This window comes from Acartia tonsa, chromosome 2, assembly GCF_053477335.1.
Source record: "Acartia tonsa isolate MP-2025a chromosome 2, ASM5347733v1, whole genome shotgun sequence".
NCBI classification, from domain to species: Eukaryota; Metazoa; Arthropoda; class Copepoda; order Calanoida; family Acartiidae; genus Acartia; species Acartia tonsa.
Genome location: NC_137261.1, coordinates 6803160 through 6947338, shown reverse-complemented (window position 1 = coordinate 6947338; position 144179 = coordinate 6803160). Strand labels below are relative to the sequence as shown.

General features: G+C 31.7%; 7 protein-coding genes across 7 annotated transcripts in view; 6 read left to right on the top strand and 1 right to left on the bottom strand.

The window, feature by feature from the left end:
* The window catches only part of LOC145335135 (uncharacterized), a 19918-nt gene extending 18848 nt beyond the window's left edge, over nt 1-1070 (top strand). The window contains exon 18 of the mRNA XM_080180870.1: nt 455-1070. Within this exon, the coding sequence (XP_080036996.1) occupies nt 455-666 (212 nt within the window). The 3' untranslated portion in view covers nt 667-1070. The remainder of the gene's footprint in view (nt 1-454) is intronic.
* Nucleotides 1071-9817: 8747 nt separating this feature from the next.
* On the top strand, nt 9818-18066 carry LOC145335126 (uncharacterized). The gene is made up of 13 exons (XM_080180859.1): nt 9818-10102; nt 10668-10802; nt 11207-11293; nt 11982-12143; nt 12399-12496; nt 12705-12861; nt 13237-13343; nt 13723-13782; nt 14400-14512; nt 14719-14808; nt 14991-15208; nt 15561-17348; nt 17823-18066. Exons 1-12 carry the CDS (start codon nt 10083-10085, stop codon nt 15943-15945), a joined length of 1632 nt encoding a protein of 543 aa, XP_080036985.1. The 5' UTR covers nt 9818-10082; the 3' UTR covers nt 15946-17348; nt 17823-18066.
* On the top strand, nt 18048-24431 carry LOC145335122 (uncharacterized). Its single transcript, XM_080180849.1, has 9 exons — nt 18048-18174; nt 18906-18982; nt 19277-19391; nt 19597-20232; nt 21056-21144; nt 21635-21785; nt 22218-22328; nt 22711-22930; nt 23351-24431. The coding sequence occupies exons 1-9, from the start codon at nt 18076-18078 to the stop codon at nt 23515-23517; spliced, it is 1665 nt and encodes a 554-aa protein (XP_080036975.1). The 5' UTR covers nt 18048-18075; the 3' UTR covers nt 23518-24431.
* A 9088-nt stretch (nt 24432-33519) lies between these two features.
* On the bottom strand, nt 33520-118554 carry LOC145335111 (uncharacterized). The gene is made up of 8 exons (XM_080180841.1): nt 118387-118554; nt 116441-116508; nt 62429-62524; nt 61843-61980; nt 49867-49910; nt 44468-44574; nt 34190-34306; nt 33520-33750 (listed from the first exon to the last, which is right to left on the bottom strand). The coding sequence occupies exons 1-8, from the start codon at nt 118403-118405 to the stop codon at nt 33665-33667; spliced, it is 675 nt and encodes a 224-aa protein (XP_080036967.1). The 5' UTR covers nt 118406-118554; the 3' UTR covers nt 33520-33664.
* Nucleotides 118555-120107: 1553 nt separating this feature from the next.
* LOC145335098 (RNA exonuclease 4) lies at nt 120108-126551 on the top strand. The gene is made up of 9 exons (XM_080180816.1): nt 120108-120998; nt 121883-121991; nt 122155-122576; nt 122850-122900; nt 122985-123157; nt 123465-123547; nt 123974-124068; nt 124708-124832; nt 126259-126551. The coding sequence occupies exons 1-9, from the start codon at nt 120887-120889 to the stop codon at nt 126292-126294; spliced, it is 1206 nt and encodes a 401-aa protein (XP_080036942.1). The 5' UTR covers nt 120108-120886; the 3' UTR covers nt 126295-126551.
* Nucleotides 126551-130401, top strand: mip40 (Myb-interacting protein 40). The gene is made up of 6 exons (XM_080180829.1): nt 126551-126718; nt 127206-127452; nt 127768-127868; nt 128364-128444; nt 129545-129674; nt 130108-130401. The coding sequence occupies exons 1-6, from the start codon at nt 126559-126561 to the stop codon at nt 130208-130210; spliced, it is 822 nt and encodes a 273-aa protein (XP_080036955.1). The 5' UTR covers nt 126551-126558; the 3' UTR covers nt 130211-130401.
* A 9582-nt stretch (nt 130402-139983) lies between these two features.
* Nucleotides 139984-144179, top strand: part of LOC145335049 (nicotinamide phosphoribosyltransferase-like) — a 10607-nt gene continuing 6411 nt past the window's right edge. Inside the window, exons 1-4 of the mRNA XM_080180741.1 lie at nt 139984-140141; nt 140391-140470; nt 140666-140794; nt 141099-141220. Of these exons, the coding sequence (XP_080036867.1) occupies nt 140089-140141; nt 140391-140470; nt 140666-140794; nt 141099-141220 (384 nt within the window). The 5' untranslated portion in view covers nt 139984-140088. The remainder of the gene's footprint in view (nt 140142-140390; nt 140471-140665; nt 140795-141098; nt 141221-144179) is intronic.

The window sequence follows — 144179 nt, the reverse complement described above, 5'->3', positions numbered from 1 at the left end:
TTTTTGGTAGTATGTTTGCATGCTAGGACGTCTAGGGGGATTAAAGGGAGTTTACACCCCCCCCCCCTCCCAAAAAAAAAAAAAATAGTTTACAGAAGATATTTCCAACCCCATTTAAATGTAATAGTTAAGGGATTAAAAATATAAATTAAATAAAAACTTGGTAAAAGGGGTAATATCCTCACAAAACAAAATTACCTCCAAATAGGGATTGTTATAAGCTCATAAAAGAATATTTATATTTTATTTTGCTTTTATTTTACCTGTCCCTTTTTAGCTGTTAACCGCCTAGCTTTCCTAAATGCGCGCGGTCTGTTGCGGCTGCATCTACATGAGGGGCAAATTTAGCCGGACGCTGAATTAATTGACTTCTGATTACTGAAAGCCACGCGGTTGATGGTGGCTACAGCTACCGAGCTCTGATTTTTATGGTAATTTTTTTTCATGTTTTTAGACGAGGAGATAAAACAAAATGAAGCTACTCCCAAATCAACAGTTGTTCGACTACTAGGTAAAAATAAAAAATCCTCTAAGAAAATAGTAATCTCGGAGGGAAAATCTACAAATGAGAAAGAGGAAGATATTCTAAAGTGTAGCAAGCTGTGTGACCATCTGATATTTGAGGTGTATGAACTCTTGGGTGGCAGGATTTGCCAGTGTCAATAGATTACATACAATTTGTGTAATATCAGGAAGATAGGGATAGAACAAAGGGAAAATAAATTAATTTCCTATAGCTGAAGAGGATTTCAAAATTAAGATATATCCAGAAAATTTCAATATTTTGATTAGAAGAACTTTTATTCATTTACAACTTTGAAAAAAAATTATTTTTTTTTATTTAAAATTTTGCTAATAATAAAAGATAGAAAACAACACCATTTTAAAGCTATTTAACTTCCCCCGAAATAAATTTTGTTTAGGAAAACCTCCCCCAATAGCAAACCAATTGAAACCAATTGTTCTATTCCTAGATCCCTGTGTAAAATTGAATGCAATAATGGATTATACAAATAAATTATTTGTTGTTAAAAGATATGCAATAAATCTTATAGTATATACTTTATTATGTTTATTAGTTGTTATTATAATTGTTGTCCTTTTCAAAATAATGTAAACAGATATAGAGAAAATTTCAATTTTGGTGGTCAATCTGAAATTAAACCCTTTGATATATTAATTCAATAGATATGTATTATACTATACTATCGGCTGTGCTTCTAGCATCTAAGAGATCTGTATTCCAAGGAGAAAGAACGAAAATACGTAGAAAAAAAAGAAACTTAAATTCAATAACCTAAATTCAATCAAAATGGAGAACGAAGGATAAACAAGAACCGTTATGTTTACATATAGAGAAGCAACATGACACAGTCCCTCGAACCACCTTAATTCATATTTTATTTCTCTAGCCCCTGCGGGAAGCATCTAGGGCTTTTCTATTCTTTACTTAACCTAATTAATCATAAAAAATACAATTTTGTCTAGTTTTAAACGTTGTGAAAACACTGAAAACAGTTTTAGCAGATAAGCTAATGCTGTTAACCGCTAAAAACAGCGGCTCAAAGTTTCAAAATCTGAAATTAATAAAGTTTAATTAAATATATTCAAATGTAATTCTTTCCATAAGGAAAAACATGGGAAAATTTAAAATATTATCTAATTTATTCATTTTAATCAAAATTGCTTAAGCCACATTACTTCTTAAAATACTTTTCTTTATTTTCATTCGTTAATTGAATTCTTGCCTTTACAAAATTCCAGCTCTGTATTTTTCCCATAATATTACTCTACTAAGATGTTATTAAGTTTTATGACAATTATATTTACAAGATTACACGACAAGGGTTTTGTATACAAACAACACGGATAATAATATGAGAAATAGCGCATCTGCAGAGATTAATTAAAATAATGTTTAAATAACAACTATTAATGTTTATATATGAAAAACATGTTATGTATGCATAAAAACAACTTACATTTCATATTTTGACACTAAAAACACTTACATACCAAGCGAACGAGAGGGTAGCTGCGCCACTAAAAATGAATTGAGACTAATTAGTTGCTAGAATAAATCCTTTCATTATAATAGTAGTGATAACTTTATCCCTAGACTGAGGGGGAAGGGGGGTGGGCTAGAGAGATTTAGGAAGCCCCCTGCGGGGAATCCAATCCAATGGTAGTTAAACCCAGAGAGGGGGACAAGGAGTAAATGCTTTGTGTTGGAAAATAGGACTCAACGAGCGAGAAACATTTTTATTCTAATGGTTTCCTCATTTATGAATTGGAAAAAGACAGATAGACGTAATATTATCTATAATACAAAGTGTACAGGGTAGCTTCTCATAGGTCCCGGGAAGGTTTATAACTATTTTCTTTGGTGGTGGGACACCCCCACCCCCCCCCCCAAAAAAAAAAAATAAAAATAAAAAAAATTTCTTATTAAAACTAAAATTAAAACCGTTGGGTGTACTACCCCTTCCCCCCCAAAAAAAAAATCCCCCCCCCAAATTTTTAAAAAATTTTTTCTTTTCTTTTAAATAAATACGAGGCTAGGGGCGAATCCGCTAGTATTATAAAAAGTAGTAAAATTTTTGTCTGAAGCTTAAGATTTCGATAATATCAGATGCAAAATTAAAAGTGTGGTTTGCTAGTCTTTATATTATGATTTACTTGCTAATTTCCCAACCGTTTTGTGGTCGCCAGGGAGTTTTCCCTGTTTCTGTATGCTTAAATCTGTATTCCCACGTTATATTAACCCACTGTGAACACATTTTACTACAAATAATCTTTACCTCAATTATTTAATTAATTTTGATAATACGGCTACTTTTATAGATTATTTTGGCGCTATTTCTAAGTAGCATAGCCTCAATGCAAGTTGATTTGACGGCACGTTAAATGCCCGATCACGAAAGGACAAGGTGGAGTAATTGGATGATATACAGATTTTTTTATATTGTAGGAAAGAGTAGTTATTTATCGCATTGTATAGTAGACAACTTTCCGCGGACATTAAAATGAAAAATGACAAGATTAAAACCAGTTTTTATAGCCCGGGCCTTCGGCTCTTCGGTGCTAACAAAACTGGTATGTATTATATGATTTTTATTCGAATTTTCGTAAAAAGCCGCTGAAAAGTGGATATCGATCGGAGCCATACTGGAATAATTAATCCAAGTTTTAATTCAAATCTAATTGGCTCCACCCCAATTCAACAAAATCATCCTTGTTTCTTTCCAAAATCAGAGTTAAAGAGGAAATTAATAATTTTAATCTTACTGGACATTTCTTTATTGTTTTTATAAAATTCCTGTCTTACCCACAGAAAGTTTTATCATTGTTTACTTTGTTAAAATGTCAATTGTGAACAAAATACCATAGAAATTTGAACCATCATGAGAATTTGCAATAGTTTTATTTGCAAAATTGACAACATTTTGACAAGGGTAATTGTTCCCAAGAAAGCAAAGCCTATTTTCTCTAAACTTTTTTTATATACTGCTAATTATTTACATATTTTTCCAGTATGGCTTTAAAAACTAATAATTACCGCTGGATTAGAACTGGGTTCTTATGTAGAGCATCGAATTACAGACAATTTTCCGCGAATATTAAAAGAAATTTTATAAAATTGATATCAGTTTTGTTAACCCGAGCCTTTAACCAAGAATCTGAACAAGCCTTTTGTTAAGGAAGGGCACACAACAATTCATGGAAGCTTTCCATTCTACAGTGTGTTTTTTTTATGAGCACTTTTTTGAAAGCAATTTTACCCCACTTATAGTTATCAGAATTTAATGATTAATGGCTTATTTTCTTCGTTTTTTAAGGGAAATTATGAAACAACCAAAAAAATTACAGTTTTTGTTGAAAAAGTACAGTAAAGTTGAAAATTAAAAACTTAGGTGTCAACATCTAAAAATGGTTTTAGCGCATTTTTCTTATGTTCAAATATTCTACCTTTTGCAAGAATGGCTGCAAAACGCTTCAAAGTTGAGATAAAGAGCTATATATTTATACAGATACTATTGGGGACATGTACTAGAATAGGTCAAAGTTTGAAGGCCATATCTCAATCAAGGAGAAAGTACTGGCCCCCCAAAGTCGACTACTGAAAATCCAATTTTGAGCATAAGAAAAATGCGCTAAAACCATTTTTAGATGTTGTCACCTAAGTTTTTAATTTTCAACTTTACTGTACTTTTTCAACAAAAACTGTAATTTTTTTTGGTTGTTTCATAATTTCCCTTAAATAACGAAGAAAATAAGCCATTAATCATTAAATTCTGATAACTATAAGTGGGGTAAAATTGCTTTCAAAAAAGTGCTCATAAAAAAAACACACTGTATAAAGAATATCTTTATTATCAATAATAAATTCCCATACAGAAATATATTCCCATACATTACAAGAAAAAGATGTTGTAAGAATAAGATTATTTTTGTTATTTTGATAACAGTTGAAGCATGTTATTCTTGATAATTCACAATAAATAGATACATAAACATTATACAATCATCACAAATGATATTGGAAAAATAAAGATTCATTTCTTTTTTATTTTTATTTTAAAGCATACAATTCCTTATAAACGGAAAGCCCTTCGGTCCAACAAAACAGGAACATTTTCAATAATATGATTTTTAAATAAGGCTCACAACCGGTTCTAGTCCAATGGAAATTAATTGGATTTGAAGCCGCTCTGGATCAGATTTTAAAAGTAAAAGAAAATTGAAAAGTTTAACTTTAAGAAAATTTGAAGGAGAGATGATAATAATAATCTTTAAAATAAACATAAGCTACCCCGTTTCTATAAATGTTTGTCCCTATCTATGTAAAGAATAGTGTTTACACAACCAATACCACCACAATGAAATTATCCATGTATTATTTATTTATTCTCATTTCACTGCACTTTTATAAATAAGTTAGTTTTTTAAAGCTTTTCTATTATTAGGTCCCTCATGAATAGCTCTTATCGTATAATTTAGAAACGTCAGAAATGTCCAATCAATTCTAACCTTTGCATGATGAATCCTGTAACAGTTAGGTAGAATGTGGATAGCGTAGCACCCTGGGTCTCAGCCATCAAACTTTTATTCAGCCACACTCACCCGCAGCCACAACTTTGCATTCAACTGATGCCGGAAAGTTGTATCAAGCCAGAGCAACCCTCAGCTGCAACCGCAATTTTGCATTTAGCCGCAGCCGCGAGGCTACCGACCCCTTGGTAACTATACTGAGCTGGATCTCTAAATGTGTAGCCATAGCCGTGGCCGTGGCCAGAGGTACAGCCACTAACCTAATAGCGATCTTTAAATCAAATTGGCTACGCGTGGCCACGGCTATATGCGATCTTTAAATCACAACCACTTTTTGAATTTTCATTAAAGATATGAAGGAAAAAAATAGTAATAATACGTAAAAACTTCAAACATTTAAAAATTAATGTTTTATTGGCAGCACTGGCAGTGGCGACGGCTACGACTACGACTACGGCCACGACTACGGCTACACATTTAAAGATCCAGCTCTTGTAAAAAATGATGACAAAATTCAAAGGTAGCGAAACACAAAAATCATGGAATTGACAAGATGCTGTGAGTATTGGTGCAAAAAATGGGGACATGATTCCAGTGACTATTTTACTTTCCCGAAAAAGGGAAGGGGGGAAGAAAATCTCTTCAAAAGAGATGGGGAAAACCCCCTTTTCTCCCATCTCTTTTTTTCTTCCCCCTTCCCTTTTTCGGGAAAGAAAAATATGACGTCACTGGAATCATGTCCCCATTTTTTGCACCAATACTCACAGCATCAATTGACAAACGTTCAAAGTAAGCTATAGAGCAGATGTTCAGTTGTCAAAACAAAGAAAGAAAAAAGAGAGATAATAAGCAGAAAATATTTTATTGATAGTGGGGGTGGGGGGGGGGGTTGATGGTGAAAAGAAGGTTTTCAAAGTTTTTTGGCGGGGATAAACACCCCTTCAACCCTCCTCCTTTAATGAATACCTTTAAAAATATGTTTTTATCAAATAAATTCTATATACATAAATCTATTCTTGTTTAAAAACTATTAATGATAATTAGATAGGTATAATGATAATTAGATATATATAGAAATAATCCTAATACTAATAGTTAAAAAGGTTTAATTAGAAAAAGTTAATCTGGTGCTGGGATAGTTTTAAGTAGGATCATGTGCAGTTAGTAAATATTTCTTTTTCAAGATTTTCTACATCAAACCAGATTTAAAACTAAACATGCTGAAACTTTTCAACCAATAATTTTAATTCTTGAAAGGGTATTGGTGTTTATAGCTTTAAGTAAGATCATGTATAGTTACCAAATATAGCTTTTTCAAGATTGTGTATCTTTCTACATCAAACCAGATGTGAGCAAAGAAAGTCCTCATCAGCATGTGACTTCATAAAAATGAGGGATTATCCATCTCTATTTTAGGCGGTTTCTTTCCCACTCCTCCTCTCATCCCTCTTATTCATGACGTCAGAATATTTTTTGAGCAACTTTCTTCACTCACAACCAGATTTTAAACACAAAAGGTCAGGCATTTATTTTCGGTTGCATATTATTATAGACAGCTTTACCTTGGGGCTAACAAATCTGTTTTAATTTTGTAATTTTTATTTTAATATCCGTGAAAAAATTGACTGTAATACGATGCTAGAAATAATTTTTCAGTGTGACTGAGAACCAGTTCTAATATTAATAGGTTTCGAAGCCATACTGGAAAGTAAATTACTCTTGTAATTAAAATATGCCATCTCTATCATCTTAAACCTTCAGACAGACACAAAAACTTATAGAGTACCTTTACTACTAAAAGAAATAGTTTGTAAGTATATTTTGTAGGACAGATTTGATCCTGCTATCCGAAGTTAGCTCTAAAAAGTGTTTAACTCGAGATTAAATCTAATTACATCATTTGCTCCTTTTCAATAACTTCAAATAGTAGGCGTACAGTGAAAATATATAAAAGTGCTTATTGGTCAATATGTTTGTTTTCTATTGAAATCATGTGAAGAATTTCAAGGACGTAAATACATTAGATTATCCTCTACCACCCCACCCAACCACTCCCCCCCCCAAAAAAAAAAAACAAAAAACATTATCTTATCCTGCCTACCCCCACCCCCCTTCCCTCCAATAAAAATTTAATAAAATATTGGACGTTCTTGATATGAATAGATCATAATATAGTAAAGCTTCATAATAGTACTTGACAAGTTCAACTTTTTCTGTGTATGGTAAACTTTAAATTGTGGCATTTCATTATGTTCAATTTTAAAGTTTATAGTTCTCTTATCTATAATACAAAGTAGCTTGATGTCTATCTGTCTGTCCGTCCCTTAAGATCTCGGTAACCACAGAACCGATTGGATTCTACTCTTCAGGGAATATACCTACTGGTCCTTTGGTAGTTATAGGCTATTTTCTTGGGGGGTGGGACACCACTAACCCCCAAAAAACAAAAAAAAAACAAAAAAAAACCGCATTTTTAAAAAATGTTATAGTTGTTGCACCAGTGGTACTAAATTTTTAAAAATTACCTCTTGGAGCAAAGCCGCTAGTTATAAATAAAAGCTTCCATTTAAATACAATGATTTAATTTTCTCCATTATGCGTCCTTGATATTGTTTTTTTCTAATTACTAACAATACATTTATACAGACAATAATAATCAAACAGAGGCTATGCTGCTATAAAATCATCCTTTTGTACACCATCCCTGACTACGCTAAATCTTGTAACCTAATCAGCGCCCAATTAGTAGCTATTCAACAAACTTTTATAGATTACAGAGCTAATTTTTATAATTTTTAATCCCAAAAATAATTTTCACAATAATATAACAGTACAGTTGCCGAATTTTACACGTTTATCTTACAGTGACTTTAGGGTCCAAGGCAATTCTAAGAACCACTTAATGCCTCTTCTTTTCAGTGGCGGATTGGGTTGAAATTATTCCCAGTGTGTGACCGGGGAAAAAAGGATATTTAGTGGAGAATGAGTTCTTGAAAAGGATTAATTACTTTATGTCCGAAACTTGTTACTTTATGATGGAACTATATAGGAATAATTAATATTAAAGTAAAAGTATGCAGAGCGGAGACCCTGTCCCGATTTTGTATTGGGTGTTTGAAAACAGCTAATAGCGTCGGAAATATTCCAAAGCCAATTCCTTACAGAAGAACAGAAAGCAGTTTGCTAGCAGACAAAAAGAGTCTCCGCCACTTGGGCTTGTAGTTGTCTGGATCATAAATATATACTTGCGCATTTATTGAAATAACATCATCTTTGGATTCTACACAAGGTAAGACAAAAGCCCTATACTAGCCACTGTGGGTGTCTAACTTTTGAAAATCCTATTTCTAACCGCTAATTGAAGCTTTCACCTTTAACTTCCACCCGTAGCGAATCACAAAAAAAATGGATGGAAATACGAACAGTGACCAATAAGTGATTTAAAGAGCAGATGTTAAGTGTTCATAAGTCAGTAATAAAATTATTGGGAAAAAATCACAAAGCCATTCACATTTATTTTATATGTTTTCATATTTTTATGTTTGTTGCATGACTATCGAGAAAGACGGACGAAGTTAAATATTATGAAAAAAAATACCAGCTACCTTATGTAAAAACGTTTTATTCTCAGCTGCTATTTATGATTGAAGACTTAATTTTTTTTAGTGAATTCAGCATTCAGTTTTTTTTTAGCTGTTTATATCCTAGTCTAAGGAGAATTTGTTTTTGCTTCTAATTTTCCGACTTTGCAAATTCTGTATTGCCATTTTTGCGAAAATATTTTTAATCTAAGTTATCAAATTAAATTACAATTATCAGAACAAACAAAAAAAGATTGTTTCTTTCAGGAAAGAAGGGGGAAATTAGACTCCATTTTAATTTTATTGAAATAAATCAAAATACAAGAATATAATTACATAAAATGATAATACTTAATTGCAATTAGCGTAAAGGAAAAGTCACTGGTATAGTCAAAAAGTAAGAAATTGAAGGTCTCTTTTTTAAAATTATATATTTTTTTGACTAAACGAGAGCTTCTTTTTATCCCTTCGATCTTACAAATTTTAGGTTATAATGCTTGCAGGAAAATAATAAACATATAAATATTCACACGATTTATTTGAAATTAAAATTAAAATAATAGTATAAAATGAAATACAATTATACGAATGCTGTATTAAAATTTGCTTCCATCATTAATTTTAATTTCCTTATTCGAGTTAACAAAATCTATGAAAAAGACGACATTTGCGTATAAAATTCGTACGGCATTCTGCAGTGACGTTGAAATGCCCGCCAAAACCTGTCTTTACCCCCCGCCTCCATGTTTGGGAAGAGTCAGAATATTCTCCTGACAATATTTCATTGTTTGTTTCGTTGCTTTACATCAACAAACATTATATAAATGTTGTTGTAATTCTCTATTATAATATGCACGCTATAGATGATAAATATTAATTTATTCTGTCTGAAAAATCCTAATTTGTGTAACAATATTTCAATCTCAATTGCTGTAAATGAATTATAAATATATTTCTTTCTTTGCGCATTTACTTTTTTCGTCTAAAATAAATCTAGAGATTAGATTAAATTTTCATCTATGTTCGTTTTCATATTTTTCTAGAGCGGGGAAAATTTGTATATAAGTATTTGTCCCCAAACCATTTTAGGGATCCGAGGGGTTAGGTACCCAAATATAGGGGAAGGGGGGTACTAATTAGGGGCGAGGGGGATGCTTGCGCTTGCCTTGCATCAATTTGTATTGTTTTGTTTACATTTATTGCAGTGAATATCAAAAATGTGATTTTTTAATGACTTATTGAAAATTTTAAAAAGTGTATATGTAAAAAACACATTTAATCGTTAAAATTATGATTTTATTACAGTTAAAATTATGTTAATTCAATAGATATTAATGTTAATTTAATTTCAGAACATCTATAAAGACAACACATAATAAAGTTAGAAGTGAAAAATATTGCAATTATGTAAAAATTACAGACTACAAATAATACAAGAATTGTCTTGCTATGCCACGCAGCTTACCTAGGTAATATATAACAAAATGTAGAGTTTTATATTTGTTATTTCAGGCCGTTATTAAACGGTTATCATTACGTACATACATTTTTATTATTTATATAGCTTTTTTATTTCTTTTTATGTTCATTTATTGTTGCTCTTAACTGAACTTAAATTGCAATCGTTCATACAATAAGAATGTCATATTTTGTTCAAACAAGCACACAACTTTTAATATTAATTTAATATATCTCTGTATTAAGGTTTCCCTTCAAATTGTTTGATAAACAAATGCCACCTTTTCAAACATTCGTTTTTTTGTACCTGTCTATCATAAAAGTATTATTTATATTCTAATGAATATGATAACGTACATAAGCTGTATATACAATACATGTATACTATATCTCTCATTTTCCTGTTAATTAACTACGTATGTATATAGTGGTTTTTCATCTATAAAATTATTCAGATATGTTTCAATTGTCTTTCTTTTTATTGGAGGTTCACTTTTACCCTTCAATGATATATTATTCCACATTACTTAGATAGTACATTAATACTTACGTTTCAATGCCCTCGAACATGTTTAGGTCGCCGACTGTCTGGCCCTCCGCACTGCAGCAGATGCTAGATGTTCCTCTGGCTCCCAAACCTGACCCAGATGCCACTGTTGCCCTACAAGACATTAAACTTAATTCACCTCATTTGACTCCTGTTTACCCCAGGTATCGTAGCATCCCTCCCATCAACCCCTAATTAACAAATCTCTTTAGTTGAGAATTGTTTTAAAATGCTGTAAAATAGATTATATAGCTAGGTATCTAAGTAACCAAATCATTTTACAAGTTGTTTTATCATTCTGCATATATAAAAATAAAACCTATATGTAACCTAATTTAGAAATATATTTTGACTATAAACATCCAATGCCTACTTAAAATAGTCTTACCATCATAGAATGTCTAAATGATACGCATTAAATATATTCCATTTTATACACCTACATACGTTAATATACCCTAGCTTTATGTCGTAGGAATTCTGTCAAAACTAAACTCCCAGATGAGTTATTAGTTTATCCAACATGTTCAAATGAAATACCTAAATAAATTCTTTTTTGTTATTGCAGGAAAGTGTATCATATAAAGACTGAAAGCAAAGATGTTGGAAGTCCACAGCAACAGTTTTACCTCACAACAACACCTCAACAACAGAGGTGAGGCTTTGTATGTCTGTCCATATGCTATTGCTCATGAAAGAATATGTTTTCTAGTTCCTTGTCACATTTTAAGCTTTATTATTGTACAGGGGTGTATATTCTGCACAAGATTAATTTTTTCCCCCTGCTGCTTTTTTTTTTTTTCCCCTAGTTTTTTCCAGCATGGTAGGGGATAAAATGGAAAAATATTTTTAAAACTCTTTACTTTATTCATATTATCCCCCTCCCACATATTCTTTTAGTTTTTTTTTCACCAAAGAGAGAAGCAAAATGGAAAAAATGCTTTCAGTTCTCTTAATTTTTACACCTCCCCCCCCCCCCTAACCACACATTTTTTATTTCCCCCCCCCCACCCCCCTCAGCCGGGTCAAATTTGCAGAATATACGGATGGGTATATGTTATTGTAAGTAAGACAAGAAATTATAATTTCTTGAACGGATAATTACTGAATAAATTAAATATTTCAAGCAACGACAAGGTAATGCAAAGTAGAACGATTTCTCTTTGTCCGTCTGAAGACACTAAACCCGATAAGGATGTACTTCAGGGAATATAAATACTGATCTTGTGGTGGTTATACGTTTTTTTCTAAATAGCCGTGTGGGACACTTATATTATGAGGATAGATATAATGTTCAAGTCTCTCGATCCTAAATATATTTTAGTTATGGAATATTATTTTAGGGTTCCATTTGAGCTAGTATCTGTGTACAACAGTGGTGGAATAACAAGCGAGGGGAGTTCTGACCACGACTACGGGATGTCCCACCTTTCAACAATAAATTCAGACCCTTACTCCCATTCAAGCACACCTATTACTCCCTCGCCTTCATCTAACTATTCTAGGTAAGCACCTATATGATTTTTTTTTTTAAATTGAAAAATCATGAAAAAAAAATAATAATTCGCTACACCGACAAATGTATTAGTTTTTATATTTGGAAGATTTTTCTTTATTTCAAAATTACTAGTGGGCAAAAAAAAAATAGTTTTTATTTCCTCAACTGCCGTTTTTTTTTTGTTTTTTTTATTGCTTTATATACCTATTTACTTAGTGTTTATTATACATATTACCTTTTAAAAACGTTTTAAATTTTTTAGATTAGTACCACGTCCTGCATATGTAACTCCTGGTTCTGAAGGAAGCAATAGGTCAATCAGGGCAACCAGTCTTACAACTATTGGCTCTAAGTCCGGAGGTATGTTACAAAAAAAAAATTTACTTTAATAGTCCATATTATGTGTAGGAATCATAAATAAAACAAACTCTTTGATTTTGTCTGAAAATCATATTTGTGCATGTTAAATAGATGTGCTCCGTTAATTATCTTACAACTTTTTTTTATCACACGTAAAAACGATTTGTTTTGGTCTTTCCTTATCCCAAAACAAAGAAATAATGTTTAGGTGCTGGTGTAAAATCTAAAGCAAGACGATGGCTGGACCTAGATAATAGTATTGAAGGCCATGAACCCGAGGGGTTTAAAACCCCGATAAAACCTGCCTCGGCGATTAAAAGAAAACTTGAAATTTCATCCTCACCGTCGCCTCACAAAATTGCCAAGTAAGTATTTGGATTGATAACATATTAGTTTCATATCAAAACATTTTCATGGAAACAATACATATCAGGATTAGGAGGCAACTTATAAAAATGTCACCTGAATGTACATTTTCAATGAAAGAATAGACCAAATAGTTAAAAACCTTCCCATGACCCATGACATATGATTGAAAAACGAAAAGCTACACTGAAAATCAGAACCATATCGGTCCAGTGGTTAGCGAGATCCTTCGATACACACACACAGAGTTTAGGTTACTTTAATTTAAGGTTATTGAAAAAAAAATTTTGTTTGAATCTTTCTCTCACTTTCTGTAGGTAGGTATTAAAGAAATAAAAGAAATATATGTTTACTGTAAATAATTCTTGTTTCAGGTCTCCAGCAGAAAAGACACGAAACGAGGCTTCTCTGGGACTATTAACCAAAAAATTTGTCGGTCTGTTTCATACCGACCCTAATAACACTGTTGATCTCAATAAGGAACACATGTTTTTCATATAAAGTAGATAAATTTAATGAAGCAAGGAAAAGTAGGTACCTACCTATGTATTGTCTATGCATAATAAAAGATAATAATAAGTTAAAACATTATTAGGTACAACATCCATAAGTAATAGGTATAGAAATTTAAAGGCCTATAGAAATATTAAAAGGAAGCTTGTTGACTCGTAAAGCATTCCATTGCGTAAAGTAGTCCGCGTCGGCCTAAATTTTAAAATGTTGATTTTAACCTGAACGGTTAGTCATAGGAAAGAATTCTCTCCCCCCCCCCCCAAAAAAAAAAAAAAAAAGACTCTGCTAATCTGTACAAACTATTTCTGTTATTTGCAAAGTTTTGAAAATATGTGTGTGTGTAAAGGCAAGTGAAGATTTGCAAGTTCAAAAGAGAAGAATATATGATATTACAAATGTTCTAGAAGGTTAGTCAAATTATGATGGTCTTAAAAATATCTATTATTTAACTTTCAAATGTTAAAAAAAAAACAAGTTCCATAAAGATGTCGGATAAGTAGGTATAAATCTAAGATTTGATGAAGTTCTGAAAGTACGAAAAAAATTCTTAGAATCCACTAAAAAAAATCGTCCAATTTAAGAATCAAAACAATTGTTGATATACAAGCAAAGCAGAGTTGTGGATCCGGATCCGCAAGGATCCGCGTGTTTTTGAGTCCAAGGATCCGGATCCTGTGGTACAAATTTATGGAAAAATCTACCTAAATTTATATAAAATAGTCACTTACAAAGACATTCTCGTGATGAGAGCCAATCTTTAAGGTTTAGGTTCAGACTTAATAATTAAAAGTATTTTTGACTTCGAGATTAAGGAATAAATGTTTTTAGAAAAATTTGGTGATTTTCTTTTGTCAAGGATCCGGAGTCGGATCCTGTAGGATCCGGATCCGCATACAATCAATGCGGATCCACAACTCTGAAGCAAAGTTTTAGTATTTTTAGGGTCCTGGATTAGTAAAAACATCTTTGTAAGCAATCTCACACACATCCTTTCCATTTTATTTATGATCATTTTATATTTTAGGAGTGGGCTTAGTGGAGAAAAAATCAAAGAATACAGTTCATTGGTGCGGGGGGCGGGCAGACGTAGGGGCAACTTGTAGTACACAGGGTGATATAGATCAACTTATAGCACAGGTAACTTAGCAAACTTAAAATATCCCCATAAATTATATAATTCTGAAGCATGTAATAAGTAATGATTAAAGAGGGGGGGGGGGGGGATTTGACACTTAGTTTATCGAATTCTTATACAGAAAAAAAACAGAGGAAATGTTAGCTATATTTTTTATTTAGATTCTATAACTTTATAAGACTTAAATTAACTTTTCATATTTGTGTAGGAACAAGAATTAGATGATTTAATACGCAACACTGAGCTGCAACTAAAATTGCTCAATGAAGACAAACAATACGCTTATGTATCATACCAGGTATAATACATGATTTATATGTTTATTTAAAACAAGGATAATGCGAAGAAAATGAATATGAAACGTTAATGACAATGAAATTCTAAAGAGACTTATTTTTGCTTTGTAATCACAGATTTTTACCATAACATCTTACGCTCATTTTCAAGAATTTTTAGTTACTGAAACTATTTTTTCACTAGGACCTCAGAAACGTGCCTCGCTTTAAGAATCAAACTGTAATGGCCATCAAGGCGCCACCGGAAGCCAAACTACACGTGCCTCATCCTTCCGACGGTCTCAAGATATACATGTCCTCGGAAACAGGAGAGATTGAGGTTTTCCTCTGTCCGGAGGAGGAGACCCGAAGTGGCGGAGAATCGGCGGAGAGTGACCTCGAGCTGTCGCCGATAAAGACGAGGAATGGATACTTAAAAAAATAGTACAAATAGATTATGGGAATTAGAAATAAGTGGCATCTCCTTTAGTAAGAAATGGGACTTTTTTGACGTTTATGAATAAGTAAGTTATTTTGCCTCAAAATATTTTATTTTCCGATGGGGCTAAAATACATTCTTTGGTTTCTAGATTGTTTTGAAAAAATGAACTCCCTTTATCATGTTGAGGGTTGGGAAAATTCATTGTTTCTTTAAATTTTCGTAGTTAAGTTAAAGCCGTATTGATGGCCGGGGATTAGTTTCATCATATTATTTAGGATTATTAGAAATTTACTATTCATATTCACTATTAATGATTAGCATCCATTTGTGTAGAATTATGTTGAGTGAAGCTACAACCACATCAGAGAACGATCCGCAGGACGAAGAGCTAAAGCGAATCATAGAAAGCTCCTTGTCAGCTGCAGCCGCCGCCGTACCTGGCGTTGAAGGCATGGTGCACTTAGGTGGCGGCTCAGCTGTTGGCGGAAATAATTCCCATTTACACCATTCTGACCATTCAGCGGCTGCCCCGGCCGCGGCCGGCGATCTTTTCTCGTGTCGCGGACCTGTGGTTGATGGGTTCGCTGATGCTGGTACCGTTGGCGCTCTTGAGGCTATCCCGCTTGATCCGCCGCTAGGAGACGATTATGTTCTTAATCTAGGAGACCATGAGGGATTGGACGATCTCTTTTTACATGACATCATGGGAAATGGTTGATCAATACCAATTTTCACATTTATTTTACCCTTACCCTGTCCATTAACTTTAACCCCATTTTTAAATTATTATATCTTAGAAAAAATATTATCTTAGATAATATGTGATCTAGCCAATTTTACTTCTTTTAATTAGTGAATTTTTATTCTATACTAGGTGGGTAAAGAATCTAGCACATTTCTGACTTTGTTTTTAGCTTTAAGTATGTTGGCTTTTATTTGATTTCTAGTTTTATTTTGTCGTCATCTGTTTTTACTCTTTACTGTCTTTTTATGGTGTTCATATGTATGTAGCACTGTTTCTCTAAAGTGGGGATAATGTACACGGAGATTTGAAAAGATTGTGTATAATATATTCTTCACAAGATTAATTTTTCCCTCGGCTACATAATAAATTAATTTTTTCCTAAGGATGGGAAAAAATGCAAAAATGTGTAGTTACTCTTTATTTTATTCGCGCTTGTTACCCCTCCGACGTATTTTTCTGTTTTTCTTTCCCAAGAAGGGGGAAAAATTTAAATGTTTTCATTACTCTTTATTTTTTTTCATTAACTTCCTACAAATATCCTTCCTTACAACCTAAGAACATCTCAGTGAAGGTTGCGTGATTACAATTCGACAAATTGCGACACCATTTGTCAACATAAACAAAGTGCATGGGGGTAGGGGGACTTGAATTGGTTTTTCCCAACCATAGCGTATTGCGCTAAATACTGCTTTATGGCCTTTGATAACCTTATTTTAGGGGTGTATATTTTTTTTATTTTTTTCCCTCCTGTTTTTATTTCCAGTAAGAAAGTGGAAAAATGGAAAAATATTTATAGAACTCTTAATTTTATTCATATTATCTTCTCTTCTCTTGCATATTCTTTTAGTTTTTTACACCAAGGAGGGGAGAAAATGGAAATAAATGTTTTCAGATCTCTTAATTTTTACATTTTTTCCTCCAACCACATATTTTTTATTTTTTTTACCCATACCCCCACCCCCCTACCCCTTCCTTTAGCAGGGTCAATTTTGCATAATATACACCCCTGCCTAATTTTATATTGAACATGGTTTATTTTGTAGATTTTAAAAAAAATTAGATTACTGATCAGTTCTTCTCTAATTATGATAAAATAGCCTCAACTTTTAACTTTTTAAAAAAGGGATCGTCCACTTCACTAAAGTTTTTAATGCGGATATTAAAAGATCCTAGTTTTTTATTTGATTTAATGTGATTTTTTTATTGTTAAATTTTCAAAATGTTATATCTAGAATTTTTATTTGAGATTAATGATCAAATAACCAAACGCTTCAAAAAAAAATTTTATAAACATTATGTAATGAAAGTACCTATTATTGTTGTATAATAATGTATATTTTAATATATTTATCAATGTAGAGCACGGCAAAAATACAGTTATTAATGAGACCTAAACTACAAAGTTTTAGCTAAATTTTTTTCTGTAGATATTGCTCTTTATTAAATTTTTTGCATTGATAAACTCCTAATGATTGATCACACAAATTTATTTCCCCTTTTTTAAATTTCATGTCAATTACATAGAAATTTTTTATTCAATTCAAAATAAAATATTTGGCATTATCCTCTTAGAAATTTTTTTTTCAATTTTGAAAATTTGAGTACCCCCCTCGCTCCCTAGCCTGCCTAGCCGCAGCGCTCGGCTCCCTAGCCTAAAACCTAACTTAAAATAGTTGTTCGTCGTTGTCGGGGGGGGAAGGGGGGGGGGGAACTCAAATTTTCAAAATTAAAAAAAAATTTAAGAGGATAACGCCAAATATTTTATTTTAAATTGAATACCTAGTTATTTTTTGTTTTTTCTACCATTTTGATTATGTAAAACTTGAAAATTATTTTTGATAATATTATAGGTATACTACAAAAGTGCTAAAAAAAACCTACATTGCATAAATTCACGTTGCCTTATTACTGTAGACATGCTGTATAGCCAAAATAATTAATATTTATCAAATATTTTTATACTAATTATTATATATTATGAAAATTGATTTAGTCCAAATGAAGTTTTACCCATGAATAGTCCCTTGTGCAAATGTGCATAGTTTTGATAAAAAAAATTTAATGCAAACCTATGAATTATAAAACTATTGCAGACGCGCAACAATGAGCGGGAGAAGGACAAGTAGGAGGGTGAGCACTGTGCCCATTAAGAAGCCTAAGGAGGAGGATTTTGTGGCCGCTGATGCATTTGACTTCGATAAGGTACGCTTTAATGAATTAATAAATTGTGGAAGAAAAGGCCTTTCTCCATCATTTGAATATATATATATCCCTGTCCACATTTCTCTAGCTCTCCAACTGAGTTAGACCCACACTGATGATCCCGCCACCTTGCCCTGTCCTGCTGATTCCTGAGCCAGTTGATTATTACAGGCCCTTGTGTGAATACCTCACCTTCTGTCTGTATTCGGTTGGTTGCAAGCCTATATGTCTAGGCCGTCGGCAATCATAACTCCCTAGTAATTGAGTACGTCGTTTCTTGCCTGTCAAGAAACGAGACGCCTTAGCTTTTATTGGCTAACCATTGATCCTTATCCTATTAATAATACATATATTCAATTACCAGTTCTGCCTTATTTTTTTATGTAAATAAACGCTTTTTTTATGAATATACTTGTGTTAGATTATTGATATTATATTGCGTCGAAGCTACTCTATACTCATATTCCGGTCTGTCCGTACATCCCCTCATACGTCAATATCAATATTTTTTTATATGTTAGGAACGTATCTTATAAACTTTATCGATATTGTACCACATTCAAGTATTTTAGGATAGTTTTAGACGGTCGTATTATTCCGTTAAGATTTTAACTATCACGGTTTTAAATTGTTGCATACAAAATATTAAAAAGCAACATGAGATGCTTTTTATCCATAATACATGAAAAAAATAAGTTTTCACTAATAAATATTCGTTTTTTGTCTTTTAGGAGTTTAGATCCCCCAAGGGAGTAATGACTCGTGCCAGAAGGTCCTCTGTTGTGCTGACCAAGCCACCTCTTGCTAAGTAAGTCACCATCCTAATTCATATATAGATCAGCCAATCTAGAAACATTTGAAGCCTGTACTACATCCTCAGTGCCTATAAAATTAGTGATATTAAAATTTGAATAAATTATGACAAATTGAACGCCCTTCTAACAATTTCATGAGGTTTGTTTAGTTAAGGGTAATGTCAGAAATATACAGTTTTTTTATTTAAAATTTGAGATTTTCCTTGCTAATAAAGGCTAAGAAAATCACAAATTTTAGACGATCCCAAAATATAAAACGTTTTCAAATCATCCCTGCAATTTGTTAGGACAAAACGTCGCCAATCTATGATGCCAACTGTAGCTGAGAAACCAGCCAAAACTGTTGTTAACAGAAGAAAGAGCTTGGCCCCTCTTAAACCAGCTAGCAAAACTCAATATAAGGTAGGTAAACTTAATTTTGAACCTACTATTTAGATATTTTGAATGTGCACTATCTGTTTTGAAAAGAAAAGATACCTAAAGATAATAATACCTATGAAACAAAACCTAGAACTAATGATTCAAAAGTAAACTCTGCAATTTAATTGCTTATGAAACAGTGAATTTTTTTCAAGGATTTTGTTACTCAAGCGTCGAATGTTTTTAGGGTATTGAGCTAAGAAACTTCTATGAAAGTCCAGTCGCTTCTCCCCATACCTCTGGTGGTAAGAAGATCAGCAGAATTGATTCTGCCAAGAAGCCAATTGCCAAAAAGACACTGGAGCTGGCTGAATCTCCAACCAAGAAAGTTGCCCCTCATGAGAAGAACAAGCTATCTGAAGCAGAAATTATGAAATCTCTGGATGCTTTGTTGGATGCCAGCCCTGAAATTGCAGAGAAAAAATCCTCCAAACAACAACCATCAGCTGCTAAAAAGAAGCTTGCAACAAAGACCCCACTGAAAGCAGCAGCTAAAACTCCAATGAAAACCCCCAAATCTGCTAAAACCGCAATAAAAACCCCCAAATCTGCTAAAACCCCACCAGCATCCACAAGACGTGCAACCAGAAATACCCCAGCCGTCAAAATGACACCGCTTAGCGCCAAAAAGGTACCTAAAAGCACTAAAAAGGCACCCAAGAGTACAAAGAAAGTTTCAGCTAAGCCTAAATTACAAAATTTTGCTGATGTTAAAGAGATCAGCATCAGACTGAAGGCATTGGACAACAATATCATGGAGGATCATAAAGTGTTGTTGTCAAAGGTTGAATCTCTGCCAGCTACTCCAGAGAGAGTTGATCAGGTCATTATATTTATGTCATTATAAACATGGCTACTCTATAACTAATGTATGTCTACTACAAGTACTAGGTAAATAAAATGGGATTTACTCAGCAACTTAAAGTAAGTTTCTGAGGCTAAACAAGTTTTACATTTGGATTTGTCATACTATTATTATAAATCAAATGCACATTCCATTGTTTGTTAGTGTGTGTGCATGCGAGCGTTTATCTTAAAACAAAAGCGAAACAAGTTTTTATATTTTAAAAAATTAAGTTTTTATATATGTAGTCATATTTTAATACCTAACTATTTCTAGTAGAAAAACAATGCAGATTGTAATTATAAAGTAGTTATAAAGGTTGTACCCGTACAGTACATATCCATTATCCCTCAGGCAGGGGTGTATATTCTGCACAAGATTTATTTTTTTTCCCCTGCTACAAATTTTTTTATTTTTTTCCCCCCTAGATTTTTCTTAAAAAGTAGGGGGGGAAATAGAAAAATATTTAAGGAACTCTATATTTTATTTATTTTATCCCTCCTACCACACATTTTTTTAGTTTTTTTCACCAAGGAGGGGGAGGAAATGGAAAAAATGTTGTCAGTTTTCTTAATTTTTACATTTTTTTCCCCTCCAACCACTTATTTTTTATTTCCCCCCCCCCCCCTGAGCCGGGGATCCCTTGTAGAATATACACCCCTGAATTCTAGTAGAAAAACAATGCAGATTGTATTTATAAAGTAGTTATAAAGGTTGTATCCGTGCAGTACATATCCATTATCCCTCAGGAGAATATAAAAAAAAATAATGGTGAGATATAAATTGTAAATATTAAATTTAGGTAATAGAAAAAATTCTAAGTGCCAGAGTATCCCGCAAGAGGAAATCAGATGATAAGGATGATGAAATTACACCAAACAAAAAGCCTAGGTAGGTATTAACTTCAGTGATTCATTGTTGATATTTTAATTCTTATAGTTTAGAGTAAATGCTTAGATATAAGGACAAATAGTTGATAAATTAATCATATACTTATAGAGTAATAGAGTCTTATTGCTAAATTTAAATTAATTAAGATAAAATTACCAAGCTACAATAATAATATATACTACATATATAATGTCTCATTTTGTTTGATACTAGTGCAGCGATTCTAGCATCTATAGACTCCGTTTTCGAAGGGGGGAAATAGGTAGTAAAATAGAAAAATAGCCGAAAACTATACCAAGCCTTAAATACTAAATAGAAAAATAAAATAACCAAAACGATCCCATGACCTATGTGAACTTTCCCTAAAATGGAGAACTAAATCAGTTCTGTAGTTATCGATATCTTAATTTACAGATAATGTTATTGTCTTTCATATAACTACTAACAAATACACATTTTAAAATTCATTCATAACCCCTAAACTTTTTAGAATGCAACAGACCTCAGCTAAGAAAACTCCTAAATCTGCCAAGAAGTCGCCAGCTGTTTTGAAATCAAGGCCTATACTGGTGGCAAAGAAGACCCCAGGACTCCGTCGTGCTATTGCTCGTACCAGCACACTTGTATCTACACCTGTTCAGGTATTAAAAGGATAATTCAGTCTCAACCAGGAGCAGTGTGTAATGTATGTATATTCTGCACAAGATTAATTTTCCCTTTCTATTTTTTTCCAGCAAGGAAAGAAAAAAATGGGAAAATATTTTCAAAACTCTTTATTTTATTTAGGTATATAATATTATCCCCCATTCCACATACTCTTTTTTTTCACCAAGGAGTTGAGAAGAAGGGGAAAATTTTTTCAGTTCTCTTAATTTTTATATTTTTTCCCTCCCACATATTATATTTATGAGATATCTCACTCTTAGTCAACGGATAGACTAACATAAAAGTTTTAGAATTCAATTATATTTTAAGATCTGTATTTTTAATTACCTACCTACATCTGTAGAAAAAAAAATTTGAACCAAAAATGGCCCAAAATTAAATATTGTGTAAGTCAATTTGACGTTTAGGTGAATCCAGCCAACTTGTTGAAGAGAAACCTGCGCACTAAGGTTGAGACAGCCATTGAAAAGAAAATTGCCCAGAAACCTAATAGCAGCCCCTATATCTTAAATCAACAGGTACATACAAACCTTTCTTGTGAAAAGTCTAAATTTCCAATGAAAGTTAAGATTAAGATTAAGGCTTTAAAAACACATAACCTTGTTTAAACTTGAAGCACAATTATTTTATTTTTTTAAAGAAATAAACAAAAAAAAATATAGAATTGCCCAAAGAGATTTAATAGGTCAGGTTATTTAAAAAAGGTTTCGTATGGATAAATCCCCTTGCATGGTTTTCTTGAATGTTATTATAATAAATTTTAGAAAATAAATAGTAAGAATGCTTGCAAGTAAAATTATTAAAGCAGTCATAGATATCTCAATTTAAATAATATTGAAACATTTATACCTTTTGTGTTAAGATTGTTACCTAGGTATTATTTATTAATATTAACTACAGGATGATGAAAACACTCCTAAATTTGAGAAGTTGCCCAAGTCCACCGAGGTTGGAAAGGAGGTTATCAAGGCTCATATCACGGGTACACCTGTTCGTGCTGCGCGCACACGCAAATTCGGCTCCATTATCCAGCCCTCTCTGCTGGCGGCGGAGTCACCTGTACCTATGACAACCCGCCGTATGTCCTCAACACCCCTTCGTAGCCGTGCTGGCAAGTCAGGTATGCAAACCATTTTTTTCCGCCTTTCGTTCGATTGTTAAAAAATTGGAGCGTCTGCAAAAATACTTTAAAAATATAGGTACATCAGTCAGTCGGTTAAACAATAATACAACTTTAAAATATGTATGATTACATTGGGCCTGTATTTGTTGTAAAATTATTATAGCAGAAAATTTTATTTATTACTTTATTACATTTTAAAATGCAAAAGAGAATTAACAGCATTCTGTTTTTCTTTAAAACGAAAAAAATTTAAATAAAAACAAGTTCTTCTTCTAATATAAATTGGATGGTATATAATATGTAAAAAAAATTTAGTTTATTGTATTGTATTGTTTTTACATACTCTGAACTCATCCTAAATGGTTTTTCCTAGGTTTGTGCTTAACATAAAACATACTAATTCTTATACTTTTGTAGTTGCGACGCCCATGCCAGCTGATATAGTGGACAGTACACCTATCAGAGCACCCGCTGCCGAGGCCAAGACACCCGCCAGGGAGGAACCTGCCTCCCCAGAGGTACCCATGTCCCCTCCCGGAGAAATGATAACTGGAAAATTAGGAAAAGTTTGCGTTATTATGTAAACTAATTCATTTTTAAGGAAATGGAAAAATAGTTATGAGTTTAGAAAATCTATTTGCAGACATCTATAAGAGTGAATAGTTCATTAAAGGTAGAAAAAAATAATAGGAAGATTGATTTTATCTCTGTTTAGCCTACCGTTTACTATTTGTTTTTATCAAGCATTAACTTAACTAACTTTCTTTTTCTTCTTAAAAAGAATATACTTAAATATTAAGTCAATTGAAATAAAATTTTTGTATAAACGTACCGTATCTTTGTATAGTGTTCATGTATTTAAAATTATTGTATTTGTTTGGATCTATGATCTTAAAATTATTGTAACTTACATATCAATTTCTGAAATAATCACCAAAAACTAAAATAATTAACTTTTTATGAAAATTTTTAACTGGAACTTAAATATTAGGTAGAAAAAAACTTCTTTTTTGAAGTATACGCTTGTTCAAAATAGTTTTAGAGTGTCTTGCAAATTATTGTATTTTATATGTAATTATATTTATTTAGAATATTTTGTAACTTAATTACCTGAGAAAAAAAATTAAAACGCTTTGAAAAATTAAATTCTACCAAGTTACCTTATTTTTTTGTGTTAGCCAATTCAGCTGTTTTTTATTTTTTTAAGTAAAAGTAATATTACATGAAATTTTTAAAGAAAAAGTTTAATTTTTATTTCTTGTTTCTTTCAATCTACTCTTTCTTATTTTAAAATCTTGTAAATGCCTACAAAAATATTGTTATGACTGTTTTTTTTTTTTCACTCTTATGTACCTTTGAAATAATGTAATTTTCACAGTTTTTGTTATTTTTAAGTATTATAATATTGTATTGTATAGGCTTGTACTATCATGGCCTTACCGAGTACCTGATGCTTAAGTGTTCACAAATTATTATAAAATATATTAAACCACCAGAATTATTGTTGTTGTTTTTTTTTAAATCAAAGCTTTTCTATAATTAGGATCGGTCCGTTGGTCCGTAACGAATAGCTCTTTTCGTTCATATAGTCATGTTATAATTGTCCTTTCGAATTCAACTTTGCATGATGATTCCCGTTACAGTTAGGTACGATTTAAATGTCCACTTTCAGAATACTGTGAATTATTTAAACCCCCTTTGATGATCCTTCTGTGGTATAAAACTATTGTCAATACATTGCTAAAATGTCCATTTTTTAGCTACTGTGTTATGTTGTATGATTAGATATAGTATACGCGGATATATTGACAGGAGGAAAAAATGTTTACAATTTAGGTTGCCATGCTACAATGGTCCCAATTTATGATTTATTTGTCCATCCAGTAATAGAGGATGGGGGTATTATTTTTTAGCCAGCTGCGAGAATCACTTCATTAGAGTACATGAAAATCTGGTGCAACATCCAAGTATTAATATATCGATTGTTGTAAGTAGATGAAATGAATTGATATGAAAAGAAATTAATTCATGTGTTTAATCTTAAATCTCTGCCCCAGAGTGTGCATACGAAGTTGCAAATTAAAAATCTTGTATACACCATTTTAAGGATTCTAGTTATTAATGAGGAATATTTTTAGCTGTCTTACTTTTTTGATTTCTTATTGGTTGCATATATTACTAATTGTAGACCTAGGTTTCTGACCAATATTCCTATTTTTTTTTAAGAATACGGAAAATCTGTTTTACGTTTTTGAAGGAATACCAATCTTTTAATTTTATATATCAATTAAAACTTTGATATAAACTTGATCAGCATTTTATTTTATTGTACTTGCAATCTTAATTTAGATAACCGTTTTTTTGTCAAAGAAAATATATTTCTTAGTTTACCAAGTTACGTCCATGCCCGTATAATATTTAGATTTTTTGTGGGGGGGGGGGGGGTGTTGTCAATGTTTATGACTTATTACTCGAGAAGGAAGGTAACAATGGGCTAACCACTAAAGTTTTATAATAGAAAATAATTCTCAACACATTCCTAGCAAGTGACTATTCCTTAAAATACAATATGCCATTAAGTTCGATGCTAGAATAGTATTCTTTTTCCTTATGGATGCTAGTTTATAAATAAATCACATTGATCCTAAATTCTGGATATTGATGCCATCCTTGTTTAACCAAACTTTGGTGAAAGGTGATAAAATGAATTTAACACTTTTATTTGGTATATCAAAGGAAAAGTTCTATGGTTTGTGGTGCTTTGTAAAAAATATCTTAGGTGAGATGTATAGATCTTACTAAATTAGAATATTACAAGATTGACAACATCCATAAGTAGCGAAGCTCAGATATTTATATATGTAATCATTCAGTGAAATATCACAAAGTATTTAGACTAATTTTCCGCCAAGTTCTTATATTTTAACCTTCCTCACATAATCTAACTCATCTCCAATTTACTTTACTGCATCCACAGTGGACCATATAAATTAATAATATATGATCTGATATATATGGCCTGTTTGTTCAATATATGGATCTATTGCAGTACACTGTAAAATATGTTTCTGGCATCGATTATCTCCAAAAATCTAATCTTTTAAGGGTCTTATCGGTGCATCATTGGATCTTGGCCATTCCAGATTATTTATGGCCCCTCTAATGCCGCTTAACATGATGAGTGGGCATTGCATGTTCGTTCGGCCGTTTAGCAGGGCTTTTATTTTGGAGTTGATTGATACCAGGAACATTTTACTGTGAACTGCACTATAACCAAAACATATCCTGGTCCTGTTTGCCCCACTGTGTACTGTAAAAAAAAAATTGTAAAATTTTATAAAGTTTTAATCTCCAGGGTGCTGGAGTCGGATTGAAGAATTGTGGCGGGTGAGGATTAATTTCTTATTGGAATCTAAATAAAAATCTAAAGAGATGAGATACGAATCGTTGGAAAGATAACCGCTTCGGTGGATGGAACTCTTAGTATTTGGCTGCAATTTTGGCGGCTGCAGATGCAGGCTAATCAGAAATAGATGCATACTGAGTTTGTTTTATTTGTTTTAGCCGCTAATTTTTCTACGAATCTATATATACGTATTTGCAGATGGTAATGTTTAATGACTGCGAATAGTTGCCGATTCATATGGCCTAACGTATAGAAGTCATTTAATTTCCAAGTTAATGGCTTTAAAACAGGATAATGTCCACTTGATTAGAACCAGTTCTGAGGCATACTGAAAAATAATGTTTTATGTGATAGACAATTTTTTACAAATGATAAAATAAAAATAACAAAATCAGTTTTATTGGACCATTCCTTCAAACATCCCCTCATAACCAGCAAAACTGGAATTTATCTGTAACTATTCCGTTTATTATGCGCAGAATAGCTGTCTATAATACGATCCAATAAATATATATCCAAATTTCTCTTTTTTAGTGTTATTATTGAAATGTTGTAAGTGAGATATATGTAATGAGAGACTTTAAATTAATAATATAATTATACACAATCGAAAAATGTAAAAAAATATTTTAGAGTGTATTTCGTCTCAGTGCATCCGTCCATGTAACCCCAAGTGATAAGTTAAGCGCGCAAAAGTGGATAATTTCTAAGGTCCTTTTCTGGCTTACACACAGGGATAATACTTCTGAAAAAAAACCAATAGTCAATAATAAAAATAAGATATTTTCTGGGCAAAAAGCTATCCGTCTAATTTATTCATTTTAGAAAATAGATTTATTATTGCTTGGATCTTGCACCAGATTATCATGTACTTTATTAAGGTGAAACTTGTAGCAGGCTAAAATAACGATCTCCTTTATTCCTCCCCTTTACCCCACCCCTCCTACTGGATGAAAGAACTGACCATGCTAGTAACCTAAATTGACGACAAATTTTCCTCCGTCAGAACATCCAAGTATATTCTATATTCTTTCTATCAGCAGACAACAATCTCTGTTGATCTTTTATTCTGTTATTGACATTAGCCTGCCTCCAAGTCTTTGTTTATGTATACAAATAGTATATAGTCAGACGCCATTCTGACCAATTTTTTTCAATGTGCTTCATTTTTTAAAAGTACAAAATCATTGAAATTGTATGTCAACAAATTACCTCAATGTTTTAAATGAAACTATGTAAACTTTTTTCTCGTATTCATTCGAATCCGGTGGATAGGAACCGGTTCTCATCAATACGAAAAAACTATGTCTAGCATCGTATTATATCCAGTTTTCTACGAATATAGAAATGTACAATCATAAGATTAAAACTAGTTTTTTTTAGCCGGTGCCTTCGGCACCACGGGGCTAAAAAAACTAGTTTTAATCTTATAATTGTACATTCTATATCCGCGGAAAGCCGTTTATAATACGATACGAGAAATAACTATTAATGTCTCTCATATGACGCGTTGTAGTCCCAAAGATAATCTCGCTATTTTGTGTGTAGTCCAAATTCAAATCTGAGCAAATTCTAATTAAGTAATAAGGATTGTTTTTACGATTATTTGTCCCTTTTCTTGATCTTGCTTTTGAAGAGCACCTCACCATTTCATTGTGTAACCTTTATGTTAAAGTTATTATTACCAGTGTAGCCACTCTCTAACTAACTCTGTCCATTCGCTGTCTAAAAATTGAATGCAATCTAAGACGTCCGAGCTTTTATTTATGGGTGGATAAAATGGGGATTTTATAAAAAGTATTTTTTAGGGGTCTCATTGAATTTATATATATCAACCCAATAAAAAATCAATTACAAATACTAGGCCGTAGAAACATTTTTATTAAAGGTTTTATTTCACTGAAATGTGTCCTAAATAGTTTTAGAAAATTATTTAAATGAAAAAAGTAATCAATTTATAAAGGAATTTTTATGTCAAGTTTATTTTTTTTTAATTTTCCTTTATACTTAATGTCTTGACTTGCTCTTCTTTGAATTGATTTCATCCTTGTTAAGTTATTATTATTATACAGGGAGTAAGGGAGGGGACAATGGATCGAATATTCAATCTTTAGGAGTCTCAGACTTTGGGGACTGGCTTAAAGGGAATGTGCAAGAATTTAGCAGTTTCTGACTGAGTTTGGGGACTTGCGCAAGAAATGCCGTTACTCGCTATGTTAGTTTTGAATATATATAGTTTTGCAGACAGAGAGTAGTTCAAATATAAATACATGGCCCCCCTCCCATACTATATTTCACTCCCTTCATCCCCACCTCCTTTTTAAAAGTAGACGAGAAAGGGAAATGGAGAAGGGAGATGGGGGAAATAAACAGGATAAAAAGGGGCAGGAAGACGTGTGGGTCATATACTTGCCCATCCAGCTACACGCCTGCCTGCCCCTTTTTTCCGTGTTCACATCACTTGCCCCCAAATCTCTTTTCTCTTTCCCTGTCATCTGAAGAGATCCAGGGAGATATTTCTAGTAATTAATTACAGAATGGTTATGTCAGTCTGTAATACTGGTAATCTTATTTTCAAATGATTGCTTTTTTTCTTGGAACTTTTTTCTTAGTTTATGGTTTTCTAGATTTAATCAACAATCACTTTACAATTTCCGCCATATTTTCGGGATTATTCTGGTTTTCATGGCATTTCTTCAAAAACTTTTAAATTGAATTAATTGCCCATTGTCCCCTCCCTTACTCCCTGATTATTATATGTTATTACACGGTTGTCTTTTTAAACTTATAAAGTAAGGTCATGGGTTGTACAACAATTATTAACTGGAAAAAGATAAACAATGATGACAACAACCATAAGTAGCTTAGTACCAAACGATCATGAGTTCAAGAGAATATTTTATTCTCTGCAGTGCAGTGGTCATAAAAATATAAAGTCACGAAACCTTCGTATATAGATATATTAATGTACTTTGTATCATGACCGAACGACCGACGGACCAAGTACAGTATAGTTTTAGATATCAAATATAACAGTAAATCAGTTTAATTGTTCTGTTGTCAAAATCAGTGATGATGTTAAATAGATCAATATATATTACTATTCAAGATGCTTAGAAATAGGTTAGTTAACATAGAATTGGATTTTTAATCAGACGATTGCGTCCAATTTTAGCGAAAGATGAAATAAAATAGAATGATAAAAGGTTGAGAGAAAGAGTGGTCGCTTACAGGATGGGAGGGGACATTGGAAACTAGTCCTTAAAAGTATATAATTTAGTTTTCTCGTATTTATTCGAATCCGGTGGATAGGAACCGGTTCTCATCCATACGAAAAAACTATGTCTAGCATCGTATTATATCCAGTTTTCTTCGAATATAGAAATGTACAATCATAAGATTAAAATAGAATTATAGAATTTTGACGTACGCCCTGCTTTTAAAAATTTTCTTTAAAACGTCTACATAAACAATATTTATTAACAGTAATAAAAATAAAACAAAACATAAATATGACAACATCTATGTCAATATTAACCAAACAAATATGAAAAATTACAACAAAAAAACTTTTAAATTGATATATATATTCTAAAACTGAATATTTTAAAGGGTTAATCTATAATGAGGAAAAAAGTTTAAGTAAATATGAAACTCTTAAAAAAACTAATAATATATATTTATTATTTATGTCCTTTAAAAAATACAAAATAAAAAAATCTTTTAAATGCATAGATGAAATAGAAATATTAATTGAATATTACAATGAAAAGTAAAATATTCAACTTAATATAAATGAATTAACCACGTCACTACTACTTAGTACTGGTAGGCAAAATACCTTATTTTGTAACTAACACATTTATCCGACCCCCATCATTGAATCCCCTTTAAAATTATGAATTCTGAAGAACCCAGCATTGGAAACATTAGGACAAATCACATTAAATTTCCTAGGATAGCTTAGGATTTTGGGTTTCTTCTTATCAGCCCTACAACAACCACCCAAATTTTGACCATTTTGACCGCCTGTATTTTAATTAAACTAATTTTCCCCCAAAAAAACTCATTCATTTCTTGACAATGCATGAACCATGTAAGTTATTTTATTTTTAAAAAAATTTATTACATATTTTAAATTTACATAGTCCTGTTGTCACTACGTTTTTTGTTGACATATTTGTCCTTGTTGCTTTATATTTTGACCATTTTGCTTAAATGATTTGTTATGTTATTATGTATATAAACATTTCTCGTATTCATTCGTTTATAATACGATGCGATAAATAACTATTCTTATACTTATACTTATAATTTAATATTTTTTTTAGACCCTGAAAATGTTTATGCCAATAAACGAAAATATTCGGAGCCTCATGTGTTGATTTTTGTCCTTGTTGGGGAATAGAATATTTGGTGCGCGTCATTTATCTGAATACCTTACATTGGTATAAAGGAATATTTATATGTTACTGAGAAGACAACAAATCTTTTACAGGCTAGCCAGGATATTTATAAATTTATTTTTTAGCAAACCCATTGTGCCGCGCGCAGAGACTAAACTGATTCTTTAAATTTTGTGAAGGGTTAGGAGCGGATGATATCTACTTGAAAAAAGGGACCCTACCCACTGCTCTAAATTAAAGGCAACCACAATCAATTTGTCATTGATATTATTTATTATCATTTGTAAAAGAAATTTCACTTTCTATAATTGAAATCATAACTCACATCACTACTCAGTATGGAAATTCAAATGGTCGTGATTGCGCTGGAGCGTAAAATATCAGATAAAGAGGGGAAATGGGCTCTTTATTACACTAGTCCCCAAAGATTTTTAATAACGTTTTCTTATTCGTTGGCTTAACAACTTTGGTGGCTTTAGTGAATTTTGATTGGTTGAAATGAATTTTGATTGGTTGAAATGAATGTAAAATATACGTGGATATTATGACAGGGAAAAAGCTCTCGTCAATTTAGGTTGCTAACAAGGAACTAAATTGCGTGGAAAAGAATGCGGACCTTTTTAAAATTCTAATTGCGCGGCTTGTGTTAATAGTAGAAAAAAAACTACGCATACCGTTAGAACTACTATGATCTCTAGTGTTTGGAAATATAAGAACGGTTCCTTTGCTACGTATAGTTAAGGAGCTACGTGGTAAAATGCCCCAACTGAGTTAAAACTTGACTTGCGAGTCAATTTTAGGACATTTTACAACCTAGCTCCTAAATTATTTGTAGCACTGGAACTGTTCTTATATATACCAAAAAAACTAGAGTTCATAGCGGTCCTAATGATATTCGTAACACTTTTATACTACAAACAATAGCCGCGAAATTTAGATTTTAAAATGTACGCACTTTTTTTGCACACCATGTTCTCAGTTTTATAAGTCAAGTTTTAATTCAGTTGGGATATTTTACCACGTAGATCCCTAACTATACGTAGCACAGGAACCATTCTTATATGTCCAAAAAAAGATTATAGTGGTTCTAACGGTATGCGTTGTATTTTTCTACTACTAACACAAGCCGAGCAATTAGAATTTTAAAAAGGTCTGCATTTTTTTGCTGTACCTTTAGTTTATTAGCCAGTTCGTTCATCGAGTAGAAGGGGAGAATTATAGATTTATAATTCAATTTTTTGAAATCTATGAAATCTTAATTTACTGGTATAGTTTTTAGAATTAAAAATAAAAATAAGATCTATTAAAATGTAAATATTTCAATTGCTCAACTGGACTCATTTATGTTTTTAAATGTCTTGAATCCCCTTGATGAATGTTGTCATCCTTGTTTAAATGATGACCAAACCCTTGAAAACTAACTGACCCTTAACTGTACAAATTTATAATTAACTGTGTACTAGTCTGAAAATACGTTGTGACGTAACTTTTTACACTTCATTTCATCCCCTATTGATCTAAGGTCCTTTCATGTCATTTTCTTCTTAATTATTTTTAGAAGAACAGCTAATATATAGATTAATTATACGTTGGTTTATCGGGATTTGAAAGATCGGTACAAACATTCTGCCATTTTATATAAGATCTAGCAGTTACGCCCAGCCCTAGTGGCAATAGAAGAAATTTTCTGTAAAAAAATTGGGGGGGAGTGGCTTGTAATTTTTTTCTAGTGGCGATTTCTCTTTAAAGTGGGTGGTACCCTAAATCTCCCATGTACCTATGATAAGCTACATTGTAATGGAGAATCATTTCGGTTCAGTGGTTAGCGAGATCCTTCGGTACAGACAGACAGATCCTGTTACTTTTATATAAGGGTAAATTACGATAGATTTTAATCTTTGTTCATATTTAATTTTTATTAGATTATTAATATCAATAACAATATTCGTATATTTACTTAATTTTTGTAAAAAAACGATATAAAAAATATTTTATAAAAGTTCAAGGACATGTTAAATTCAAAAGAAATATTTTTATTTAGTATGTATAATTATATTTGAAGATTTTCTGGGAACAAAATTTGCACAAAAAAATGCAAAATTTTGTTTGCTAAATATAAACATTTTCAGATCAAGTCTAAAATACGAAGAATGGTCTTTTTTATAAATAACTTTGAATGCAGCTAATGGCCAGAATTGTGACTGCTTAGCCTACGGTAGAAAATCATTAAAAGCAAATTTAAAAATAATCTTTAACTAAATAATGCAAAAGGAACGAGTGGCAAGATAAAAATTTACGAAAAAGATCGTTCTTAACAAGTTTTTCTAAAGTCCATTTCCGCATTTCTTCGACTTAATCCAAATTTTCTTTTATTTACAGTATTTGTTTGCTTACTATAAAAATTGCACAATTTCTACTTTCAATACACACAGGGACAAAGATTTAAAAACAAACTTGGTTTAGTATCATAAAAGGAGAGATAAAAAACAATAAGAGTGTTAAACTTTTTGTTGATGAATAGGGGAGGGGTTGACTTTTGTAGATATCTCATAATCTGATATTCAAGAAGGCTTTTTATCAGTGATTTTTCTGATTGCTCCCTTGAATCATGATTACAAGAATTAAACATTGAGCCCTACCCTCTTCAAATTAATTTATAATTTTTTATTTTTTTCAATTCTTTGTCTTAATCTACGTATCACTAGAATAAATAAATAAATAACTTTAATACTAACACTTTAAACTAAAATTATAATAATAATTTTCTGTAATAGAAAATATAACAAGTTTCTACCCACTAAAGAATCATGTAATGTTTGTATTAAACTATTTATCACTTGAGTAAAGTCTTTTTCTAAGGTATATTTGTGTAATTGTATGTATATATGTAACTGATATAAATAGTTGTGGCAATGTTTATTATTCTTCTGTTGCCAATTTATTGGCAATATCTTCCCAATTCTCTGGCAATGGCACTTGACTGCGAATATGAGGCTTCTTATCCTTCATTAAAACAACAAAATGATAGTTATTTCAAATATATTCGAGAAAAAAAACACCACAAAAAGATAATGTAATATTTTTTCTTCGAATTATTTCACTTGTTAGTTCTTGCTTGAATTTATATAGTAAAAATTCGAAGCACTATTGTGTTATTGAAATGCTTGTATACTTCGGAGGCTACAATATAATGAATCAAGGACCCTTAAAATTTCATTAGTACAGCCAGGTTAGATATTGTAACAATCAATTCTACAAAAAAAAAAATCACGAAACCTTTGGAAGGAAGGTGGGGGGTATGTCTTGTTTTTACACTTATAACTGAAGAGGGGTGGGTAAGAAGGGGAGGAAAAGGGAAGAAGGTTGTGAGGAAATTTTCCATTAGAATTGTTTGTCCGGTTGTACGGCAAGTGACTCAAATATTTATAATTTTGTTGCATTCCTGAAATCCGTCCATAACGCGTCCACGACGTCTAAAAGGCTTCTTGAGACAGATCATACCGTAAACGCGGATTCCAGGTACACGAGCATACGGCGCCCCTGTCTGGGCCAACGGTCCCTCTGAAATAAAAAGACAAATATTATTTCTTAGTTGTAAACATTATTTCAACAATTACTTTAGAAAACAAGGATAACACAATTCTATGAAAGGCTTTGGGTAGACAAAATATTATAAAGCACATGTCCTCTAAAGTTCGTCAAAATTATAATACTAATTACAAAAATATTAAATAGTCAATTAGGATAATTTTTCATTAGGGGGTGGGGGGGGGGGGGAAGTGTAATCTTTGAAGAGGAGTAAAAAACGGGGAAGCTAATTCCCCAAAATACTTATAAACCTTCCCAGGACCTATGAAAAGCTTCAATATAAAGGAGAATCATATCGGTTGACAAAGCCCAAATTGTGTCAAAAATGATCCATGTGACGTCATAAAAATGAGGGAGATGAGAGGAGAAGTAGGAAAGAAAACCCCCCAAAAAGAAATGGATAATCCCTCATTTTCATGACTTCACACGGATGATTTGACACAATTTGGGCTTCATATCGGTTAATAGGTTATCGAGATCCTTCTGTACACACAGACAGACAGATGTACTACTGTTACTTTTAATAATGGTAAACCAACACCCCTACATCAAAATAGAAATAAAACAGTAACAAATTATGACATTTAACAGTTAGGGAGTTGAATCCATTTTTATAGAAGCAGAAATATAATCTATGATTATGGTTTTGACCCTCTAAAACTGTAATCTACCTTTCCACTTTCCCCTCTCTTGGTGAAGATATCTTCAACGCCGATACGATTTTTGAAATGTAAGATTCTACTTTCCCTTCTCTTGGTGAAGATATCTTCAACGCCGATACGATTTTTGAAATGTAAGATTCCACTTTCCCCTCTCTTGGTGAAGATATCTTCAACGCCGATACGATTTTTGAAATGTAAGATTCTACTTTCCCTTCTCTTGGTGAAGATATCTTCAACGCCGATACGATTTTTGAAATGTAAGATTCCACTTTCCCCTCTCTTGGTGAAGATATCTTCAATGCCGATACGATATTTGAAATTTAAGATTCCACTTTTGCCTCTCTTGGTGAAGATATCTTCAACAAGAGAGACAAAAGTGGAATCTTATATTTCAAAAATCGTATCGGCGTTGAAGATATCTTCACCAAGAGAGGGGAAAGTGGAAGGGTAGATTACAGTTTTAGAGGGTCCAAACCATAATCATAGATTATATTTCTGCTTCTATAAAAATGGATTCAACTCCCTAACTGTTTAAAGACACTAGAGGGTTGTTAATTGTCAAGATCTATAATAAAAATAATAATATGAGAATAATAACTATAATCAACCAGGGATAAGGTATTAGGAGAAAAAATGACCCTGAAAAAAATTATATCCCTAACTAAATTAGATCTTATAACTATGAACAATCAGCAAGAAGGAAAACCTAAACATTGTAGATATGCCATATAGTCAATTAATTCATGGAAATTGCAAGCCGCAACAATACTTTTGTTGTTATCGTATCAACATGTCAAAATATAATTATTAGAATATCGTTATCTGTCAGATACAATGATATAGTTTTTTTATAATTAGGGTCGGTCCGTACGTCCGTAACGGATAGCTTTTTTCGTTAATTTAGGCATGTTAGAATTGCCCTATCAATTTCAAACTTTGCATGGTGATTCCTTTAGTAGTTTGGTATGATTTAGAAAGCGTAGCAAATCTATAATCATTACCAGAATGTCCGTACGTCCATTTTAAACATGTTGATTTTTAAAAAATTTTAACAACAAATTTTAATGGGATCTAATTATCCGATTTATCTGATTTTTTGCATATTGACTCCTGGAACAAAAAAAGTAAACTGTTATAAGCGAAGCAACTCTATAATCAAGTGCAAAAAATGTAAGTATGTCCATAAACATTATCCTGTATCAAGCAGTTTTTCAACAAATTTACTTACAATTTTGCTTCAAATCTATATTCTGCTTATTAAGTGCTGACACTATACAAGTGTTAATGTCAGTTTGTCCTACCGTTTCAGTGCTTCGCTTTTATGGATGTTGTCATCCTTGTTAATGAAATAGAAAAGCTTCGCTTTTAAAAAGGACTAATACATCCAAGAAAACGAAAGATTTCTGTAAAAATTTTAAATTCAAGTAAAATTAAGGAACTTTATTAAGCCAGTGGCGAGCACAGGGTTTTGCCATGAGAAATAAACCTTGAGGGGAGGGGGGGGGGAGGTAGAAAAGTGGGCTAGCAGGCCTTCCTAATTTAGACTTAAAGGGTAATGTTGACACCCCCTTCAAAACAAACTTAACAAGGATGACAACATCCATAAAAGCGAAGCACTGAAACTGTAGGACAAACGGACTTGTATAGTGTCAAAACTGAATAATCATAATATAAATGCATAAGAGTCGATGCAAAATCGTAAGTAAATTTGTTGAAAAACTGCTTAATACAAAATAATGTTTATGGACATACTTACATTTTTAGGACTTAATTGTAGAGTTTCTTCGCTTATAATATTGTACTTTGATGTCCCAGGAATCAGTATACAAAAAATCAGATCGATCGGATAATTAGATCATATAAAAATTTGTTGTTAAAAAAGTAAAAAAATCAACATGTTTAAAATGGACGTACGGACATTTTGGTAATGATTATAGAGTTGCTACGCTTTCTAAATCGTACCTAACTACCACAGGAATCACCATGCAAAGTTTGAAATCGATAGGACAATTCTAACATGCCTAAATTAACGAAAAAAGCTATCCGTTACGGACGGACGTACGGACGGACCGACCCTAATTATAGAAAAGCTTCGCTTTTAAAAAGCTTCGCTTTAAGGTATATAATTATTTTAGTAGTTTATTGAAAAAGTACTTAAAAAATCATGGGAAAAATAATTAAATTATAAAATTATAAAAGTTTAATTTTTTTAATTCAGGGGTTTAAAAGGCTGAATATTTTTATCTACGTAGATTGTCCTATTTTATCTAATATGTTTTTCTCCTTTATGCATGTGCGTGTTTTAGGCTGTTTTCTATAAAAAAATTAAATTTAAAAACCAAAACAGTTTTACAAATCTTTTTTCAATTGTTTCTAAAATTCTAAACCTATTTTTAATAGAAAAAATGTCCTAAATAAGTGTAAAATAGTTTTTTTTTCACATCGTATTAAAGACTGTTTTCTGTTGTTATATTAAAAACTAGCGGCTACGCCCCTAGAGGCCTCAAGTGGCATTTAAATGTTTTTTTTTATGTTAAATAACTAATTTGAGAAATAATTTGTCTATGGTCTATCAGCTGTTAAATTCATGTTTCTACGCAGCGCCACTACGCTACGTAGAGACATTTATACGCTAGCGCCAATATGCGGCAGGAATATTTCAATTTTTTTCGATTTTATTGTGATTTCTCTTGAGAGGGTGGTGGTACCCTCCCCCAAAATAGTTATAAATATTCCCGGGACCTATGAGAATCTACCCTGTTAGGGAGAACCCAATCGGTTCAGCGGTTAGCGAGATCCTTCGGTACATTGGAAATAAATTTTTCTTACAAATTGACCTGTCCTAGTTTTTTAAAATAATGCAATATTGAAGTACATTATATGACATTTGATGAAATCATACTACAGTTAAAATATATTGTTTTATTGAAAAGTATATAATTTTCATGTCTTAATTTGTTTTAACTGTTTTTCACTTGATTGTTCACTTTAAATTACATAACAACATAACTAGTGGCTTCGCCACCAGCTTTGAACCTTTCATGAACCAGGGACATTTGAAAATCAAAATCAGTTTAAAATAGACACGCATTTTTTTCAATGCATGCCCGCTGAACATTTCTTTTTAACCACTCCTCTCCGCCCCCCCCCCCTATCCCCCCTCAAACTAGACTGGCATATAAATCGGGGAAAGACAAATTTAACGTCCATTGTTCGATCTCTTGCGATTTTTTGTTTGCTTTATCAACAAAAAATGAAGTGGCTGAAGGGTTAAGTTGTTGTTTTGAAGATCTTGGGAAAAAAAGAGCAAGTTCAAGTATAAATAGAAGAATTATGCATATTAAACAAGGATATTTTAAGACCACAAGTAGCTGATACACTATTCTGATAATAAAATCAATTAAGATAAATAGATATGTATTTAAACATAGGCATAACAAGGATGACAACATCCATAAAAGCGAAGCACTGAAACGGTAGGACAAACGGACATTAACACTTGTATAGTATCTGAACTGAAAAATCGGAACATAAATGTATAAATGTCGAATCAAAATTGTAGGTAAATTTGTTGAAAAACTGCTTAAAAACAGGATAATGTTTATGGACATACTTACATTTTTGGACTTGATTATAGAGTTGCTTCGCTTATAATATTGTTCTTTGTTGTTCCAGGAATCAATATACCAAAAATCAGATCAAACGGATAATTTAAACACTTGAAAATTTGTTGTTAAAAAAGTAGAAAAATCAACATGTTTAAAATAGACGTACGGACATTCTGGTAATGATTATAGAGTTGCTACGCTTTCTAAATCGTACCCAACTACTACAGGAATCATCATGCAAAGTTTGTAATCGATAGGACAATTCTAACATGCCTAAATTAACGAATAAAAGCTATCTATCTCGGACGGACGTACGGACGGACGGACGGACGGACGTACGGACGGACCGACCCTAATTATAGAAAAGCTTCGCTTTTAAAAAAATATTATTATACATACATTATCACATAATTATATGTATGATTTGGTACTTTCCTAACCTGGGTAGGCCATTGCAAACGCTAAAAATACCATAATATTAGTTTTGTATGTTGAGAAAAGTATTTTATAGAGATGTTATGAACACATTGCTAAAAATTGCAAACAATCATAATGAGGCTATTGAATCAAATTTTGAACTTCCTTAATATTTAAAGTCTTATTATATATTAACATTTTCAGTAAATTCTTTGTGTATAGACTACAGGAGCTAATACCAGTATTGCCACCCCCCCCCCTTATTGAAATTTTCTTTACCTTTTCTTAAATATGGATTAACTGACAACCAGTAATTTAATTATAGAGATTATTTATTTGACACATGCAAAAAATCACAATTTAAAAAAAAAATACGATTTATGTATCCCAAAGCATAACGACTGGCAGATGGACATTACAATGTATAGATTAGATGCGAATATGTCATAAGAATCTTCACTGAAAATTTTAGCTGTCTATATTCAATTTCAGCTAATAAAATAACATTATAGGGTAGCTTCGCTTCTAAAAAAGTAAGCTCTGGGTATAAGTCAGAAAACAATTCAATGACGACAATTATTCTTATCTGTCTTGGGTCTAATTAATTTCCAACAACAATATTGTTTCCAGGGACTTAGGGACAGGTAAATTGACCTCCCTCAAAAGGAAAAAGGAAAATATCCACGAGTTTTGCATTATATTATCCTATACATCATTAATCTAAAAATTACGGAGATACGGAAAGTGTCATGTGTATTAGACGTATTCTTATGACGTCACACATGACACTTTACATTACAACGAAAAAATCCGTTTCTCAAAGTCTCGCTGACAGCTGAACTCATTATACTGTGCTTTGTAGGGAATATACATACTAGCTCTTTCATGTTTTAAAGCTATTTTCATTGGGATGGGTTATGTGTCTATTGATTACTTGATATAAAAAATGTTGTTTAAAGAATAAATAGGACTTTAAATCTTTTAAAGTGACTTCAAGGCCAATAACAATTTATTTGCACACATCCGAATTGGGTTCTTCAGATGAGACCAATACACAGCATCAATAACTCCAACATTTTATTAATCTCAAAATTTTTAATAAAGAAGGTCCTCTTAGAATCATTTACAAGTATCGCAACTTATATTTTTAATCGATAACTTTATAAAATGTAATGAAATAAAACTTTTGATTTTAACATATTAAAAAGTTTTAGGACTAAAGGATTGACAATAACAAAGGAAAGTCATGCATACCCAAACAAAGAAGAGGATTGCAAAACGTGAACCTACAGACAAAAACACACATTTTAGAAGCATAACAGACTAACATACAAACACAATAAAAAGTTGTCATGAATACGAAACCTTCAACTAAAAAAAAAACAATTCTCTAGTGCTCAGTTTATATCATCTCCTAAGTGCATTAGTTATACATCAATCTAATTTTATCAATAAATCTCCAGAGTAACAGCTAATTAATTGCATGGTATAGTAATATATTCTAAAACAGTCCACAGTTAATAGAACAATACACAGCGCTAGTGTTAAAAAGAGACTATCCACAAAAACACACTGCTCAAAAAGTAGCAATATATTTGGATCAGTTACATCTAATCCTTGTCAACCTTCTATGGTCGTTTCTGTACAAAAGTTTATTTTAAAAATGAAAACAGTTATTAAAGTAACAGAAGAATTTCAAAAATCCATGTTCCATTAAACTATTTTTATATATTTTACATTTCACACATTAAGATGAGTTTTTTTTGCAACATATAAACATATCAGGGGGGTTAAATAATTCCCCTTTTTTGATAGTTTTCCCCCGCTCTACTAAAAAAACTATTACGCCCTTGAGCCTCAGTTATGGAGTTCCTACGCTACTTAAATAACATTTAATATAGACTAAATTAAGCGTTATAAATAAACCACATTTCAAAACATAAACATTAGAACATGAACTTTTAAAAATTAGTTTTGCATGAAGGATGCAAAAAAATATTGAAAAAGTAATTTTAGACAAAAAGCTTGTTCATTATATTCGAAGATGTTTAGTAAACCATGACAGTTTAGGAAAGATAAATCATCCAATATTTCAAATTTTGGTACCAAATTATATGAATGAAATAGACATGTGTTCAATTATATGAATGAAATAGACATGTGTTCATATGTTAAAAAGAATAATTTATAATCTAAGAAAACATACTCAATGAATAAATAAGATCTAAATTTTTGTCAGTCATCGTCACTAAATCACCAAAATTTACAATGAAATTTTATGCATCGTTGAATTTTAGTTTATTTGTATAAATGCATTTTTTTATTTTGAAATCACAGAAAAGGTAAAAACTACTGGAAGTTATAATGAAACATACTGCTGCTGTATCAGATGCATGTAAAAGTGGCTGACTCAGATTATGACGTCAAAAAAAATTAACCAATGAGAGGCCACTATAAATTTTATCATTGGTCAATTACAGTGTATATTGGCCTCTCATTGGTTAGTTTTTTTGACGTCATAATCTGAGTCAGCCACTTTTACCAGCTTCTTAAAAGTACAAAAAGGGAAGATATTTTAATCATTTTTATAGACGCAACTTATTACTAAGCTTAAACATTTAACACTAAGGTCGTGAAATCAAAGATTAGGCATGAATAAATAAGCCCTTTAGGTCTACTACGAAGACCTTGCGTGAAGTTTATGTTATTAACCGTTCACATTTACATATATGGTACAAAAATCTTAAGATATCAAAAATTATGAAGCTCACATCTATTTAAACTTGTAATGACCTTAGAGAGGTTAACTAGTGGCAATACTGAAATATTCAGCGGTTTTAAATTTTTTTTACAAATTATTAATTACTATGAATGCAAATTTTTTGCTGATATCAAATTATTACATATATATCTAAAATAGTAGATTATTCTAATTAGAATTTTAACAAGAAAAGACAATTTTATAAAGTTTAGTTTTTTAGGTTTCATATTCTATGGTTAGGTTTTATATGATTCATCATCATCATCATCAGACGCATCTCTCTTTTTGACTGTGAAGGCCAGAGAATACGGACACCTTGTTCCTCCATGAATTCCTGCTGTCTTTGGCAAGTTTCTCAGCTTCTCCCCATGTTAATTCCAAATCAAAGAGGTCCTTTTCAGTGCTCCGCCTCCAGGTCATTTTTGGTTGTCCCCGATTACGTTTACCAGTGGTGGGGTTCCATTTTAAGCACTTTTTTGGAAACCTATTTTGTTCCATTCTGAGCACATGTCCTAGCCACCTTAGTCTTTTATATTTCACTTCTGCTTCAATACTATTGCACTTGGTCTTAGCATACAGCTCAAGGTTTGATATTTTGTTTGGCCAGAATATTTTGCAAATTCTTCTTAGGCAGCTATTGTGAAATGCATTAAGTTGATTTGTTTCAGTTTTCACAGTTCTCCAGCATTCCGCTCCATAGAGAAGAACTGATTTCACATTACTGTTGTAAAGTCTGATTTTTGTTTTCAGAGCAAGTTTCTTTGAATTCCAAACGTTGTGTAGACTGTTGAAAGCAACCCTAGCCTTATCAATCCTGGTTTTAATATCAGCTTTTGAGCCATTTTCACTGCTGATAACACTCCCCAGATAGGTGAATTTGTTGCTTTGTTTCAATTTTTCACCATTTATTGTTATAGTTTGATCATGGTTTGTAGGTATATTCATAATTTCAGTCTTCTTGACATTAACAAAGAGCCCGACTTGTCCTGCATATTTGACTAGTCTATCTGTCTTAGCTTGTAGATGTTTAATTGTTTCTGAAATCAGTGCCAGGTCATCAGCAAAGTCCAGATCTTCTAGGTGTCCTAGTATGCCCAGCTGGAGACCACGTTTTTTGTCCTCTGTGGTTTTCTTCATCACCCAGTCAATGACCAATATAAATAGAATAGGTGATAAAATGCATCCCTGTCTAACTCCAGTGCTTATTTTAAAGAAATCAGATGTCTTATTGTTTCCAACTGAAACACAGGCTTGGAAGTTGTCATAAAATTTAGTTATCATAATTATCATCTTTTCTGGTATACCATAACTTCTTAGTATTTTCCAGAGTGTTTGTCTGTGTATGGAGTCAAAGGCCTTAGAAAAATCAACAAAATTTACGTGAAGTGGCTTGTTAAATTCAACACATTGTTCAATAACTGTCCTAAGGGTGAAAATTTGGTCAACACAGCCCCTTCCAGCACGGAATCCAGCTTGTTCTTCTCTCAGTTTATTGTCAATTTTCTCATCAATTCTGTTTAAAATAACTTTACATAGGACCTTGCTTGGGATAGAAAGCAGCATAATTCCTCTCCAATTATCACAATTGTTCAAATCTCCCTTCTTAGGTAGTTTTATGATTATACCTTTAGACCAGTCCGTTGGTATCTTTTCTTGCCTCCAAATTTTATCAAAAAGATCAGTTAGAGTCCTAGCAGAAAGATCTATGTCTGCCTCAAGCATTTCGGCAGTTATCAAGTCTATCAAGTTAATTATTCTGTCTGATATAGGTTTCCAGTCTATTAGTGAATTGACATGTCGTTTTTGAATAATTATAGCAACACCATACATATGTTGGCTTTCATGACCAGAATAAAGTATTAGGTGGCCATCTTTGGTTGTAGTTTGTCCTTGTCCTGTCCATCTACATTCTGCAATCCCAAGTATTCCAATATTGTAACTTGTCATTTCTTTAACTACTTGGGCTGTTTTAGTTGACTCATACATTGTTCTAACATTCCAGGTTCCTATCTTACAGCTTTGCTTAGAACTTATTGGTCCTGTCATCAAGTTGATAGCTTCCTTTCGGATTTCACCATCATCTTTCATATTCTCAGTAAACTGAGCATCAGTTCCAACGGTTCTTGTTTCATGCACACCTCTGGCTGTGTGAAAGCCATTAGTGTTTGAGGTTCTGTGGGTGTTTTCGCTAACTGTGGGGATTTTTACAGGTAGGATAGTTAGTCCTACGCAAACCTTCCATATCCCTGGAAGGAAGGGTGACTGGTAAGGGGAGGGACGTCAATATCCCCCAGTACTTCAAGAAGTACCTCCTGCCCTCTTTTATATGATTATACATGGTTTTTATAATTTCTAAAAATGTTGAATTTAAAAAAAAAATTAAAATCTGCTAAATTGGAATTTGTTAAGTCAAAAATTCCTTGATATAAACAACGCATTTTATACATTTCAAATGTCTTGGTAGCACTTGCAGCGAGCATTTCATAGCTCCAATGTTGTGTGTGTCTGTCTGTCCGTGCTGAAGGATCTGTTCCTTCTTTATAGTGTATTTTCTTAATGGTCCTTGGAGGGTAAAAAAAGACTAAAATCAAAAATGTGGGGTAGTCGACTTCCCCAGCCCTCCCCCACCTAGGGTGCCCCAAGAGGCCTCTAGGGGCGTAGACGCTAGTTAGTAATTTATTATTACCTAGAAATGAAGAGTCTGGACACTGACAGATGACAAGATAGTGAGCCTTCCCAGTTCTGATGTTCTGTAGCGCCAGGATAGACCAGTCCTTTGTGTTAGAACAGTACCTAAAATATATATAGACATTTTTAGAATTTTTAATAAAATCTATTCATAGGATTGTTCACAGAGCTCAAAAACCCCGTAGCAAACAGAAGCCTAACATTTAGCCGCGCGGCTCTCTACGCAACCGTTTCGTTTTCATCAACCAAATTTCACTTTAAACAATATCCTAACTTTAAGCCGCGCAGCTTACTAAGCCACCCAATGCATCACTGTCAGTATTGTGGCTCACTAAGCCACAGCCGTAGCCACTTACGGTCATCCTCAGCTGCGAGGTTTTAAGAAGTCGCAGCTGGATTCACCCATGCATCTTAAAAAATCTTAATTAAGTCTATTACGTTTCATTAAATTTTCAACCTTTCTTAGTAACTTTTTTTAAAAAAAGTTCAGCAATTTACCAGCAACCTTGTTTAAGGATTTAAAGTACAACCTATTATAATTTCTGCTCTGTATAAAATTGCAATTTTTTTCGCTAATTCTATTTTATTGCATAAAGATATAGATATATATTTAATTTATAGAACATTTCAAATTGCAGTCTTACGCAAAATTAAGTGGAAAAATATCCTCTTTCATTTGTATTGACCATTTTTACCACCCCCTCAAAACTGAATATGAATATTAATTTGCATCTGAACCTTACGTCTAAATAATTTTTATCTTAGAAAGTAAAAAACATGGGGGCAGATTAATTTATAGCCCATTTTCAAAAGACATAAAGACAAAGTGGATGATGAGAGGTAAAACCAATTATCTGTCTAAATTTTGTCTTTAAAAGTAACAAACTGGTCTTAAATTTTTTAAAAACTTTTCAACTCTAAAAAGCGAACAATAAAGGGGAACTATTGTCTAAAATTTCACGTGGCATTCTTTATTATTATATCTAATGGGAAAAAAACTATTCCAGTATGGCTTCGAAACCAATTAATATCCACAGGATACGAACCAGTTCTCAGCCATACCAATAAATCAAATAATATTAAAATTAAAATCATAACTGGTTTTATTCTTATAAACTTTTCATTCTTATATTTGCGGAAATAACTATAACACAACTAAAAAGAAGGTCCAATATTTGAAATTTTAGGAAATTGTAAAAATTAAGCTGTAAATTATCGGGAGCTAATCTTCTACCCCAAGCAAATTTCATTTTACTTTACGCAATCTTAAATTTTATCTGCAATAGGCAAACTTCTCTTCAAAAAGAATCCTTTTGATTATAAAAATGATTCAGTTTCAAGTTTGACACAATTATCAAATATGCGTAGGTAATGATATCTTACAGACAAAACTTAAGAACGTATTTGTTCATGTTTCACCTCCCTCAATTATGAAAATTTTCTTTTAAACTTTATATTCATTAATATGATTCTAGACCACCAAAATCATGCCCCTCCCCCTTGTTTCGAAAAACTGAGTATCTAGCTCCTTTGGGGGCTCAAACCTTCTGGGGTCCTATCCCTACAGGGGACCATCCCTGCGGGGCTCTTCTAACATCTACTCAACCTAACCTAACCTAACCTAACATAACATAAACATATAAAATAAGTTTTTTTAGGTTCGTTTGTGGTCCAAATGCAATATGAGAGATACCGCCTAAAAATAAACAAACAACAATACTCGACGTTTTATTAGTAAATAATCATATAGTATTATAGACGGCTTTCCGCGGATATTAAAATGAAAAAATTATAGAATTAAAACCAGTATTGTTAGCCCCGAGGGCTAATAAAAATTTTATGATTTCTTATTTTATTATTCGTGGAAAATTGTGTGTAATACTATACTATTCATGATTATTTTGGTGTGGCTAAGAACCAGTTCTAATCCAGCAGATATTAATGGATTTTGAAGCCATACTGCAAATTGATTTACATGAACAGGACAATTGCATATAAATTAATATTTCGCTTTGTATGAATCAATTCGGTTTTCCCCCAAGGGCAAAAGAAAACACAGTTAATAACACTCAACTGTTTGGTTTTGCAGAAATCCTTTTCTGCAAGCTAAAGTAAACCGGAAGTATTGTGGATTTTTTGTTGCCATTCTTTTAATGGAATCATATATAAAGCATTTTTGAAGTAATGATGAAAGTACCATAACGGATAAGCACATAAACAATGGTCTATAAGTACAGTACATAGTGATTTTTATAGAATTTGTATACACAACTAAAACTTGTAATAATATCAGTTCTAGACTCTTACTTTGCTGTGATATAAGGTAGAAATTATTAGTATGGACAAAATTACATTAATTGCAATAAATCAGAAGTAATTCACTAAACAAGGTTGACTCAATTAACTTGTGACGTAGCGCAGAAAGAAGAAATAGAAAAGTCTGCCTAGACAAAAATATAGGGATCGCAAATAAAAGTTAAGATCTTTGGACAAATGCCGGAGTATTTTTCTAGCCAACATGTGGGGTGCTAGCCAGGGTGCTAGCAGTTAAACGGCCGAATATAAAATTACAGGCTATGAAATAAAAAATCTAAGAATAATTTGGAATATAAAGACCCAATGATAAAATATGCCTACAAAATAGGACATTAAAACTCTGCTTTAATGTGGCAATATAATTTTAATCAAATTCTAGCAAATGTAGACACTTAAAATAAGTTTTTTTAAAACTTTGCTAGCCTTAATGACAAAGTAAATTGTAAAGTGGCGAATCTACAGCAAACAAAAAATAGGGAAGTTGATAATAAAGGCAGAGTAATTAATAATGACTGTAGTATATACTATAGTAGTAATTATTATATTATTGCAATTGTTGTTATTGAGATCTTATCAGCAAAAAATCCATCATTCTAAATGAAACAATTTTTAATTATAGTTGTTATAAATGGGAGAAGAGGTGTATTTTAATTTCCGCCATTGTCATAGCGACAAAGAATATATTTATTTGATTATTAATAAATGGCCAATAATCCTTCCAACTTTAAAAGGAGTCTCTATCAAGCAAAAACAATTTTCTAATAATCCAATAATTTGAGCCCAAAACATTTTTGGACGAAATTTTTTCCAAAGCTAATCTTTATCTTTAATTTAACTGTTTATATGTTTTATATGGACAAAATATTTTAACATTTTGAGACCAATATTTCTTAGGTAGGATTATTCATAAATTGTGTTATTATGAGTCAAAGGGAGGAATAAAGTATCTAAACTTTCTATATATATTAGGAAAATTTATTCATATCAGTCATAAATCAGAACATATACACATCATTTTGAAAATACTTGCGGAAACTTTCCTAAATTAAGGGTTTGTAAATCGACCTTTCACTTCTCATTTTAGTTTTTAATAAAAAAAAATTAGAGTTACTTTTATCCAGTGTTGATGTTTTTGGGGAGGGGCAGATACCCTTCCTTAAAATAATCATGAATCTTCCTGATCTATAAGAAGCTTAATTGTAAAAGAAGAACCATATCAGTTAACCGGTTATCCAGGTTCTAAGCTACAGACACACAGACACCTTGTTGTTTTTATATAAGCAGGAAAAAACCAAGAATTTATTGGATTGTGAATGTGATGTTTGACCAAAAAAGGAGTACTTCATATTTTACTAGGTGTTTAGGGAAATATCAAAGAAATATAAATCAATCATCCCCTTATTATAAAATACAATATTCTGGGTTTACTCGGAATCAGTATTTTACACCCCAAATCCATGATTATCTAATAATCTTTTTTTTTAAAAATAAGGGCCTGACGTGAAAAGGAATCACAGCGAAATGTTTTATTCTAGGAAGGTGTTGTCTACCCCCCATGCACGCACCTTGGACGTTGGCAATTCAATCTTTTCCTGACTTTTTTGTCCTTGACTTTGAAAGGACCAATTAATGCAAAAATCGTGCATCATATCCGTCTAATTAGAATATGGCTTTAAATGGCAACTTTGGCATTAACATAATTAGTATCGTCTCGTCTAGGAGGTGTTGGGTTCGGTTCTGTACCACACCACGTCATACTAAAGATATTAAAATGGCAGCCATTGCTGCTATGTCAGGCCCGTGACATAAATTATCCTGGTTTGTAGACAAAAAGGAGACAATGACCACGTTGCTTGTCCTAGATAGTGAATCCTGACAGAAGAGGTGACAGAAGAGGCAATTTCATTAATAGAAAAAAAAATAAAATGGCGTATCAAATATAACTAATATATAATAAAATTTTCACACTATTTAAAATGCAGCCTTTTTTTCTTAAAAGATTTACTAAATTGAATTGAAAATTGCCTTAACCAAACCACAAAACGTTACAGGATCTAATTTGTTGTAATTGATTATGTACAATCTTGGAAGTGCATGTACAGAGATGCAGTGATAGGTCCATTAAGAATAGATTATACTAATATACATCCCCCATTCGTGGAATTCCATTTTTACTAGCACATTTTTGGGGTAATTTTTTATCTATTTTCTGTACGTCTGTAATGGCATTATATCGTTATTAGAATGTAAAAAATATGTCGGCCTTCCAAATTCTTCAAGGTTTTGAGAGAGAAATATATTATTTTCATTGGTCCTATCCTTGCAAATCCTGATTTAACTTAACACTAATGCATTTGGTCAAATAAAATAAACAGTTAGTCTTTTTATAGTTCTATTATAACAAGTAAACGATCATGTTTGTAGATAGATATAATAAAGAAATTAAGAAAAAGAGAGAGCGAGAGAAAAAGAGCTAAATAAGGAGAAATAGAAAGACAGAAATACAGACAGATAAACATACATATATAGAGAGACAGACAGACAGACGGAGAAAAACAGACACAGACAAAGTCATGTTAAGAAAAAAGAATGAAAATATTTTAAATTATAACATAAGATTTTTAAATTATAAAAAATTACATTAACTATATGGAAAATACAAAGATTTAAACGAAGAAAAGGAAGACATCTTTTTTTGTCTGTTGTTTAATATTTTACAAACTACTTAATTGATTGAGTTCTTCATTTAAGTTCATAAAGTTATAAATAAAATGGATATGAAACTCTTTTAAAGTTTAATCTTCCAACTTTTTTATTTCCAGTATGGCTTCGAAACCGACTAAAATCCACTGATTAGAACCGGTTCTCATTTATATAAAAAAAAGCATGCATATCATCGTATCACAGACAATTTTTCACGAATGTTCATAAAAAGTCCTAAAATTAATAACCGTTTGGTTAGCCCGAGCCTTCGGCTCCTAGGGGCTAACAAAACTGGTTATAATCTTATAATTTTTAATTTTTGTATCCGCGAAAAGCTATCTATAATGTGCGATAAATAACTTTCAAAAGTTTACTTACTTTATATCTCTTGTTTCCTCGCATGTTTTTGCCAAAGTTAACACCTGAAACAAAATATTAAAAATTTGAATAATGGATTCATTATTACTTGGGGATCTTACACCAGATTATCATGTACTCTAGTAAAGTGAAACTTGTAGCTTGCTAAATAACGATTTCCCCCTTCCACCCCCTTTAACCCATACTACTATTGGATGAATAAAATGACCAATAAGTGATGTCAATGATAGGAACCTAAACTGACGATAATTTTTCCCTTGTCACAATATCCATGTATATTCTACATCCATTAAATTAGAATATGATTTACACTTAAATAATATATCTAGGATTTTTTTATAGAAAATTTAAAATAATCTACAACTATCTCTTCTCTCCTGACATAAGATTTGAAAGGGAATCTTTATTTACAGTTATCCTATCCTTTGATCCCATTGACAAAATAAATTGTCCGTCTTAATTTTTTCCGTAAAAAATGTCTTAATGTCCAACCAGTTTAAGATTTCTTATTTCCTAAACCCTTCCCCCCTCAGTCGAAAGACAATAATTCAAAACAATAGAGTAGCTTTGCTACTAGAGAAGTAGTAATAAAGAACCATCATTTTTGTAATAAATAACTAGATTATGAAAATACCTAATTATCCATAAAGTTATATGATTTAAAAAACATATAGGGACATTTTTTATGACAAACAAATAAGAATAGGTAAAAAAAACTATTGTTTTATTTTAATACTAGCGGCTACGCCATTAGATGCCTCTAAGGGGCACGTAGAATGTTTTTTTAATCTATGATAACAACTGCTTTTTTTTGCAAAAAACTGTATTTTTTTTAGCCGCTAGATTGGGTCAATTTTATTTATATTCGATTTCTCTTGGGGGGTGTTGGTACCCTCCACCAAAATTTATAAACCCTCCCAGGACCTATGAGAAGCTACACTGTAAAGTAGAACTATATCTGTTCAGTGGTTTGTGAGATCCTCCAGTAACGATATTTTTTTAAAGAAAGAATTAATGTTCTTAATGAGTTTTGTTGTAAGGTTGATTTTGCTAATATTCAAAAATATTATTCAAAATATATTTAAAATCTATACTAATATTTACAAAACAAAAGTCTTTGTTGTAAAATTTTTTTTTGGTTTTTGTAAAACTTGTCTGTGTTCCCACCGCGGAAGTAAAATGTATTTGTACATCCACAGTACAGGCTGACATCATTAAAGGATAAAATTAAAATACTTTCATGATTATCAGTTTTTAATTAGTGGATATTTTTATCATTAAAATTTTAATTTCATAATCATTATTACACTATATCTAGCTGGAAGCTTAAACATATCCGTTTTTATGTGTAGCTCGCAAACACCTTTAATTTGGCTTGCTTCAGGTTTTGGGCTATTTTCTCCAATCCATTGATTATGTATAGACAATTATAGATTGTTAAAATGTTTGGTTGATAAACAAGTATCACTAGTGGTAATATTATATTGGATTTTAAAAAAAAAATAGATCTTAAATATTTTTAAGATTTAGACAAAACTTAATATTTATTCTAAATTTAAGAAAAGTTTTTAAGATTTGTTTGATTTTTACAATATTGCCCTAAAACCAACACAAGAATTACAATATTTAAAACAGCATAATCCCAGTAAATGAGTAGAACAGAACATTAACATATATGAAAAACACAGGATTAACTGTTATTGAAATATTAAATTAAACAAACACAAAAATAATAATGCATTGAAGAATTATTTGTAAAGTCCATTTAATTAATTAAACTAATTTAAGGACAATGTATTAAAAGATACCTTTCATTCTTTTTAATTGTCCAAATTTTATAAATGAAGCCCTGTTATTATTGTCATTAGTTTAACGATAAAGCAAAATTATAATAGGGTATTTTAATGTTCTTTTTTTAATCATTAAAATCTTAATCATTTAGATTTTGTTTGTTATATTTATATTTAGATTTACCGTTTTAGACAAGGATAGTTGAGTTCAATATCATGAAAATCTTTAATTGCAATTTTAAGCTCTTTTCTTCCCGTTTTGGTGTGTTTTCATCCATGTAGGTTATATCCGTCCGTAAGAGATAGCTCTGATCGTTAAATTCGACATGTTAGAATTGTCCTACGATTTTCAACTTTGTATGATGGTTTTTGAAACAGCTCTCCATATAATCTTTGCAAAAAATCCGAATGTTCATTGATATATTTTGACATTAAGTAAATTTGCTGCTAAATTCTAAAGACAATAAAGAATAAAATTGCGCAAATAAAATTTATTATTCTAGTTATAGAGTATCTGCTCTACTAGAAATAATGAAATTACCTAAAGAGATTGTAAACGACAACGTAAAATCCATTAAGGCTTTACGTTCAGAAGAATTCTATACTTTCATGTCAAATACAAGATTTATCACGTAAAACACATTTCAACGTTAACACAAACAATCAATTATACTTTTTCATTTTTGCACAGAGAATTCAAAGTGAGATAGCGATAGGAAAATGGATTAATTTTTACTTGGATCTTACACCAGATTATCATGTACTCTAATAGAGTAAAACCTGTAGGTGGCTAATATTACAATCCACCCCATACACCCCTTTAACCCATTCCTTCCTTTATACAGGATGAACAAACTGTCCAATAGGTGATGTTCATGTTAGCAGCCTAAATTGACGATATCTATTGATAGGAAGAAAGTAAAGAAAAAAAGATGTTAAAAAGGGGTAGGTGAGAAAGAACTTTTTTGAAAAAAAAGTTTAGGGAAGAAAAAAGGAAGCTAGAAAAGCCAAAAAGGCAAATAAATAATATAGAGAGAAAAATAATGTAAAAAAAAATTTAACATCAAAGAAGGATAACAGTGGAGAAAAAAAGCAAGAGAAAAGATAAAAGAAGAAAGATTTTGATTGAAATTAAGAAGAGCCAAACAAACAGATTGACATATTTAGTAATTCAGTGCCTCCACAAAAGTCTAAGTCTTAATCATAAAAAAATGTATAATCATATTTAAAAAAAAAACTCGAATAAACAAAAAATGAAGTAAAAAAGGATACATATATAAAAATTCGTTAAAAATACAATTTTTATTAGCATTTAACATGTAGGTAATATTTTCAGTATTGAAGCTTCTCTAAAACTTAGGAATGTCTGTATAATCAAGTATATTACAATAAAAGTAAAAATTAATATCACTTCCTTGATTAATAATCATAAAAACTTGTAGCATTAATTGCTTAAAATCAAAACTCATATTTAGTAATTAATAATTTACATTTTATTTTACATTAAATTGATTTTGCTCGAAAATGTTGTTGCGCTAGTTTTAGACAAAATTATCCTTGTTTTTTTACTGAGTTTGAGAGGGAAAGTTATGACACTTTTTCCGCTCCACAGAGCAACACAACCGTCTTTCATAATAAACAAAAATAATAATGCACACGCAACGGAGGCACAGTGGAACTTTTTACAATTGAAATGGAGTTTTAAAGAACTAAAAATTAATAAAGCATTGAGAATTTTATTAGGAAATAAAAGAAAAAATCCACATTCTTGATGTCTATGTTAAAGCTATTAAATGTGTGTTAAAATGTTCCAATAAGTGTTTTGTCAATTGATTATCCCTTTTTGAAAAGATTTGAGATAGGCTAACAAAAATAAATGTTTTCAAATTCGACTTTTATGATCTATAAGAAACTGTGTAACTGTAGTCGAATTGACGCATTTTGCGTACAAAACTCTAGCAATATTCAATAGTGGAAATGGAACGGATGTAGTAGGCATTAAAATAAAGGAGGCTTTTAATAATATTATGAAATGGGAGTAGCTACTGGTGAAAGTCGCAAATTGAGATAAGCATATTTCGGATTGTGTGGCTCTTTTAGGAAAGACAATACTTAATAATTATTAATTTCTTAAATCTTTATCATTTATCTGTTCGTGAAGGAAGGTTCGTTGATTTCACATTTTTATATATTTCCTTAGTTAACATTTCCTTGTCAAATACTAGAAGCTTTTGATATTGATATCTGACTATAGTATTAAGTTGTTACAATAACAGCATTGAATCTAAAATATTTTACTCGTAGTTCTTTTAGATTTACGCAATTTCGAACATAAACTTTTTGAAAATAATAATTTAATGCAATATTTTAAAATGCGTCATCATAAAGAAGAGTCACATTTTGTGTAGCAAAAAAATACAGTCCTAAAGGGAAAGATTCAATTTAGTAAAAAGAGGTTTTTTAAAACCACATCGGTATTTTATAGCCATATGATTTAATATTTTTTGTTATAGGCTTTTAATTCTGTTGCTATTTTTAATGACTAGCGGCTACAAGTCCCTACCTCAAAATAGTTATAAACCTTCCCATGACCTATGAGAAGCTATCCTGTAAAGGAAAACCTTATAGGTTCAGCGGTTAGCGAGATCCTTCGGTACAGATAGACAGTTAGAGATCCTGTTACTTTTATTTGAGGATTTAAATCTTTTTTTTTGTCTAATTGGCAGTCCCTTAAACTTGAGGTGAGTTTTCACTTACAGTGGAACTACACATAAAAAGACATGTCCTTGATTTTTCATAAAAGAAAAAGAAGGAACTATTACTTTGCACAAAAGGTAAATAAAAATATAAATGTTGTCACTAAATTGTCATATTAATGTTTATATTTATCCAAACAAAAGGGAGATGATGAGTAAGGACTTTAAATCAAAGGTCTAGTTGACAGACATACATATATTAAATAAGGGATTAGTTTCTTTTAAAAATATGGTTTCATTTTTAAAACTTTTTTTAACACTTAAAATTTTTAATCAGCGGTTTCCCTCAAAATGCCTTGTCGAGCATATAAACTAAAGAATAAATAAATGCCCAACCAGTTATTACCTTTCAGCAATAACTGTTCACTTTTATTAAACAAGAGAATAGTATACATGCACATTACACATGAATAAAGGATTAATTTATATTTTTGCAATGTTTGTATTTTGTGGTTTCTTCAAGTAATTTTTGCATTTTTATCAAAATTTTTTAAAAATCCACATCATTTACACAATTTTACAGTCAAATTATTCCTTTATAAAATTAACAGGATGTCTGTCAGTCTGTAGAGTCTGTAGAATAAGATATCGCTAACCGCTGGACCGAAATGGTTCTCTTACCCCTAGAGAAATCGACTCTGAAAATTAAATTTCCATCTCCCTACCCTGAACAAATTTACTTTAAAACTAAATTAAAATTGATTTACAGTAATATAAGACCTTTTTCTTTCGAAATCTCTTTGTAATTCCAAATTTATATTTATTTTTTATTATAGGAACTTTTTAAAAAAAATTTTAAGTGTAAATTTTTTGCTTTATTCTGAAATAATGGTAAATATTATTTCTTCCGGCAGATTGCTTGGTCAAGCTGAAAATTATTAAAAAGATGCAGTTTGATTTTTTAATTTTTGATAATTTGTCATAAACTCAAAACATACAAATTGTATAACCAAGTCTTACAAAGCCTTAATCTTTTACTAACTAGTTCTATATACAGGATCAAGGATATCAGATCGTTTATCCACTAAGGGGGAGGGGATGGGGTAAAGTAATTAGGATGTTTATAGGGAGTATCGTTATTTTAGCTAGCTGCAAGTAAACTTTTATTACAGAACATGCAAATCTGTTGCAACATCCAAGTAATAATATTGATTAAAATATGGATCTTGACTGGGCCTGGAAATTGTTGAAATGAAAAACCTAGACGGGTTCTGATGTCAATGTTGGTAAAAGAGAAAACATAAAAAAGTTTAAGGCTAATTTTTGCTATTTTTCCAATACTTGTATTAATTATTCTACTAGGATCTAATCACTACAAAAATTTTCCGCTTTATAACTTTAGAAAAGAAAATGTTTTGCAAGTCTCAAATTTGCAAACTTTAACAAAATATTCGCAAAGATATGTTTTGTTACATTAATTGCAGACAGATAATATTCATTATATTAATTAATTTAATAATTCTTTTTGTTAATTGAGTGAATTAGAATGCTAATTTCATTATGCAAGTCTAGATTATCAGACAAGGAAATAGTTTGATTTACCTCTGCTAATTAAAGAACATTTTGATTTAAAAATTTAATCAATAAAATGGCATTGTAGCTATTTTACTGAAGTTATAATTTGTAAACTTAGTAAATTCAGATTCCCTTTACAGTCGGGCCCCTTGCCGCACCTTAATCGGTCGGGGGGGGGGGGGGGGGGGCTAGAGGGCTAATTTTTTTTGTGCAAGTCCCCTGTTTGATAATGAATTTCCGACCTTTTATAAGTCTAAGTCAATTTTCGCTTCCTTCACCCTTTTATTTAACAACCTTTGTTTTTAGGTCTTTTTTTATTTAAAAATTTCAAACGGCTGTAATTTTCTTATTTTTGAAGCTAGAAGAAAATTTTTTTCCCAGAAAATGTTTATTTTTATGTAAATTTTACATTAGAAATATCAAAATATAAATTTCAGCGGCCGCAGCTGTACTTGGCAGCTGCCAGCCGCCGCAGTCGGCGGTCGGCGGGAAAACGTTATTTTAATACGTTATGTAGACATGTAAGAAAAGCTTAAGTTTAAAATTTGAAGTCTCTAAGTCAAAAATTGCGGCCACAGGAGCCTTTTAAAGATTTCTGGAGACCTGGAGGATCAGGACCTGCAGGATCATACCTGGAACCTGAAAGTGACTTGAACACCTGTATTTCATATAAGGATGTACTACTAGAGGATTTTTTAGTATTTTGGTATGATAAAATGCTTTGTTTTAGTCAAAAAAATATTTTTGCTCTTTACCTGGATGACCCTGCCAGGTTTGCTGGCATCCTGTGCCCGCCAGGATGGAGATATTCAAAAAATTCCAACTCTCAGTTATGTGTCATACCCATACTTAAAAAGTCAAGCAGTGTGGGCTCTTTATCTTTCACACACAGAAAATGAGATAGAAAAAACCGGATGGGGGGGCGTTCAACGCCCCCCCCCCCCCGACCGTTAAGGGTTAAGAAATTCTTACATAGAAGATTAAGCCATTGATCAAATCAACCATTGTTATACTTTAAACAAAGTTCAATAAAACAAAAGAACTTCTATGTTGTACAATTCAGTAAAGTTTTGGTGTGATTATTACATACTGATAAATTCGCAGATCTCTATCTGCTTGGTTGTTGCTTATAATCACAAAAATTGGAATGGGAAAAAAGTAGCAACTATTTTCTAGCTATTTTTAATTTGCATATTCTATTTAATTTGTTAATGATACTAACAGTCTGAGCAGCCATCAAAAGATGCAGCTGTTTAAAGATTAAAACAACAGCCGTAAAGCTGCTAATATTTTTTTTTAATTTCTTGGTCTTTATTCTGCAACCTTAAAGCACCGATCCGAATAATTCTCATTCACAAATGAGTCACATATTGATTTTTTTTCAGTAATTTACAACAAACTTTTTAAAATATCAGACACTTCAGTACATTTGAAAGTACTGATAGATTAGGCTGGTAAAGGAACTATATGAGTATCTTTTGTCGAAAAAGGTCTAATTTGTAAGCATTGTTGACCTAGTTATGACCAAATAATAATAATGAAACATATAATAAGGTAACATATTTTATGTATACTATGCAACAACTGAGTTGCTGTTTTATTCCCAAACTAGAAAATTATCCAAACCAGCCTACATACAAACAAATGAAGAAAAAAATCTTTAGCTTGATTCATCTTGATTTTTTTCTTCTCGAGAACCTTTGGCTTTATACCATCAATGATTTCTTATTCAAGGAGCTTAGCTGCTATATAACAAACTAAAATAGAATAAAAAAAGCTTTTTAATACATTCATGGTGATTTTGTTTATGTTCAATTATTTTAATTGTTTTGTACAAATAAAGAAATGTTTTAGGTACTCGAATGAAAAGAAAAACTTGGATTATCAAGGTACTAAAAAACTGGAAACCACTAAATTTTTTACTTTGAATTAGTCCGAGGCCAGCTTTTAAACTGACGAAACCGCTCTTTTAGTATGTTTGTTAACAAATAAGATGTTTTATCATGGCATATCTTTTAGTCGCTTGAAAATTCTATTTTTCCATTTTCTTCAAGTGCTTAAAAGTACCAATATATTTTAAATCAATTTGAGAAAAATGTAATCAAGTTCATAGAATTGACACAGAATAATAATATAAATCTATTCCTTAACCATGGTTAAATTTATTCCTGTTTTATTTATGATTGATAGAAATGCTAAGAAACAATAACATGAAATTTGTTAACACATTTGCCTTGATAAAATCCATTATTGTTCCAACAAACGTAACAATAACTCCATTCTTAACAAAGATAAAAGTATTTTAAACAGTTTAGAAATTGGGGTGATAATAAATGTATAAGTATGGATGTATAAATGCCTACAACAACTGACAGAGACCCTTTTCGTCTGCTAACAAATTTCTACATATTTGTTCATTTGTTGATGTAAAACATTAATAGGAAAGAAATATCCATAAAAGTAAGGCTTCAAAATGTTTTAAAAAGATGCAAATCAAAATATATTATCCTAGTCTGTGCATAAAATACAGTGTGTTTTTTATGAGAACTTTTTCGAAAGCAATTTTACCCCACTTATAGTTATCAGAATTTAATGATTAACGGCTTATTTTCTTCGTTTTTCATAACCATTTATAGAACCTAAAAAAATATTTCAGTTTTAGTTTAAAAAGTACAGTAAAATCAAAAATTCAAAACTTAGGTGTCAACATCTAAAAAAGGTTTTAGCGCATTTTTCTTAAGCTCAAATCTTCTACCCTTTGCAAGAAAAAAATTGGATTTTCAGAAGTCCACTTTAGGGGGCCAGTACTCCCTCCCTGGTTGAGATATGGCCTTCACACTTTAATATAATCTAGTACATGTCCCCAAAAGTATCTGTATCAATTTTTAACTCTGTATCTCAACTTTGAAGCGTTTTGCAGCCATTCTTGCAAAGAGTAGAAGAATTGAGCATTAGAAAAATGTGCTGAAACCATTTTTAGTTGTTGACACCTAGATTTTGAATTTTTGATTTTACTGTACTTTTTTTAATGAAAACTGAAATATTTTTTTGATGTTCTATAAATGGTTATAAAAATCGAAGAAAATAAGCCATTAATCATTAAATTCTGATAACTATAAGTAGGGTAAAATTGCTTTCAAAAAAGTTCTCATAAAAAAAACACACTGTAGTAAGTTATATGAATGTGTGTGTTAGTGAGTGTCCCGGAAGATCTCGTGAAAGGCTGGACTGAGCGTTACACATTTTTCAGAGTTGAATATGAAACAAGCTAGTAAATTTGAGATAAATGAAACATAAAATACCCCCTCAATTAAAAAAATACGAAAATTATTATTATTTGTATACACAAAATTAAATATAAGTCAAGAGGGATATCTAAAAAACATGATTATAAAAAATAATTGCCTAAACAAAATACATCTCATTTTTAATTCTATCATATATAAAACGTATTTTTGATATTTTACTATAGTACTTAACAGTTATTTTTCCTTTAAATTGGTAAATAAATAAATTACTGAAATGTGTGATAATAATAGGAAATAAACTGTCAACAAGTTTTAGTATTTTATTGCTCACTAATTACAAGGCATTCTGGGAAAGGTAAATAGAAGGTAATTAAATTGCCGAATTTTTCAATTTATCTTTGCCAAACTTGACAGTGTTGCATTGACTAGCTATTAAATTTTTTGGGTATAGTCTCTTTCGTAACATCGCACATTATGGGGCGATTCTTCGTATTTTTACAGTAGCTTTTCTCCTATTTCTAGCCCCTGCGGGGGGGGGGGGGATCTAACCCTGCGGGCCAATCACCTAACCTAACCTAAAGTAACCAATAAAAAGCCATTTTAAAAATAGGACGAATCGCTATATGGCTATAAAATGGTCATGGCCGACATACTTTACTAGAATCTGGTTATCAATATACAATGATCTAATAATAATGACATTAATGTCAATAGTTTCGTGTTAATACAATAACAGCATAAAAGTTTCCTTAAAAGCACCCAATAAAATTTGTAGATTTTCAATTCTGGTAAGAAAGTTTATCTGGTATTTGCCTACTCCTGTATCTCTACTAATTTAGGAATTTTTCAGACTACACTTACATTTATTAGAAAAAGGGACCCTAGGTAAGCTGGATTTAAGTTTCAAAAATAAACAAAATAAACGGTAATAATTTAACAAATAGCCAACGTTTTAATAGTTATTTCTCGTATCGTATTATAAACGGCTTTCCGCGGATATAGAATGTACAATTATAAGATTAAAACTAGTTTTTTTTAGCCCCGTGGTGCCGAAGGCACCGGCTAAAAAAACTGGTTTTAATCTTATGATTGTACATTTTTATATTCGTAGAAAACTGGATATAATACGATGCTAGACATAGTTTTTTCGTATGGATGAGAACCGGTTCCTATCCACCGGATTCGAATGAATACGAGAAAAATATATACAGCTGTAAAATAAATCTAAAAATGTTTTAAAATTAGGCTAGATTTTATCCGATATGAATGTATATAATAAAATAATATATAATAAATGTTGTTGTCAATATAGGTTGCTACTTTAGTCTTCATTTATTGGTCAGTTCTATCCTCTAGTAGGAGGGGAAGGAATGAGATAAAAGGGATTCAGAGGGGGTATCGTTATAATAGCCACGTGGAAAGTCCATTTTATTAGAGTAGGCGAAAATATACAACATCCAAGTAATTATATATCGATTCCGATATGTGACTTAAAGTTAAAAATATCTTTTTATAAGAAAAAGTTCATAACTTGTTTAGAACCGAATAAAAATACAATATAGTAATGTCTCTTTAATTGTCAATTGTGCTTTTTACAACTGTACGAAGTAATTATAATTCTTTCTTGTACTTTATGAGCTAACATTAAGAGTATAAAAATGTGTCCTTAGAGTCACAGATTTTAAGAAGATAACAAATTTACTTTGTCATTAAGGATTAAACTCATTATAATCATTATGAGACTGTAGTCATTATTTTTGTTATCATAACTGCATGTAGATATAATATCAATAATAGTCACTTTTATTGAATAGTCGATATAAACCATTTAAAGTATTTTTCTCGTATTCATTCGAATCCGGTGGATAGGAACCGGTTCTCATCCATACGAAAAAACTATGTCTAGCATCGTATTATATCCAGCTTTCTACGAATATAAAAATGTACAATCATAAGATTAAAACCATTATTTTAGCCGGTGCCTTCGGCACCTAGGGGCTAAAAAACTAGTATTAATCCCATAATTGTACGTTCTATATCCGCGAAAAGCCGTTTATAATACGATGCGAGAAATAACTATTGCAAAATAATGTATGAATTACTTTAATTAACACCGTAGGTCAAACTAAATGACACATAGACAATTGGCATTATTTTATTACTTTCATTAACACTTTAAATTCTTTATACTATATAGTACAGGCGGCTAAAAAGCCTCTTGGCGCCTGCGGGGAGTCAGCCCTTCATTTACAATTTAATGTTGAAAAGAAAAAAAAAGGGGAGGAGATTTCTTTCGGAGGGTAGAAGAGTTGGTATCCTCCCCCAAAATAAATACACACTTTTTCTGAACCTATTAGAAACTTCAGTGTAAAGGAGAATCATATAATTTTAGCGGTTTGTGTCACTTTTATTGAAACATAATATGAAAGTATTTTTAAGATAACATATTTAATTCTGATTAGTTCAACCATTCTAAACCTGCTAAAATTTAAAAAAGAAAATTTCAATATATATTTTTAACCTCCCACCTATCTAAACTACACCTTTCTATTAAACCTTTAGTTTGATCTTTCCTTTTTAGATGTTGCATAACCGATCAAATAACTGATTGGCCAATCTAAAGACTCGCAGCGAAGCTTCTATAAATAAAAATGTTGTAAACCTTACCTCTCCTGTGTTATCCGCCTTCAGCCTGAAGGAGTGGCCATCGTCTGGGAGCGTAGAAGCTGAGCAGGGGTCACCCTCTGCAGGGCAGGCGCACAACGGCGTGGAAAAGTTTAACCTCAGGTAGACTGTATTACACACCTGTAATCGTTATATTTGTATCAAATTACAACACAAGATGGCATGCTTGCACATCAATAAAACCGACAAAACCAAGCCTAAAATTAATCTGGATATTTAAGGACAAAAAAAGCATAATTGTAGATTACTACTATAGCATATGCGCGAAATTGGAAGATTTTGTTTCAGTGCGACTTTATATAAGCAACCTTTAAAGTTACCCAAAGAAAATCTTTTATTGCATGTCCGACTGGATTCGAATTTAGCACTATTTCAAAAAAAACATCAGAAATTGACAGCCGCCTTATGCAAGCCCAGTCCAATTATAAAAAGTTTGATTCCACAGTCCAGTTACCCTATCCCCTTAAAAATATGTGGCCGTGATCAAGCAACCCTGTATTATCGTGGATAAGTCATCTTTTAGATAAAATGGAAATACTATTTTAAAATAAAAAGAAGAATTGTTTACCTGTTGACTTGCACATGATGGTAATGAGAAAAGATGTTGGTTGTGTGGGTAGTAATGATATAGTGTTGCATTTTCTTCTGATGATAATGGTATGTCCTGAAAATAAACAAGATTAGTGTGTGCAAAATATTCGAATTTGCAGATAATAGTAATTAAAAGAAGTTTGCAAATGGAATAATTGTAAAAGTATCGATGTATAACCCAGACAACTATCTTGTCAAGTCTTGGGGAACTTTTTCGTCTGCTAGCAAATTGCTTTCTGTTCTTTGTAGCGACTTGGCTGTATTAATATTTCCGACGATATTGGCGAATAGTCAAAGATCCAATTAAATGTTGGCACAGGTTCTAATAATATAAAATTTAGCATAGAGATACTAAAAGTTAGATAAAATAAAAAGTTTTTTTGTTATATTTTAATTTAAATGTGACATTTAGATCATGAAAAAGTTGTATTTTTTTATCTATTCACCTGAGCTGGATCTTTAAATCATTTTAGTAGTGAGCCAGATCGTGGTGAGCCAACTTTCAACCAATGAGAGCACAGAATTTTATGAAAAGCCGCGCTGTGATAGGCTGAAATTCGGCTCACCCCGATCTGGCTCACCACTAAAATAATTTAAAGATCCAGCTCTGTTTAGAAAAATTTTTATGTTATCATTATGTTATGAAAAAAATGCTTTTCTTTGTGACCAATAACCATAACATTGCAACATCATAGGGTGCAATCAAGGATCTAAAGGGATAAGGCAATGCCCAATAAGTTGCTGTACATCCCCAAAGATGATACACAAATTACCCCTTCTTTAGATTAAACTTATTGATGGTAACGTTTGATCACTAAACATAATAAATCAACTAATCAAAATTCACTAAAGTCCCCAAAGATGTTAAGCCAACGAATAAAAAACCATTATCATAAAACTTTGGGGACTAGTTTAATAAACATCCCAATGTCCCCTCCCTCCCAAGGGTGCTAAGTATGTAGAAACAAAACTTAAATTGATTTTTAAAGTGTAATGTACTTTATGTAAGCAACTGGGATCTTAAGGTGTAAAGCAATGGACAAAAATTTATGTACCACTCCATTGATGATGAATAAATTAACCTCGTTGGTAGATTAGAATTATTGCTAGTTTGAACCAACCAATCAAGATTTAGCAAATAATATAATACTGTCAGACAAAGTGAAATTGAATATTTTCAAGGTTTAAAAATTTTTAACCGGAGAATTTTGAAAACTATGAAATTAATCTCAGAACTTAGTATTAATATTTTGCTTATTATATTTTTTTAACCAAATTTATAACATGGGATTGTTACAATTTAATGACTAGAAAATTTTTGTTAGGTTTATAAACTTTTCCTTGTAAAATAGGAAAAAAATGCAGAAAAGAAAATGTTTATAATGCATAAGAAAGTTTATTTTTACTATGCTATAAAAGTAAAAATTATTTAATTTTGCCATGTTTTAATTTGATTTATGTTAGCCACATTGAGCGTGACTGATTTTAAGCTGTTTTAATAAAAAATGCAGTACAGTTCATTTATCAGCTTGTGATCCTTTATTTCTACTGTTACTTAAAGTTCTGTGATTTTTTTTGGAAAAGTATTTGTTTGTTATTTCAATTGCATGTTTGTTATGTGATATTAAAACTTTCCAAATGCCTCAATTTAACTTTTCAACCATTTAAAAATTAAAACATTTAGTTTATGTTGAACTTTTTTGGTAAATTTTATGCGTGCAAGAAGAATCAGTTTTGTTTTTATTTAAGTAAATTTAGTTTGGGCTAAGGGATATCTATTACATTTACTTAAGAATATGTAAATTAAATTTATGTCCATTTGAAGAAAAGGATGAAAATAAACGGGAGAATGAATAGTTCTAACCCTTATGTTATTAAAAACATACAAAAAATACTTTTTTACCATGATTAATATCAGTGACTTTGTCAGTCGATAGAAAGGTATCGTAATTTATTATGTTGTTTGTTTATATAATTTGAAAATGTCAAAATCTATTAATCTTAAAATTGTATTTATAGTAAAAGTATGACTTTGTAATATTTGATGCTTGTAACTTACAAGAATAAGAATATACGTAGAACTACAAAATGCCAAAAAAACAATAAAATGTGAAGCTATTATTTAAATATGTAGTCAGTCATAATGTCATTATACTATCGACGCGTCGATATTTTGTCAGCCATGACATATTTTAGTCATATAGTTCACTCAAACCATTGAGACTGTCAATTAATAGTATCTACTAATTTAAACTTAGATACATACATGTATTATAATATATTGTACTTAGTTTTTTTTTCAGTTTTTTTCAAATATACCCAATATAAAACTCAAAATTTGAAATTTAATTGAATTGAAATTAATCAAGACTTTGAAGGTTTCTTTTTTTTAATGATTTATAATAAATCATTTATTAGGAATAGTAATGTAAGCAGCATTAATTGATTTATTGAGAAGTTTTGCTACGAGAATGTTTAACTGGCCACAAATATTTGAAACTGCCACTTGTTAGTTCAAATTAATGCTGTATTTACTTAACTCAAGCACTGAGATAAATAATCTATTTTTATATATAAAGTAGTAAGGTTTTTTTTTCATTTTGTATAGTATTTCGCTATCCATACAACTGTTTGTGTTCTCCATTTAAGGGTTCCAGGATTGGTTTATGCTCTAGTATTTTTTGGTTTTTTACTTGACTATGGTTTACCCCCTCCTACCCCCTTTGAATACAGGATTACTATAAGATGCTAGTGAATGTATAATATACAAATGTTCCCACAGCTACTAAATATATATAGTAAAAGTAGGGGGAATATCATGGCCCACTATAAGTCGCAACTTATTACTATATGCAATTGCACACATAGGCCTTTAAGTAAATAGGAGTAGAAAAAAATAGTTTTCGATTGTTGAACAGAATTTAATAATACCAAAGAATATACGTCAAAAATCTGACCCTAATTATATTCTATAAAACATATAAAACGATTATTAATAAAAATATATTTTATGATTTAAAAACCTTCAATTCTTTTATCTAGAATCTTAGTCCGTTTCATTGATGTAGGCTTTCAAACTTTGTACTTCCTGCTGTAAAATTGATTACTAAAGAAGATAGGATTTAGGTTCATTTCATCTTAATAAAATCATATTCTATGGACATTTGAATTGTTCCATCATCGCGTATGTTATCAAGATGCTGACACTTGAATTAGCTTTCTTTTGACCTTTACAAACTTAATGGATAAGACAATGAACGATAAATAGATGGTGATAGTTATTTCTTTCATAGTATTAAAAACTACTTTCCGCGGATATAGAATGTACAATTATTAAATTAAACCCAGTTTTTTTAGCCCCGAGGTGCCGAAGGCACGGGCTAAAAAAATGGTTTTAATCTTATGATTGTACATTTCTATATTCGTAGAAAGCGGTTTATAATACGATGCTAGACATAGTTTTTTCGTATTGATGAGAACAGGTTCCTGTCCACCGGATTCGAATGAATACGAGAAACAAAATTATCCCTTATATAGATTAAATTATTGGTGAAAAATGAACACTAGTAGTTTATACTAACTAATCAAGTCCCCAAAAGTTTTTGGGAGCAAATAAATGAAAGATCGTGTTAATGAAACTTACTGTAAACTAGGGTTGGGCCGGATATCCGGTGTGGCCGGATATCCGGCCGGATAGTTACAATATCCGGTATCCGGATATCCGGTGTGGCCGGATATCCGGCCGGATAGTTTCAATATCCGGATATCCGGCCACATCGGATATCCGGCCCAACCCTACTGTAAACCAGTATGGTCTACAGTCCGATGTCATCCCTCCATAGCATAAAGTACACTTACTACATAATTCAGGCTGCTCGATGGTCCGACTATCAACGTTAATATGTTCCTTGTATATTAATTAAAATCCAATGAGCTTGCTAACAAAATGTGACTTACAATTATTTAATTAAAAAACCTGCCAATATTGACCTTTATTTGGTTAATGGGGTATAGTCCTTTCCACGACATCTCTCCATATGGGGCGATTCTTCGTATTTTTCACAGTAACTTTTCTTCTATTTCTAGCCCCTGCGGGGGGCTCTAACCCTGCGGGGCCAATTACCTAACCCTGTGGGGCAATCACCTAACACAATATAACCTAACCTAACCTCAAATAACCTATAAAAAGCCATTTTAAAAATACGACGAATCGCCCCTTATGGAGGTATGTCGTGGAAAGGACTATACCCGGTTAATGTAATAACTATGCTTCTTATGACAACTATTTTCTTGACAACATTCTTTGATGAAAACCAGACAACTTTAAAATCGATATATTAAACGCATAAACATGAATTCTATTATTATCCAAACTAATCAAATGTTATAAAAATAAGAAAATAATTGGCTCTGTGTGGTCAAATTAGATGATTTTCTGTAAGTAATTGGCCCTCGAACATAATTTTCAGGATTTATACAATTTTTAGGATGTGATTTTGCACATTTCATGCATACATAATTTTATCTTAAAAATCATATATTCCGTCATGTGCACTATTAATTTATGACATATCTATAATACAAAGTAGAACGATGTCTGTCCGCCTGTCTGTCTATAAAACAAAGTAGAACGATGTCTGTCCGTCTGTCTGTCCGTCTGAAGCTTAAGATCTCAGTAACCGCTTAACCGATTGGGCTCTACTTTTCAGGGATTATACCTAATGGTCCTGTGATGGTTTTTAGCTATTTTCTTGGGGGGTGGGACACCCCCAACCCCCCAAAAGAGGCTAGCGGCGAAGCCACTAGTAGTTGATATAGTTGGGATTTTATGATGATTCCTTTAAATTTATGTAACCTATTTTTTTAAAAAACACTAAACATGCTGTACCAACCTTGAAAATGATATCTATCGTCCATGTAATTATAATAGAACAGGAAATACTCTATTATACATGTTAATATAGTGAATAGAAATAGAAGAGTAGAAGAATATTCTGAACCCTTTTTTCGTCAAATCTAAGAGAGAACATTCCTAGCAGACAAAAGTATTGTTTACTTTCGACTCAAGCTGATGTGGATTCTTAAAAAATGATAGACTCACTATTCGATAGTGAGGCAAAATTATTTTTGTGAAAAATCATCCAAAAGCACATTAAAAATCTACAAAAATTAAACAAAATCATATGTTAATAACCCTCTTAAGATTTTATTTCATTTTTGTAAATTTTTTTATTCGATTTTGGAGGATTTTTCACAAAAATAATTTTGCCTCACCAGCGAGTTGCCAGCCTAACTTTTTTTTTAAGAATCCAACTTTGTTTCAAGCTTTCAAATTGTAAACGAAATTTTTGGGCAATTAATTCTGATTCCGCAAAGCTTTCTACTAAGAAAATATACTGTTAACAGCTGACTTTTATGTATGTATGAAATGAAAAAAAACATGCCTTCGTAGGAAAATGTGTACATAATTTCAACCAATGAGATCCAATGTAAATTCCGATGCGATTCTCCTATTGGCTCAATCAGACATTCCCTCTCTTTCTTAGTACCTTTATTATATAGTGTAAGGAAACAAGGAAATTGTGAGTCATAAATGGGGTGATTTTGACGATTTAATTACAAAGTATATGGCAAGGATAGATTATTGAGAAATGCTCTATTAAAAAGGTGTCGCCTATAGCCTAAAAGGACATCCACTAAAGGGTATAATCTGAAGAACCAAGCCATTTTAGAGGTTTTTCAGCATTGTTTAAAATAAATAACTTTTTTTCTTCCAAACTTCAAAGTTTTTAAGATTTGACATGTTTTTAAAGTAGTAAAAAGCATTCAGCATCTAATCTCAATGTTCAAAACATATATTATGGTCAATAAAAACAATATGAGGAAAATGAAAGAACAAAAAATTTAATAAAAAGTGTTAAAATATTCTTTAATGACTTTTAAGAGCCTTTATTTACAGAACAACAAAAGGGTCATTAATATTAATTATATAATATGTTTAGTTCCGTAATAAATACTTTCTTATTTTCATTTAAATCATTTATTCGTTAGAAGCGCAATCAATTATCATTTACGGCGTGTCCGACCGTCGTACCGTAAACCATCATAATCGAAATTAAAAGTTTCTTGTTTTCTATCGTTTAAACGGAAAGACAATCCCGATCCTTACTGTAATATCCCTATTTTTCAGCTCAAAAAAATGTTTCTATATATTAATGGTAGCTTTAGCCCTATGGGAACCTAGCATTAAGGGCAGTTCTAATCCTATATTCACCCTTACCCTTACATCAAAATTACATTTTTCCAAATAATGTTTATTATCCACCCAATAAAGTAAAATTGCTAAAAGCTTCTAAACTATATCTGTATTACAGTTTAATGTTCTATTTGCTAGTTATAATGGACATGATTAATCTTGAAAGTTTGGAAGAATAATTTTAATCATTACTAGATTAGAAAGGAAGAGAGAGAGAGAGTGTTAAATATTAAATGGATGAATAAACATAATTTTATTTTATATGAAGTTGAAGTTCGTTTCATAGAAACAGGGAAATATAATCTTATTACTAATTGACGAAGATAGTTATTATTATAAGTTGCATAAAAATACATATGCTTATACATTTCAACATATTACAAAAATAATTTATTGAGTCATTACTCATTTGTCAAAACTAACTTCCACGCACAGACAGATTTACGTACATACCTCTATATTATATAGCACTAAACTGAAACACGTATTCGTTTTTTTACATAACAAAATCAATTTTATTTTCATTTTTCACTTTTAAAGACATTGTATTAAAGTATTAAGGTTATTTGTCTGAAGCTTAAGATCTTAATATCTACTGAATCGATTGGGATCTCTACATTAGGTAAGCCTTACATAGATCCAGTGATTGTTTTAGGATAATTTAGTTTACATTTAGGTCTTTGGATGGTTTTAAGATATTTTCCTAATCCCTTTCTGCCCCTTGGAATACAGAGCCCCTAGATGCTAGGGGCGTATCTGCTATCGGTATACAGGATGGAATATTTTATAGTTATTTTTTTTTGAAAATTTCATTGTTATTTAAATCTAGTAAAATCTGGGAAAATTTGTCTTTGTCCCTGGAAGTGACAAGACAGGAATATGTATGTGCGTTTGTGCGTAAATGCATGAAAATATTTCAAGATTGACGCATTCAATGCAAACTATGGAATATATTATTTTATCATAATTTTGAAAAGGAAAACTAAAATAAAATCATTAGGTTATGTAAACCTCTAAAATCCCAATTTATGAGACACTTTTTATTCACTTTTTTCTATCCTTATAATAAAGTAACAGGATGTTTGTCTGTGTGTTTGTGTGTGTGTTTGTATGTTTGTACCGAAGGATCTCGCTAACCGCTGAACCGATCGGGTTCTCCTTAACAGGGTAGATTCTCATATGTCCCTGGAAGGTTTATAACTATTTTGGGGGAGGGTACCACCACCCTCCCTAGAGAAATTATTTTTTTTAAATTTATCGATTTTAGAAAGAGAGTTCAACGAAAAATAAACGTCAAACGTAAAATAGCCATATTTTAGATATAAAAAAAACATTTAAAGTGCCACTAGAGGTCTCTAGGGGCGTAGCCGCTAGTCCTTATAATAAAGTAACAGGATGTATGTCTGTTTATGTGTTTGTATGTTTGTACCGAACGATCTCGCTAACCGCTGAACCGATCGGGTTCTTCTAAATAGGGTAGCTTCTTATAGGTCCCAGGGAGGTTTTTAACTATTTTTAGGGAGAGTACCACCACCCTCCCAAGAGAAATCACAAAAAAAATTGAGAAAAAAAATTTACGTAGAGACGTGAACGCAACATAGAAATAATTGCATATTTGAAATAAAAAACCGAACATTGAAAATGCCACTAGAGGCTTCTAGGGGGCGTAGCCGCTAGTTCCTTCATATACAAATAAGTATGGCTTAAGTAAAATTACGTATCGATGGCCGAACACATTCTTGTTTGATAACAAGTTAACATTAGTTAATTGACGCATCGCATTATAGACAGCTATCCGCGGATATTCAAAGGAAAAATTATAAGATTAAAACTAGTTTTATTTTAGTATTCGTGGAAAAATTGTCAGTAATATATTGAAATACATGAATTTTCAGTATGATTGAGAGTCAGTTTCTAAGCCAAACTATAAAAAATAATTAAATATTTTTTATTTTATTATCTCACAACGAAAAAATCACAATATTTGTTTATGATGTTACGAGCAAAATTGTCAGATTTTATGCAATATTCTAGAATGACATAAAATATTTGTACCCTTCCTCAGCAGGTTTTTTTTGCACGGAAGATTAGCGGAAGCAAAATCAATATTAATATTTTGTTTTTGCAAATTCTATTTTGTTGTTATGCAAAAATCGGTGTGCGTTTAAATACACAAACTTGTATTCAATAAAATAATAAAGAATGAGCAAAATTTTTTGGCAGATATTGTTCATAAATATCATAGTGTGATATTTAGTTAGAAATGCAATTTATTTATACTTATATTTAGTCATCTTTTATTTAAACTGTTAGGTGCTCTAGTAAAAATGATACTTTGATATAAGAATGTTTAGTGACTTTTAATCTTATAATTTTTCATATTAATATCCGCGTAAAGCTGTCTGTAATACGATGCGATAAAAAACTATTATTGACTTTGTAAGCTAGACAGAAAAAAATAGAACATATGGCCTATGTAAGGCAACACTACATTAGGATGTTACAATAGAGGCATTGCAATAGAGTAATATTCTAGAGCTATCAATAAAAGAAAAGGGCATAAACATGCTTTTGCGTAGAAACAAGTTTATCTTATTTCTATATATAGTTCAGACATCACGGCAAATGTCATTCAATGAAAAGTTGGTTATCTAATCAGAAATCAAAACAACGTCAGTTAAACGAATAAAAAGTTTTTTTTATAATTTTAGTTTAGTTTTTTATAATCTATTGCAATTACTCTTTTATTGATATTATTAAACAAATAATCTATCTCTTTTTTATTATTTTTGGCAGGTAATACCTAACCTAGTTGATTAATTAGTGTTTCAATTACTTTAAGCATCACAGCAACTTATCAATTCATCCGTGTCTGTCAGTCTAACATGTGATATTCATATATTTCTTACTGTTTATCTAACTATTATCTATTTTTATCTTACCCCTCCCCTTAAACCAATAATAGTTATTTATCGCATCGTACTATAGACAGCTTTCCGTGAATATAAAAATGAAAACGTTTGTTAGCCCCAAAGGACCGAAGGTCCAGGCTAAAAAACTTGGTATTACTTGTATGACTTTTATTTTAATATTTTTGGTAAATTATCAGTATTCGATGCTATACATGATATTTCAGTATGGCCTAGAACCGTTTCTAATACACCGGATATCATTCGGGTTTGAAGCCGTACTGGGAAATATTACATCAGACTGATATATATTTTCTTGTCTGTTTTTAGAATCTTATTTTTGTCTACTTTTGAACTGAAATATTCTTGTTTTTATAACTTTTTATGTCATTACGTCATAATTTTGGAATCATATGTTGATTTTACAGTTATTTTTTTGTACTGTATTGGGCCAAATTATTTTAGTTTTGTGGAGTAAAGAATTTAACAAATCAAATTTTTAAACCAAACTATTTTTTATGGATTTAGTAAATGATTCAAAAATTTATTTAAATTGGTAAAAGATAAGTCTACAAATAAAAATAAAATACATCAAATGATAAAAAAGTTTTTTTTAAAACAGCTCCTAATAAATCACCAAGATCTTTTGGAGATTAAAGCGGAATATACACAAGTATCGTATATCTCCTATTTATATGACATGTTTATAATTATCCATATATATAAGTAACAGGAAGTCTAAGAGTATTTGTTCCGAATTATCTTGCTAACTGCTTAACAGATATAGTTCTCCTTTACAATGCAACTTCTTATAGGACCTAGGGAGGTTTATAACTATTTTGGTTAAGAGTACCACCACCCTCATACCTCTTGAGATCTTAGATGCCTCTAATAATAATAAAGTATGATAAAGTTTTCCATTTTATGGAAGCTTTATATAGATCCCTTAAAGAGTTTTAGGCTATTTTAGTTTTAGATTAAGTTATCAGGCTGGTTTTAGGCTCTCTTTCTTACCCCTTCAACTACCCTGAATAAAGAGCCTCCTGATAATTCTTTAATTTCTTTACAAAATAAGTAGAGTAGAACTAACTTAAAAGTTATAAAGTTATTATTATCTATTCATAGTAATTATGTTGTTAGCTATAATAATAATATATGCATACAACTATGTAAGAAAGGGTGTGAACTTTATCTAATTTGAAGGGTGTTAACTTTCCTTGTGAAAATGTACCTTACAAAACTACAAATAAAATGTCGTTAAGTAGTGTAATAATCATCATTAAATGGTTATTTTGATCATAATCTTTTATGGTTATAGTCTATTTCGCACTTGAATAGACGGTCTTAGGTTTTTTAAATGCATAACCCCTGCGGGAGGCTTATTTGTATATTCATGTCTTAACCTAACCTAACCTGAATATAAATACTTTATCAAATTAATATTTTAACACTCCTGCGTTTGTCCACTCCGACGTTTAGGACTCCTGCGTTTGTCCAGGAACCAAATAGACTCATTTATAACACAAACAAACAAACAATTGAAAACTTTTGGCGATTTTCTAATTTTTTTTTAAGATTAATGAAATAGTTTGTTCAAACGAAGGAAAACCATTGTAAAGTTGTCAATCATACAAATTATAACAACAAGGGTGGCTTTCTTCACAATATTATCACACACACACACACAAATTCACACACCCACACACAAAATTATAGATTACACTAATTTGCAAGTTAACATTGTTATTATGTAAATTTTAGATTGTTAGTTAAAACTTTTTTACTTTTGTATATAGATTGGTCTTTTTCATTATTGTATGAAATACATCTAATACACAATATAAAATTCAATATGCGACAAGGATTATAGTTTATATATATTACTAGCGGCTTCGCCCTTATCCTCTAGGGGCTTTACCCCAAGAGGCAATTAAAAATAAATAAATAAAAAATTAAGTACTACTGGTGGTACTTCCCCATAAACAAAAAAATGGGGGGAGGGGGGATTTTTTTTGTTTTTGGGGGGGTTGGGGTTGTCCCACATCCAAGAAAATAGCTTAAAACAACCACTGGACCAATAGGTATATACCCTGAAAAGTAGAATCCGATCGGTTCAGTAGTTACCGAGATCTTAAGGGACGGACGGACAGACAGACGGACAGACAGACGGACAAACAGACATCAAGTTACTTTGTATTATAGATTCCCTATTCTATAAGTTCTCAAGGATATTTCAAGTCAAATAAGGAATTGTTTTCCACCAAACATATAATCTGATAATCCTGATTTAATTCTTACCAGGAATTTAGAGATAGCTATGCCAATGAATTACAAATTTCTATCCCACCCTCACCACCCTCCCCCATCCTCATTCATTTTCTAAACTTCTTTAAAATGCCTTTGGAAGTTACACCACGTTTTTATATTCTCTAATAAAAAGAGAAACAGGAAGCGGGCTAAAATAACGATTCTCCCTTCCATCCCCTTTACCCAAGAAACGAACTGACCAATGACGGCAATTTTTTCCCCTGTCTTAATATCCACGTATATTCTACATCCCATTCAGTAGATTATATATTCCCCATTGTCCTTGAATTCTTTCATACTACAGATTAGTATTATCTTATTTGTATCTTATTCAGATAGGCTTAAATTTAATCATTCAATAAGGATAAATCAAGTAAATCATTACATATATATTATAACCAAAATTTGTATCACAACTATTTCAACAACAAAAATAAACTGGGAAATTTTTAAAAGATATAAGATTTGATATATAAAAATCTTCTTTCGTTTATATCTAATAAAAGTCAAGAGTATAAGTCAAATAGGACAATTAAAAGCCTATTATTAGCAAACGATGTAAGTTCAAAAGTATACATTAATTTCCGAGAGGTCAATTAACTAAAATATGGACAAAACCTGCAAATAAGACTTGACTAGATACTACATCCTTATAATAAAGTAACAGAATGTGCTTGTCTATTTGTCTAGTGTGTGTGTCTGTCTAGGTACCGAAGGATCTCGCTAACCGCTAAACCGATTGCGTTCTCCTTTACAGGGTAGCTTCTTATATGTCCTGGGAAGGTTTATAACTATTTTGGGGGAGAGTACCACCATCCTCTCAAGAGAAATCACAAAAAATAGATTTAAAAAAAATATTAGTAGAGCCTTGAACACAACATAGAAATCGCACTATTTTTAAAAAACTTTTTTCTTTTGAAATTGGCCGTTGGAATTCAACTTCCCTCCTCTCAAGTTTTCCTAGAGGCCTCTAGGGGCGTAGCCGCTAGTAATACAAAAAGCAATTAAGTAAGATAAAAGTGACATTATTATTTCAACATTGTATAAAAAATCTTCTATATTTGAATGTAACCGTGTTTAAATCAGTGACAGTTTTCTCATAATAAATTATAAATATTTTAAGCATAAAAACAGTGATGAATCTAATGGCTGAGAATTTTATGTAAGTGTTCATGTCAACTAGCTAAAAAAAGTTAATGCCATTTCATAAGTTTAATGTTAATGCTGCTTGGTCCGACGCTTGACATTTATATTAATAGCAGATGAAAGTAATTATAAACGTAAATTAATAACATCTATGCATATTTCAAATAGTGTAGTAAAGTAGATAAATGTGAATGTTTGTCGTTTGTCAGTGAATAGAGTTTAATCGGCGCTTTCCATCAATGTGCCAAAAAACACAGACCCCCCCCCCCCCCCATCTCCCTCCTTATTTTTAAAGAAAATTGAAACTAGTTGTATGTTAAAGAATGAAATTTCAGAGTTTTTGTTGTTGCATTGAAACTCCTAAAAATTTTGACTGATACAATTATAATTTTACTATTTCAATTATCAAAATTATTCAATCAGTATATACGAGAGAAAGATTTTTTACTTTAAAATTGTACAAAAATTTAGTGCTTGGATTTCTATACATGTATAACATTACACTTTTTGATAAGATTTTAACATAGGATCTTTAAAACCATGGAGAGAGGGGACATTGGACTGTAAATCATGCTGGAACCTAGATGTTCAATTGATTCATTTAAACTAACAGAATCCAAAATAATTATTTTGATTAACATCATTGGGCATTTACAACACCTTTGTCTTTACCCTCATGCATTCTGATAATAGTTATTTATCGCATAATATTATAGACAACTTTCCGCATATATTAAAATGAATACTACAAGGTAAAAATCAGTTTTGTTAGCCATAGGGGCCTACGGACCGGCTAAAAAAGTTGGTTTTTATACCATATATAATTTTAGAAACTTTTAGAAAATGGAGTCAAGAAAATAAGGATGAAAAATTGCGATGCTGTGAGTATTGGTGCAAAAAATATGACGTAACAAAAAAAATTAGCCAATGAGAGGCCACTATAAATTTTACCATTGGTCAATAACGGCCTCTCATTGGCTATTTTTTTTGTTACGTCATATTTTTTGCACCAATACTCACAGCATCAAAAATTGCTACTAATTAAAAGTTTTCAAACCTTATAAATAGAATGTTAAATTTGTTTGTTTAACATTGAATTAATTTGTTATGCCTGAGTAAAATGAATCATGCTTTTAAGGCTAAATGTTAATCTTAAGCTCTTTCATTGGTTGTCGTATAATGTAGCAGTATTTTAAGATAGCCAGTACAACTCTCTGTTGTTTTTTTTTCATGTCTAAATGGTACACGATCTTTATTTCTACAAGTAATTGGTTGACTTTGTGTTATGTGATACGAAAATATAAACAATATATCATTGTGTTTTCAATTATTTTGAAATTTAATAGTTGCAAAAGTTATAAGTTTTTTGGTGGGTTAAAAGAGACACCTGTCATAGTGACAATAAAATATCAAGGTAAATGTTGTGTTGAGTTGAAAATAAAGAAACGTGCGAAATCCGCAGAAAAAGTCATATAATGAAGTCATCCCCATGTCAAGTCACCGTGATGAATCTTTTTTATCAGAGAGAAAGGGTAGTGAAACTTTTAATATAAACTAAGTTATTTTTTTTATTTTGTGTCTTTAGATGTTTTTTCTAAGACTACGCAATTTTTTTTACTTGATGTATAAGCTTAGTTTCAATGCAAGTTTTAAAAGTGTTAGGGTTCAACGTGTATAGTTTTAGCTATCAAATTTGTTTTAAATTCAGAATTAATCATGTTTTTATTTTTACATCAACATAAAACAGAATATTTTACATTTAATTTTACCATGTCTTATTCGTGTGTGATCATTTGTATTTATAGTCAGGGAGGAGGGGGACAATAGTGCTTAAATAAGCTTACATCCCTTTCTTCATTAAGATTTACCCAAGGCAGAATTTTTTAAAGAAGAGTGAAAGATTAAATCATCATCCATTGTCTTATACCTTTATCCCTGTAAAAGTGTTAGCACTTCCTTCATTCTGTCATCACTTTATTTCAATCAGAGATTAAATAGGGGTATAAGGATAGGTCAATAAAAGTTAAATATTCGGCATTTTTGTTTTTAATACCGAATAAACCTATTAAGTTTGTGACTCTACACTTTTTATCTAATTAATTACCTAATATATGTTCAGTTGTTTATAATATCAATCAAATCAAATCAATCAAAGGCTCTAAACTATATCAAGCATAAAATTTTTCTAAAAATTTTTAACTAAACAAGGATGACAACATCCATAAAAGCGAAGCACTGAAACGGTAGGACAAACGGACATTAACACTTGTATAATAACTGAACTGAAAAATCGGAACATAAATGTATAAATGTCGAATCAAAATTGTAGGTAAATTTGTTGAAAAACTGCTTAAAAACAGGATAATGTTTATGGACATACTTACATTTTTGGACTTGATTATAGAGTTGCTTCGCTTATAATATTGTTCTTTGTTGTCCCAGGAATCAATATACCAAAAATCAGATCAAACGGATAATTAAAACACTTGAAAATTTGTTGTTAAAAAAGTAGAAAAATAAACATGTTTAAAATGGACGTACGGACATTCTGGTAATGATTATAGAGTTGCTACGCTTTCTAAATCGCACCCAACTACTACAGGAATCATCATGCAAAGTTTGAAATCGATAGGACAATTCTAACATGCCTAAATTAAGGAATAAAAGCTATCTATCTCGGACGGACGGACGGACGGACGTACGGACGTACGGACGGACGGACCGACCCTAATTATAGAAAAGCTTCGCTTTTAAAAAACTGGAGAAAAATTATCTTTTGCATATTTCTCTATCCTGAGAAAGAGATGACTACTTACTTTAACTTCTGACACTTCAAAGATCAAAGGTTTAATCAGGGATAAAGGGATACCCTGTAAAGGGAAGGAGACGCGCGAAAATTTCGCGCGTTTTTATGTGCGGTGTACTTTATAGTAATTAGTTATTAGCGATTCCTTTAAGACCTTTTAATTCAGGTTATAATCTAATGATATGCATACACGGACTGCGCTGCCAGCAGTTTGGGAGCTAGCTGTATTAAAAGTTATTTGGTCAAAACAATAATTTCCAAAATTAAAAACTATGGAAAAACCAGAATAAAAATATAATTTGTTGAAAACTTTTAAATGTCTTTTCCTGATATAAATTGCTAAATCCAATGAAGAAATTTCGAGTTAAAAAAAAACGGATCTACTGCAGTTCACGGTAAAATATTGCTGGTAAGCAATATTTCCAAAAATCTAAGAATTTTAAAGGCTGCTAGCTGCCAAACGGCTGAACGTGCAGATCATACTTGCACACCATGTAAAGCGGCATAAGAAGGCCTACAAATAATCTGGAATAGCCAAGATCCAATTATGCACAGGGAAAGCTTCACTGAAGAAAAATCGCGTAAAATAGGTCTTTTTCGCGCATTTCTCTGCACTGCGAGATAATTATGCATTATTGATTTATGGCTATTCCAGATTATTTGTAGGCCTTCTTATGCCGCTTAAAACAGTTGCGAGCATGATCTGTACGTTCAGCTAGCAGCCTTTATAATTAATAGATTTTTGGAAATATTGCTTACCAGCAATATTTTACCGTGAACTGCAGTAGATCAAAAAAAAACATTTAAAGACCAAAACATAAAATATATTTTACTTTAAATTTGCTGGATGGAATTTATTTTTGCTACTAGAATATGAGATGAACTTGAATTATTTTGCCCTTGAAAAAAAAATAATTTCATCTTGTCATTCATTTTATTCTTCATTTAAACCGCATAATCAGACAAGCCTTTCTGACAAGGATGCCTTATTAGCAAAGTAAGCAAAGAGTTTTGCAGAGAAAAATATTCTAACGATTGTCTGACTTCCCTATAGCTCAAAGTGAACAGTTATTATCGCATCGTATTATAGTGAGCTCTCCCGCGCGGATATCGAAATGAAAAATAACAAGGATGACAACATCCATAAAAGCGAAGCACTGAAACGGTAGGACAAACGAACATAAACAATTGTATAGTGTCTGAACTGAATAATCAGAATATAAAAGTATAAGAGTCGACGCAAAATTGTAAGTAAATTTGTTGAAAAACTGCTTGATACAGGATAATGTTTTGGACATACTTACATTTCTAGGACTTGATTATAGAGTTGCTTTGCTTATAATATTGTTCTTTGTTGCCCCAGGAATCAATATACCAAAAATCAGATCAAACGGATAATTAGATCACATAAAAATTTGTTGTTAAAAAAGTAGAAAAATCAACATGTTTAAAATGGACGTACGGACATTCTGGTAATGATTATAGAGTTGCTACGCTTTCTAATTCGTACTTAACTACTACAGGAATCATCATGCAAAGTTTGAAATCGATAGGACAATTCTAACATGCCTAAATTAACGAATAAAAGCTATCTATCTCGGACGGACGTACGGACGGACGTACGGACGGACGGACGTACGGACGGACGGACGGACCGACCCTAATTATAGAAAAGCTTCGCTTTTAATAAGACTTAAACCAGTTTTGTTAGCCCAGAGGAGCTGAGGGACAGGGCAAACAAAACCGGAATCAAATATACTAATTCATTTTAATATTCGTGGAAAATGTCTAAGATGCTATACATGATTTTCATGATGACTAAGAAAAGGTTCTAATCCAGCGGATATTTATCGGTTTTGAAGTCATACTTGAAAATACTATTGATATAGTAAAACGAAAACAAATATTCTCTGATTTTTTGATTTGTTGTCCTATTTTTAGTAAATGTACTTTCAACGGATAAAGAAATGAATAATTTATTTGAAACTTTCCCTTTACAAAATGTAGGAAAGGTCAAAATCAGTGATATTTAAAGTAAACTAAGTCACGAAGGGATTACTTAAAATAGGGTTCAGGCTTACTGATGCATGATATGTGTAAGTATTCATTCATTGATTTGAATACATGATTTCAAATAAGATATCTATAATACAAAGTAGAACGATGTCTGTACGTCTGTCTGTCCGTCTGAAGCTTAAGATCTCGGTAACCGCTGAACCGAATGGGCTCTTCTCTTCAGGGAATATACCTACTGGTCCTGTGGTGATTTTAAGATATTTTCTTGGTGGGTGGGACACCCCCAACTCCCCCAAAAACAACCCCCCCCCCTTATTTTTTATTTTGCTCTGCTACAGGCTGCCGCAGGGTGCATTTTTTTTTTTTTTTTTTGTAACGTTTGTGGAAGGTTTCCACACTTTTTTTACCATCTCTTGGCGAAGCCGCTAGTTTCAATATAATGCAGGAAAAGATAATGTTCTGAAAATTGTAATTTCCATTATGGCTTCGAATCCGATATATATTCGGTGGATTAAAACCAGTTCTCCATTACAATGAAAAACCCTGTATAGCATTGTATTATAGAAAATTTTTCACGAATAATGAAAGAAAAATCATAAAATTAATACCAGGGGCCGAAGGATGTAGTCTTCTGTTTTTTTTTATTTTAATATCTGCGGAAAGCTGTCTATAATACGATGCAATAATTAACTATTAGACGTTGGAAAGTTAAATTTCCTAAGATTAAAAAAACTAGACGCTTGAATGAACTAATTCTATTTGCCCTTGCAATAAATTATAATTGTTATAATTACACCTAAATTTATTAAGGTCTCTTGCGAAGTTGAAGTTGAAAGATAATTGGATCTATCATATAGTTGATCAGGGTTATAGTTTAGACACGTGTAATTAAATTTACAACCCCTTCTCAATACTTTAATGGCTTTATAATATTTTTTAGTTTCATAATTTTTTGTTGTTGAATATCTTCTAATTAGAAAATGAAAAAGCCAAAAAAAATTCAAGAAACTAATATTTTTTTTGCTAGTATCAGATCTATAATTTACAGTCCCTTATTTTAGTTTTTCCTAAGCGTTCATAGCTACAATAGTATTAACTTCAACCGGAAAAATATAAGCAACAGGGTATTCGAAATGCTTACTCCTTTGAAGGATTTATTGATGACGCTATGCGAAAAAAAAATTAATTACTCCTGCTCGATTTTGCCTTCTATGTCAAAATGACTAAATTCTGTAAGTATTAAATACTTAGCTAGCTATTTATATATTGTATATTTTTTTCTATTTATGTATATTTTTATAAGGAATCTTTTAAGTTACATTTTACATAAAATATAAAAATCAAAGCAAATTTCACTAATTTTAAGGGTTGAATTTTTAATAAAAAATTTAATAAACATACAATTAAGGTTTTTTTGAGCTGCACAGGGTAAAAATAATCTTATAACAAATGAGAAGTGTTCAAGATCCCATGGAAATAACATAAATTACAAATCAAACTATTATATATTATGCTTATAGTAAATGACTGATGAATCTTACTTTAAATATCCGTAAGAACCCTAACCCACGGAAATAGTAATTAGTTAAATCCTGGTAATGAGAAAATAGGTGACATGAAAAGTAGATCGTGCTTGAAACACTTTCAAAAGCCTGGCGTTAAAGTCATTATACACGGAGGAGTCCTTCGTGTATACTAATAATGCTTTACTAATATCTTTTAAGTAATATTTTGAAACAAACACTCAAGTGTCCAATACTTCACTATCAAAGCACTGACGACGGCTTTCCTCTACCATTATTTTGTTATAAATTGAAAATTAGGGGGCGTGGTGGGAGTTTACATTGTTTTATTAAAATGGTTAAATGGAAGAAATAATACATTGAGTGTGATTTAATTTCATTACCTTACAATTAAAATTTTATTTTCTGCTAAACTCATAAACTGCCACAGGCTAAAGCTGCGCTGATGTGTGATATATAACTGTCCTTGTTGACGTACATATTAGTAATTTACTTCTAGGATTATCTCGGCCTAGTAATTAAGATTTAGCAAACATCATCTTATTATCCCTAAGTTTCTCAATCTATTACAAATTCATTGATTACAAGGAAAGGCAATTACATGCGTAATACAGTGAGTGGTTTGGTTACGTTTCATAGGTTTAATTCAGGGCCCAGCAGCTGCAGCCGTTAACAGGCAGACTTTTTTAAAAGCTAAACCTGCAGACAAAGTCTAAGATGCAAAACAAAGCGGTCGAAGGCAGCTTAATGATTAAAATTTAACTGCAGAACGTTGATTTCAATTTAGTTATAGGATTTCATAGCTTTTATCGTAATAAACCCTATTTAACTTTTACCCCTTTCCCCCTCCAAAAATAAAAAATAAAAACATTGAACGTCCTTGCCCAGTACTAAATCAAAATACTGAAAGTGCAAAAAAAAAGGGAAAAAAACAACAAAAAAAAGAATATATCTTTTATAGAAAGTAAAATAAAAATCCGTATCTGGTTTTTATCTTTGAAATTGTGACATAAAAACAAATAAAACTAAAAGTAAATGAGATTGTTGGTACTTTCCTACAAAGTGACTGTCGAACACTACACCACCCCCTCTCCATTGTTATTAAAATGAAATGAATGAATATGTATAAGGAGTGTTGGGGGAGAGTTTTTTAGAGTGCCTAAACCCTGCGAAGGGGCCCCAACATCATCTGACATAAATTTTGTTTCAAATTAAGGGTAGGAGGGGGGGTTTTCGGTGCTAAGCAATGGACTTTGATGGAAAACGCCACAATGTCCGAGGCAATCAAAGGACAGGAGATAAATTTTCATAAAATAGATATTTAAGCATATTTAGTTGCTTTTTCAAAAATGTTTTCTTTGTATTTAGATTTTCTGTCTTATTTTGTATAAAATTTGTCTTATCTTGTTATTGCTGCGCTACTGAATTGGATATGAAAATGTAAATAATCTTAGTCTCTATCAATGATGTCAAAGGGTGAAAGTGATCCAGTATTTTAAGAATACTTTTCAACCGTGACTATCTACTATGTATATTCAAATATTTAAGCTAAAAAAATTCGCGCATTTTTTTTTTTGTAAATCAATGCAAAGAGCATTTTTAGGTGTTAAATTGCATTCTAAAATATCAAATTGGTTAATGCTTTTAAGGAAAGCTTCCTACGGCTACTAGAGCAGTTTTAGGCTATGACAAAAATAAACCTAATTTGCAGAAGAACAATATATACCTATTATCTTTAAATAATAAGCAGTTTTGGCTGAAATTTTTTTTTAAATTTTCTTCAGATAGGTTCCTCCATAAATAGATATATTCATAATTTTGACTATAAGCTTTTTCTTTTTAGGGTAAAATTAGACACATAACAAAAACGTCAAATTCCTGAATTGAGCTAGATTTTTTTATACAATCTATACCAAGTTAGTTACTTTTACTCATTGAGAACCAAAACCTTAAACTTTTCAAATCAAACAAGTATTCTATCTATTGTGCAAAGTAGAATGATGTCTGTCCGTCTGTCCCTTAAGATTTCGGTAACCACTGAACTGGATTCTACTCTTTAGGGAATATACCTACTGGTCCTGTGGTGGTTTTAGGTTATTTTCTTTGGGGTTGGGACACCCCCAACTCCCCTATAAACAAAAAATCCCCCTCCATTTTTTTACGAATTATGAATTTTGCAAAATGTGCGAATTTTGCGATTTCGACATTTACTTGCAAAAATTTGCGATCCATTCGCATTTTTTCAGCTGGGTAGGTAATAGAAGATGTAATTACACCTATTGGGGCAAAGCCCCTAGAAGCTAGGGGCGAAGTCGCTAGTAACATATAACTCTTTAATTTGTTTGTATAGTAATTATTTAATGAAATAAACGAGAGAAAATATGTAATTTACAAATACAAATAATGATTCGGTTTCTGACCATGTTATTTTTTTATATAATGTAAAAATTTTGTAATTTTTAATGATTTAGATAAAAATTTTAACATCTTTAACTTCATTTAAAATATGAGCTATAGTATATTTGGATCAACGTGGTTGGGCCGCTGCTATTGTCTTTAAGCTATTTTCTCATAAAAACCTGAGAGTCGACACAGTCGATATTAATTAATAAAGGAAATTTCTTTAAAGATATATTATACTTATTTTTTATCATAGAATATATTTTGTTTGCTTTTAAAACAAATACTAGGATGTGAAACAATATAATGAAAATAATCAAGAACGAAAACATTAATAAACATTGAATTTAAATAAAGCGAAGCTAAACTATAAAAATACGTTACTAGCGGTTGCGCCTTATCCTCTAGTGCTTTGTATTAAAAACCTTACCTAGACTTTTTTAGGGAAAAAAAGTTGCCCAATACCACCTCGAAACCTATGTGACAGTTCTATAAAATAGTGGACCCTAAAACGTTCGCTACAGACAAAAAAATACTACTTTATATAATACTAGCGGCTTCGCCCCTAGCCTCTAGGGGCTTTGCCCCAAGAGGTTTGATCAAACCAATTTTTCGTATTTTATTTAAAATAAAAAAGAAAAAAATTTTTTTTTTTTTGGGGGGGGGGGGGTAGTTAAACCCACTATTTTAATTTTAGTTTTAAAAAGAAAAAGAAAAAATTTTTTGGGGGGATATTTTTCATTTTTGGGGGGTTGGGGGTGTCCCACCCCCCGAGAAAATAGTTATAAACCTTCCCGGGACCTATGACAAGCTACCCTGTAAAGGAGAACCCAATCGGTTTAGCGGTTAGCGAGATCCTTCGCTTCGCTACAAACAAACACACAATTAAACAGACAGACATCGTTCTACTTTGTATTAAAGAAAAATACAAAACGGATATACTATTGTTCTAGAGTAGCTGCGCAATTAAAAATGAAATAACTGTGCGCGTGCATAATTATTGCAGATCATTATTAAGTCCAAATAAATTTTGCAGTGCGAACGAAATTTTTGAATTTAACCAATAAATTTTGATTAGGATACAATGAAGCAAATAAAATTCTGAATTTTTATAATGCAATATTATATTTTTTAACTTGCGGATGCGCCCCTAGCATCTAGGGGCTTTATATTCGAAGGGATATGGAAGGGCAAAACAAGGATGACAACATCCATAAAAGCGAAGCACTGAAAAGGTAGGACAAACGGACATTAACACTTGTATAGTATCTGAACTGAAAAATCGGAACATAAATGTATAAATGTCGAATCAAAATTGTAGGTAAATTTGTTGAAAAACTGCTTAAAAACAGGATAATGTTTATGGGCATACTTTTATTTTGGGACTTGATTATAGAGTTGCTTCGCTTATAATATTGTTCTTTGTTGTCCCAGGAATCAATATACCAAAAATCAGATCAAACGGATAATTAAAACACTTAAAAATTTGTTGTTAAAAAAGTAGAAAAATCATAATGTTTAAAATGGACGTACGGACATTCTGGTAATGATTATAGAGTTGCTACGCTTTCTAAATCGTACCCAACTACTACAGGAATCATCATGCAAAGTTTTAAATCGATAGGACAATTCTAACATGCCTAAATTAACGAATAAAAGCTATCTATCTCGGACGGACGGACGTACGGACGGACGGACGGACGTACGGACGGACCGACCCTAATTATAGAAAAACTTCGCTTTTAAAAATACTCAAAATCATATTACTTCATGTATATCCGATCAAACTTCTGTGTGCCACTGTTCCTTGAAGAACTAAATCTTTTTGATTATGAAATAATATGAATTAAAAATAGCGTTCAACTTTCTTATATGGATCTAAATGGATACGACAATGGTAGATAAATTGATGTACATCACCAATAATGAAATTACCCCTTCTGTAGATTAAAATAAGTGGTTGAAACGTTTGAATAATTTTACAATACTCTAGTGTTTTTGTATAAACACTGTTAGTTAAAGTTTGCGTGTTTACTTCTGCAAAATTGTTTTGGTAAATTGTTATGCACCTTTGCACTGCGCGATATTTAATTACTCTTTTATATCATGACATTACCTTTAGCGTTAGGTGTGACGCGTCCGGTAGAAATCAAACAGGTAACAGGTTCGATTCCGACATAAACTTTATGGTTATGTGTTATTGAAAACATTACCTTATGTTGCTATGTTTGACAAGTAACCTTAACGCGACAGAGAGAGAGAGAGAGAGATTCTTTAAGATATTTGGTTGAATGACATATTACATATTAATAGTTTATTTTCCTATCCCCAAAAATTTTGCCAAAAAACATTTTAGTGAAAATTTCAAACATTAAATGAAAAACATATATTTATACTATCCCCCTAAAGTTAAAAAGCATGCATAAATATAAATAAAATTGTATAGTTTTTAGTGCTTTTTACAACTTAAATATACATGCATATTTTATTTTTACGGATTAATTCTTTCATGGGAATTTTTTTACAGAATTGAATTTACAAGAAATGAGTAGGTAAATTAGCCTGTGACTAAAAAGTGCATCTAAAAATTCTGCTTTGCTTAATGGTGGATCTTTATATTTTTATACAATAATAGCTAAATATTTTCAGCATAATATATCAGAATTGAGAACATATATATATGTCTGTAGATAACCCGCGACCGTGGCTCAACACGTAGCGCATCCGCTCGTCGTCGGGAAGGTGATAGGATCGAATCTCGCTCCGACACCGTGTCATAACTAAAGACGTTAAAAATGGTTCCTACTGCTGTAATGTCAGGTGCGCGACATAAATAGTTAGAGTAGGGGGAATGCCTTGGCCCAAAACAGGCGCAACTCACTACCATGCACAGTTAAGACTTCTCAGACAAAGGTCGTGCAATCAAAGGGTTGGTTGTCTGATGGGCAAATGGACGCTTTACACCGCAATCATAGGGCTTAGGGCTGACAACCCCACCCCACATCCATGAAAAAAGCCACATTGTTACAGAAACACTGACAAATTGTCAGCGGCCTATGCTCCCCCTGTGGAGTGAAAAGGGCTTGTTACTGCTTTAGATATATTTTTAATATATTTGCAATTAAAGCAATTTAAAAAACCTAAATACATTAAAAAATTAAAATTTACAATTTATTGACCATACCTACCAAAACTTCCATTAGTCATTAAAATTTTCTGGCTGTGGCTTAAATTTTCTAAAATTCTAATTTAAAAAATCAAAATATACATATTTGTTTAAATTTTACTTATGACTTTGTGCCTGTAATTATTTCAATCTAACTACCAAGTTCCTGAGAAAATAATTTAGCATGGACTTTAAAGTCAGGTTGTAAATATTGCTTTTTATTATTTCTGCGCCCATACCATCTAGGGACTCTGTATTCAAAGGAGTAGAAAGAAGCTAGAAAAGGAATAAATCTGAAAATGAAATAGCCTACAACCGTCACAGGACCTATATGAAGCAAACTTAAAATAAAGAACTCAATTAATTAAGTAGTTATTGAGATATTAGGCTTGAGACAAAAAAACTTACTACTTTATAGAATAGTATAAATAAAAAGGATGATAGGAACAAGGAGAACCCCTCCTCCCACTGTAGGGGTTAGGCATAGGAAAAACTACCTCTCTCTTATTTTCAATCTATTTTTAAATAAGGGAGGAAGTTTTTCGTACTCGACAAGCACTTAAAGGAAATCCACCATTAAATTTTTTAATTATATTAATATTTATGTTGTTTTATGCTTGTAGTTTACATTTTTAAAAGCACATTAACCAATAAAACCATTATCATAACCAATAAATAATGTATAATAAAAGGTAATAACTAGTTTAACTATTATTTATCATATATCATATCAACAACACATAAATAATTTATTACATTGGCGCCCTTGAAAATAATCGTTCTAATTTTTTATCGTCTAAATATGATACATTGCTGGGACTGAGATAAGAATTTCTAATTATTAATCTAGAAAAATTATATAAACAAATTCATATAAACTAAATGGGAATTTTTTGCATTTTAATTCAAATTAATACTTTTATCATTTTTTTCTGGATTTCACTCATTTCTTTTAATACACCTTACGAAGAGTTTTAATTTGTATAATAGTATACACACATTCACACAAATAATACATGATATAGATATCCAAATACCAGATAATTCAAATAAACTAAAAATTAAAAGGGATTTTTAGAAAAAGATGGTGTATAATCTATGAATTCCTAAGCCGGCTTAAAATTCAAGTTTTAAGCCAATTTTTTGGAATTCATAGTGTAAACTGGGGATTTCATAGTGTAAAAGAAATATGACACCAGGGTTGTAAAGATAAGAGTCTTGGATTCATAGTGTATTGGCTTAAAAGTGGCTGAAGATTTTACACTATGAATTTGCTTTTAAGCTTTTATATTTTTAGAATTAAAAAAATCACGAAATTCCACCTTTTTATTATCCCATTAAGCCTTTTTAAAAGCCTCACAAAGATATAAATAAAACTTCCCGGAAAAGTACAATCAAATTAACCCAACAGTATCGAGATCTTAAGCTTCAGACAAACACACCTTACTATTTTGTATTATAGGATTGCTGAACTATTTTTTTTATATAAAGAGTATTTTTAAAAAGCGAAGCTTTTCTATAACTAGGGTTGGTCCGTCTGTCCGTACGTCACAGATAGATAGCTCTTTTCATTAATTTAAATAGGTTAGAATTGTCCTATCGATTCCAAACTTTAAATGGTGATTTCTGTAGTAGTTAGGTACGATTTAGAAAGCGTAGCAACTCTATAACCTTTACCAGAATGTCCGTACGTCTATTTTAAACATGTTGATTTTTTATTTTTAATAGTACATTATGTGAGAAAATTATCCGATATTCCGTTCTGATACTCTTGAAGTATTAATGTTCGTTGGTTTTACCGTTTCAGAGCTTCGCTTTTATGGATGTTGTCATCCTTGTTTATGGTAAATGTACATTCCTTGAAAGGTTAAGGTAAAAAAAGTAATTTTAAAATGCATTAAAAAGGCCTAAAAATCCATAAAAGCACGAAACTTTTTTTATTAATGGTTTAAGATCCAAAACTAGAACTAAACGCATTAATTTTTGGCATTTATTAAAGTGGCCATCATTGTGACATTATATATATAATGCTGTTTTAAACAAGTACCCTTCTATGCATCTAGGGGCGTAGCTGTTAGTAGATAATAGAGTAGCTGCACTACTAAAATTAATAAATACTTAAATCAGAGAATACCGAAAATTTCAATATAAATACTTGGCATGGGCCCTAGCAAAAAGAAAAAAGTTCTTGCATTAGTCCTTTTTTTCACCCAAAAAATGTCAAATTTCAAAAATCAAGGATATATATTCTAAAAACAGTAAAATATTTTTTTATCATATGTGAAGGTTTCTACAATTAGGCTGTGTCCACACGCAGCGAAAAGAACTGAACGGATATTAAGGTTTATAAAATCCTTCTTTCATCAATAGTGTAAAAACAATCTATAATCTAAAACTAAAGCAACTCTATAATTGCGAAAAGGTCTCTTTTTATCAAAATTGATATAATACATTCATATGCAAAATTGATTTAATGTATAAAACGATTCCTATGACAATGAACAGAATGAGGCTGTTAATAAACAGCAAATGTTTTAAAAACTAAAAAAATACTAATTTTTTCTGTTTCCTGCTTCTTATCTTTAAGAATAAATGTCAATTCCCAAGTTGAAATCTTTAGTAAATCTTTCAAATATCTGGGATAATGTTTAATTTTAACGGAAATACACTTGGCAAATGAGGTGGATTTTTGGTAGCTTCGCTTTAGATTGCTTACTCGAAAATAATTAATATTCTTATTCAAACTTGTCTCTAATGATATGTCTGTGTGTTTGTTTGCACCCAAAGATCACAACTGATATGAATCTCCTTTTTATTGAAGCTTCTGAAAAGTCATGAGACATTTACTTCAGTGACAGAATGCGCTCTGCTTTACGAAGCAATATATGCAATAATCCATCGCTTCTACTTTATTATAATTTTTAAAGTTTAATAATTAAAAAAATTGTTTTAAAAGTAATGATAATAAAATTTGCCACTATTATGAAGAAATTTCAATTCATCTTTTATTTGTATATTTACTAAAATAGCTCCGCTTGTATTCTAGAAATTGTTCTTGTTATTGAATTTAAGATAAATCTTTTTAAACAGATTTTTACAAGATAATGGAATTTTATGAATGTTTTTAAACTGTTTAATTTTTACAGATTTAGGTAGATTCCTCTTAGTATTATTTTTAGCGATTTCGAAAATTTGAGTAGCCCCCCCCCCCCCCCCCCCGACAACAAAATAATAATTTAAGTAAACTATTATTAGGTTGGACAGGAGGAAGGGAGGGAGGGTATATAAGGCGAGACACGAGCCTTGCCTTGCCTCCATAGTCAACCATGCCAACCAGTCTAGGATCGCAGTCCCTCGCTACAAGGCAGTCGACTAGCAAACTTCAAGCTTTCAGTCTATTTATATACAACCCCCTTATCCCCGCCCCCTTTATGTTCTCCCTCTCGTCCGCTACGTGTCCGCGTTTTTTTACTGTATTGTTTACCCCTTTCCTCTCCCATCTGACCAACAACCCCCTTATCCCCGCCCCCTTTATGTTCTCCCTCTCGTCCGCTACGTGTCCGCGTTTTTTTACTGTATTGTTTACCCCTTTCCTCTCCCATCTGACCAACAACCCCCTTTTCCCAGTCCCCTTTATGTTCTCCCTCTCGTCCGCGTTTTTTTAGCAAGAACAATTTTATTTGTGGGTTGCGTAGCAATATTTAAAAGAAATAGCCGACAACGAACATCTGTGGCCGCAGCGCTCGGCTCCCTAGCCTATAACCTAACCTAACCTAACCTAAAATAGTTTTTTGAAATTTAGAAAATTAAAGTACCCCAGACAACGAACATCCGTGGCCGCAGCGCTCGGCTCCCTAGCCTATAACCTAACCTAACCTAACCTAACCTAAAATAGTTTTTTGAAATTTAGAAAATTAAAGTACCCCAGACAACGAACATCCGTGGCCGCAGCGCTCGGCTCCCTAGCCTATAACCTAACCTAACCTAACCTAAAATAGTTTTTTGAAATTTAGAAAATTAAAGTACCCCAGACAACGAACATCCGTGGCCGCAGCGCTCGGCTCCCTAGCCTATAACCTAACCTAACCTAACCTAAAATAGTTTTTGAAATTTAGAAAATTAGAGTACCCCGACATCAAGTTGTGGACACAGGAAAAAGGCAAGCTTCAATTTAATTCAATAACGTGCTGTGGAGAAGCCTCGCTTCGCTCGGCTTCCCCACACAGCACGTTATTGAATTAAATTGAAGCTTGCCTTTTTCCTGTGTCCAAATCTTTTCCTCCTCCCGCAGACTATCCAGGAAAACGCCAGATTTTCATATGATTTGCTTTTTTTCTTTGTATTTTTCGTAGCGAAGCTACTATATAATTGTTCGTGTCAATCAGTCTTATTTATCTATGTCTGTCTTGATTATTATATATATACGTGTATTAAAATATGATTGTTCTTGTTATCTATTCATTTTTGTTATTTGTTAAACTTAAATATCTTGTCACCAAATTTTTACTCCTGTTTCTATCTTTTAAACAAGGATGACAAAATCCTTAAAAGTAAAGCCAATAAATGACAAACGAGCTTAATGAAACCAACTAATTTAGTAATAAAGCTGTATAAATTAAACCAAAGTTAAACGAAAAAATACCCCGCCCCCTCCAAAATTAAAGAAGGATGACAACACCCATAAAAGCGAAGCTCTGAAACAACAGGACAAACGGACATTAACACTTGTATAGTGTCAGAACCAGGGATAAGGGATGGGAAACGTAGGAAAATATTATTTCAGGCCTATTTCAAGCCTAGGCCTATTTCTAGCCTAATAAACCAGTTTTGGGATAGCGCAGTGGTTCGTATAAAATGCTAATGAAAAAGCTGTGTGTGTGTGTGTAGATAAAGTATAGAATCAAATTCAGGTAGCTAGTTTAAAGTAAAAAATATAACTTTTTATAAACCTATATATTAATGGCTTTTGTTAAAATGAAGTTTTTTCTCTCCCAAAATTTTTTATCTTTTACTTTGGTAATTTGAACTGTCAGAAAGCTATCGTTGGGTTTCCCTCAGACAGATTTTAGTTTGTATTATTTGCATTTTTATTAATGAGTAAAAATTTTATTTGAAAATTTCATTGCTAATTAAAATTCAAAATAAATAAATAAATATGCACTTGGGTAACATTCTATCAAGTTCTTTGGATACTATACTGGATATAATGTAATGATATATCTGTACTGTGTTGTATTGTACAAAAATTAGGGTGAAGGTGTTGTATCAACTCCGTACTAAATTTTTAAAATTCAAAATACAACATCTAATTTATAAACTACCAAATGAAAATTCGTAGCTACCTTCTTTCCAAAAAAATAATCCCGTTATTTTTGTTTTTTCTATGTGGCCCTTTTTTAATGTTTAACTCTAAGCAGATTTAATAATTAAACTAATGTGATCTAACACCATTTATATTTATTTTTTCGTAGCAGACAAAATCATTATTTTTTCTATAATTGTCTGCTTCTAAAATTTCCGCCATCTGTGATTTGGGCTTGTTTTGTATCAACCAATCACCAATTGGCTCCGCCAATTGGTGATTGGTTGATACAAAATAAGCCCAAATCACAGAACACTATTGGTTTAGAGCGGTAGCCAATATGAGCCGTCCGCCAGTAAGGTCATTAAATTAGGCAAATGGTAAAAGTTGCATGATCCCTTTCAAAACCAGGCCGAGACCTAATTTATGGCCAGGTTTCCTATCCCTTATCCCTGGTCAGAACTGAATAATAAGAATATAATTTATAAAAGTCAAAGCAAAATTGTAGGTAGATTTGTTGTAAAACTTCTTTATAAAGTACATTTACACCTAAAATAAGTATTAACAGTCAGTCAGACAAAAAAATTAAATGACTGTTTAAAGAATTGTTGTTTCCAAGGAAAACCCTGCAATTTATCTCTCTCTCTATCTATCTATCTATCTAGAAGAACCCTGCGACATATTTGTTTACTAACGGCTATTTTTGACATTTAAATATTTATTTCTACAAGAAACAATATACAACAGTCATAAAATAATAAGATATAACATAAGTATAATAGATAGATAAACGTAATCATAGTACTTCATATAACAAGGAACGGAATATTTTTAACATCTAAATAATTGGCGGATTCTTTAATTCGTAGAATTTGTGTTTTTTACATTGTCTTTCTGCCCACAATGCAATAGAATTTAATTAGGTAATATTTAAAACCATGGATCTTAAGGGTGTAAGACAATGGACAATAAATTGATAAACAACCCCCAACAATGATATAAAAATTACCCTTCCTGTAGACTAATATTATTTCTTTTTAATTTGGATACTTATCTCATATCTCCACCCCCCTTTATTAATGATTAATATTAGTATTGGGATGTAGTAGTTTTATGCGTTTGTTTATTACTTTTAATTAGCCTAAGCTGAGTCATTTTGGTACTTAGTTGCCCCACAGGGTTAAGGTCCCACAAAGATCCTCCTTATTTCAATTCATTTTACAAATAAGAGAGTGGAGGTTATCAGCTTTTACATGCATTTTGTATTAAAGCACCTAAAATTAATCTGAAGTACCCAAGGTTTTTGTATGTCAAGATCTTGCCAGCCACTTAACCAATTCAGTTCTAAATTAGGTCCTAGGACAAACGTAGGAGTTCCAAACGTCGGAGTGGACACTTAACCTACCTAACCTATTTCAGACCATCTTATAGGTTTTTTATATTCCTAACCCATGCGGGAGGCTTATTTGTACATTCATATCTTGACCTAAAAACTACAAGAAATGAACTTGCTATTTTTTCTTGCATCAAAATATTTACTAAATATCTTTATGGGGGTCTTACAGCTGTCATTACTCACAAATAATAAATAATTTATAAATTGAAATATAACAAGGATGACAACATTCATGAGTAGCGAAGCACAAAATCGTTTTGGATCAAGGAAACTAGCGGGATTCGTCGTAGTTTCACAGTATATATTCTTCTTTTTCTAGCCTCTGCGGGGGATTTAATCTTGCGGTGCAATCATTAAAATTTACCTTACCCAATCTAACCTAAGATAACCTTTTAAAAGCTACTGTGAAAATACGACTTAGTCAGAGTTTCCAGGCTTTCAGAGCTCTTTAGCATTTTTGTAGCATCTATCTATTTCTTTAAGCGAAGCTACTCTATATTTAGTTTCATTTTGTACATTCATCTGTTTGTCTGTTGGTCGTTCAGTAATGCTTTTTTGGCTGGTATGGGAGTTCTTGAGGCTTATCATATCTATCTATTTCAGTGAAGCAACTCTATATTTAGTTTGTTTGTTGTACATCTGTCCGTTTGTTGGTCGGTCATTAATATTTTATGGCTTTCAGGGGAGGTCTTTAGCTTTATTGTATATGTATATTTCTTTCAGCGAAGCTACTCTATATTTAATAATTTAGTTTGTTTGTTGTACATACATCTGTTTGTCTATTGGACAGTCATTAATCTTTTTTAATGTAGGGGAAGGCTTGTAGCCTTTATAGTATCTGTCTATTTCTTTTAGCGACGCTACTCTATATTTTGTTGGTTTGTTGTACGTCTGTCTGTCGATTGGACAGTCAGTTATTATTTTTAGTATGAAATGATATTTGTCTATTTTTCTGTATGTATTCCTTTTGTATATGCTTTTAATATAAAATTTTCTCTCTTAATCTGTCTAATGTTTAACTATTAGATTTTGATTTTCAAACCTCCCCTCTCTCATGTGCTCCTTGAGGCCTTTAGGGCCGTATCCGCTAGAAACTATAAAATTAAAGTCTTTTTTTTTAACAGGGATCTAAAGGGATAAGACGATCGATCTAGCTGATTACGAGATTTTACGGACATACATGCAGACAAAATGACATCCTTTTAGGTTGCTAATATAGTTTTCAGATATATTTCAATATGTTCCTCTATTGTTTGGAGGGGATGGGGGGGTAACGCTATATTAACCATCTGGAATAAACAGAATATTAGAGTATGTGAAAATCTCAGACAATGAATTATTTAATTCTAGCATTTTAAAACATCTATTTTATGCAGGATTTCTAAGGGATAAGACGATATAAGATAAATTTTTATGCGTCTTCAATGATGATTATCAAATTTATTCATTCTTTAGATTAAAATTATTGGTTAAAAGGTTGGGACATTTTAAAATTTAAGAAGTCAGTATACTTATCAATTTAAATACCCTAGTCTTTTGAAATCACAAAATTAGTTGAATACTATTAGAGTAATGTTTAAAGTTGATGATAGTCATAAAGTTTCAGACAATTACTGTGCTTAAATTGTAATAGAATTTATTTGTAATGTAAGACGCCTTTTTCAGAGTGGTAAAGAAAATATTAAAGGGGAATATGAAAATATTAATAGGAATATAATTTTTTTTTCAGATAAACAACTAGATATCAAATGACATATTTCTGACTATATCTGATCCCTGACCTTACAGTTCAATTAATTTTAAAATCCCCTCCACCCTTTCTTTAAATAATTCTTTCCCTTTTATGAAATAACCCTTTAAATAATCCCCTTCCCCTAATTACCCACTCCTCTTTCTGGACATTGCCATTCATCCCTTTCTTTAGTTTCCACCCCCCCCTGCTTTATCCACCCTTTTTCCCCTCTTTATCCAGCCTTTCCCCCCCTTTATCCACCCTTTTTTCCCTCTTTGGCCAGCCTTTCCCGCCCCCATTTACCCACTCTTTGCCTTCCCCCCCCCCATTTTCCCACCCTTAGCCTTCCCCCCTCATTTTTATCCACCCTTCCCCCCATCCCTTTTTATGATTGAACCACCCCCATATCTTTAATCTTAACCCTCCCCTTCAACTAATAATCCTTTCAAATTAACTGACTCTTTCATTCATAACAACAACAACAAAAAACATAAATTATAATATATTTTTTGGTCAGATATTTATATATTTCTTTTGCTTTGGAAAAGATTTCTATAACCCATAAAAACTGTAATAATTGGTAGACAAAAATCAAATTTATCTTTCAAAAAAAATAGTAATTAAACTCTTAAAAACAAAAAAAAATCAGGATATAATAAACCATGATGAATGTAAGTTTTTACTTTTTTCATAACTGTAAAGTGTACAAAAAAAGGAAAAGCCTATAGATAGTTGGTTTATTTGCATTTTCAAACTGTATCAAAATTCAAAAGTATCCTCCAAATTGTTGAAAAGCAAAATTATAAAAAAAAAAAATTATATATCTAAGTAACTAATTCCAAACTTAGATAACAACTTATAATTTCTACACATTTGCATTTTTAGAAGCTTTCATGAAGTTATCATTTATAATTTCTTTGTGTGAATTGTCTTTCAAAATTTCTGACTTCTGTCCTGCTCTGTGTAAGGTTAATGGCAAACTGACTCATCTACAGGGGTCCGGGATTTTTCATAATGTTTAAAGAAAACAGCTAAAGTTTCCAATCCTAGCTAAATAAGTGCAACACATTTTAAATGAATCATAAACCTATTTTTTATAATCTTAAAATCAAAAGTTTATTTTAGATTACCAATTGCATGTATTTGAAAATCTTAAGTTTTAACACTAAAAATACTCAAACATATTTTTTGTTACATTGTAAGACTTTTTCTGATTATCGTTCTTCCCCCTTTTTAAATAAAACCCCCAAAAATAAACTGTCCCTATGTGACCGTTCGTATTACCTTTTTCTTTCCCCTACCCCATCTACCCTCGCCATAATCTCAAATAAAAGGGTTATGTGTATAATTATTCTCTCTTGAAAAAGTATAGGTTTACTACTGAAGAATGGGAATGGAAAAGCAATACTTCTTAATGAAAAATAACTTTTAATAAACATGAAACAGATTAAACATTTATGTTTAACAACTTTTAATCTGTAAATAAAATTAACACTAAAGTGCAGTGCAACTTATATTATATGATTATTTTTATTCTTTTTAATTCTGAATTAGTTTATCAAAACATAATCTATTTAATGTGAATGTTAATATTCTTTTTCATTGATTATTTATATCTATAAAATACAAGTTTATGATTTAAACCCACACTTTTCATTTGGACAGCTGAATATCATTAATAACTTGCTACATGGGTCACATCCATTGACACATTTGAGGTTTTTACAAAATTACAAAAAAATCTAAGTATCTATAGCTAATACTTTCAATATATTAAAAAATACTTAAATAATTTTTCTAAATTTTTTAACCAAAAAAGAAAAAAATCATGTTATTTCTTTTGTCAAGAACAGAACTGTAAGTAAGTTTGGTTGTTTTATGAGACCATCATAAAGATTGTACTATCTAATTGAAATATTTACTTGGGTGTGAGGGGACCTTATCATTTAAGAATATCTTCCCTTTTAAGCCTTTATTTGTATACCCCAAAAATGTTTGTGTTTAAAAGATTCAGATAATCAAAGTATAAGTATAAGGAAGAAAAAAGGTTCTTTTTATTTTAACAATTAGACATAATTTTCAAAGTTTGATACATACTTTCATTTTCTTTAGGGTTATAAAATTTTTTTTTCTTTAAGTATTTTCTTATAAAGTTAACCACTTTTGAGTTTTTTACTTTAAAATACTAAAAGTCTGATTACTAGTGGAATATTCTACATGCACTTTTCCATGTAAGTTCATATTATAAAAACATGATTACGGACTAAACAACTAGGGTATAAGTACCCAAAGTTTTGACTCTCTACATGTGTTAATGTTCTATGGTCTTTGGTTTTCTAGAGCTTTCTTTTTATGGATGTTATCATCCTTGTTTTCTTTAACAGTAAAAGATAAATTTACACTTAATGCTCACTGATATAGAATCTTCGCTGTCTATCTTCAATGGAAGCTGAGAAAATTGCATGTCCCCCATAGCGTTACAGACTGGCGGACTGATGAAGAGACAAAGTAAATTAAAGAGAAGCTTCGCTACTAATAAATAAATTGAATTATTTGAACTTAAATATTTAACTTCTAAAATTGTTCTATGTTTCTTAACTCCTTAAATATGAAAAAAGTTTTCGTGTATGATTTAACATAGAAATAATATCAAAAGGTTAATTGTAACAGAGGGTGGTGGTACCCTCCCCCAAAATAGTTATGAACCTTACAAGGACCTATAAAATGCTACATTGTAAAAGAAAACCATCTCGGTTCGGTGGTTAGCGAGATCCTTCGATACACACAGACAGACAAACACACACACACTGTTACTTTAATAGAAGGATTATTTTGGATAATGATTTTAAAAAAATGAACACAGCACATAAATTTAACAAAACAAGGATGACAACATCAGACAACATAAATTTGTTGCAAAATAAATTAAATACGGGACATACTTTCATTTTTAGGATGGTTCTGTATCTAAAAGGGCTTCAAAAATAGCTTAAAACCAAGACTTAAATCTAAAATTGAAATAGCCTAGAACCATCACAGGACCTATGGCATTGCATATACTCAATTATTTTTCGTATTTTCAAATAAATTAAGCTTTCTTAGAGGCAAAGTAGTCTGAAAATTATACTGTTGCTCAAAGTTTTGCAAACACATTCTCTCGGATGTTCGCACAAAATTTTGGGTACTTATATATATAAATGATTTATTAGAAATAAGATGAATAAATTTCTATGTGGTCTTTTTTTCTCTCGATGATAGTTTTTTGAAGCCATGCTACTTATGAAAATAAAATATTTCATTTTACATATTTTTTCAATAATATAAATCACTTGAATCCGACTTATTTACAAAAAGTTATTTGATTTGTTATTTCTTTATATAAAAAATTTGCAAATATTCATGCAAAAATAATGGTTCATTTGAGATTCAATACTTTTGGGATTCTTTTTTAATATATATTTTAAGATAAAAAATAAACTTTTAAAAGAGGAGCTTTTCTAACTTTAGATTTGGTAGACCTGTTCGTCTGTCTGTCTGTAAAGCATCACTATGTAAAAATATGTATATTTCGGAATAGATATTTTTATTTTTTATTTGTTGCACATTGTCCATAATACTATATGATAAATAATTTTTCAGAATTCTAATTCAGCTGATATTTAATTGTTTGATTAAAGGAATCGTTTAATTTGTTAAAGTTCGTTTGAATGACAGTCTGATCGATAGATCTTTGCTTCTAGTAATTGTTGTCATCCTTGTTTTCTCTAAAGTTATTTAAACTTACGTAATCTATAAATAACGAATTACATTTTTTAAAAAGCAATGTAAACTTTTAAAAACTTCATAATAAACGTATTTACCTACAGATTTTCCTTATTCTATTTATTTTTTAAAGAAAGAATTATAAATCAGGGTATTTTAAGAACAGCATTTAGAAGAATTTCGGTCTTTTCGTGTTTTTAGCAAAAAAATAAGGCCTAATCTCTGGCATCAAACCTGCCCCTAGAGGCTCAAAGACAGTTGGAAAAATACTCAAATGAAATTTTTTTAGAGTAAAAGTGTTTTCAGACTGACCAAATTCGGCTTAGGAGGCCAGAGATTAAGTAGCCAAAAAGTGGACTTATTTTAGGTTCAGCAAACCAATAATCTGGGTACACTTTTACAATTTTGAAGACATTTTGATTTCAGAGGCCCAGGAGGGCTAAAGTCCGCTTCGACGACCCCCCATAAATGGGCCAAAATAATAAATCTTCAACAATTTGATTAGAGCAGGTTTTAGGCTACTTTTGACGACCGGGAAGAAAACATAATCCAATTTTGAAATTTAGAGGTAACTTCAGTTTTTAACCTTAATGGATGCAATCAAATCAGATGAAGTTTAAGTGTCTAATAATATCAGCTCGACGAGCTGGTCGTTTTTGCTCCTTCTTAAGCAAGTAATTAGTGGCCTCTGGCGGCCTCGAGCCTCAAAAAACCAATCCAAAATGACAATTTTGATGTTTAAAAAATCGTAGCTCAGCTCCTAATTGACCAAAATTTTTGGTTTTTATACTTTTAGAATTGTCTGACCTGCAGTTATAACATACTGAAAGGTCAAAGCTCTAGCTAAGAAAGTAGAAAATGGCTGTATTTTGGAAATAAGCTCATAAAAAATTCAATTTCTTGTTTGTCTTTTATTGAAACTATTTATTGTGCATATACATTTCTCATAACTATCAACAACCTCCAGTTGATTTTTGAAAATCAGTCAACTACAACCTAACCTAACCTAACATTGCTGATTTAACCTAAATAGCATTCTAGTTCCGAGGTGTTTTAAGATTTTAACAAAATTTCAAAACTTGATAATAGACTTATTTATTTGCTATTATTGCACAACATATCAATGCCATATCTCAAAGGTGGCAGGTGTGAGGCCATTTTAAAGTTTTGATATTTTTTTAAAACTTAATTTAAAATGCCTTTTTTTAAACCAAAAATCAATATTCTTTTTGCTTGGATTTTAATTCTTAGTATTAAAATTCTTCATATTCGTTCCTCGCCCCTCCCCCTTTAATCTCTTAATTTTGATTGACAGATCATAAGAGATCATCTTATAAAACATGAGTAATTAAAGAAAACGCACTTTTTACAGACAATTTCAAACCATGATAACTTGCTTATTTTTAAGTTATTGAAATGAAATAAAAAGTGACTTGTTTTATTTGTCAATGCACAAAGTATTAAAAGAGATTTTTTTTCTAAAAATGACTTTGTCATAGAGAAATAGAAAAAACTGAAGAACCTAAAAAGGTCTTTTCATGGAGCCAGAAAAGAAAATATGTAAAAAATTTCATATGGGGACATTGATTTAACCTTTTACTACTTTGATATTGTACTTTTGAAACAATATGTTGCAAAATATACAAGTTATTTCAATCTAATTGATATCTCATATTCACCATCAAGCATTTTCCCCCTACATGTACCAATCAGTACAGCCACATTTTTAGAGATATCAAAAAACACCTTAAGTAAGTCCGATGTACATTTTTACATAGAATATGAACCTATAATCCTTTTTTCATATTCCTTCTGGTTGTTTCTCAAAACCGGAAAACACAGTTTTTTTTGAAACACCGTGTATATCAAAATATAAGTTTTTTAGGTCAAGAAACTCAAATTCTGAGCAAAAATTAGCATTAGACTAACCTGAAGCTAACCCCCTGGGCTAGGTTGGTTTTCTGCAGGGCTTAAGAGCATTTACCTAACCTAACCTATAAACTTACTTATATTTTTACAGGTTTTTTTCTTGAATAAACTGTGTCTATTAATGAGGACTTTATTTAAGATGATCAGCAAGTCGGGGACTGACCCCAGCGGGCTAGGTGGGTGGTTTGCAGGGGTTAAGTGCATTTTTCCCAATATATATTTTGTAATACATCAAATTATAAGTTTTTTAGGTCAGTAACTCAAATTCAGAGCTAGAATTAGCTTAAGACTAATCTAAAGCTAGCCCCAGGGGGCTAGGTCAGTGGCCCGCAGGGGTTAAATGCATTATTTTCCAATATATACCTTGTTATATATCAAAATATGCATTTTTTTTTGCAATGTATAGGTTTTTTAGGTCAAGAAACTCAAATTTACAGCTAAAAAACGCATCAGCCTAATCTTAGTCTTAAGTGCATTTTACCTAACCTAACCTAGATCCTTACTTGTTTTTTTAGGGTTTTTTCTGGAATAAACTGTGTCTATTTATGAGAACATTATTTAAGATGATCAAGCAAGCCGGGGACCGACCCCAGCAGGCTAGGTGGGTGGCCCGCAGGGGTTAAGTGTATTTTTTAAAAGTATGTGTTGTCATACATAAAATTATAGGTTTTTTTAGGTCCAGAAATTCAAATTAAGAGCTAATGATAGAATCAGACTAATCTGAAGCTAGCCCCTGCGGGCTAGGGGGGTTGCCTGCAAGGCTTAAATGCATTTTACCTAACCTAACCTAGAATCTTACTTTTTTTAAAGGATTTTTATTGAATAAACTGTGTCTATTCATGAGATAAAAAAAAATTGAGTTTCTTTACCTAAAAATCTAGGTATAATTTGATGTATGACAACACATACTTTAGAAAAAAAAGCACTACACCCCTGTGGGCCACCCACCTAGCCTGCTGGGGTTGGTCCCCAACTTGCTGAATTATCTAAAATAATGTCATCATTAATAGACACAGTTTATTCAAGGAAAAAAACAAAAAGAAGAAGTAAGTTTCTAGGTTAGGTAAAATGCACATAAGCCCTGCGGTAAATCTACCTAGCCCACGGGGGTTAGCTTCAGGTAGGTCTTATGTCAATTTTAACTTTGAATTTGAGTTTCTTAAAAACCTATATTTTGATATAAAAGAAGGTATATATTGGAAAATAATTCATTTAACCCCTGCGGGCAATTTGATGTATCACAACATATATGTTGGGAAAAATGCACTTAACCCCTGGGGGCCACCCACCTAGCCTGCTGGGGTCGGTCCCCGACTTGCTGGATCATCTTAATTAAAGTCCTCATTAAAGGACGCCTGCAAGAAATAACACGTTTTAACTGCTGAAAGACTGCCACAAGAAGACCCAATACCCCAAATTTAAAGCCTTCAGCTTCAATAACAAAAAAGTTCTAGGCATTTCAAAATAGCATTTTGTGTACAATGGAATTTTTGAAAGATTTCCAATGCTCATAAAAGAAAAAACAATATTAAATTACGTTGCCTAGACATAAAATTATAACCTTATCTTTGTCAGAAACTTAGATTGCCTGTAACTGATTACATTTTTACAATAAAAACACCACATTTCATAGTCAAAATCTATGAAAAAAAATCGATTTAAATTGCATTTTTAAACGAAAATCATAGCGGAAACAAAGGGGTAAACTAATACAAGCTTAGCTGTGATTGGTTGTTAAGCTGATTCAGCCTTCTGATTGGCTACAGTACATTCGGTACAACGCAAGTAAAACTTAATTTTTTTTAATGATTTTGACTATAAAAATGAGTATTTTTATTGTAAAAGTATAATCAGTTACTGGAAACCTAAATTTATGACAAAAATAAGCTTATAATTTTGTTTCTAGGCCACGTAGTTTAATTTCAAAGTGTTCAACATGAGCATTGCAATTCTTTCAAAATTTTCATTGTACATAAAATGTCATTTTAAAATGCCTAGAACTTATTTGTTATAGAAGCTGAAGGCTTCAACTTTGGGGTATTTGGTCTACTTGTGGCAGTCTTTCAGCAGTTAAAGAGTGGTATTTCTTGCAGGCTTCCTTTAACAGACATAGTTAATTCAAGAAAAAAACTTGTAAAAATATGAGTAAGTTTATAGATTAGGTTAGGTAAATGCTCTTAAACCCTGCAGAAAACCAACCTAGCCCAGGAAGGTTAGCTTCAGGTTAGTCTAATTGTAATTTTCGCTCAGAATTTGAGTTTCTTGACCTAAAAAACCTACATTTTGATATATAACTAGATATATATTGGAAAAAATGCACTTAACACCTGCAGGCCACCAACCTAGCCCTTTGGGGCTAGCTTCAGATTAGTCTAATGCTTATTTTAGCTCTGAATTTGAGTTCCTTGACCTAAAAAACCTATGATTTGATGTATCACAACAAATATATTGGGAAGAATGCACTTAACCCCTGCGGGCCACCCACCTAGAACCTCTTGGGTCGGTCCAAGACTTGCTGAATTATCTTAAATAATGTCCATATGAATAAACAGTGTATCTAAGTTAAAACCCTAAGAAAAAACAATTTAAGGTAAGTTTCCACATCAAAATAGACCAAAAAAAGCCTAAAAACCCCATTTCCGCAGGGTTTTTATTACCTAACCTAACCTGAAAATAAATTTTTTGGATTTTTTTGCCATTTAGATGTAATACCTATAGGACTAGGCTTATATACCAAGTTTGAAGGGTCTAGCTAAATATTTAGACCATTTTGCTCACAGTTTACGAATAGATGTCATTACGAACCCCCCCCCACCCTTAATTTTTATTCATTTTTCCCTTCTACAAATGGCAATATGTGTCACAAAATTTTGGTCTTCACATTTTTAGAAATGTCTAACCTTCAGTTATAACATACTAACAGGTCACAGTTCTAGTTGAAGGTTTAAGGTTCGAATCCCTGCATTGAAAGTAGAAAATGGCTTAATTTCTTGTTTTTCTATTGAGATATTGAAACCATTTATTGTGCATATACAGTAACCCTTGTCAAGCGGGAGAAGGTTAGACTACTCTACCCTTAACCCTCGCCCAGTTATAGGCTCCCTTTCCCTACTTAAGCGCAATTAGACTACCATAATCCAGCCTAAAGACACTCTTCCTTAACAGGACACCAATACCCAGGTTATCTACTACCCAGCTAAGCCAGGGTATCCCCAAAGTAGTCCTCTGGAAGCTAGAACCAAAGATCTTTAACCGTTGTTAAGACATCTCCAACCGTAGTCTACTTATAAGCCTTCTATACTAAGCTAAGAGGGCTCTATCTCCCTTCTAAAGGACAGTTATACATCGTAGACTAGCTTAGTAGACACTTTTGGTCTGCCATTTAACGCTAAAACCTCCACCGAGTCCATAAAGGTTAACCGTGGACTTTCCAAGATAGACGCACATCATAGTTCCCCAAGAAAATACACAAGATTTCAAAATTACACTTATAAATGTTTTAAAACATTAAATACCAAATTGACAAAATCCATGTTTCTTCGATAACTAGCGAATGAATTGAGCTAGAATCGATGTTAAGGTGTCTAAATGACCGTCTCGACCCCACGGACTCACACAAAAAATTCGGTTAACTTTGGACAACTTTTAGGGGGGTAGACCAAACGATGTTTGATTTTTTGATGCAAGTTTTGGCTCACTAAAATCCAAAAAATCAGTTTTTCCTAGGAAAACTTTTTTGTTTCTCAACCGATTTTGGACTTCAAGGTGGCAAAATGTCCGTCTCAATATGCTACACATGTGTACAAAATTTGGGGTCAAGATTCCAACTCAAAGGGGGCTGGACCACGACTTGTAACTTCAATTTTAGTGAGCCAAAACTTGTATCGATGGACTTACATCTTGTGGTCCGCCTATCTAAAAATTGTCCTAGGATCTTCATCTTTGGAGGGTGAGTTCTACTTGGTGAGACGCTCATTTAGACACCTTAACATCGATGGTAGCTCCATCCTAGCCCAAATGGTGGAGAAAACTTAGATTTTTCAATACGCGAGAGGCCGAAATTAGTGTAAGTGAGCCAAAACTTGTATCGATGGAAGTTACATCGTTTGGTCCAGCCCCCTTAAAAATGGCCTAGGTTCACCAAAATTTGTGTGTATATTCTACTCATTGAGACAAACATTTTGCCGTGTTTATATCTTATGTAGCTCAATCCTAGCCCAGATAGTGGCCAAAACTTGAATTTTTCAGCGGCACCCTTCTAGGTTTGAAAATTACTTATTTCTTCGATAACTAGCGAACGAATTGAGCTAGAATGGTGTCCTAACTTTTAAAATCTTTTTAACTATTATTTTAATTAACAGAAAGAGTGCAATTTATTTAACATCACTGAAGATCAAAATAAATTTATCATCCATTGTCTTATCCCTTTAGTACAAAGTTTTTTTTGTGCGAAGCTTAAGATCTTGACAATTGTTGGAATTTTAAGTGTCTTGTTGTGGTTTTGGGCTATTTATTTAATAAATGCAAGAAAACAGATAAAATGCTATCTAAATTCTAAATATTACAGTTGGAAAGGTTGAATTTTTTTCCTCTCTTAAAAATGATTGTTTTCTTCCCTCTAAACTTCTATTGCCAACTTGGCAACTTCTGTTAAAAGCAGGGCATGGCAACTGTGCCTTCAGCCGTTTGATTTTGGCTGCATCTGAATTAATATAATTTATTAATTAAAGCACTATAAATCAATGGATGTATTATTACTTGGATATTACACCAGAATTTCATGTTCTATAATAATCAAGTAAACTCTGGATAAACGGCCCAACCAAAAAATGTAGGGGAAAATTGCAACCTAAATTGCAACAAATTTTTCTCCTTTGATTTCATCCACGTATATTCTATATCCATTATAAATCAGGGATAAGACTATTATCCCTTCTGTTAATTGAATTAGTGGTTGAAACATTTGATCACTCAACCTAATAAACCAACAGATCAAAATTCAATAAAAGTCCCCAAAGTTATTGAGCCAACGAATAACAAACTTTGGGGACTAGTATAACAACAGCATAATGTCCCCTCAGCTCTTTCTCTGATTACAAATGCACCCTAAAACCACAGAAAACTGAAAAGACAACTTGTTTTATCATTATTTCAAAAATCATTTATTTTGCTAAACAAGTTTTGAAGCATAATTATTGCAAATTGTTAACTCTAGTTTCGGATATAAAAAGGTATTAAAGAATAATTTATATTAAAGATAAGTGGGTTATAGTAAGCAATACTTTTAATTTAATAATTGATATTGGAGTTAGATATATTCACCCACCCAACTTTATTATCTGTACATAAATGTAATAGGTGACGTATTGTGGTGTAGCTCCTTTTTATTGGTAGAATAGCTACTCTATAACTTGAGTATTCCAGTACGTCCATACGTTTATGTACAGCAAAACAGAAAACTTAAGTTCATGTAAAATAAAAGAATTGTCCTATCGGTTATAGATTTTAAACAAAATTGTTTTTGATTCTGATTACAAAAAAGCTATCATTTTGGAAGCAAAACAACTCTATGGTTATAATCTTTATCTACGACAGTATGTATGTCCATTTAGAATTATAATAGCGATTATTCTATAAGGTAAGCAACTCTATAATTTGACCAAAAATTTTACAACCAAAACATAGTTACCTTGCTCAAAACTATAATTAAAAATTTGTTAATTTTTTAAGATCTGATTTTAAGGATGTTTTAAACTTTTTATCCTTGTAAAATAAAGTTAAAGTTTATGTACATCCCCAATGTTATTTCACAAAATAACCCCTTATGTAGATTACAATTAGTGGTTGAAACGTATGGACACTTAATTTAATAAACCAAACAATCAAAATTTATCAAAATTCCCCAAAGTTGTGAAGCCAATAAATAAGAAAACGTTATCATAACACTTTGGGGACTTGTGTAATAAACAGCGCATTGTCCCCTCTCTCTCTGTAGAATTCATTATTCAGTGGCGTGAACAGGATTTTGCCAGGGAGGTGCGCTAATCATATACATATCAATATATATGACATTCAATATACAATATATCTATCTATCTATCCATCTGAATTAACAAATCAGAAATTAACATATCTATTATTGTACATTTTTGCCTTTAGTCACCTGACTAACAGTCTCAGAGAATTGGCACAAAAAAATGAGTCCTCTATCTTAATTATGGGCCGAGAAAATTGCGTTATCACCTAAACCTGACATACGGACGGACAGCCATAGTAGTTATGGAGAAGATTCAGCCAAAGTAAGATGAAGAGTAGCTGCAAAAAAATGTGTCTTATTTTGTAAATTTCCGTTAAAATTAAACATTGTCTTTAACTTTGAAATAAAAAAAAATTCACAGGGATCTAAAGGGATAAGATTATGGCTGACTAATTAATGTACATCCCCAATGTTGATACACAAAATAACCCCTTATGTAGGTGCTTGAAACGTATGGACACTCAATTTAATAAACCAACCATACAAAATTCATTCAGAGTACCTAAAGTTTTAAAGCCAACGAATAAGAAAATGTAATTATAAAACTTTGGGGAAATCCATGTTTCAATTCTTTTTATTTATGTCTTTAGTAGCATGACTGACAGGGACAAATAGAATAAATAAATGCTAATTTATGAGAGGAATCTAAACAGATGCACCAAGTGTACATTGAAAACAACAAAAAATATCACATTTCATTTTTCTGGTAATGTTTGTTGTACCTCCTCGCTGTTCTGCAATAGTCTAGCGTCCATATATTTCATTGATAACAACCTTTCTTGTTTTTTTTGTTTATATGAATAAATAATAAGGCTTACAAAATGATTGAATGTGAAGCTTAGGATACAATTAACAGCAATATTTGCTAATGGTTTGTCCCTGAAAGTTTGAACTTGATATGGCATTTATAACCTGCCTAAATTAACTACTGACGGACGGACGTACTAACTCTAATTATAGAAAAACATTTTTTTTTGCTGTTTTAAAAGAACACTTATTTTAAAGTATTTAGAACATTTGGCAATAGACATAATAGGTTTAGATCTACAATTTCAGAATTATACCAATAAGGAAAATAGTATAGGAAGTTTTCGACCAAATCATTAATTTTGAAGGTATTATTACTCAATGTAACACATATGTCAATTATAAAAATTATCTTCTTCTGCCACAAAATTCTTTTTAATATGTGTTTCTGAATAACCATCTAGAGCAATAAATCTATTGTTTTTTAGCAAACGGAAACTTGTATAATGGGTATATTAGCCATAAACTCAGAGACTTAAAGGGATAAGCTATATAAAATTCTAAAAAATCCCTAAAGTTATTACACCTACAAATAAAAAAAACGTTATTATAAAACTTTGGGGACTAGAGTAATAAACAGCCTAATGTCTCCTCCCTGTAGGATGAAGAATGAAGAAAATCCTTCCTCTGTGGAACTGTTTAAAAAATGTACTGCCTTTCAATGAAATAGGTCACTTTGACATCCCATTCGATTAAAAACTGCAGCATTTTTTATTTACTTTTTTATTCGGGAAATATTTAGGTATCAATTAAAACTTTCAACAACAAGGCAGTATCAAAAGGCTACTTCTTCTAATAAAATGAAATATACTTTTTCAGATTACAACAGGGAGGGATTAGTCAATGCCAAAAAATGTCCCATCTTATCATAAGAAAGTACCAACTGTATAAAGACAAATTAGACGATTTTTTTGGGGGGAGAATTTACATTCCATTGTCTCCTCCCTGAATCCTAGTAATTTATATACATGCAATAATAAGCAATAAGCAAAAACCCGACAAATTTTAAGTTTTCCTTATTTAAAGTAAGGAGGGCAAATTTGCAGCTACTCTATTTTTCAATATTTGTGTGGTTTTTTTGAGATTTACTTTAATGAATGTTGTCATTTTAGTTTAGTTATGGAAGGTTAAGTAATGGTAAAGCAGTTCCCTACAAGGTTGAAAATAAAGACCTGTAGGATTGGAGCTTCCCGCAGGGTCCAGAAAAGGGAGGTTAGGTTAGGGTATGTTTAATTAAGGTTAGATTTGCCCGCAGTGTTAGGAGGTTTGGATTAAGGAATGCAGGGACTTACTCCCCCCCCTCCCTCTTTCTCCGGGAGTTGGTGATGTCATGTGTGAAAGAATTTTTTTAATTGGTTAAAAAAAAAATTTAAAAAAAAATTTTTAGGGGGGTGAGGTCGCCCCCCCTCTCCCCCCTCAACCCCACTCGATACCTCCCCACCCTGGGTTTAGTGAAAGAATTTTTAAAATCCGTTCATAAATAAAGAAGTTGAATTTTCATTTGGATTTGAATGTTAAGTTTTGTGATTTTAAACCTACTAAATTTATATTTCTCTTTTTAAAAAAATTTTATTACCTCTATTATCAGACGTATAATCTATAACAATGCTTTCATGCATTCAAAGTGGAGATTTTTTTCAATATTGGCTGAATTTTCTAAGCCAATTTCTGTGAAAAATTGAGAAAAATGAAAGGAATTCTTAGTGTAGTTTTACTTAATAGACTTACTGTAATACACTATGATTTCCTGATTTTTTCAGCCACCTGGCTTTTTAAGCCGGCTTAAGGAAAACAAAGTGTTAAATATAAAAAGTTATGATTTTATGGTATTTTATCAACCCAATATCAATTTCTATCTCTTAGATTTTTTTTGATTAAATTAAGCACTGTCCCTTAATATATATTAAAACTTGATTTTTTGGGCTGTGTGTTTAAATGACCCAAGGGCAGGTCCCACCAAGATTTGTTCCTAGTCTGACCATCTGCTAGAAATTTCACTACAAATAATATAGAAATTGACCATGGGGTTTTTATTCAGGGATCTGAGAACTCTTTGATTATATGATATAACTAATCTTTATTAATCAACGGGCCAAAGTCTATAAAAAAAATTTGCTAAGTAGTCTAAATGTTGGAGTTGCAATAGCATTTCAATATTTATAAGGAAAAATCTAATGAAGAAAATGAATGACGTCATAAAATACAACTGACCAATGATAGGCCAGTATATATTTAAATTGACCAATGTTAAAATGTATACTGGCCTATAATTGGTATTGTATGGCGTCATTTTTACTAGGCACTATAAGCTGCTGCTGACAACATGCTTAAGCATAAAACGGAAAATCAATAATTAAAATATAAGGTTAACAAACAGACTAACAAAGTAAGTTATAGAAAAGTTATAATTTAATTACACACAAATATCCCTTGTCCCTGAGTCATTTTTGTGACAGAATATATTTATCTGTCACTTGCAAAGGTTTACATATAAACATATCTTCAGGGGACATGGGATTAGTTTAACATTGTTATTTCTCAGGGATAAAGGAAAGGAAAATAGATTACAAAAATTAATCTCTTCTCAAATTATTAAGTTTTAGAAATTCACAAAGACCTGAAATTGTAGATTAAAAAAAATTTATTAAGATTCATTGTCTTATCCCTATATCCCCTATATCATTTCTTCACGTCATACAAAATTAAGGCCCAGTTGTTGAATTGAAAAAAAAAACAATGATGACAACATCCATTAGCAGTAAAGCAAAGTTAAATTCTTGCTTAAACGATTTGGGGTCAATATAAATGAAAAAAATGACAACATCCATAAATACCGGCGAAGATTAGATTTAAAAGACAATTGACAATCAGACAGACAATAGAGTCATTGCTTAGATGCTCAACGGCCAACAGAATCTTTTCAGCCAAAAACAGTTGAATAAGTCTCATTTTTTTCGCAAATGAAAGTCCTTCAGAGCTTGACCGAACTGGTAAGGAGACTTTTAACACAAAATCTCGCCATTTATCTTAAATAGCAGCCAAGTAAATATAGTTTCCCCCAAGGTGTTTTACGAAGATTGGACTGAAAGAAAGGTGTACAGGCAAGGAGTGTTACAGACTAGCATCGCTACTAAGGACAGCTATGACAATTTATGCCAAATACTTCAAACGATTGACTATATAAAAGTGCTATTACTTCGTATAGAGTAGATTTGCTGATAAAAAGACAATTGTCTTCCGGTTAACGGAGCACTTTTTCAATTTATTTTCTTCTTTTTGATTAATGAAATCCAGTGTATTAATCTAATTAGGCCGCGTGATCAAACGAGAACAAAAGCTATTTTGTAATACTATTATTTTTTCTATTAGTTACTTCGCCTACAGCCTTTAATGATTCAATAATGAAAAGACAAAATACAGGATGTATTATCCTTCCTTGTTGTTGTATAAATTCTTACCACTGCACTGTTAAAAAGTTTTACCGCCAATTTTCAACTGCTAACCCTCCCCCCCCCCCTTCCTTTACAATAAATAATTCAGTTGTACATAAACTCTCAAACAATTAGGTACACTATATTTCAAAGTAAAAAGATTTGGATTTTATTTCGCTTTGAAAAATTCCTTTTTTCAAAGTACTTAATATTTTTAACTTTTTTTGTTAAACTTATATTAATTTTAACTAGCATGAAGCTTGTTGTTTTCTTAAGAATTTTTGCAAATATGGTTATTATTTTATAGAATTGAGAAGGCTTGAATAAAGCGAAATATATTTTCTACAAAGAAGTGTGTTCTTACTGTGTAGTTAGCTCTAGCCGCGCGTTTTTTTTGAGGATGTATTGTATTGCAGTTGCGTGCACATGGTTTTCCGAAAGGAGTGTATCATTTGAAGAGGTGAAAAGGGGAAAACATACCTTGCCCATTAAAGTTTTTGCAGGTTGAGAATGGTGTATTGTATATATAACAAAGCAGCTATACGTCCGTCTGTTGGTAATATCTTATATCTCGATTAAAATAGCTTAAACTAGAATATTAATTTTATTTGTAATAATCATACAAATAAATCAGAATAATTTTTAAATTCAAAAATTTTCCAGTTTCTTTTTAACTTATAGCAGCATTTTATAAAAGAAAGAAAAGAAAGTATCACATGAGCTTAATTGTTATGAAATAGAAAATATCATTTTAATTGATTGAGAATTACATAGTTTAAATTAAGCTGAATTAAAAGTCAAAGTTAATAAAAGATCACATGAATGAATTCTAAAGACTGTTAAAACAGAAGTGTAACAACAAATTATTCCAGTAGTTGTCACATAAACTAAACTGTTATATTATGAAAAAGAAAACTATGGAACTAATATGACATGTATCTGGCTGCTCCATGATTGATCAAGCGAATCATTCTATCCTACTTTATCCTACTTAATTCAATCACTTGCAGCGACACTGCTATATGTTCTCTAGAACTACTAAATATACCCATTTAATGACAATATAAAACTAGAGGTTTGGTTAGGATTTTTTTTTACAACAGACCATTTTATTTTAAAATCATAAAATCAAGGATTAGTTAGGATTGAATAAAATAATTATCATAATTGATAAGATTTAGTTAACAATCACATTTTATGCCTATGTTTAATTTGACTACCAGAAAATTGTTGAAGCTGCGATTTTGTTTGAGCTTGGGTTTAGACAGGAAAAGAAAGTTTCTCGTATTCATTCGAATCCGGTGGATAGGAACCGGTTCTCATCCATACGAAAAAACTATGTCTAGCATCGTATTATATCCAGCTTTCTACGAATATAGAAATGTACAATCATAAGATTAAAACTAGTTTTTTTAGCCCCGAGGTGACGAAGTCTATATCCGCGGAAAGCCGTTTATAATACGATGCGAGAAATAACTATTATATCATTCTTACAGAAAAAAAAATTGAAATAAATTCTGAAATTACCACATTTATAAACAAAACCTTGAGCTAACTTTTGATTTTCATGAAAATGAATCTTAAAAATTTATTTGATTTAATATTATTGAATCCCATTACCTTTCCCTGTATCATTGCACATTAGGTCAATTTTGAAAGTGATTGGTAACTTTATAAATAGAGAAAAGTGACAATAAAGCAGGGCTCGACAGCCGCGCATAAGCCTCAAATTAAAACAAAAAATTCTGAAAAGATGGATTGTCTGTTTAGGAACAGGTTTAGATATCAAGCTGAATATTAAAATTATAATATGAAAAATTAAATAGGGCTTACACGGATGAAACGCGGCTGCCGAGTCCTGCAACAAAGTAACCTTCAATCATTTGCACACCCACAAGGAATTAAGTGATTTAATTGAAGAATCAAGGTTTTTACAATCTGGATTACTTACATTACATTTCTGTTTCTTTTCATCCTTGAAATAGATTCTTATGAGTCACTAATCATGTTTAAGCATATCCTTTAGAACATTTAAAAATTTCAAAGATGTAGATTGCTTAAAATTTGTTAAGCTATACAAAAAAAATACAATTTCAATGAAATTTTGCAAAATTCTTCACCTATTTATGAATTTTATAAAATCAATTATCTAACTTTTCTTTTGTATTACTCCATAAGTTCTCTTTACTTTTTGGCTTGATATTGCTTTGCTCCATATGAACTTAAATGTTCTTGTTATCTTGAGATACGCCTCTACTCTGTGGATGCTATCATCCTTGTAAAGAGGCAATTAAATTTACATTCGTTGTGTATTATTTACATCAAAGTATAAACGAATTAAACATAAATATGGTTTCTGGTTCCTTCAACATAAATTAAATATTTGTAACAACAGGAAAGTAAGGACTACAAAGGCAGAAATGTCATTGTAATAGATGATAATTAAAGATCAGTGAAAATCAAATTTGTTGAACTTATCTAAAATACAAAGTAGAATGATGTCTGTCCGTCCGTTTGTCTGTCCGTCTGTCCCTTAAGATCTCGGTAACCACTGAATTGATCGGATTCTACGCTTCAGGGTATATACCTATTGGTCCTGTGGTGGTTTTAAGCAATTTTCTTTTTTGGGTGGGACACCCCCAACCCCTCCAAAAGTGAAAATCCCCCCTCCCCCACAAAAAAAATTAACACTTCACATTAATTATTGGCAGCAGCCCCAGAATTTTTTTTTTAATTTCTTTAAAAATTACCTCATGGGGCAAAGCCCCTAGAGGCTAGGGGCGAAGCCGCTAGTTGATGATAAAGTAATAATCAAGGATGATTATGATTCTACCATTTTCCATTCACAGGGGAAGCTAAAATGTCTAATTAAATTCAATTTAATTCAAATCTGCAGAGTGTCACCACATTGTCGCAAAAAAAATAGACAAATATAAAATAGCAATTAACTTAAAAACACAATCAATTAAAAGCAGAATTTTTTATATTCTGTAGTCATTTTTCTGTATATATAGAGTCATGAAAGATTTCTTTGTTAAGTTGACAATTCTTAACCTTAAAGCAAAATTGACAAATTTGAATCTAATGAACGGCAAAAATTGTTATCAAATTATTTATCAAAAGTGCAAGTCTCCTCTTAGTGAAAATCTTCCAACAGTATTTACTCTCATTGTCCTTTTATTGTTCATTATATAAAGGGTGAGCAAAAAAAAATGCGTAGATTTTTAAAATTTAAATTGCGCAGCTTGTGGTAATAGTAGAAAAATGTTATGCATACCGTTAGAACCGCTAAGAAGTCTATTTTTAGGAAATATAAAAACGATTCCTGTGCTACGCATAGTTTAGGAGCTACGTGTTAAAATGTCCCAACTGACTTAAAACTTGACTTGCGAGTAAATTTTGGAACATTTTACCACCTAGCTCCTAGATTATTTGTAGCACAGGAACCGTTCTCATATTTCCAAAAAATACAGCTCATAGCGGTTTTAATGGTATGCGTAACATTTTTCTACTATTAATACAAGCCGCGCAATTTGAAATTAAAAAATGTAGGTATCTCTTTTTGCAAAATATCTTCTCTAATTTTTAGTTATATTTTAAAATTTACTCGCAAGTCAAGTTTTACATCAGTTTGGACATTTTAACACGTAGCTCCTGAACTATGCGTAGCATAGGAATCGTTTTTATATTTCCTGAAAATAGACTTCTCCGCGGTTCTAACGGCATACGTGCCTTTTTTCTACCATTAACACAAGCCGCGCAATTAAAATTTTAAAAATCTACGCATTTTTTTTTGCTCACCCTTTATATTTTCAATAGGCCGAAGAGGTCTATTTTTCTTAATATACAATTTAATTCCCATAGCATTAGGTGAAAAACTGGACTTGCTTTATAGACAATCTTACCTAGCTCTTACACGACCTTTGTCTTGGAGTCTTAACTTTAATGTATAATGCAAGAAGCATATCATATTTATTATTTATTAAGCATGACATAACTAAAAAGGCAGTAAGTGATATTTTTAATATGCAGCGTTACATAAACACCAGATTGAAATGTAACCTAGACTTAACAGGTACATGGATATAACTTTGTCTAACACTTTTCCGCTAGTCAAAGATATTAATAGATTTTAAAGACTAACGGATAATCATTTAGAGGCCTACCATTTTACTTTTTTAGGTTTTTTAAAGAAAGAAATGGGAGAATCTGCCATATCTCTTTTGTGGGTTGAGGCACCCTCCTAAAATATTTAAAAACTTTCCAAGACATGAGAAAAGCAAGGATAATAATAACTCTAAGATAGATAATGAAGAATTGGAAAGATACATTTTATATCAGTTATGATAGGTATTGAGTTATGAAAAAGTTTAAGGCGAAGTCTTTGTATAGATGCCGCATCCTTGTCCCTGTAAGACTTGAAGTCTCGAGTGTGACAACATTTTACAACTTCCTTCCTCCGGCCACAACAAGACAACAAGAATGTGGGTTAACCAAAGGTCAAAATTGCGGGGGTTGGGTCAATGGAAACAAACAAGATTAATATTATCCATTTCATCGAATAAAGTTTCATTATTCAATAAAAAAAATACTGTTTCACAACTAAGACTAGAAATTCTTCTTCTAGTATATTTTAGCCAGGAAAGGAAAAGTCAATGGCAAACAGATTGTTATTTATCCAAATAAATCTATTGTTAAGCTATGAAAGTCAAAATTTGAATAAGGATTATGTTATCTTTCAATGATAACTAAGTCCAAATCAATTTTAAAGACATCGGGAATATCAACATTAAAGTTAAGTATAATTATTTCTAAAATAGATCAACCAGCTTGATAAAAAGATATACCTATTCGGAAAAGGTACGCAATTTCAAGGACGCCCAAGCTTCTAATTTTTTCGGGGGAGTGGGTAAAATGACAATTTTTTAAAGGTTTGTGGTGGATAAAATTTTGAGGGTGCCTACTGCCCATGACGTTCTTCCACCACGAATACGTTTACATTTTATATAATTTTATCTAATATTTATTATTTATAATCTTTTATGGAAATCTAAATGTTTTTACCTGTGATAAAGCAACTGAGAGGTAGAGAAGAAGTAATACTTGAATTTCGACCATTTTTTCACAAAAACCTAAAAAGTATTTTTTTAGTTTTTCGCGTTGCTAAGTATGATTAAAGCTCCACTTAATGAGTAAAATATATTTCTAAGGCGGTTTCCCTCAGTGTCTAGTTAGTAAATCACATACCCCCTTCTATATTTTGAAAGTAATTGAATAGGTTTTTCGTTTGTTTTATTTTCGTTGCTAAAAGTCAGGTTGGTTACGTTAGGTTATACTGGGTAATGGGGAGCCCCGCAGGTTTAGGGCTAAAGCACCTGCATCGGTTAGGCATAGATGAAAACTTTCTTTCTCCCTTTATTCTAATTTTTCACAAATAGGGGGGTGGGCCCGTACTCGATAGACACTTTGAAGGAAAAGAACATTTTTTAAACACTGGTTGAATACTTTACTTGTTAAATATAAAAACTAAAATATTAAAAATTCTTATTTTATAATAACTGCAATAAATTATGGTGTATTTAGCAACAAAAAAACTATGTTATTTTCTTCATATTTTTCCACTTTTATTTCAAAATTATAGTCAATTAAATAAAAAAAAGTGTAGCATTTAATTTCTTGGAAAAACATTGTTATTTTTAAAATTTAACACAACAATATAAAAAGCAGGAAAGGTATTTTTTATTTTTTCAAATATGTACTACAAATTCCATGATTTCGCTAATTTAATAATTACAATGTTGCTCTTTTTTTATTGATGTTTATAATGAAATTGCACTATCATGATATGCTGTTTTCATTTTTATGACATGGTTATTTTTTGGCCCATCATAAAAAATGTGTACCATTTTGTATTTTCGTGTGAATTTGAGGAAATAATTAAATAATATCTAACTTTTTTTTAGAAGTTTTAAACATTTACCTAAAAAACAGAATGCTTAATGTGGACATACTTACATTTCAAGACTTGTCATTCAAAATATCTTTTTTTAAAGCTAAACACTAAACGTTTAAAAATGGACATACGGACTGACTGGCAATTATATAGAGTTGCTACGCTTTCTGAATTGTACCTTACTGATATAGTAATCATCATGCCAAGTTTGAAAGGTCAATTCCTACACGTATATAGTAACGATAATAGCTATCAATTACGAAACTACCCTATAAAATATTGAAAATGTTCGATAAAAAAAAAACTACTTGAACTAATAATTTCAACAAATATCAAGCAGCCTGATCGACTGGCCAAAAAAAAAACAAGTTATATCTTAGCAAAGCCTATGTCATTACTTATTACATTCACTCTCATAAAAATTCGATGCTCTAGAAAGTAATTGATGGACTAAGTATGATATAGAAACTCGTCTTCACAATATAAGTCTAAACAAAATTGTACAGAAATTTGTTGCAAAATTCAGATGAATAGGTTAGTTATGATGTAAGTACAGAATGTTGTTGTCAAAAAAGTTGAAAGATCACTATGTTTTAAATGGACGTACGGACTTTCTGGTAACGATTATAGAGTTGCTAGGCTTCCTAAATCCTACCTGTTATATGAATCATCATACAAACATTTGAATCCTCGGGACAATTCTAACATGTTTAAATTAACAAAAAGATATATCCGATTAGGACGGACGTACGGACGGACCGACCATAATTATGGAAAAGCTTCTCTTTTTAAAGCCAGCCGTCTGTCACAGCAATGTACATTGTATATCGTATATATGTATATCTTTCTTTACGTGTGTATAACTCCTGTAACAGTTAGGTATAATTTATAAAGCGTAGCAACTCTATATCCATTACCAAAAAGACCTATGTCCATTTAAATCATAATATGAACTAAATTTGGTACATGGATTCCTAGGGCTATTAGATATACTGTTATAAGGAATGAGGCTTTATAATCAAGCCATGAAGATCTTTTTCTTTAGAATATGTCTCACCTTTTTTATTTCCAGCCATCTTTAAATTTTAATATTTTCACAAATAACAAATAGTCAAAAACAACAATGTTCAACACAGTTTAACTTTTCCAATTTTTATCATAAATTATTTTACACATTTTTTTACGTTGATCTGTGATGCATTCGAATCATTAAAATAAACTGAACGAACTAAGCGTTCCTCCTCCGACGTGCGTCGCTCAATCAACTTTACGCCCGTGTGTCCGTGCGTTTCTGGTAGATGGAGTTGCGTGAATCATGTGTGTGTGTGTGTGTGTGTGTGTGTGTGTGTGCACGCACCCTATTTCTAAACACACACGCACAATTAACGTGTGTTTTTGCGCATAAAAGAAAAGATGCAAAACGGCGCATGATTTCTTCATTTGATTGATTGCTTTGATATTTCCAGATCTAAAGTTAATATCATGCCATAGGCCTACATGACAGAACACAAGCCCATGAAATTTTAAAAAAGAAAAATACAGGAGCATCTTGCTTTCGTGTAAATTACCCCCTAGAGTGTTAAAAATCCCTTATTCTTTCAGCTAGGTTATCAGGCAATAAAAGTAACTAATTGATGGAACTATACTAGTGGCTTCGTCCCAAGAGTTGATGTGATGTGATAAGTAGATATCATTTTTGAAGCTTTTAAGATATATTTAACAATTCCTTTAATTGAAGTTACTTTGGCCCAATCGATTCAGCTGTTACCGAGATCTTAATGATACGGACAGACAGGCGAATAGACTAACAGACAAAGAAACAGGCGGGAGGAAAGACAGACAGTCGGAGGGACAGACAGACAGGCGAAAGGGAAGACATACAGACAGTCGGACAGACTTACATTGTTCTACTTTGAATTATAAGTAAATTTTACATACAGAAAATGAGATTATAAAAAGTTATGGGGGACGAAACTAACCGAAACGATATGGTTTACCTTCATAGTGGACTAGAGATAGTTTATAACTCCCATTCCTTACAGTTTTTAAAAGCGAAGCTTTTTTATAATTAGGGTCGGTCCGTCCGTACGTCACAGACAGTTAGCTCTTTTCGTTAATTTAAATAGGTTAGAATTGTCCTATCGATTCCAGATTTTGCATGATGATTCCTGTGGTACAATTTTTTATAATCTAATTATCCGATTGATCTGATTTTTGGTATACGGATTCCTGGGACAATATTACAAGCGAAACAACTCTATAATCAAGTCCTAAAAATGTAAGTATGTCCTTAAACAGTATCCTGCATCAAACAATTTTTCAACAAATTTACTTAAAATTTTGCTTCGACTCTTATATACGTTTATATTCTGATTATTCAGTTATGGCATTCTACAAGTGTTAATGCCCGTTTGTCCTACAGTTTTAGAGCTTCGCTTTTATGGATGTTGTCATCCTTGTTTTTATGAACTTCACTCACGTAATAGATTAAAGTAACAGGTTGTCTTTCTGTGAAGCTTTTATGGGTCCCGCGAAGAAGGGTTTTAATAACTATTTTGGGGTAGAAAACCCCCCAGAATAGATTAAAAAAAAAACAAAAAAAAGTCTTTTAAAACTAAAATTAAAACTCCCTCTAGAGGCTCATATTCAGAAAAAGCTAATGGTAGTTACCAAAACTAATTATCTTATCAAGAGTTAATTTTCGAAGACGACTTTTAATTTATACCAAAATGTTGCGGCATCCTACAACATAAACATTGCGCCACCTGAGTTTTGAAAATTCTGGAACAGATGCTGAGCGAAATACAACGAAAAACTATAATTTTTGGCCTGTAAAAAGTTTATTTTCTTTTGTTTTTTTTTTAACATAAACACCCAAAATTATTAGATTTTCCCATGATAAAAATATAATAAAGTGTTTTATTTAGTGGTTAAAATTATTTAACTGGGACCAAATCAAATATTTTTATTAAAATGCGATTTAATTTGCAGCAATTTGTTAAAGAAGACGATTTATGAATAAAAAAGATTTAAAATCAAGAGAACTAGGGGGATAATTACACTCAAATCTATCTTTTACCGTTTAGTAATAATAACTTTCTACTTTTTAAGGCACATGTTCGGAAAGAAATAGAATTTTTTTTTAATATATCAATTATTTGAAGAAAAAAAAATCTTGCTCTTGTGATATATATATATTATATATATGCAACTTAAACGTATGTCTAGGTGTCTGTTCATCACAAAATCAACATAAAGACTATTTCAACTATTTTTTTAGTGCATGGAGCCTAATACCTATGTGTTAATATTTTTTCTATCTAGGTAATACTATATACCTAGTAATTTTTACATGGTGTGGACCTAAAGATATCTCAATTGTGAATTTCATATTTATAAGATTCTTTCAGTGTTAATATATATATTTCAATTCCAATAATCTTTTAAAAAATAATAATTTATAAATGGATTAGTTCTGCATATATATACCCTAACTGGTTAGATGCGCTTCGATCATTTATCTTGCTTAATATTTTATATATAATTTTCAGATAAAAATGAGTGAAATAAAAACTGAGAATGTTGCCGCCCAACCCGACATGAAAAAGAAAAGGAAAAGGAACAGGGGCAAGAAGAAGCCTAGTACCAAGTCTCTTATTAATATTCCAGGTTGGATTCAGTTTTATTTTAATGCAAAAATAATACACCTACCTAACGAATGTGAAGATTACTTGCAGGGATGCGGAGCTGTTTGATTTTGTTGCGGCTCCGCGAAGCCGCCTGTAAATAATGGCTCCGTATTTAGCTCCGGCTCCGACCTAAAATCAAGAAACATTTTTTTTTTGCCAAGTCTATTTTTGACATTGGTGGTCTCTCTAGAGTCTACAGGTAAAAATGAAAAAAAAAAAAATTTTTTTAAGAGTTAGATGTCAGCTTACGAGACAAAATATGTATGTTTTTCTTCAAATATGTGAATAACAATCAAAAAGAAGCAGATTTTGTTTTATAAGTTAACCTCTAACTCTTCAACAAAAAAATCTTATTTTTAATTTTTACCTGTACAGAGACCACCTGGAGGCCTGGAGCTACGGAACCTGGAGGCCTATCCAAAAAATCTTATATCTGGGAGAAATTCATCATATAAGAATGATTTTACCCCTAATAAACTATCCTCTCAGTCCAAAGATTAAGCCTATACACCAGGTTTACGCAAATGTGTCAGAACTCCCCCCTCCCCCTTAATAAAAATCTATTTTAGCTAACCCGGAGCCGAGCCGTTTTTTTTTAACGAAAATAACGACCCCAGCTCCGGCTCCAGCAAAATATAGCGGCTCCGCAACCATGATTACTTGCAATGTTTAGGTGTACTATTAATTTTACCATACAAAATTAAGTGCATTAATTGCATATTCCTATGATTTGTGATAAGTATAACGTCACATTCTTTCAAAAATATTATTTACGGTATATTATTTAATGTTTTAGGCTTTGTCTTAGCCTGGATTTTCATTCTACTAGAATAAAACACTTATTGTGTTATGATTTAATTTAAGGTCTACCGGCCCCAGTAAGAGTTGTATCTCAGCCACCTACAGCTAAGAAAAAAGAACTTATCTCTTCCAATTGGAAAAATCTGAAGCAAGTGATTGCCCCGCCAAAAAGGTATAATTCAGGGATAGGTCACTCAAAGACAAACTATTCTACCCCTTGCATTTATAATATTCTTGACTTTTTACGAATATGCTTGTAAAATAATTGCAATTAATCAAAACAAAATACATCGTGTAATTCTGCAAATTAATAGGTAATATAATATATATTTCAGAATAGAAATATCGGATAGCAACAGGACTGAAATTTCGCCATTTAAGCGTCTTAAGCTATCGGAAGATAGTAAAGTCGTTAGGAAAACCAAGACTGAAGAAATGAAGAAGCCCAAGGTAGTGGATACTAAAAAGCCTAAGGTAGGGGATACTAAAAAGCCCAAAGTAGCGGATATTAAAAAGCCCAAGGTTGAAGATGCTACAAAAGTGAAGATAGAAGAAACTAAAACTGTAAAAGATGTAGAGATAGAAGAACCGGAAATTTGGTTTGATGACGTTGATCCCAGTCTTATCGAAGAGGCGAATAAGCCCACAAAACCTGTAAAAGAAAAAAAGATCAAGATCACCACAGAAACAGATAAATCCCAGCAGTCTGAAAAATCTGAAAATTCTGATAATGGTCTTTATAGGAAAGGATTTACAGGTAAATTTTAGATTTTATTTACTGCACAACTCTGTTTGTTGATCTGTTGAATATGCTGTGAGCTTGTAATAGCCGTGTTCAAGTTTAAATTATTTAAAATGATGTAACGACAAAAAATGAAAGATATCTTAATTTTAATAAATGTCAATAAAATTTTAATTTTTTAAACACTTAATTTAGCATAATAGAATTTTATTTTTATTTTAAATATAGAAGGTTCCCTGTTTCAGTGTTCAATTCTAGAATAATTGAAAAAAAATTTCATTTTATTAGGAGTAACGAGGATTATTGGTATGGATTGTGAAATGGTTGGTGTTGGAAAAGGTCAGCTTGGTTTACTTTTAATTTTTAAATATGTAGATTTTCTATGATAGCATTTTATATAATGTTTATATGTACTTGACTCAGGTGGAGTTGACAGTGTTGTGGCACGAGTCAGCTTGGTGAACCTTTATGGGCATGTACTTTACGACTCCTACGTGTCCCCCGCTGAACAAGTTACTGACTACAGGACCGATGTCAGCGGTATCAGGCCTTACCATCTTGAGAATGCTCCCTCTTATGATGAAGTACGACAAAAGGTAAGGTTTGCATTTTTTTGAAGTCTAAACAAATATTTGAATTAAATTTGGAGTAAAAAATACACCTTTATTGGTAGGTACAATACTTTCATTCTTAAAATATTTAAAGCTTTAAGGTAGAAGGAGGATTTAAAACATTTTAAGGGGGGGGTGGTGTTCTCTGCTCTCTAGGCACCATCTCTTAAAACATATCCTTTTCCAATTCTGAACTGAACTGAAAATTCTGGAACGAGATCTTAATGGACATGCACAGTGTTTACAGTGTTATACCTACCTATAGTAACTAATATATATTTTTTTAATTTAGGTTATGGAAATCATAAACGATAAGATATTGGTTGGACACGCATTACATAATGATCTCAAAGTCATGGCTTTACTTCATCCCCGGTAATATTTAAAGATTATTTTAGTACCTAGCGAAGATACTTAAAATTTTTTGTTGTCCGCTTGTCTATCTCGGGGCAAACGTGCTACTTTCAAGTGCTCTTAAGATAGCTGAAATATTAGTAAAATATCCACTGGCTAAAAACAACTTATTTTAAAACTAATTTTGTCCTTTTGTTAATCAGGGAAAGGGACGTTAATTACCAGTATGTATCTTTATAGCCCAGAGCGGTCCCTCCGACCGATAAATTTCCGGAAAGGTCGTGCCCGACTCTTAAATGCTAAATTACTTAAAGATAATACGTGCGTGATGTAAGAGAACCTATTTCAGTCAAAATTATTGATTAACTGCAAAAAATGGTTTATTGGCTTATAAGCAGATATTTAAATATAATTATGTAATAAGCATAAATAAAATCGATATTTTAGGCATATGATTCGAGATACTTCAAAGTATGAGCCTTTCAAACTACAGATGGGAGGTGGCACACCTTCATTAAAAAAGCTCATTCTACATTACGCTGGTGAGTTAATTCGTAAAAAAAACTTGCATTACATTTGAATAAGGTCATGTAAATAAGTGGTATTTTTTTCTGAATGATAATGATTTAACAAACGCGGGGTTTTTTAATGCAACCATCTCGTAATCAATTTATAAATGGCACTTAGAAATCGAATTTTTATCTGAAATTTTTCATGAGTAATCCAAGGTTGGTCTATTTTCCCATCGAACAAAAAGTTGGAAAAGTAACGGCTGGAGGCTCAGCCGTTTTTTGCATGTTTTCATGGCAAATTCATCATTAATTACGTAGGAATAAACTTTTTAAAACATATTTTTGGTTTAATTCATGTTAGATGATAGCAATAACCATTTTTAAAATTTCTAGTACCAACAGCTACCGGTTAGAACCGTTTGATAAGGTTTTTGAGCGACAAAAAGGATTATGTATAGATAGGTTTCGTGACCAATTTGCTCTTAAGATAGCCAAAAAATGGCAAAACGGCTGAGTCGCCAGCCGTTAGCCGTTACTTTTCCAACTTTTTGTTCGATTTAGGGAAAATAGACCCACCAAGGATTACTCATGCAAAATTTCAGATCGAAATTCGATAAAACCCCCACCCCCTTAGCGCAATGCGAATTATCATTTTTTTGGTGTGTGTAGGAATTGAACTTCAAGATGGAGAGCATTGTTCTGTGCAAGACGCCCGAGCTGCTGTCAAACTCTACACCTTGCATAAAAATGAGTGGGAAGTTTACAGACGAAAACATTACCAACCAAAAAACCCCGTAAGATTTTAGAAATTAATTTTAGAATCCGAATCATGAATCCGTATTTTAATAGCGGATTTGGATTCTTAATTGGTAGGCTAAAATTAGCGTCTTTAGTTTTTTCTTTCAACTCCCCCTTTTTGAAGGCAAAGATTATCATCATTATATATAAAATCTTTTAAAATCTGGTTCGATTCTCGGAAGTGAATTATAGAGAACACCAAGAACATTTATTATTAGGACATATGTAGCACTTAATTTATTTAATTTTTTTTAAAAAGTCTTTTGAAATGTTGCTAGAATCCGGAATCCGAATCCGCCATTATTTTGGACGGATTCCTGTAAGAATCCAAATCCGGTCCAAAAATTTGACGGATTGCCATCCCTAATAGAAACTTCCATAAATTAACAGCTGAAAGAAGGGGGGGGGGGCGGATGTGCCACTTTTTGAAACCAACAGTAAAACTGCATGATCTCAACCCATAAAAGAGTTACAGCTCTAAAATTCAGCACAGCAGTTGCTTATGTGAAGAAGAATATGGAACTGTGAAGAAACGGCGGCGGGGCCGCCGCTCTCGCCGAAAACCGCTGTTTCCCGCTGAAATTTTTTTTGCCTTTCTCGCCAGAATAGACAATTTTCAATCATCTGAGATAAACTTTATTTTTCTCATAAAAATTTCCCTTATATTTTCACTTGACACTTGTAAGATTTTACACTTGCATTTTTTTTTAATATTGACATGTTTGAAATATTAAGTGTCACGTGAAAATATAAGGAAAATTTTTATGAGAAAAAAAAGTTTATCTCAGATTATTTAGAATTGTCTAATTTGGCGAAAAAAAGGCAAAAAAAAATTCGGCGGTTTTCGGCGGGAGCGGTGGTTCGGCCGCCGTTTCTTTACAGTTCTATATTGTTCTCCACATAAGCAACTGCTGTGCTGAATTTTACAGCTGTAACTATTTTATGGGTTGAGATAATGCAGTTTTACTTTTGGTTTAAAAAAGTGGCACATCCCCCCCCCCCTCCCCTTTATATAATAGACAAACCAAAAATATCGTTATTATGTCTCTAGTAAAGTTGCTTAACCCACATCTTTTTTTGATATGGCTGTGCTTACTGTTTGAAACGTTATGCGTTTCCTGCACATTATTCCTTATTATCAAAGAAATGAATATCTAAAGAATCGGAACAAAGATTTTGTTTCGAATTTATTTGAGTTACCTACTTGACCAAATGTCATATTTACCTAGATTTATTTTAGGTATACAATAGTAGTAGGAATTTAAAATTTTTATTATATACCTATACAATTAACGAATGTGTTGTAACCTTTTTGGTAATTCCTAAATTTTGTTAGGTACCTACATAATTTTCCTTTTGTATTTATATTTGAAAACACAAATTATTATTTTTTTTTTAAACACAAATTATTTTTTTTTATAGAAACCTAAACATCTCAAGAAGAAGGTGGAGCTTTAAATTCCGAAGACTTCTAACACAGAAACAAACTCATTTAAATAAGCATTATGCATTTTTAAATGGATCACAATTGTTAGCTTTTATTAGACATGAAAAAATAAATATTTTTTTACATATTGTTTGTATGAAAAAAATGCTTTGTAACATAAAATTACAATGAATTGAAAATCTAAGTCTTTGTATGCATAATGTTTTTCTTCGCATATGAAACAGAAATTTGAACCTACCAACATTATTTTTTTATTATTTTTTTCAGATTGAAAAATGTCGCAAAACACAAGGTCTAGTCCAGCTGGGTCACCAATGAAAAGACCTCGGTTGACCTCTCCTGTAAAACTACGGGGAGGTGGTAATGTTGGGGTAGCTAGTTCGGATTTTTTGAGTCCGCATAAAACTGGAAGTTCTGCCAGGGATCTTTTGTCGGGTAGCCTTTATTTTTTTGTTTAAAATATCAGTTAAAACATCGCGTTTAAGAAATCTCCAATTATGTCGTTTATTTGTTTACGAGATCCTAACGAACATACAAACAAACAAGACCTGATCCTATGATAACAAGTGTTAATGTGTTTTTTTTTGTCTAAAGCTAGATCATGATATCTCAGTAAATACTAATCTCAAAAAGTATTACTTTTCAGGAAAGCCTAATAAATGTATTTAATGGTTTTAGGCTATTTTCCTAACCTCCTCCACCCTCCCCCAGAAACTAGTGGCGCTGCAACTTGTATTTGTAATAGCAATTCAAAAATCGTGCCTTAAAAAAGTTTCAGACGGATATTGATATTTTGAATTATATCGTTCATTGAGATTAACTGACAAACAAACAAAGGCTTACTGCTTTTAATAATAAGATTGTAAAAATCTAAGGTAGCTAAAATGCTTTAACGCTGTATATTAATAATATTATTAACTAGGCGCTCTAAATGATGCACTGAAATCCCAAGAGAAAGTGACTGAAGATTCTACCAAGGAAAATGGTTCAGATTTTGGCAGCATTTTGGGATCACCAGTCAAAAGTCCAACTAAGGGGATCCGTCGCAAGAGACGAAAGGGCGACCAGTTGAACTCTGATTATCATCACACTTTTGTTATGAAGCTCTTTGATAAATCTGTTGATCTTGCTCAGTTTCCTGCATCTACCTCACTTTATCCAGTTTGTAGGTACGATATTATTATTTTTAGTAAAAACAGCAACTCTATTAGTTAAGTATGACCGTCATAGGGTCAGTTAACAATAATTAAACAGTAAACACTCACTTGCATTAGAAAATATATGATTTTATATAATAATTCCTAATCCATGTGTTCAAAAAGCTTTACTGCCACTTTACTGCTAGTCATTTATAATTGCATTTTTTGAATGTATCATAAAATTTGATGAATAAACCAATTGAAATAAACCCAGTTCTATTTTTTGTACTTAAAATAGTACAGAAGTACCTAGGTATGTTTTTTTTTTATTTTTGATTGTTACAGAGCCTGGATGAGAAATGAGCCGCACAATACAGACCAAGCTCCCAGAGAGAGGAGTGTAACACCCCCACCACCTCCCCCATCCCAACCACCCTCGACACAGGAATATTATTTAATTTTCCAGCTATTATATTTGTATGTTATTTTATGTACGTTCTTAAACAAACGTCATAGTAAGTTAGGTAAAATTGATTGACATTGTTTTTTTTTTATTAGGTAGGTAATTTGAATATTTATAATAAATGAGCTATTTTACAAAAAGGTAGAATTGCTTAAAACCATAGCTACCAATTATTTCATTTGATTTCACTTTTACCGAAGATACTCTTTATTTCCAAATATGTAACAGTATGTCAGAAAAGTTTTTGTGGAAACTTGGCATTTTAATGTTCTTATAAAGAATTTTTGTTAAGATTCCATTTGACAATAGGGAAATTCTTCTCTTTTTTTAAATCATACCTATTCTCTGTTTGTTATGGTTATATTAGTGTTTTTTTAAGTATAAAATAGTAAGTTAGTAACTACTAACTATTAATTCTTTAGCAGGTGCTTGACACTGAAAATGTTGTTATAGAATTGAATTAATATTAAAAATCAGGGTAATTCTGATGATGCATCTGAGCAAGATGAGGAGGAGAAGCCACTAGTTTACTCATTGCCTTCACCTGTACAATTTGAAGGTAAGAGTATTGAAATATTTTGCTATTAAACAAGGTTCAAATAAATGGCGTATCAATTTAAGACTTATCTGAGTATGTTAATGAAATTATTATTAGTGATGGCAATCCGTCAAATTTTTGGGCTGGATTCCGGATTCTTAAAAGAATCCGTCAAAAAAAGGGCGGATTCCTTGCGGATTCCGGATTCTTATTTTTGGCGGATTCCGGATTCTAGCAGTATGTTGAAAGGATTTTGAAAAAAAATAAAAAATTAAGTGCTACATAGGTATGTCCTAAAAATTAATATTCTTGGTGTTCTCTATAATTCACTTTTGATAATCGAACCAGATTTTAAAAGATTTTATATGTAATGATGATAATCTTTGCCTTCAAAAAGAGGCAATTAAAAGAAAAAACTTAAGGCGCTAATTTTAGCCTACCAATTATGAATCCGGAATCTGCTATTAAAAATCGGATTCCGTATTTGGATTCCAAAATTGGCCCAAAAATTGGACGGATTCCGGATCCAGATTCCGGATTGCCAACCCTAATTATTATAACCTGTCATAGACACATAATGCATGAAATATAAATATTAACATTTACATTGGATTCTCCTAGTTTCATTCAACTTAATTACTTTAAAGAAAAACTAAGAAAATTGTATTTTTATACTTATGTATTCGTTCCTAAAAGAGGAAAAGGCGAATATTTTTCACCTTTTTCATAAAGGGAGGAGTAGGTTTGCGCCAAAAATAAAGGTTGTTAGTTTTAAGTTAAAAACAGTAGTAGAACGAATTTATGTTAACTTTTAAAAACAATTTTTTGTCTATTGTTCTTTTCAATAAGAAATACTCAGATTTAGTGAATATTATCGTTCTACACTATTTTTAAGCCATAAAACACACACCTTTACGGATTGTACCAGAAACCTACCCCTCTCTTTGTAATTGGTATGACCTTGACCATAAGAACTTTTTAAACAGTGTATATTAAAAAGTTTTTCCTTCTGTGTGTCTGTTTATCATACTTTGTGAATAATATTTTCTTTACATTCTTTAAATTATTTGACATTAAACTTTAATGGGTAGATTTGAATTGAAAACTAATCCTTGATGTAGGTGAGAAATGTCCAAGAATACCAGAAGTATCATCCCTCCCTCTGGAAGGAGTAGACTTGGAAAATGAAAATGGTCCAGGAGGAGCTCCCAAAACTGCACCTGCCATCCTACTTAGTAACCATATGGTCAGGTATAGTGTTTTCCTCTTATAATGCATAGACATAAATGACTCCGTGACGTCATAACGAAATGTGTTGAATTCTTCTTATTGTAGCTGCTTAATTCTTAGTAAAGAAATGGATTGTAGGATAATATAATATGATTGTTCAATTATTCTCTGAATTTCTTGCTTCTTTGTTTACTAGTTAGGTGTACAGTTAAAAACACATCTATCGTTGCACAGTAAAAAATACATCCAAAATCATTCAATCAAAAGTCTTGTTTGTATTTTTGAAAACGGATAATGTTGTTTTGCATCGAAACTAAAAAATATAAGCACTGTAAAAGTTGATATTTTGAGCATTACCTAATCTTGTAAAACTCTAAATTACAAAAATAAGGTTTTGATATCATCTGGTTGATTTGACGAAAATAAAATGGATTTTTAATGTCTTTATTTTCAGATGGTCTGAAGTAAGAAAAAATTGGAAGCAGGCGGCACTGAAAAATGAGAAAAGATATGAAAAGAGCCTGACCATCTTACAACAAATGTTTGATGATAATTAAGTTATTATATTAAGTGTTACCTAATAAAATCAGTGTAATTTTCATAGTTGAGCACAATAAAAAGCCTGTAACATTTTTGAAATTAAAAGAACAAAATTACTACCTAATAAAAATTTTAATTTTAACTAGCAATTAAAACTATTTTTTGGACGCATGGGCATTATCAGTATTAATTGTTATGTATTACTAGTGAATTTTATTATAATGATAATTGAAATTAAAATTTGTATTTAATAAAACCTACCTCCGTATTAAAGAGTTTTAAATTGTACATGCAAAAGCTTTATAAAGTATAGCAGCTGCTCCTCTAACATAAAGGGGTATTGCATTCAAAGGGAGGAGTAATTTAGTCTAAATCAATCTTGGCATATATTTGAAGCTTTACTAGAATAGAGAACTTAATCGGTTAGCGAAATCTTATGCTAGAGACAAAAATATCATTAAAAAGAATATATCAATGGCTCATGAGGTTCTAAGGGGGGGGGTTTTTAATGCAACCATCTCGTAATCAATGTATAAATAGCACTTAGAATTCGAATTTGGATCTGAAATTTTGCATGAGTAATCCTTGGTAGGTCTATTTTCCCTAAATCGAACAAAAAGTTGGAAAAGTAGCGGCTAACGGCTGGCGGCTCATCCGTTTAGACATTTGTTGGGTATTTTCAAGCGAAATCCATCACGAAACCTCTCACCACATAATGCTCTTTTCCGATCCAAAACGTTTTCAAACGGTTCTAGCCGGAAATTGCTGGTACTAGAAATCTAAAAAATGTTTTTTTGTATCAATTCACATGATTTAAAGCAAAAATATGTTTCAAAAAGTTGATTTCTACGTAATTTATGAAGATTTGCCCTAAAAATAGCCAAAAAACAGCTAAACGGCTGAGCCGTTAGCCGTTACTTTTTCAACTTTTTTTCAATTTAGGGAAAATAGACCTACCAAGAATTACTCATGCACAATTTCAGATCAAAATTCGAATTTTAAGTGCCATTTATACATTGATTACGAGATGGTTGCATTAAAAACCCCCCCTTGGTCCTCTTGTCACCATATAAAAAATACAAACTTACATTGATCTTGGAGTTGAAAAGTGAGAAATTTTGATAAAAAAATAATTTATATTCCCTTCACCTATCCTTGCATTGAAATTAGACAAAAGAAATGAAATTTTCATTTCCTGTGTGAAACGCCTATGAACAACCAATATAACATAAAATCAGAGACAAGGGACCAGGATTCTGACAAACAATTCTTAGTGAAAATTTCCCCACAACCCACTTCCTTCTTTTTCCCCCTATTTGCCCACTCCCCCTTAGTTATAGACAAAACAAGTTTTACGCACAAAGATATCCAAATTTCAGCAATTTCAAATAGAATTAATTTGCTGGATCACGGCCCCTGCATAATATGTACTTAAAATACATTTAGCCGGGAGAAGGGAGGGAGCATTAATTAAAGCATACATTTACTTACTTTTCACGGTTTTATTTTATGACTATGATTGAATCTTATACCCCTCCCCCCTGATATTTAACAGAAATATTTTGTGGTGTTCATTCTTATATCTTATAATCATAGTTATTCAATTCATTTATATTTGTCAGAAGACGCAGTAGTAAATAAATAAGAGTGTGTGATTAACGCAGCTAGTTAAGAGAGATTAATATAAGGTTTTGACAATGTCTTACAGTGCAGTGAATGCAAACTAAGCTTTATATACAGAAGAAATTAACATTTTTACATTTTCAGCATTTAAAACATTTACATGATTTTGAAAACCAAACAATGAAACTATGCATTCATTACATATAAAATAGAATTTAGATTTTTATCTGTTAAAAATTGAACAAAATGTTACTAAGTACGTTTTATCTATGTTTAGATTTTAAATGATTTGTCATGCAACCAAATCAAATAGAATTTGTTACGGAGTGAATTTTTTTTATTTTAGTCAAATGCAACAGTTTACAAAATAAACAACATCAACTAAATATGTAAGCTATGCAGCATTATTTTCAGTTATTTTAATTTTGAATATTGTAAATATATTGTACATTGTTATATGTATCTAATAAAGCACTAGTCGCCGGAAGGGAAAAGCAGTTTTTTGAAAGGGGCTATCTGAGATTATTACAGATTCTGATATATACATATATAGAATAATGAAAAATGCAAAAAACGAAATCAAAAGCGTTCCTTCTTGGGAGAAAATCCGGGAAAAAGATTTTAGCTATTTTTAACCTAAAATTCACATTGGCAAGCCTGCAAAAAACATAAAGACATTTTAACCATGTCATTGCTCAGCACCTAGAAGTGGTAGAAAAATGCTACACATACCATTGGAAAGCTCATAACCTCTAGTTTTTATAAAGGTATATAACGTTTTTGTACTATTATTAGTTTTTGAGCTATCCTCTAAAGTATACTCAAGTTTTAAAAATGCAGTTTTTTCATAAATTTTAAGTTTGATACTAGTTACACAAACCTTTTTAAAATTATATTGCTTAGCACTTAGGAGTTATATAATTATTTTATAAAGGTACAGGTACATTTGTATATTTTGGTGTGGCGCCTAAACTTTTATTCACAAGCTTTAATAATTGCTGACTGCTTTTAGAACTTCACAAGAAAGGGTTAAGATCCCAACATTAAGCTACAGTAAGTGACAACTTGGATTACAAAGTATATATGTGTAAGAGAAACAATAAAGTGGATAATATGATGTATTTATTGACTTTTCACAGGTAAATACAACCCCACACACTAAATCACTAGGATATAACACAATAGTAATCACTTATGCACTCTAACAAATGTTGTGCTTTAAATAATGGTACATTTTCTCTGTAACAAATATCAAGATTTTACTTAAAAGTTAAATTAAGAAATAGGGATAGATAATATAAAGAATATTATTGATTCACTTCATAAACAAATATGCTACAACTTTTCTTTAAAAGATTACTAAATATTTAATACATATTTGCCTCTTGCACTACAAAACATTCTAAAAAACAAACATTAATTAGCTATATACCGTAACATAATAATAATAATGGTTTGCTTTATAAAGACAATTTATTTGATAAAAAATTACCATGCCACACTCCCGCAGCAAAAGAAGTTCATTATAAAGCAAATACATAGATACAAATGAGATACAGAACATGTGTGTGGGGAATCCATATCAAAGTATTGAACTAATAAAATTGACAATACAATCCACATATAAAAAATCATATAAAATAGTATTGAACACCTGAAAATAATAAAATACTATGAAATAAAATATATTATTAAAATCCAGGTATATATTGCTTCAATGCACTAAGCAACTCTTGTTTATGTGGTTTTTTGTGATCTGAAGAACAACAGAAAAGAACAGAATAACAAGCCTTGTGATTTGACTTGGATAGAGCTTTACAATCTGTGCACACTAGACTTTTTGGAATATCTTTTTTGTTTACACATTTTTTATATTTGCAATGTTCTGATGACTGTAAACAAAGTGTGCAATGTTTAAAGTTACAATCTTTTCTCTGGTTGACTCTTTCTTTAGGTGACAAGATGAAAAACTCAGGACACTCTGCTAATCCATGGGTGTGGCCTCTTAGAGTACAAGGAAACTTATTCAGTGAAACCTTTCTTTTCAGGCTGTAGGTACTTTGACTGCTATCAGACAAAACATCCTCAGATTCAGTTGATAAACTAGAATAGCCAGAGGTAGGTGCAGAATATCTATTGCTTGACTCATCCTGAATTAATCTTGAATTTGTTAGCCTCACAGTTAATGGTAGATAAGAATCAGCAGTGAGGATAAGATCATCATACTTTTTATATAACCAATCAACAGCATCTACCAGAGTGATGAAGGCTATTTTACCACCTATCTTAGAGATGCTTTGGTTCAATACTTCCATTGACTTGATATAAGTATCAATGGACCATTCTGGTAGTAGATGTAATAACATTTTCATAAAGTCATGCCCAAATATGTAAGTTTCCAGTTGCAAAGCATCAATATAATTAGATGACAAGAGTTTATTGATTTTCTGAAGGGCACATTGATATTTTCTGAAGAAACTTAGTTTTGTGTTTAAGTCAGCTGTAAATTCTGGTACTCCAAGATTGAATAAAGGAGTAATAATTTTATCAACAACTCTTCTGAAATCTCCATATTTATCAAGAAGAAAGTTTTTCATAGCTTTATAATCTCCTCTATATCTTATGATCTCTTCCTGTATATCAGCATATAGATGTTTTAAAAACAGAAACTCTGCTTTTTCTTTGATTATTTCAAAATCAGCAGACACACATTCAAACTGTTCAAAGAACTCAAAAATATCAATCTCTGAATTTGATGAAAACTTTCCCAAGGTTCCATACAGCTTCTTAGCTTGGGATTTTTTATCCAAATCAAGTGCCATATAGATATCTGAAACTTGTTTACACCAAACATCAGAATCCTCTAAGACTTGTTGAACATAATTAAAAACATCCTGATCAACTTGGTGACTTTCCAGATAATTATTGAGTGATCTTTGAAGCTCTCTCTTCTCTGACTTAACATCAGGCAAACAAATCTTATAGGTTTCACTTACAATCAATAGGACAAAGCAAACTTTTCAAAGCCTTTGATTGTCTTCTTAATGACAAGGCATAGTAGTCAACAGGATTTGACCTTTTCATGCAAATATCTCCTTGCTGTTCATGATTCTGGGCATGTACTGATCCAGATAAAGGGGCTTTACCACCAATAAAATCATTGTCACAAGGGAAAGTTTTTATATTATTTGGTGGAGCTTCAGAATGACATGCATTTCTATGACTTTCAAAACTTGCAATTTTAAATTGAAGTATATTTAAAGTCTTTACAATTTCTTCAATTTTATGATCAGTGTTAATTTCATCTTCAACATGATGAGAATTAATTTCATCTACTTTGTTGTTTTCCTCCCTTGATATCATATTTCTCAGAATATCAGATTGTGACATTATGCATTGATGTTCATCAAGTCTAGCAGAGATAAGAGGTGACTTTAGACTGATATTTTCCTCAGAATTAATGTCAAGTATAACATTACTAGTATTTTCATGTTTCTTATTGTCACTTTGAGGAGTTAAATCTTTTCCCTGTATAATGTTCATGATGTCTTTTTTTTGTAGGACCAGATATTATATTCTAGTCAGATTCTTGAAACCAGACTAGTTAAGAAAATAATGTAGGTCAGTTCTTTGCAGAACTCGACTAATACAGGTAAATATTTATCAGCATCAAAGGTTCTTTGTATGACCAGATTAAATTCTAGACAGCTTCAATGAAACCAGCCTAGTAAGACTGCCAACAGAAGAAGTATAGGTCAGTTCTTTGCAGAACTCGACTAATACTGGTAGAAATTTTGCAGGAACAGATTAACTTCTAGATGGCTTCAATGAAACCAGCCTAGTTAAACAGCAAGCAGAAGTATAGGTCAGTTCTTTGCAGAACTAGACTAATACAGGTAGGATTTTCCAGGAGCAAATTAATCTAGACGGCTTCAATGAAACCAGTCTAGTTAGATTGTGAAGAAAGAAAGTATTGGTCAGTTCTTTGCAGAACTCGACTAATACCAGTAATATTATTTGCAGGAACAGATTAGGTTCTAGACGGCTTCAATGAAACCAGCCTAGTTAAACAGCAAGCAGAAGTATAGGTCAGTTCTTTGCAAAACCCGACTAATACAGGTAGGGTTTCAGGAACAGATTTAATTCTAGACGGCTTCAATGATCCAGCCTAGTTAGACTCCAAACAAAGGTATAGGTCAGTTCTTTGCAGAACTAGACTAATACTGGTAGGATCTTCCAGGAACAGATTAAATTCTAGATGGCTTCAATGAAACCAGTCTAGTTAAGACTGCAAACAGAAGTAGTATAGGTCAGTCCTTTGCAGAACTCGACTAATACTTATTACCAGAGTAGGACCAGGTAATTGTAGGTATGAAGTATAAAAAGGTATATTATATTATGTTGGATATGCTGGTGATCAGGTGAGTAGTCCAAGTTAAGACACAATCTTTAGGTAAGTAGGAGTTACACTTACACTTATCTCCCTCTTTCCCCTGCCTGCAACTCTAATAAGAGGAGGGGGGAGTTCTGTGGCCGCACCTACAGGTAATCCCTGTTACTTAATCAGTGAGACTCAAAACTTGGTATGCTTCCACTTACACTTATCTCCCTCTTTCCCCTGCCTACAACTCTAATAGAGGAGGGGGGAGTTCTGTGGTCGCACCTACAGGTATTCCCTGTCACTCAAATCCAGTATAAATCACAATGATATAAGATAGTGGGATCAGCACCACCATAAGATTATTGGCTTAGCTGATATGGTCACTAGTTCCTTTTATTAGCACTCAAGAAATGTTTCTATTTTAAATAATATCCAAGTAAAGGAAATATGTAAATTAAATTAGTGTCTAGGTTTGCAGATTAGTTATCATACATCTGCAGGTACATGACACAATGTACAGGTTTTAATAAGTTTACTACCAATCAACCCTGCTACTCCTGTAGAGGAGGGGAGGAGAACTTTTCCTGTTTGAAATGTATTATAATAAAGGGATCAGCAGCAGGTTACAATAACATTTGCTGTCAGATACCTAGTACTTATTTAAAGCACTGTGGCGCCTAAACTTTTATTCACAAGCTTTAATAATTGCTGACTGCTTTTAGAACTTCACAAGAAAGGGTTAAGATCCCAACATTAAGCTACAGTAAGTGACAACTTGGATTACAAAGTATATATGTGTAAGAGAAACAATAAAGTGGATAATATGATGTATTTATTGACTTTTCACAGGTAAATACAACCCCACACACTAAATCACTAGGATATAACACAATAGTAATCACTTATGCACTCTAACAAATGTTGTGCTTTAAATAATGGTACATTTTCTCTGTAACAAATATCAAGATTTTACTTAAAAGTTAAATTAAGAAATAGGGATAGATAATATAAAGAATATTATTGATTCACTTCATAAACAAATATGCTACAACTTTTCTTTAAAAGATTACTAAATATTTAATACATATTTGCCTCTTGCACTACAAAACATTCTAAAAAACAAACATTAATTAGCTATATACCGTAACATAATAATAATAATGGTTTGCTTTATAAAGACAATTTATTTGATAAAAAATTACCATGCCACATTTGGGTCAATTTTAGCTTATATGCGTATAGTTTGTAGTAAGAACCAAGGAGGGAGGGCGGAGTTTATACACTTATAGGAAATGAAATGCAGTAGAAAATTAGTAGAAAAAGTGGTAGAAAAATGCTACGCATACTATTGGAAAGCTCATAACCTCTAGTTTTTATATAGGTATATAACGTTTTGTACTATCATTAGTTTTTGAGCTATCCTCTGAAGTATACACAAGTTTTAAAAATGCAGTTTTTTCTTGAATTTTAAGTTTGATACTTGTTACACAAAACTTTTTAAAACTATATTGCTTGGCACCTAGGAGTTATATATATTATTTTATATAGGTATATTTGTATATTTTAGGTACTTTCAATTTAAGCTTTGAAATGTGTATAGTTTTTAGTAAGAACCAAGGAGAGAGGGGGGAGTTTATACACTAGTAAATGAAATGCAGTATAAAATTTTGACCTGGTTGTTTTTGTTACAGTTATTGACCGGATTCTTTTTGTAAAATCTTTTATATGATTAAATTCACCAGTAAAACTCTAAAAAATTAATTTTGGCACTTTCCTTCTAGGGGCTAGTGGGGTAAAACAGCCCCCAAGACACTGAAATTATAAGATATGAGAATATTTTCAAAGACATTAAGTTAATTTTTTTAATGTTAACATTTTTGGACATTTTCAATGTCAAGCTAATTTTTTTAATGTAAATTTTTTTGGACATATTTTAGCAAAGTAGTCACTAAAGATTTCATTTTGGCACTTTCATTCTTTGGGCTCCAAAACACTAAAATTTAAAGTTATGAGCCTTTTTTTAAAGATATCAAGATAATTTTTTTAACTTAAAATTTATTCTCATAATTTAAATATGTAGCCATATGTGGCACTTTCCTTCTTGGGGCTTCCTAAAACATATTAAAATTATAAGTCAGTATCAGATTTTGCCCTGGCTGTTTTGGACTTGTTGTTATAGTTATTTTTTTAAGTTGGTTCTACGATATGATTGGTTATAAGATATGAGATTATTTTTGAAGCCATTAAGCTTATTTTTTTAATGTAAACATTTTTCACATAATTGAACTAAGGAGATATTACAGATTTCATTTTGGCACTTTCCTTCTAGAGTCTATTGGAGTAAAACACCCTTAAAATACAAAAATTATGAGTTCTGAGCTTATTTTCAAAGATTTCATGTTGAACTATAATAAAAACTTATTTCAAATCATAGAAAAAAATAATTTATTCCTTGAAAGAGGTGCCTAATTGAAATCTATAGTGATTATTTAGTTAAGTTATTTGAAGAAAAAAAGTTTTCATTAATAAAATCAGCCCAGTATTTTTAAAAATAAGCCCAGAACTTAAACTTTTAGTAGTTTTGGGGGAAGTTTTACCCCACTAGCCACTAGAAGGAAAGTGTCAAACTTAATGTTTATTGATAATTAATTATAGAAGATTACAAAAATAATCAGGTTAATAACTATACCAACTAGCCCAAACATTCAGAGCAAAATTTTATACTAAATTTCATTTCCTAAAAGTGTATAAACTCCCCCCCCCCCCTTCCCTGTATTTCATAGCTTAACAATTTGGGGTTGTTTTTTACCTTACTAGCCCCGAGAAAGAAAGTATTAAAATGAAATCTTTAGTTGCAACATAGCTCAATTATGTAATAAAATTAACATTAAAAAATCAGCTTAATATCTCTAAAAAAAACCTCAAGTCTTAAATTTTAGTGTTTTGGAGGGTGAATTACCCCACTAGCCCCAAGAAGGAAAGTGCCAAAATGAAATCTTTAGTGGCTACCTAGCTAAATTATGCAAAAAAGGTTTACATTAAAAAAATTTGCTTGATATCTCTAAAAATAAGCTCAGACATCAGATTTTAGTGTCTTAGGGGCTGTTTTACCCCATTAGCCCCTAGAAGGAAAGTGCAAAAAGTTAATTTTCAAAGTTTTACTTGTATATTTAATCATGTAGTTTTACAAAAAAAAATAAGGTTAATAACTATAACAACAAGCCCAAAAACATCCAGGGCAAAATTTTATACTGCATTTCATTTCCTATATATAAACTCCGCCCTCCCTCCTTGGTTCTTACAAACTATATGCATTTCAAAGACAATTTTTAATTAAGCTAAAATTGAAATAACCCAAAATATACAAATGTACCTTTATAAAATAGTTATGTAACTCCTAAGTGCTAAGCAATATAATTTTAAAAAGGTTTGTGTAACTAGTATCAAACTTAAAATTCATGAAAAAACTGCATTTTTAAAACTTGAGTATACTTTAGAGGATAGCTCAAAAACTAATAATAGTACAAAAACGTTATAGACCTTTATGAAAACTAGAGGTTATGAGCTTTCCAGAGGTATGCGTAGCATTTTTCTACCACTTCTAGGTGCTGAGCAATGACATTTTTTAAATGTCTTTATATTTTTTGCAGGCTTGCCAATGTGAATTTTAGGTTAAAAATAGCTGAAATCTTTTTCCCGGATTTTCTCCCAAGAAGGAACGCTTTTGATTTCGTTTTTTGCATTTTTCATTATTCTATATATGTATAAATCAGAATCTGTAATAATCTCAGATAGCCCCTTTCAAAAAACTGCTTTTTCCTACCGGCGACCAGTGAAAGTATTATGTATGAAAATATGATATGTTATAATGAATAAAATTTCAGAATCGCAATGAGGCCTGGCCATGAAAATTTCCTCCTCCTAGCTGATAGCTACAAAATAAGGTACAACTAATAATGTATAAATTAATTTTGTTGATGGTTTTGGGTTGCTACCTAATCATCACTACAATAGCTCCCCCCCCCCCCCCCAACAGCTGAAATCAACAACTAATTTTTCGAAATAAAAATTAGTTGTACCTATTCTTGACACTAAAATAATATTTATTGTCTCATGTTGGATAGATTCATTCATTTTTAGATTTGTAAAACTTTTCCCTGTGCATTGTTCTATCTAAAATTATAAATTTTCAGTCACCATCTACAATACCCTCCAGAAACAAACAAGATCTTTTCTTACTTTGAGAGCAGGGGAGGAAAATTTGACAAAACAGGCAGGAGAAATTAGTTTCATTAATAAAATATTAATCACATTTTTATATTGTATGTGATACAATTTTTAACTTTTAACAATCAAGCTTAGGTACTAGAGAGGACAGATTGAAAAAAAAATAAAAATAAAGTCATATCTCTGGGTACAGGTAATGTCTTTTCTGATAATGAAAGAAAATAATTATCCTGTTCTAAAGTGTTCTTTGGGTTGCAGTACATCCTAAAGAAATGGTTGGTAGGAGAAGTTGTTACTATTGAAATGGTCAACCAAGCTGAACAACTACTCAACAAACATTTCAATGGCAACAAGATCTTCAACAGAAAAGGTAAAAACTTATTTTTCTAACATAAATGTTTGTCTATTTTCTACGTCCCCCACCCCCTCCCCTCTTTATTTGAGTGGTGGAGACCTTCTTACTTCTTATATTGAAAGAGTCTGCTGTAATTCACTCAAGTTAACTCGAGCGGACAACGGATGATAAAAGTGGAGTTAATAACATTTTTAGTTATGTTTATGGAGTTTATAGACTACAATAAAAGCATCAAGCGATCGCTTTCTAACCACTGCACCCACTCGCTTAAAAAGCCTTAAATGTTTATTTCTGAGTCCATACATTGTTGTAAATTAAGGATGGGAATACATAGTAGAAGAACATGGTGGAAGACTGCCACTGCGTATCCGTGCTGTACCTGAAGGAACTGTCCTGCCAACTAGAAATGTTCTTTTCACTGTTGAGAACACTGATCCAAAGGTGAAAGCCATACATTTTTGTCAACTTAATTTATATTTGATCTAGAAAGGATTAAGGGGGGGGTCCGTAATGACATCTATTCGTAAACCGTGAGCAAAAAAGTCTAAATATTTAGCTAGACCCTTCAAACTTGGTATATAAGCCTAGTCCTATAGGTATTACATCTAAATGGCAAAAAAATCCAAAAAATTTTATTTTAAGGTTAGGTTAGGTAAGAACTACCCTGCGGAATTGGGGTTTTTAGGCTTTTTTGGGTCTATTTTTATGTGGAAACTTACCTTAAATTGTTTTTTCTTAAAGTTTTAACTTAAATACACTGTGTCTATTCATATGGACATTATTTAAGATGATTCAGCAAGTCTTGGACCGACCCCAGGGGGCTAAGTGGGTGGCCCGCAGGGGTTAAGTGCATTTTTCCCAATATATATGTTGTGATACATCAAATTATAGGTTTTTTAGGTCAAGGAACTCAAATCCAGAGCTTAAAAAAGCATTAGACTAATCTGAAGCTAGCCCCAGCGGGCTAGGTTGGTGGCCCGCAGGGGTTAAGTGCATTTTTTCCAATATATATCTTGTTATATATCAAAATATTGGTTTTTTAGGTCAAGAAACTCAAATTCTCAGCGAAAATTAGCATTAGACTAACATGAAGCTAAAACCCCCGGGCTAGGTTGCTTTTCTGCAGGGCTTATGAGCATTTACCTAACCTAACCTAGAAACTTACTTATATTTTTACAGGTTTTTTTCTTGAATAAACTGTGTCTATTAATGAGGACTTTATTTAAGATGATCCAGCAGTTTGGGGACTGACCCCAGCGGGCTAGGTGGGTGGCCCGCAGGGGTTAAGTGCATTTTTCCCAATATATATGTTGTGATACATCAAATTATAAGTTTTTTAGGTCAGTAACTCAAATTCAGAGCTAGAATTAGCATAAGATTAATCTGAAGCTAGCCCCAGCGGGCTAGGTTGGTGGCCCGCAGGGGTTAAATGCATTTTTTTTAAAGTATGTGTTGTCATACATCAAATTATAGGTTTTTTAGGTCTTTACAGCTAATAAAAGTATCAGACTAATCTAAAGCTAGCCCCAGCGGGCTAAGTGGGTTGCCTGCAAGTCTTAAGTGCATTTTACCTAACCTAACCCAGAACCTTACTTGTTTTTTTAGGGTTTTTTTCTGGAATAAAATGTGTCTATTTATGAGAACATTATTTAAGATGATCAAGCAAGTCGGGGACCGATCCCAGCAGGCTAAGTGGGTGGCCCGTAGGGGTTAGGTGCATTTTTAAAAAGTATGTGTTGTCATACATAAAATTATAGGTTTTTTAGGTCCAGAAATTCAAATTTAGAGCTAATAATAGAAGCAGACTAATCTGAAGCTAGCCCCTGCGGGCTAGGGGGGTTGCCTGCAAGGCTTAAATGCATTTTACCTATCCTAACCTAGAATCTTACTTTTTTTAAGGTTTTTTAAATAAATAAACTGTGTCCATTCATGAGAACATTATTTAAGATGATCCAGCAAGTCGGGGACTGACCCAGGCGGGCTAGGTTTTACTTAGATACACAGTGTTCATTCCTAAAGCCATCATTTAAAAGATTCTTCATACAGGAGGCTGACCCAAGGAGGCTAGAAGAAAGGCCCGCAGGGGGTTAATTAAAATTTTTCAAAAGTATTTACTGCATCAAACCACAGTTTTAGTTAGGTCAAGAAGCTAAAATAAGATTTTTCAGATTCCGATGATTTGAGATAAAAATTTGAGTTTCTTGACCTAAAAAATCTAGGTATAATTTGATGTATGACAACACATACTTTAGAAAAAATGCACTACACCTCTGTGGGCCACCCACCTAGCCCACTGGGGTCGGTCCCCAACTTGCTGGATTATCTAAAATAATGTCCTCATTAATAGAAACAGTTTATTCAAGGAAAAAACCAAAAGAATAAGTAAGTTTCTAGGTTAGGTTGGGTAAAATGCACATAAGCCCTGCGGAAAATCTACCTAGCCCGCGAGGGGCAGCTTCAAGTAAGTCTTATGCCAATTTTAGCTCTGAATTTGAGTTTCTTGACCTTAAAAACCTATATTTTGATATATAACAAGGTGTATATTGGAAAATAATGCATTTAACCCCTGCGGGCTACCGACCTAGCCCGCTGGGGCTAGCTTTAGATTAATCTTATGCTAATTCTAGCTCTGAATTTGAGTTACTGACCTAAAAAACTTATAATTTGATGTATCAAAACATATATATTGGGAAAAATGCACTTAACCCCTGCGGGCCACCCACCTAGCCCGCTGGGGTCAGTCCCCAACTTGCTGGATCTTCTTAAATAAAGTCCTCATTAATAGACAGTTTATTCAAGAAAAACCTGTAAAAATATAAGTAAGTTTCTTGGTTAGGTTAGGTAAATGCTCTTAAGCCCTGTAGAAAACCAACCTAGCCATGGGGGGGTTAGCTTCATGTTAGTCTAATGCTAATTTTCGCTGAGAATTTGAGTTTCTTTACCTAAAAAACCTATATTTTGATATATAACAAGATATACATTGGAAAAAAAGCACTTAACCCCTGCAGGCCACCAACCTAGCCCGCTGGGGCTAGCTTCAGATTAGTCAAATGCTTATTTTAGCTCTGAATTTGAGTTCCTTGACCTAAAAAACCTATAATTTGATGTATCACAACATATATATTGGGAAAAATGCACTTAACCCCTGCGGGCCACCCACCTAGCCCCCTGGGGTCGGTCCAAGACTTGTTGAATCATCTTAAATAATGTCCATATGAATAGACACAGTGTATTTAAGTTAAAACTTTAAGAAAAAACAATTTAAGGTAAGTTTCCACATCAAAATAGACCCAAAAAAGCCTAAAAACCCCAATTCCGCAGGGTTTTTCTTACCTAACCTAACCTTAAAATAATTTTTTTTGGATTTTTTGCCATTTAGATGTAATACCTATAGGACTAG

Coding starts and splice junctions, on each gene's coding strand:
- LOC145335098 (XM_080180816.1), top strand. CDS start 120,887: ATGAGTGAAATAAAAACTGAGAATGTTGCCGCCCAACCCGACATGAAA. Junction 120,999..121,882: donor GTCTCTTATTAATATTCCAG/GTTGGATTCAGT, acceptor ATTTAATTTAAG/GTCTACCGGCCCCAGTAAGA. Junction 124,833..126,258: donor ATTACCAACCAAAAAACCCC/GTAAGATTTTAG, acceptor TTTTTTTTATAG/AAACCTAAACATCTCAAGAA.
- LOC145335122 (XM_080180849.1), top strand. CDS start 18,076: ATGAGCGGGAGAAGGACAAGTAGGAGGGTGAGCACTGTGCCCATTAAG. Junction 19,392..19,596: donor CTAGCAAAACTCAATATAAG/GTAGGTAAACTT, acceptor GAATGTTTTTAG/GGTATTGAGCTAAGAAACTT. Junction 20,233..21,055: donor CTCCAGAGAGAGTTGATCAG/GTCATTATATTT, acceptor TATTAAATTTAG/GTAATAGAAAAAATTCTAAG.
- mip40 (XM_080180829.1), top strand. CDS start 126,559: ATGTCGCAAAACACAAGGTCTAGTCCAGCTGGGTCACCAATGAAAAGA. Junction 126,719..127,205: donor TGCCAGGGATCTTTTGTCGG/GTAGCCTTTATT, acceptor ATTATTAACTAG/GCGCTCTAAATGATGCACTG. Junction 128,445..129,544: donor TTCACCTGTACAATTTGAAG/GTAAGAGTATTG, acceptor TCCTTGATGTAG/GTGAGAAATGTCCAAGAATA.
- LOC145335126 (XM_080180859.1), top strand. CDS start 10,083: ATGCCACGCAGCTTACCTAG. Junction 12,144..12,398: donor CCTTCATCTAACTATTCTAG/GTAAGCACCTAT, acceptor TAAATTTTTTAG/ATTAGTACCACGTCCTGCAT. Junction 12,862..13,236: donor TCGCCTCACAAAATTGCCAA/GTAAGTATTTGG, acceptor TTCTTGTTTCAG/GTCTCCAGCAGAAAAGACAC.
- LOC145335111 (XM_080180841.1), bottom strand. Junction 49,911..61,842: donor AGGCGGATAACACAGGAGAG/GTAAGGTTTACA, acceptor ATTTTGTTTCAG/GTGTTAACTTTGGCAAAAAC. Junction 44,575..49,866: donor GAGGAAACAAGAGATATAAA/GTAAGTAAACTT, acceptor TATATATTTTAG/GTACTGTTCTAACACAAAGG.